The sequence below is a fragment of the Sinohyriopsis cumingii genome, chromosome 7 (assembly GCF_028554795.1).
Source record: "Sinohyriopsis cumingii isolate HCF-2022 chromosome 7, ASM2855479v2, whole genome shotgun sequence".
Taxonomy (NCBI): domain Eukaryota; kingdom Metazoa; phylum Mollusca; class Bivalvia; order Unionida; family Unionidae; genus Sinohyriopsis; species Sinohyriopsis cumingii.
Window position 1 is genome coordinate 104599559 of NC_142967.1, and position 119954 is coordinate 104719512.

At 34.0% G+C, this 119954-nt stretch overlaps 1 protein-coding gene across 1 annotated transcript; it reads left to right on the plus strand.

The window, feature by feature from the left end:
• Window positions 1–14943: 14943 nt before the first annotated feature.
• LOC149795861 (uncharacterized) lies at window positions 14944–106879 on the plus strand. Its single transcript, XM_089963871.1, has 24 exons — window positions 14944–15088; window positions 28198–28251; window positions 29684–29863; window positions 37480–37662; window positions 42948–43064; window positions 46064–46207; window positions 59469–59612; window positions 62727–62867; window positions 66186–66329; window positions 67827–67967; window positions 71286–71429; window positions 72924–73064; window positions 76384–76527; window positions 78023–78163; window positions 83122–83262; window positions 86582–86725; window positions 88221–88361; window positions 91681–91824; window positions 93319–93459; window positions 98425–98565; window positions 99830–99973; window positions 100553–100722; window positions 105408–105616; window positions 106789–106879. Exons 1-24 carry the CDS (start codon window positions 14944–14946, stop codon window positions 106877–106879), a joined length of 3429 nt encoding a protein of 1142 aa, XP_089819997.1.
• The last annotated feature ends 13075 nt before the right edge of the window (window positions 106880–119954 follow it).

The following is a 119954-nucleotide window of genomic DNA, read 5'->3' on the forward strand; positions in this document are numbered from 1 at the left end:
ATATTTAATGACAGATGCCTCCATATCAATTGCTGTGTCTGATTCGCGCTTGAACATTTTTATTATAATGACCATTTTTCCAAATGGTAATCTAAATCATCGTCGACGAAGACCGCTTCCTGCTATTAAATTTGATGTTATATTTCTTTCTGCTTCTTCAGATAATTCCGATAGTTTTTTATTTGCAGCCTGATTTATTATTTTACTTACGTCTGAGGGCATAATTTCAGTACTTGGCAATTTTACAGGTTGTTGTTTTCGTCGCAATAATCGTGCTAGTCTATCTTTGATCGCCGAGAACGCCGTACCAGCAACATTGGCAATTGCTCCAGGAGATTTATCACGAACAAAATCAATAGCTTTCATCGATAATTGTTTTGCAACAGGTGCTGCTTTTGGAGCCATCCTTGTAAATAATCCCTGAATAACATTACCAAGTCCATCTCCGTAAATTGCTCTGTAGATTGGTAATCGTGAGTTTACCCCTCTGACCTTGAAATAATCGCCGACAAATATCAGCTGCTTCATTAATTATTTCTGGTGAATTATTTCCAGCTCGTTTTCCTCCTATGAGAACTTCTAACCGTGACACATCATTAATGATATTATCAGGACAAATAAAATTATTTCCCAAACCACTACCAGTAGCTATTTCTTCTGTTGTCTCTGTGTCTTTCTTAGATAAGGATCTTCTTGCTGTTTTAAGATATTTCTCTTTAAGTTTCGGCGAAGAAGACTGTTGTTGTTCTATTTGTCGCAGAGGTGGAGAAGATTTTTGTTGTTCTATTTGTTGCAGAGGTGGAGGAAGTTGATACTGGGAGAGTTGTTCTTGTTCTAGTTGTTTTATTCTCTCTTTATAAAGTCTTTTTACTTCTTCATAAAGAGCTCTGTATTCCAAATCATTACCTCTAACATGTCTTTTGTTTGCATATATGCGATATGTCCATTTAATAAAATTATCATCATTTATCCTTTCATGAGGGGGGTTTAAAATATCAGATTTCTTAAATTTATAAGATACTATTTTTTCGAGTAATGTTTTGTTCTTTCAATATTTCTAATTTCTTCAACAACCCCTTCTCTGAATTTTGCAAACAATTTTATATTTTCTTTTAATGGTTTGCGTATATTCTTTTCGCACGTCAGCGACTTCATTACGAAGTTTTCCAATGCCTTCAAGTATTTCTTCACCAACAGGTGGAGATTGAGCCGCAGCTATATCAGTTGGAAGATCTCGTAAAATCTTTTTTGTCTGTTTAGTTCTTTTTGCTATTTTTTTAATTTGTGCCGCAGTTTGTTCTAATACCGGAAAAATACCCTTTTTCCTCTTCTCATCTTTCTCCGCAATATCTCCCCATATAGTTTTTTCAACAGCCGCTGAAACTTTCTCAGTAGCTGCAGTGACGGGTTTAAAGTTTTTTAGTATCTTCTTCGTACTCAACTTGTGCTTCTTGTTGCGCTTGTAGATTTTTTCTGAATGAATCCCTGACAGGAAGAAAATTCTTGATTGCTTCTAATCGTTCTCGTGCTATCCTTGCAGTATGAGATTCCGGATGTACCATTATTTTGATATAACAATTTTTTAATTAATATAGCAGCAGAGAGGGTTTGTCTACAATCCTGTTTGGGACAAACATGACTGTAGACGTGGTATGACCTGTATATGAGCACGGATTTTTTGTTGTCTAAAAATGCGTTTTGCTCGGATTATGTGGTCTGTTCACCCTCTCTGCTGCTACTAATCGCTGCTCTACCTTTCCAGTATCCTCTTGGGAAATAATAAATCGACTCCATTATTTCAATAATCGGTTGATTAATTACCTGCTCCTACTACAAGCTTACCTTCCATCGCAGATCTCACCAACCAATTAGCTAATGATTCTTTGAAAGATTTATTTTTTATGGAATTTACCGCGTGCATTAATTTTACATCTGCGATGTGTCGCTGCTGCAAATCCTTATTTTTATAAGCTACATCATGAGCGTGACACGCTTTATAAATAGCATTTATTGGATATTCACGTTGTTTTGGTTGATCTTGGTTATCAAGTCTGATATCAAGTCGAGTTCCAGGGCCACAGTAATTATATCCTGGGAGGTGTTTTTCTCCTGGGTACTTAGCCCACGGAGTTCCTGGCAGTTTGGCTAACTAGGCGGCAATATCACCTCCATGTTGCTTTTGTTTAAAACCGACTGTGCGGGAATAAATTTAAACTTGTTTGTACCACATCGTTCACATTTACATGTGAGTGCTGACCTGTTATTTTTTGTTGTAATAGTTGTTAGATCACCTGTAGGGGTACGCGTCCTGCATTTAAAACAATATAAATCCATATTTATTTATCTTTTGTATAACATGAATGTAATTCATTTCTCAGCGACACGAAAGCAAAAGCCTGTCAAGCATCATGCTGCGCTACCAAATTATATCTGAATGAGTATCATAGGCCCATCTGGGTCTGGGAAAACGCAACTGTTACCTTATTTTCATAATGAGATAGTTAAAATGGGATAAGTTGTATTTACTTGCTCCGTCCTTAGATGATCAGAGTTGTTATGATGTACTTAAGGATTTTAATGAAAAAGCAAGCTATTAAATGAAAACGGAGATGGTGTTATCGAGTTTATTACTGATATTGATGAAGCGCCATCTGTAGATGATATTGATGGAAAATTAATAAATTTAGTTGTGTACGATGATGTGATGTTAGATAAACAGGCAAACCCTGCTCGGATATTTTCGCGAGGCAGGCGTAAAAACACAGATGTGATTTATGTAACCCAGCGGTATACACAAATACCAAAAATGATTAGAGATAATTGTAATATTCTTGCTGTATTTAACGGAATTGACACGCATATATTGCAAAATATTCATCGGACCTGGTGCAGCGGAGATATGGACATAATTAAGTTTAGAAATTTATTTAGTCAGTCAACCCCGCATGGATTTATAACAATAAATTTGCATGATCCGCGGTCACGATATCGAATCGATCTTGATACAATTTTTAATTAATAGCAGCAGAGGGGGCGCGACCTTGATAAGGCGTCATCGTAGTAAAACTCATGCATACTTTTCGAAAACGATGATGCGAAAAAAAACCAGGAGAGACTCTTGGAGAGAGAATCACTCTCGGAAAGTTAGAGACCTCGGTTTCACGTTTTTTTTTTTTTTTTTTTCGTTTTTATAATAAAGGCTATTTTACCAAAATAACACTTATAACATGAGGTGGGTTTTCCCTTTCTGCTGCTGCCCTAGATAGATTTAAGGCATATCATTATACAGTACTTGAAATTTCATGCATGTGAAATTTAAAACTTTTTTGATGAAGACTTACGATCTTGTTGCTACAAGTGTTACCTGCTGAAGCAGAGCAACCTGTTCATTAAAATTGATAGGTGGCTAACTTAATACATAGTCCTACATATAAGACCTGACGCTGATATTTATGTTTTGGGCGTCAGGGTCTTACTGCCTAACTAACAGCGCTGTGTAGTGTGTTTTGATGTAAACTAATATCTTAACGAAAGTCAAATTTTCAAGAATATCTCACACAAGTGCCAATTAAAAATAACGGCGCTTTTCTACAAAGTAAGGTAATACTATTTTAGTCAAACTTTACTTACTCTGATGTCTTTTCTCTAATAAATTCAAATTCTCACAAAAGAAATGGACCTGTTATCAAGTTTCGTTGGCCTACATTTCAGTTGACTGTAAAGGACACACGGTACTAATTATACGGAAGAACTGTGAACCAGTCTAGAAATGGGTGAAGAAATGATAGAGTATTTACAGGTTTGGTGGTCCATAATTGGTTAATAATGAAAATTAAAATTTTAGGAAAAATATCTTTTGAGAGCTTGTCCTATATGTAATGTAAAAAAAATATTGACAAATTTCTACTGATGCAATTTTAGCATTTTTACAGGCTTGACTCAGGAGTACTCAATACTGAAAGTAGCACCTGATTCATTTGGTGCAGAATCAATAACACGTGTTTCATGCACATGTATGTAAACAAATTGCCGCGGGTCATATGGTGTTCTCCACACATAAGCTTGCACCAAGGTTAGATGTGCACGAAAAATTATAGGTGTCATTATCAGCACCCATAAATTTTAAGTTATTGAATTTTGAATATGACAGTGTTTCCATATGTTTACCATTGGAGTGGAATTAGTACCGTGAGTCCTAAACCGATGAAAGCCGGAAATGCCGAAATCGGGTTAAGTGGAAATATTATTCTTTAACGAAACGAATAAAAATATTTTGGCTATTGGAACTGTAAAGCAACGTTTCCTTTCGTTCAAAAAACATATCCGCCACATGAACCTACTTACGCATACTTCGGCAATCCTCGACTACCGTTGCATTGCAACAAATTCAAATGTATGTCCATTTGCTAGTGTCATATTTTCATTCCGCCAGGATAAAGACAGCACAATAAGAATATTAATTACACATAAATTAATGAAAAGGTGTCGATATATGCTGCCAGATGTGTGAGATATTCCTGAAACTTTGACTACTCATTCCGATGTCAACAATGTCTTACATGTAGGACTAACTTAATACGGTGTATTGCGGACACTAATTACTGAATTTCCAAGTGTATTAGTAAGTAGCGCACATGGTCAACATCACTATATTGAATGTTGCCCATTTTGGATTACTGACCTTTCATAATAAAATTAAATGTTTGTAAAAGTGGTCAGAAAAAATGTAAGTAAAGCCATACTCTATTCAATATAAAAGTGTGTGTGTGTGTGTGTGTGTGTGTGGCCTGAAATTACTGCCCATTTACAGGAGTTATACTGGCCGTCATATGTAACCTGTCGTGTGCTCAAAAAAGTCATTAAACCCACAACAACAACAGCAACAATTTATAACAGCAAAACCTTATGCGATAGTTAAGTCCATACTTTACTTACTTAATATGTCAGTTACTGACATTTCATTCAGTCTTCAGGAATGTTTCCTTCTTTATAGGAAACTCAAATACATTTCTCTTTTAAAAAGCATATGACCATATCAGTAAAAAGATTACTGGTAGATGGTGTAAGGAAGGTCAATTTGGAGTTTTGAAGAGGAAAAAAATATTTATTAATTTACATTTTTGTTTGGTTTTGTTTTTCTTGTCCCTTACACGTATGATAATCTGAACAATTTAAATTTTAAAAAACTGTTCTTCACTTTATTCGTTGTTTTCACGTGATGTTACAAAACGTGTGTACTTCCATATCCGCCATTTTGAGTCCCTAGCCCGCAAACCGGCACCTAATAAGATTGTTCTTCCCGCATAATTACGAAGGCACATCTCATTTTGTGCGTAAGAATATAATAATACATAACATTATGTTGTGCATGTCAACCCCACGAGACCAAATGCGTGACTTTTCTACTTGTTTTCTTCAAGTAAAACATTTAAATTTCAAACATCTTTGTTATTCTTTCATAAGCAAATAGATCGATCGATAAAAAACGCATAAACAAATGGATACACAAACAAGTAGAAACATTTAATGATTTTTAATTTTCATGGGCAGAAATCAATCATTTTGGTTATCGTTCAAGTTGAAAAGCTAAATGTTAACATATAATTTCATTTTTCTAAAAGCTTTTCAGGAATACTTCGTTTGACATTCGACACAAAGTCATGTTCCGTTAGGCATGTCTTTCGCTTCTATACACTGAAGATGAAACTTCTTTGAATGGTTATCGCTTTCATTCAGTATCATCCTACGTCCATCATATCCACAAATACAATATATGACCTTACTAATTAAATTGGTTTGTCAACTGTCTTTGGTACAAACACCTGTTGTCGCGAAAAGTATTTTTACATTAAACTTCTGGCATAAAACACATGCTATACAATTTTAATTGGTAACTGACATTGTATCCCGAAAATCATTGTCAGGAAATACTCTTTCATGACGCCAAGCTTAGGGATATGATACAACGCACTTTTTAAAAATGTCAGTATTGCCCATTTGTAAAAAGAAAAATAACTACATTTCTATTTGATAGCAATATACATGATTACGGTTCAAATTCACTATTCTGTCTATATAAGCATGGGAACTTTCAGCTTTGTTATTTTCTTTCTATAGGGCACTTAATTTCAAGTATAATCGATGTATCGTTTCGATGAATTAAATGTCCTTATCGACAGTTTAATCAGATTATTATCTTGAATATATATGATGACTAATGTTGACAAAGGGTTGTTAGGGACTCAAAATGGCGGCGCATGGTGTGCGCGCTTTGCATTGTGTGTATTTTCGGACTCAATCGTTACGTCGGTAAAAATAACCCATATCGGTCTAATCAAATGCACCGTTCTAGAGAAATCATTGACCCACTCTGTCGGTCACATGAATATGTTAACATGTTTCATTGGTTGGTATTTAGGTCGTGGCACTATTTTTGTATCCTGTCCTCCGACTGTGGTATACTCGGGCTTTTCCGTCTATGATCGGAAGAGCAGAAAAAGAAATGTGAGATAATCCGATTTAGTTCATTTACTTTCACTTTGATGAGCAGAAGGCAGACTTTTTACGAGGTAAATATGAAATAAATGTCATAGTTGCAAATAATTTGAAATTATATATTGGATATTAATAAGTTCATATTTATTTTACAAGTAAATATATTGCAGAGAAAGTCATGCTTTCAGATAGTGGTTGGTTAATATAAGACATTGTTGCTTTAAAATTAGATATCAAGATTTTGTTTATAACAAGCATGGGCAACGTCTTCCATGTCGCGCGCTGGAGAAGTGATTTTTGAAGCCACAACGTATGATGCAAATTAATGAGAAAAACCAGGCCAAGGGTCGGATCTGACTCGAGGGGTGTTAGGAAACACCCAAATGCACCCAAATCCACTCAAATCCACCCAAATCCGCACCAAATCCACACCCTAGTGCAATCTTTCTGCTATTCAACTCGCACTAAAAGTTCATAATGCTATAATTGCTAAAAAAAACCATTAAAACTGTGGTATAATTAGCACGTATGTAATATTGCAGTTTTGTTTCTTTTTACATTCAGTTTATTAGATAACATTAGGGTTTAATTGGGTTTTTTATCAGTACAATGTGTCTCTGTCTGTTTGCCTGTCTGTATGTCTGTCTGTCTGTCGCTCTCTCTCTCTCTCACACACACACACACATACACACACACACACACACACACACTCCTACATAATTAACTTGATTTGTTATTACATTGATTCAATATTAAGATGGTGAAAAAGAATAATCTGTAAGTACATTTCTTTCTCCAATTGGTCATTTATAATATTTTTTAGTCCGTTCGGATGCTGGTTGTTTCTGCTGGCCTGACTTTTTTCCAACATTTTCGGAATCTTTGAGACACTTAAAGTCTAGGCTGCTGGCACTGATATATCTGGATATTGTTGCTGATTTTGCCCAACAGGAATCTTTGCCAATATGATTTGAAAACTGGAAATTGTTTTAAATAGGGTTCCAAATTCTGACATTTTGAATCAAATTCCATATCATTTGAGGCAAATATTATTCCATTTTTTTCTAAAATGATTTGGATTATTGTTTTATGGACCAGTACACATGCCCCGTATTCTTGAAGATTTCGTCGTACATTGTTATGAATGTGTTTGATACATAACAAAAAATTTGCTTTTCTTTTTGTACTTTTCAAAACGTTTTTGAAATTTTAATATGCAATTTTTTTTCTTTCTCCAGATTACATGACCTATAGCCATTGAAGATACAAGATTATATCAATCCGTGTTGTTGAAAGGTTGAGCGTGACCTTAGAATAGATATTTTGTTGAACATGTGGCTCTGATTTTGTATAGAAATTGAACAGTCAAGAATTAAAGCATATAATTAAAACTATACAACAGTATATAATATGTGTATGTATCTTATTAAGTACGTCTTCATGCCTGCCTATACGAACGTCTTCCATACTGGCAAATAAGTCATATCAATCTTAAACAACCACCGAATTTGACAAATATGATACCAATTTATAGGTTTCTCGTCAGTCTAAATAGACCTAACCCAATAGAACTGTGTAAAACTGCATAATAAAAAAATAATTCGATTTGTGGAAAAAGATTTGTTTTAAAAATTATTTTTTAAAAATGGGGGAGGGGAGGTACCGTTGCAATTTAGAGATGAGACGACAGACAAAATGTGATTTGGTGTGGATTTGGGTGTTTCGTAACACCGGACTCGAGGGCCCAATTTTGCTCACCCTTGGTTTGTAGGAAAACCCACTGAAAAATCTTTGCTGTACTTGAATTTGAATCCTACCATTGGACCAGCTTGAGTCAGCCACCATAGTGTGTCATTGCAGGAGGCACTTGATTCTAATTGCCGCGGCGCGAAATAACCTTCTTGTGTTGCTGTGCTGAAAGAACAAAACGGTCTCGGAGATCGAATTACTTGAAAAGTTCCATTTCAAACAGAAACAGTACAATTAGGGGGTTGAGTAAATTCTGCCATCTAGTTATTACAACATAAACTGTATCCAATACAAAGTAATGTTTCAATCGAGTACCATACATTCTTTCAATATTATGTGGAGTGTTTTTTGTTTTACACACACTAGTTCGGTTGTGTCTTAAAAACAAAAGAAAGAAGGATACCACACTTGGTATGTGGTTAATGCAGCACTTGGATGTTCACTTTAAATTTGTAAAGCAAACCAAAAAATGCATGAAAATGGAAAATATATGATCGCATAATTTTGTGGGGTTTTTTTAATGTACAGGTCTGTCTGATATCCAGAATGGTCACAATGGTGGTCTTCAGGAACTTGTCTGTAAAATGCTCCCTCTCTTTGTAAAGGGTTAGGTTTGATTGGCAGATTGTACCAATTTTTTCAAGGTGTCCACTTTATTTGGTTCTTGTTATCTAGGAGATGATCACCCTCTGTGTTATTGCCCGGAGTCCCCTGTACCTTTACTTTTGCAGCAAAGCTTAGACTAATTAGATTTTTTGATGGGGGGAATATTTACAGCTAGGAAATTTCATGTGGGAAACACGACCCTATTTCACATAACCAGTCAGGATGAAATATATTTACCGCCTTTTATCTAGGCATCAAACTTGGGGTTAGGTTTGATTGGCAGATTGTACCAATTTTAAGTAAACGAATGCTTAATTTAAAAATCCCTACCACTACCGACCAGACATTTGGAATCACTGCAGTATAGCGATTTAACAAGCATGAACATTTCAGGAACTTGTCTGTAAAACGCTCCCTCTCTTTGTAAAGGGTTAGGTTTGATTGGCAGATTGTACCAATTTTTTCAAGGTGTCCACTTTATTTGGTTCTTGTTATCTAGGAGATGATCACCCTGTGTGTTATTGCCTGGAATCCCCTGTACCTTTACTTTTGCAGCAAAGCTTAGACTAATTAGAATTTTTGATGGGGGAAATATTTACAGCTAGGAAATTTCATGTGGGAAACACGTCCCTATTTCGCATAACCAGTCAGGATGAAATATATTTACCGCCTTTTATCTAGGCATCAAAATTGGGGTCAACTTGACCTTCCAGGTTTTCGACTAATGCTTTCTGGAAATTTTCAAGTTTGACAGTGCCACTATGAAATCAAAGTTAGCCGTGTCCCTAATAGACCATCTTGTGGTGAAGTAAACGAATGCTTAATTTAAAAATCCCTACCACTACCGACCAGACATTTGGAATCACTGCAGTATAGTGATTTAATAAGCACCTGTCCCCATAAATCTAATTAATTGTTCTCTAGCCCCAGTCTAATGTGCTTTTCGTAGATCAACAGAAATTTGCCCTCTCACTTTGTCATTGTTGCACTATCTGAGCAGATTCTCGTAGCAGTATGGTATTTGCATTAATAGACATATTATGCTGTCTAGCTTGTCCAGACTTAAAATGGTTTCTGATCTGACATCCATTATAACCACCATGGAGTCATCTTGAAAATCTTGTTATCTCTATTCCTTCTGTATGGATGCTTCTATGAGGTTGTCACTAAAGGACTTGTTAGATATCTTGTTTGTCCTGAATAATAGTATTCCCATAATACTTCCAATAAGACCACTCAGCGGTGTTTCTATTCTGCATACAAAGTGCCGTAACATAACCACATGTGTGCCAAGCTTTCCAGTTATTTTAAATACTTGTGGTTAAATATATTTCTATAATCTACTATTATTTTCCCATACAAAAGATACTTTAGTATTCATATTTCATTAGAAGATGATATGGAGAAAGAAAGTATTGTCTAATTTTTACTGTGTAAATTTAAAAATAAAATATTGAGCATTAACCAGTTTGATTTTCTTGATCAGTGACAGAGTAATCTCCCAAATTTACACCCATACTTTTTTCTCTCCGGTTTTCTCATGCGTCATCATGTGACTGTTTCATAACATATTATGGCAGGACATTTTAATGATTTTAAAATGCCACACATTACTTGAGAGTTTGCAACTACAGAGAAGTCAAAGAGTTGATGGAATTTATTTTCTTCTTTGAACTAGCAAATGGTTGAATAATATAATCATACTAGGGTTGGTGCTGATAAAGCCTCTCCCAGTTTTGGATATGGGTTATTTGATTTGTTACGCAGAAGACAAATAATGTAACCCCTCGAGTATGATTTCCTGGGCTTGCTGCCACTTGCTGACAAAGACATGTCTTAACATTATTCGGACATGCAAGATCGCATGATACGCATTGCATCTATCATCCACATACCATTTTTGTTTGCTCTTTACACTACGCTCTCTCTAAAATAAGCATCACATTGTGAATATTGCACATCCATATTCACCACAGCATAATTTAAAGTAAGATCTGTATTGCAGACACATATCAGTCATCGTATATAAGTGGAGTGGAGTGGTCTAAAATGCTCGCCTTTACCAATTACTGTCATCTCACCTCTGTCTATGTCGGTTCGTCGGTCTCGGGTTCCGCCAACATGGGTATGTGAGAAAGCTCACCTTGCACTGAGAAATGGCATTAACCACATCCCCTCTAAACAAAAATATATGATATAACATGCATAAAGTTATTTACAAAATGACTTTACTATAGTATGTGGTAAACTATGTAGTTGTAATTCAGACCTGAATGTAAATTTTTAAACCATCAAACCATAAACAATCCATTTCTGAGCTAAGACTGCCACAACACAGGAACCATACAAGTCAGCCACTTTGCATGGGGTATGTGCAGCCCCAAATACAACTCAGAATGACATTCATGCAGTATGGACACACATTAACATATAAAATGCTTATGACGAGTCAAATAGAATGGAAATACACATCTGTCCTTAGACTTAGGCAAGCATGTGTTTGATCTGTTGAATGTTATAATTTTCAATATGCAAAATAGGTCATCCTGCCCAAAGACATTTGTGGCTCCCAAGTGAGGATATAAGTGCCACCAGTGAAAATTGCAAACTTGCAAACAGTGAGAAAATGTAAATGCTATGATGGTGAATGGGTCTTGTTGGGCACTGTGAACAAAGCAATATAGCCCTTCTGAGGCCAACCAAACTAAGGAATGGGGTCATGTGACTAGTTCAACCAATGGAATATAGTTTTAGGGTGTACAAATATATGGGTCATCATTCTTATCATCACTTGCAAAAGAATTCTTGGAGATATGGGTTGTACATTTTCCACTGCCACCCCACCAACTGATTTTGTGTATAGCTTCCCATGTTGTGGTTATTTTGTAAATAACTTTATGCATGTTATATCATTTGAACATAAGGTGTTGCAGCTTCAGTCGCTCTTTGCTAGATGTAACAGTTAGGTCTGGTGCTATGGGTAACAAACAATGCATATTAATTTTTCAAGAGTAACATTGTATGATGAAGGTATTCACACCTATACTACACAAATTATTCAAGTGTAACATTTCTTTCATGTCTTGTATCCTTTGCTATTTGTACACATTTAACAATAATGTCATGTTTCTTTATGTTGCATATACATTTTGGTGGTCTCAGCTCCCAAATTGATTGTTTTTGATTTGATGGTTTAAAAATTTGCATTCAGGTCTGAATTTCAACTAAGTAGTTTACCACATACTATTGTAAACTAGTTTTGTAAATAACTTTTAATTGCATGTTAGATCATATGAACATTATTTTCAATACAATTGTCACTTATATAGCCTGCATCAACAAATCATTTTCCATCTTTATTTATTATGCTTAAATTCTTACTTTCTCCTTTGCTGTCCTCCCCTTAAAAGTTTAAAAAACTATTAATTTGGTAATCTAACTGCTTGCATATAGAGTACTTAGATTTCTTTTTAGCCTCTCATACACACTCACAAAAAGTTTATTGTTTTTGTTCCAAATCAGATTTTTGTGTTAAGTTAGTTTGGTGGACTTTGTCCATATAATTGTAAACATTAAATGTGCAGAACAATTCTAAAAGACATAAAGCTTAATTAGGTGAAAATATCAGTTCACACTCAGATATGTACATTTGTTTGCAATTTCAAACTACTAGTTTATACTTGTATTCATTAATCTATGATAATTTTCATATGTATATACTACAGCTGGTTGTGATATGAAAGAAACAGTCAGCACCATGTATTACCCAGTTTGATAATAATAATAAACATCTGCTCATAATGCAAAAGTTTATGGCCATGTATATTATGAGAGATTAACATCATGTAGCAGCCAATTATACCATGTCTGTGTGCTGTTAAAGCAAGTGAGTGACACCATTATGGTAATTCCTCTAAAGTGGATTATTGTAGAATAGGTGTAAAATGTTATACCAAATGTAAAGTTCTGGAATAGAACTTGTATATGGGTATGTCCAAGAATAACTTTTTTTTTATAAAAAAATCTTGTTGAATTATAATTGTTTAGATTTTTAAAATTGTGTGAAAGTCTAATACATGTAACGTTATCATCTATCAAGAGACAGCAAATGAATGACAGTTTTCTGATACATTTAATTAAACTTTTTAGCTAAAGAATTCGTCTTCACCTGGAAGCCCAAAAACTCGGTCTTTCTAATAATGCAAAATTATGTTTCCAAATCACCATCATGATTATTACCCCCCCCCCCCATTTTATAAAAATAATAATAATTATTATTATCTTTGCAGAAACTAAGTTGGAAATATGAAGCACATTACTGTAGAGTGGCATCTCTTATGCAAAACAAATTGCAAAGATTAAGTGCATTGTGCAGATAATGTTTAGAACACGCGTAACTTGCATACTTTGGTCGTTCATACTGCCTAAATGGTGAACCTCGACCGAAGGACCTTCATTGACAGTGCCCACTGACAGCTGAATACATTCTTTTGTGTATATCAACCTTCATAATGTGAACTTTCGTAATGATCACTTGGTACAAGATGTAATCATGAATTTTTTTATATATAAAAATATTGCATGCCATACAAATATAAACTTTAGGTTACGTCTTTTTTATTTTGCATGTATTTTAAACACATCTTGCACAGTTTAACTTCTGTACTTTTCACTGATATCTTTTTAGACAACACGTTAACAATTATTTTTTGGAAGGATTTATTTTCCCTTTGTTTACAATTTTTTTATCTTTACATTTTTAGAACTTAACGTTTTATCAGCTCTATATAGCTATTGTTTTGCTGACGTGACATTACACTTATGCATTTATACATAAAATGATAGATAAAAATGTGATACATAGTGATTCTTGATGTTAATGCTATAGCCTCATTGGCATTGACATCAACTCTATGTTTTTGCAACCCCATAAATCTAAAACTTACTGTCGGAATTTGATGAAACTAGCTACATTAATGTTTTGTGAGTGGCAATTTCTTTTGAACACAAATGAAAAGTGGAGAAATCAAAAGTCACACACTAATCCCTATAAAGTTTATATAATTAAACGCACATTTTCACTTATATTTCGATTTCATATTTGGAAATGTACAGTATAATGGCATATTAAGAGCTGGTTAGTTTCTGTTTAAACCAGCATTAGCCATGGGTCATGGTCCTTTGTCTGATTTTAGGGACCAGCCTTTTGGTCATAACTTGGAAACCATAGAGATCCTCACCATATACATATATGTACACTTTATTGTTATGAAAAGGCCAAGTCATTTATGCAGCTAGCATTCTTCCATGAGTCTCCAGTCATCCACATAGGATATGCCATGAACCATAACTTAGATACTGTTCAAAGCCTCACATACAAATATGTATACTTTTCTGTATATGAAAAAGAGAATTCATTTTAGTAAGGAATATAAAGACGTTAGGTCATGGCTGAAAAGGACAGTGTTTTGTGGTCTATTAAACTCATTTTCTTTTTGTTATTATTTGAGCCAATTGCTATTTATTTATCAATCTATCAACTCTGCATCTGTATTTCATATATTTAAGGTAATGAAAGTAAATGAATGACACTGCAGTTTGAAAAGAAGTAATTTAAATTGCGTTTGGTTCACATACAAAAATTATACGAATACTAAAGTTTAGTAATTATAAGAGTTTTAAACTGGCACACAGCAATGAAACCAGTTCAGTTTGCAAAATTACCTAGTCTTTTTGGATTTTTATGTCGTTTCAGGACCAGCCTTTAAAATCATGCAATGTCCAAATGTCACTGGTCATTTCAGGACCAAGCAAGATTGGAAAATGCATGACCATATGCAATTTTACCTATCTTGAAATAGCATAAAATTGTTTTGAAATGGAACTTCGTTGAAAATTACTATGTAAAAGTGGTAAATTAAACTAGTGACTTAATAAGCTGCATTAGACAAATATAGGTTTTGTCAACATATTCTTACAGTGGGCAATTTACCAAATATTTATTAGTAAAATAAGTCAATGTATTTTACAGCAAACACTGGTATTATTGATAAAGCTTAATTTTTGGTCATACCAACAGAGGAAGCAACAACAATGACAACAATACCAGTGGTCAGTAAGACAGTGATGTATGGACATCTTAAAGTGAACACCAAGACTGGTACCATTAAAAATGAGACAACAGACTGTCTGGTGGTGTTTTGGAACAAACAATGTCTGTTCAAGATTTGTGATGATGGTAAGTATGTACTTTATTATGACTCTGTGATCTTCAACTATGTAACAGAGAGAAGCAAAATCAACAAGTTTTGTGAAACATAACAAATCAGTTAAGTTTCTAAGTTATAAAATGAAAATTTAAGAGAAACTTAGAGTATTATGAATTTTAAAAAAAAATCCTAAAAAGTTCAGTTCAGGTCCAAAAGAATTGAGTGTTTTCAAATTAATTCCATGCCCTCAAAAGTTTGATGTGCCAACAGTATTGATGTATCACAATGGCATTTTCCAGAACTCATTTGAATAAAAGCACAATAATCCCAGAATAATATTTTAGTCCAGAGTTAATGAACACTTTGTAATTCCAATGAATAATCCAAACAAATGTTTCCTCTCAGACTGCATCTAAACACAACATTAAACACATCTGCAGACTGGTATTAAAACAAGAAGATATGAAATAGGAATGAATTAATTGTCTGTGCCCTTATATAGACCCATACGGCTCTACATCACAATATTTTCCTACTGAATCCATGTTGCAATACTTCCTACGTGACTTGTCTTGCAATAACCCACTTTTCCTGCAGAACCCACCAGACTCGGGAACCATGCAGTGGGAAGTCATCTCAAACTTTTAAGCTGGTTCATTATTACGATTGATTGTAAAACTTGTCAACAACTATTTGTAGCTCATAAGCAATCTACAAGCATGCACCAAAAGTAAAAGCATGCACCAAAAGTAAAAGACAAAATACAGATATACTTATCAACTTGTGTCACAAAGTGTTTGTGAAATAAGCACATAATAGTGTCTGAGTGACACCCCCAACCCCCCCAAAAAAACTGAAGTATTCGTAACTTGTTTTAGCTTTGAGGAGAGTTGACATGAAAACAGGATATATGAAATTGGATCTGACCATCTTCCACTACTTCTGTCCTTTTGTCTTTTCATTCTTTCATGTTCATTCTCTGGTCCATCTTTTATTTCTACAAAATAACCCATTGAAAACCCATCTGCTTATGTTTCTTCACAATAATTCCTTTCATTATTATTGCAGTTCAGTCTAATTGGGTGGCCGAGTGGTCTAAAGCGCTCTTCGTTACGGATCACTGCCATCTCACCTCTGTCTGCGGCGGTTCGAGTCTAAGATTCAGCCAATGTGGGTATGTGAGAAAGCTTGCCAGTAGCTTCTCGAGGGTCGGTGGTTCTTTCCGGGGTTTTCCCGGGTTCTTCCTCCACCATTAATACTGGCCGCCATGTATAGCCTATCGTGTGCTGAAAAATGGCGTTAAACCCCACAACAACAACAACAACAGTCTAATTGGCATGGTGCTTTACATAAATGAGATTGTATTGATTTTGATTTTATATTATTGTTTAATGAAGTTATAAGATTATTATAAATCAGCTACAAAATCTTAGATTGAAAACACATTTGAGACTATTTATGATCGTATGGTCGATTAGTTTGGTAAATTTGCTTTTGTTGTAAAGGTATCCAATTAATTTATCACGAAAAACATTTACATTTGTTTCAATAGGCTGGTCAAACATCTGATTGACTGTGCTTCTTACAACAGAGGATTGTGCTAGGTTTTTGAAATATTTGCACATGTAATCACAAAATGAGAACAGGAATGTATTTTTTATATTTTAATTTAGTGATATTATTTCATGAAATGAATATGCTTTGAAATGTGAAAAATCTAATTTCTTTGATTGTAGTATGATGTTATAATTCCCACATCATTTGTACATCTGTTGTGTTATTACAGCATTTCATAGTACAAACATCACATTGATGGCAAACATTAATTTCCTCCATGATACTTACTCTCCAAAGGTACATAACTTTCCTTGAACACATAGCAAACACCATGGTATATGAAATATGGAGACCAGACTTAAAAACTCACTTTTTCCTTGATAGACTTGGTGATTTCAACTTCAAGATATGATAAATTGGTGTGAAAGTTCAATGTTTCTTACTTGATCCTCGACACGTGGAGTACCCTGCACCATTATAATTCCATGATGGCCGTGCATTATTTCTGATTCAATTTGAGCAGAAGTAAAAATATAGTAATATATGTTTAAAATTTTAAATAACTTTGATTACAAGTGAGACTGATGCATATTAATGAAGTGATCTTGCATCACATTGGTTGAGTTTATTACCACTTTAGAGATTTATGAGATGATCTTGCACCTAATTTTCTGTTTCTCAACGCGTTATATAGCAACTCTATTTCTGAAATAATTTTTGGTCAGTCTCAGTAAATAGCCTTATATGCTCAAGATATCAGAACAATTTTATTGCAAGCAAGATCTGCACATATACATAAAGTGATCTAGCACCTTGAGCTGGATATCACGAACAATTTTATACTGCTGTATATCGCAATATTTCTGAACGTACCATGATGTGTACCTCGGTACATGGTAATTATATTAGGGACCAGCAATTCAATGTCCTTGGGCATGTACCTGGCACTTTTTTGTTTAATTTCCATCCATGAATACCTGGAAAAATTTCTTGTTATGATTTATAGCAAGATCCCCCTTCCCCCCAAAGCTCCACAAAAATAAATAAATAATGGCCAGTACTGTTTAATAGGTCAATTTGCAATATGTACAGTAGGCTAATTAAGGTTGTATAAGTTACAATCTAAAAGCTGTAACGAAAGTGGCATGATCAGGCTTACACTATAGCTGATACTGTGAAAGACATTGTGCTGACATTCGAGAGACTATTGATAGAAACAGGAAGCATTGAAAACGAAGCCTACAATTTACTTGCTGCACTATTGATGTAATAGGCAGTTTAACTTTGAGTGGGATGCCAACACCTGGGCAAGATATTTAAATAAGAGGGCCAATAAAAACAAAACACATTCAACAAATGAGAAAGATATTAGTGAACTTGAGTAATTACATAAAGTTCAGGCAGAAAATAGTGTGCTTCTGAAATCGTAGGATGATTCAGTCTTACAAATGAGTACATATACCTTACACATTCACATGCACTACTAAATAACTAAAACATGAAACATGGTTTTTTTTTTTCTTGCATTTTATTATTGGCACCAATTTGGCACAAGTGACATGTGTCAAACATGTAATTAAAGGATCATACATATAATTATATTTGTAATATTCACTTTTATCGTGACAACTTCAACAGTTTTAAAAAAAAATTGTCATGAATATAAAAACACAAGGTTATTATTATTGATTTCATGACAAGATTCCTTGGGATTTTGTGTACATTCTTTACTGACGGAAACTACTGATGTACCAGTATAGTGATCAAGTACCCTGGTGTTTTTTCTGACTAGGTCTTAATCAGGCTAGACTAATATCATGAAGATAATGGTGAGTTTTATTATTTGCAAGATATGGGCATATTTATGAGGTGATCTTAAATTTTATTGACTGAGAATTCTATCACTCCAGAGTCTGTAGTTTTGATAGATTTTGATCAAACTTCATAAAAAAGTCTTATGAGATTAAGATCGCTTTTGGATTGGCTAAGACTAAGCTGTACAGATAATAATGATGTGAACTTGCATTTGATTGACTATCGCGATTTTACAGATCATATCCAGTGATTCAGGAACCACTTATATATTTCATTTGGCATATGTGCATTTGAGAAAATGTATCCATTAAATGTACATGCAGAATTATTTTGTTTTATTGACTCTATACATTTAGATTATATTTAGCCACAATCTGATTAAAATCAGATCTCCACTGTCCCACATTTCGACCTGACAGCGACCGCTTAGGACTCATGTTCTGGTGACCTTTGAATGAACCAGTGGAAATGCAGCTTTCAGAAATCTGATGGTGAATCAAATCATTCGGCACACATTAATAACTTAAGCCATACTGCTTTGTCTCCCATATGCAAAGATTAAAACATCATCTGACTGGTTGATAAAGTTAGCAGTTATGGTAATAACATAGGTCACCAGAACATGACCCCTAAGCAGTCACTGTCAGACCTTCATCCAGGAGATAGGAGATCTAATTTTAATGAGATTAAATTTAGCCAAATCTTCCTTACATTCATTGTGCTTATCAGTATTTCTCTCAATATATATATTGCTCACCTTGTGTTGTTTCTATGGCTGTATAGCTAATACAATTATGTCTGTAAGCTATCTTTCAGCCATGAGTACATACATACATATAAAAATAGTTGGCCTTCTAATATAACAGGCTTCATTATAACATAAATTTAGAGATGATACAGTTGCATTCTCTAATTTGTATTTTATATTTACCTTATTATATGACATTTCTCAAAAATTCAGCCAAGCTAACAAATGGATAAGAATGATGGAGTTTCATAAATATATGAATATAAGACAACAGACCATGATAATGTTTTTACAAGGCAGGGAATAGGTTTTGTTGAGCACATGGATGTTTTATTATTATATGCTCATTTTCATCTGTGTTAACTTTACATTGTCAGAAATGTGCTATATTTTATGATATTGAACACCTTCATATTGCACGCACATGCGCAACATGTCTGCCCAATATTAGTATAATGTATTAGGAACTACTTTGTAAAAAATCATGTACACTCATGTAGTAGACACTTTACGTTTTGGTTGATTAAATTTGTTTCCGAATGAACTAAAGCAGCTGTCTCATGGACTGCCACAAATTGCTGCTTTGCAATATTCCACATGAACTTTTTTGATACAATGTTCCGGATTTCAAATAACGATTGATGCCAGACTGGTCATACAATTTCTGGGATCCCTACAAAGAGCATGCAGGTGACAAGGCATAAACAATGCTTCTTTTGCTGGTAATAAGAATGGCAAGAAATATGCTTACAGTTTTACATCCTGAATTTCCACAAAAACAAACATGCAGACGAGTCAAGTCACTGCTCCCTCGTTGCACAAATCAGATTTTGACTGTGTGACTAAATTCAGATTTAGTTGGGCGGAGTTATATGCGCATTAATATTGTTGTTGTGTACTGATGAATCTATGCTTGTGTATTTAGTTTAAAATACAGCATAAATTCTGTTACTTTGTTTCTTGTAGAGTATTTTTGTTTATATAATTAAGCCTTATTGAGAATAAGAAAATGAGCATGTAATAAAAAGGTTACTGCATTTGTATGGGAAAATATAAATTCGTTTTTTTTTTCATTTGTATATATTGCACTCCCAAGGTCGTGCAGTATATCTATCCAAAAAAACTTGTTCATGTTTTCCCATACAAATGCAGTAACCTATAATTGTGCCATGACTTCGGGGTCATCAGCAGTCAAGTTTCGTGTTGTAGGTTTTGATTATTGCTTGCACGTAGGAACTATGCCTTTACATTTGACTTTTTGTGTTGAATAGCATGTGTCTGATCTTACTATACTGTTGTACGCAGCTTTGATAACTCTTGTTTTTTTTGCATAGCATAGTCAAGACACAGTGTTTTCATATGTCATTGTCATCATATGCACTTAGCACCAGTGTCTCTGACACTGTTATAAGTACAGTCATAACTTGATGTATATATTCATCATTCATTTAATGTTTGCTCATTATACAGAATATTTGTGCTTGGCAGAGTTTTCACTAGCATAATTGTCACTGGGTGAGAAATGGAAAGAGGGTCATAGGGGGACAATATCGGGTGTGACATGTTGGATAGAAAATTAGTCAAAGAAATGATTTTTTTTAGAATATTTCTTTACACAACAATGTTTGCACAAGTACAAGTATTCATGATATTGTTTGAAATTATTTGTGTATTAGAACTTGAGTTTTGTCCTTGTTATCTTTATTAATTAACATCACATCCAATTTGAAATGTTTTCAAACTCCATTCATTCGTTGTTTGCATTTAATGCTAAACTGTGCATTTGTGTAGTTTTTTGTTTTATAAATTAATCCATTTATGTCAGCAGTACTAGCTCGAGAATACGTTGTCCTGGCATCAGTAGGAGATTTTTGTGAGTTGATTGTTAACATCAGCTGACAGCAGAATGTGCGAAATTTTCAGTTGCCAAATATCATGATCAAAGATTTTGGTTGCATAAATACAGGACCTGGTCAGATATCAGGCCATTCAATATATTTATATTAGCCAATTTTCATTGAAAAGATGGGCGTTAACTTGCATCTGTGTCCATGCATCCTTCCATCAACCCATCCTTCCCTATATTAGCCTCCACTTTTGTTACTACGCAGTGACTTCCTAATTATTATAGGAATTAAATCAAATTTGCTATGCTGCTAGGTATTGTTGTAGCCTTGGCTGAGTTCTGTTGCCAACGTTCAGGATTGTTTAGTAGAGCTATAGCCCATGACTGGTGGGCCCACCGACTTTTATTTCCACACAATATCTTCACTAATTATTATAGAATTTCAACCACATTTTATAGGCAGATTGATATTGATGATGTAAGTAAAATGAGGATTTTAACCTACCTTGTATTAAGGTCAAGTGAGATTATGGTATGACCCTGCAATTCATAGTGCTCAGTAAGTTGTCCATCATGTGTCTTCCATCAGTAATTACTTGTTACCACTCAAGAGGCCAGATACATGATATAATTGTATTATGAAAATAACAAATAAGAGTGAAAACCAACAGGTTTTGTAAAATTCAGCAAAGTTTTTTTTTTAATAAAATGTGAACATTTAAAAACTATTTTACAATTAATGTAAATTAAATTCCAAATGGTCCTAACAAAATTTACAAATCAAAGTATATAAAGTTCCAACTGAATTCCAGTGCTATTCTAATTAAATTCCAGTATTGAATGTGTTGATGTGCATGTAGTCTAGAATATGCTATTTGCCAGCATCCTGTAATGTGGCATTGTGCTAACAACAGTCTTTTGATGTATCACAGTAATAAAAAAAAATCCAACAGTGTTCTTGAATAAATTCATCATAATTCCAAATTAGCATTACATTCCAACGATATTACAGATGAGTACCTTGTATTTTTGGTGAATAATCATTTGAATAAATAATTCCATCCAAACGAAATGTTGAACATGACAATAAGGCTGATTGAACATGACAATAAGACTGATATTGTCTCAGAATTTAATGAGTAATTTCTCAAACAAAGAACATTATGTTAAAAGCTAAAACCCAAAGAAGAACCAGGATGAGGGGCAAAAATTCTTTTCTAGAATACTCTATGATGTCAAGAAGAAAAGGTCTGTTGCTCAAACTTTAATAAAGAACATGGGGAACATCAGGTAGACCAGGTTTCTCATGGGGGAAATTCCAATGTCATTGACTCATATAAAGATAAACATGTTTTTTTCCATTGATAATGATCCTAATATTTAATCAACACTCAGAGAGAAATATTAACTACTTATTATTTGTGTAAAAAATAAACGTTACTGGTCAGATACACAGGAACTTGATTTTGGACAAGGTCAAGTCCAAAATACAATTATAGTAACATAATCATGGGGAAAACCTAACATATACGTGTTTCCATTAATGATTTCTGATCATCTCTTTCTTTCTCTCTCTCTCTCATATATATATATATATATATATAGTGTATCCCCCAGGGGTGTAAAATTGAGGGTTAAAAATAAACTTGGTGACACAACTGGGGGTCAAATAAAAAATGTGGGGGTCAAAAATGGACTGACAAAGTTTCATCTGACTCGTACTTTTTCAGCTTGTCATACGAAATTGTAGCTTGCACAACATACTCTCTCTCTCTCTATATCTAAACATATCAATAAACCCACATGCAAAATTAACAAACAAATGCATTATCCATTCAAAGAATAATTTTATTAGTTCATTTTTTAGTTTAATGTCGTACTTTTAATTGTCTCCTTATAATTTTTTTGAAGCATTATTATAGACCAACACATGGCATACAAGCCGAATCAAAAAGCCACATAAATCTTTTTAACCAGATGGCAGTTAGTGCCTGTCATAAAGTGTGTACTAACATCGGTTTCATTGTACTTTGTCCTAGAACACATTTATCCAAAAATCAAGGAGGCTAATGTTTTATCTTCTTTCTAATAAGTTACACTTGAATTTTAAGATCTTTCTTTTATTGCAACAAAGTTAAATCCAACAAAATCTGCAATGACCCACTGATTTTTTAATCCAAGTAATGCATCTGTCTTGGCAAGTTTACTGATTTCTTCTAAAAGAATGTCTTGGGTTATAATGTGTTCTCCAGATAATCTTGTGGCGAATGAGGGCAGATTTTTTGAAATTCTTAAACCCTGTCATGAAAGGATTATTCACTTTTGTAGTCTTTGCAATCATGTGATCAGAAGTCACACCAGTAATCCTAATGGATGTGGCATATTTCAGTCAAGGGAATTATTTTCTCCATTTTTCATTAAAGTTAGATCCACAGTTACTCTTTTGTGTTCTGCTTCTTTCACTTTGTTTGCTAATGATTCTTAGTGACTGTTGGTTTAAGCTGGAGATCACTTTCTAGTGCAGCAAGCATTGAGGTTAAACATCTAGACAACATCTTGGAAATCACATGAGAGCTCCCGAGATTAGGGGAAGCTGCTCCATCACAATATTGCCTATGCTAGTCTGGTTCCCTGTTTCATACGCTCCCTGTGTTGCACTCTGCTATATGAACAGAGGAGTGCAATGCAGGGAGCAAACAAAGCTGGGAACCAGACTATGCCTATGCTCAAAGTATACATGATGCCATCCCTCATTCAAAGCATTGGATATTAAATAAATCCTGATCACATTATGCGAATCCTTTGGATCAAAAAAATGCATGGCAACAAAACGTGTGCGCTAATTTTTTCCAGCATGCGTCCGTGACACACAAATGTGCATAAAGGGAAACACACTGTGTGTTTATATATATATATATATATATATATATATATATAGTCCCAAATGAAAATGGTGGATGCTGCCAATCTGACATCCAATATTGCTGTCAATGGTCATCCTCAAAATCTCGTTTTTAATACCCCTTCTGAATCGATGGTTGTATTGATCATGTTTTCACTGAAACTCTTTTTATGATGTCTGGCTGGTACTGAATGAATATTTTGCTGTATGGACATGCACTATGGCTGCTGTGGTAGCCATCTTAAAAATGTTTTGTTTCAATTTATCCTGAATGCATATATCAACATGGAGTTTTCAACAAAGACATGTATGATGTGGTGTTGGTCTAAATGGAAATGATGCTGAACTGACTTTATGTGATGATAATCTTGAATATTTAGTTGAGACTACTTCCAAATGTTTTGTTTTATTGACACTCTAGTTTTTGCTAACAGAGTTCCTGCAGTATTTTAATTCATTCTAACTGAAAATGCTGCAGATTTAACCACCAATATATTTGTACATTTGTGTTTTGAATATCAGACTTAATGATCAGTGGGGTAAGTCTAATTTCAATAATTTTAGTTTTAGACTTCATTTAAGCAGGCATTCAGTTGTACTGGTTTGAGAGCATAACACAAACATGTTTGCATGGATTTAAAAAAAAATCAAATCCTGTTTTCTTAAAAGATACTTTGTCAATCCTGCTGAGAAATGTAAGGTTTCACTTATTTACTTCCCACTGTTTATAGGATGCTTTCTGATTCTTTTCATAACTTAAGCTTGCAATCTATAGATACTTACCTTTTTTAGGTTCAGTTTAGATGTTTCATGGCAGATAAATGGCAGCAGTTTATGATGTGTGACTGCATCTCCCCATGAAAGTATATATTTGTCCCTGAAGTATGAAGAGAGTGCCATTGAGAATTAATTTTAGTAGTTCTATATTTTATTTAATTTGAATATTATCCTCATATTCAATGTTTTGTCATCTTCTAGTTTTTGTTTGATGGGGGTCATGGCATCATTGATGATAATGTTGGTGAACAAATATAATGCATGATGAGAGATGTTGTGATATCAGTAGAGATGTTGAGATTAACAAATGTCATATTCACTTATGTAACCTTGATGAGAGTTCTTGTCTGATGTATTACCATGACTTTGTGTATTATAGATGTTGTTGAATTGATAATTAAACTATGATTTAAAAATGTAATAAAAGTTGAACATGGAATGGCATTCTGAAAAATGAATGAAACACAGAAAATGTGCATGCCATGTGCTAAGTTATATTTATCTCTGTTATGATGTAGGAATAGCAAATGTGACACATACAGTCACACACACACACACACACACATGTATACATGAATATTAGTTATCTTCTGGTATTGCAAAATAAGATGCCCTTCTAATATCTGCAATACATAATATATTGCTATTGCTATTGCATAGCTTACTCTTTTGCAGACATAAATTAACCTTGACCTTATGAGAATTCATTCTCCAATAGGGTGATTTCCAGTGTTCTGCTGTCCAACCCTTAGCTTGACAGTTCACTTGTAGTACTCATTAATTTTGAGCATTTTCATTATGTGCATAAGTATTGTTTGTACACTGTGATATTACCCCCAGATCAAGTACTATTCCTGTTTGGAATGGGGTTATGGTACAAAATATTAATTTCTGTTTCTAGCTTTGGTACGTATTTAGATATTGCTACCCTTGTTGGAGTGGTGTGCTGCCTCATCTTGATTCTATTTTGTTTGTTTTAGAACAGCACGAATCATCTAAATTTATATTCCATTTAATCTGACTTTGCTATTTGTATTCTCTGGAATGATGATGCACATCAGTCTTTTCTTGTGCATATGCATTTAGTGATTGAACTGTTCATTCCGAAAAAGTGGTTACAGGATACTCCTTGTTATTATATTATTATTAGCAATTAACGACGCTGTTTTTTTTTTGTAATTTGCACAGACATAGGAAACTGCCCAGGTAACACCATTGCATAAACCTGGTATAAAAGATGACAGATAAATTCTGACCCATCTGTATAGTTCCTTGTCTTTCTAAATTAGTTGAAAACATGGCTTTTGACCAAATCACTCTTGTATAGCTGCATTTATATCTATGATTGATAAATGGCTTAAAGCATTAGATAAAGGATAAATTGGAGGCACCATTATGGTTGATTTTTGTAAAGCTTTTGATCTTGTAGACTATGAAGTTTTGCTTGAAGAACTGAAAAACTATCAATGCAATGAAAACTCCATAAACCACTTTACTTCTTATTTAATTGATAGAGTGCAGAAAGTATCTTTAAATAGTCAACTTTATAAAAGCAAAAAAAATTAATTGTGGAGTGCCATAGGACTCTAACCTCTATTCTGTTATGTATTCTCTTTATCAACAACTTACCTCTTAAGATAGGAACTTCAATTCCTTCCACTGACCTCTATGCAGATGATACTACACTGAGATAAGTAAAACCAAAACTTTACTTTAAAATAATTGACAAAGAGGCTCTCGACAGACTTAAAGTATGCTGCTAGGAAAACAGTATGATCATAAATACAGAAAAAATTAAAAGCCCTACTAGCTAAGCAACAAAAATGATTTAGGCTAGATAGTGGCAAACTCCAAGTTGTATTTGACAGTATAAACTTTAATATGACCTCTCATGATAAAATTCTTTGTATATTCATAGATGACAATCTTACTTGGTCTATTGACATTCATTGTGTTCCAAAAAGATTAATTCTTATCTTTGGCTTCTGTGGAAAATCAAACATATTGCATTTTAGTAAAGGATCATCTTTTATAAAAGTTATATTAGCCATATCTAGACTATTGTAATTTAATTTGTGATAATACCTCTAAGTCAAACATACCAAAACTGTTAAGACTCCAAAAGAGGGCTTGCTATTTAATTCTAGACAATTTCCAGGATGAAATGAATAATATAAAACGTTTAACAATATATGAAAGATTGTTTCTTAGAAAGGCCCAATTTATGTACAGAGTGTCCAAACAAAGCCATTCCTGTCTGCCTAGTAAGCAATATCTTTCACCAAAGAGATGCTGATGGTACTCCAAATTTAAGGTCTGTTAGAAGTAAAAATTATATCATACCAAGACCAAGCAAGGAATGTTTAAAAATAGTTTTCAGTATAATGGTCCACTGGTATGGAACAGCATTCTCAATAACATAACATAATAACAGACTCCTAGCATTCCTTCTTTTCATAATTGATCTCTCAAATGGATAGAATCTTGAGACAATTGAAAAGTTGTAGTAATATAAATATAAATACCTCTGCTTTTTTGTATTTTTACATATTTTTCACAGCTGAAATTTTTCAATGCAAGATGATATTTTATATTTTTTATATGTTTATGTATGTGTTCACAGATGCCTTTGCATGTGTTCCAGGCTTCATATTTTGGTTTTTAGAATCATCTGATTATTTAGTCTCAAGCCAGATTTATCACATCTTGTGTATTTATGGTATATACTCTACATAACAACTAGCAGGCCTCAAGACAGATTAGTCTGTAACTATTTGAGTTACCTTCTCTAAGTAAAATCTTTATTATTATTATTATTATTATTTGTCTCCAGTATTCAGATAAGTACTAAGCATTGTTTGGAGTCATTTTTGTTAAAACTTTAGCACTTTTGTTTGTTAAAATTCTTTTAATCTTGTATTCAGTTAAGTGTTGCTGACCTTTGGTATGAAGACATTCATGATTGTTTTAATTCTTTAAATGAATGGCACCAAGTGTGAGTTCTTGCTGTTCTAATTAGCATGGACCATTGATTTAGTCCATGAAAATGTATCACACTATTGCAAATATTTAATGGCACTAAACTTCTCTTCAGCTTTGAGAGATTCTTTGGAGCCACCACTCGACCCGACGTGCTGCTGCTCCTTCAGTTGGCTATGACTAAGGGGCTTTATCAGAGGTGTATTGAGGGCATGTTGTTTGTGAGACAACATTAGGTTGATTTATTCCTCCCCTACCTCTGTGTTGATACTATTAGTCCCTGCAGATGTGTATAGGGTTCAAAACCTCTTCCAGGCCTTTTAATACTCACACCATGGATGCTAGAGTGGCATAAGTGAGTATTTCATGTGATTGGGACACTGACTATGGCATTGTAGGTGTGCGTTTATTATAATAATCTTTGAACCAGTAAAACTTACCATCTCTTCTGTTTGTATTATGTTGTGCATGGTACATTTGTCACTTCAAAATGGAACAATTTTATTTATTCCAGAAGAGCTTCTAAAGTTAGCAGGGAAGAAAGTAAAGAAGAAATGGACTGATCATAGTATGTATATTAAATTAAATCATATATTTCCTTGTGTTTTAGGCCATGAACCAGCAAAGTATTATTAACTTGACAGAAAAATGCTTCTGGATTTAGTTCTCATGATTAAATATCAGAAGAACATATGTCGTGTAGCCATGCATTCATTATCACATGCGACCTTTTTCTTATCAAAAACTGTTTTGAATGTATTTCTTAGGGCATTCATTGCACTTGATGTACAAAATTGATGAAACTGACTTAATTTCATCATGAGGTCACTGAGTGTCATCTTTAATACTAGATCATTGCACAAAATGCACATATTCAGCTAGCATTCTGAAGCACAAAAATCTTTATTGTGCAGTTTGATCTTCACAAGAACATTTGACAAAATGATATTTCATCTTGATGTGCTGCAGTATGAGTTCTAGAATGCAGTGATTCAACTAATGGATATAGCACAAGTTATTTCCAACTTTCCTGTAAAGTCCTTTATTTGTCTTTGAGTAAGATGTAAAACTTATTTTTATGGATCATTAGGTGTTCTTTCTGGCCATTTTCAGTTGCATTGCCAAGTTACTAGTTGGACTTTGAATAATCCACCATCTTCTATTTTTGTCATGGTCATATAGTGAATATGAATTGTCAAACTGCTATTGTCTGATGGGTCTGTGTTCCAACTATATTTGGGTGATTGGTAGTGGAATGGAGTTGTAAAGGCTGGGTGTTGACTTGCATACCAACGTAGAGAAAATGGGATCAGTACAGTGTTTATAGACCATTACCAGTGACTAAAAATAATTGACTTTGGTATTTTGTACATCCACATTATCTGTATAAAAACTTATGTTAATCCCAAGGATCTGAAAGTCATGTATCCAGGTCTGAGTTTGCCAGATTTCTTCAACTGCAAGAACAGAATATCTGTCAATAGAATTAATCTCTGTATTAGTGTGTAACATGCAATTAATAGTTGTTTAACCTGTCTTCAGATTGTGTCGGCATCTAATTACTCCAAGATAACCACAGAACAATAAATAACAAACTTACCATATCTTCTGCTTGTCACATGTAGAAAAAGTTGGGTGAGTTCCAAGCATACATATTGGTTTAATAGTTTATTGTTATCTAAACAGGACCTACAATGAAGAAATTGGATCCATTTGTACTGTTAGGACCCAAAAGAGTAAAATGGCACCTGTTTATGCATATGAAAGTGATTTTGTCATATTGCAGTTTAAAGTTAATTCTGTGTCATACTGATGTTTAGTATTAATTTTACTTTTTTTTCCACTTTACTGTGGGTAGATTCAAACTTGAAGAATTCTAGCTTCAGAGCAAACCCTTGATTAGTGTAATTGCATAAATATTATTTACCAAATTTAATGTAAGATACATTTTAAAATCATATAAACTGTAAGTGTATTTGAATCAGTCTGATCTCTTGCAGAAGCGAAGGGCTACTTTAAGCAAAATGTGATCCTTGTAACTCCAGGAGGAGAACTGAACTATTCAAACATCATTCATGTTCCCTATGATATCAAGACCATCAATGCTGCTGCTAAAGGTGGACTTATGAAAGCAGATAGTGAGAAAATGAAGACTGTTGTTATTCCCATTATGCACAAAGGTAATTGCATATAACATGTTTGTGGGTATGGAGATGTAGAATAGGCCTATTACGGCAACTAGTATGTCATAAAAGGATTCTAATGGAGACAGAAGCTGCTGAGGCTCTTGACCAAAATTATCCAGGTTCAAATCCAACCATCAGAGCAGCATGGGTAAGCTTCCATACTGTGTCCTTGGGCAAAACAATTGCCATGGCACTAAAGAAGCCAGTTGTGTTGCTGTGACACATGCAACAAATTAAACCATGTATGTCTGCGTTATAAATACATTTTAGTGGATATTCCTTAGAACCAATACATTCATGTTAAGGTTTAAAACAAAACTGCAGTTTAGTAACATTTTTATAGCTACATACACTTATAATTACTGAGTCATAGGGGTGTCTGATATGTGTATGCTCGCCATATGGCAGAGCATATAATGCTTTGATAGTCTCCATTTGTACATCCATCTATCTGTCTGTAACCAATTTTGCTTTTGTACAGTAACTGGATTTCTCCACCATCTACGGCTGGCAAACTCAGGAGATGCCTTGCATTTGGGATAAAACTAACCTTACCATTTTCAGGAACAAAATGAAAGGTATGGTCTCTGTCATTGAAAGAAGATAACTGGTTATCATAAGTTACGTATCAGTATCTGTACCAATCTTTATGGATTGTTTGCTCTTGGGTTGACAAGAATCCTGTTGATTTTGGTAACTAATGTTAAAGATCATGGTCACAGTGATTTTTAGAGGAAAATAGGCTTTTTTTGCATAATAGTTTTAGTTCTTGATTAGCTATATTAACTTTAGTTTGTGGATGTCTTAGGGTATGGAAAACTAATTTTTTGCTTTGATGTCAAATGTTTAAAGGTCATTGTAATTGTTACAAAGCATGAAATTGGAAAAAATTCCAGTCCAGACAAAACTTGAGGTATTTCCAATGAGGAGGAAAAATGAAGGTTATAATGCATCTTAGAGGAAGAAGGAGACCATGTATTTGCTAGGTTTTATGTTGTTCCTGACTGAAGCTTTGATCTAAGTCTTGAAAGGCTCCTCCAAAAGAAACTTCTTTAAAGCTGAAAGATCAAAAACCAGTCAAACCTTTCTGACTCTTCCGGTTATCTGAAAATCCTGGAGTAAAAGGCTGGAGACTGTTTATTTAACACATAGTCTTCTGTGTCTTTCTATAGAATATAGCTCCTTAGTGGAGGACCTACATGAATTGTTGGAAGAGGGATGCACGCTGAAAAGGAACAACTCGCTACAACACTCCCCTTCCCCCTTAGGGAAAGGAGAGGCATCCGCACAAATTCTTCCTGATCCAATCTTGTGAATCTGTCTAGCAACCGACATGAGAGGGAGCTTTAAATTGGTGGTGCTACCCTTTGACTGGACCTGCATTCCTTTAAAGATGTCAGCTGTTGGACTGGGGTGGGAGTTGGAGGCAATCATGATGAGCGTACTTCCGTGTAAGCTTTTGACGGGCCAGAAGCATATATGTGGGACCATTGTTATTTTTCCTTTGGATCTTGAGATGCCACAGATTGAATAAGACCTCCAAGGAGTGTCCTTCCTCCACAAGAGCAGCCCAAAGAAAGTTTTTATTGTGCTACAGTAAGATGTTAGAAATGCTAAGTGCAACATTTCAGTTAAGGTGCACAAACTTTACTGACAGCACCATAGCAACCAACTCTCTCAGCAAGAACCGTAGCCTGGCTGGAGACATCTTCAGAAGGCTGAAAAAGCTGCTGCAGAAAGATCAGTTAGAGTGACAAGCATCATAGCTTTAAATTCCATTGTACTGAGCATCTTAACTGTGGGCCCGGGGCCCTGAGTGGCCGAGTGGTCTAAAGCGCTCTTCGTTACAGATCACTGCCATCTCACCTCTGTCTGCGTGGGTTTGAGTCTCGGATTCAGCCAATGTGGATATGTGAGAAAGCTTGCCAGTAGCTTCTCGTGGGTCGGTGGTTCTTTCCAGGGTTTTCCTGGGTTCTTCCTCCACCATTAATACTGGCCGCCGTGTATAGCCTATCGCATGGTGAAAAATGGCATTAAACCCTACAACAACAACAACAACAACTGTGGGCCCAAATCCATGTGGAAATGTCCACTTGTGACTCCCCAGTGTCAAAGGAGGGAGGCTAAAGGGGCCAGGCAGCAGAGTGTACCCTGTAGTTTATCCATAGAGACCATAGAGGCTCAGCTTAAATAGGTGGTTGTGCGGAGTGGACTGACAACCCTATATGCTGCGTGCAAACTCCTGGCCTTTATAAATTCTTTGAGACAGCTCCCTGATCATGGTCAAATAGGGGAACAGAAGGAGATCTGGACATGAAGCAGCCTTTGAGATTATACATACTACATGTTACTATCTTATAAAATGGTTAAAAGGCTCCTCTCTCTAAGAGAAAATTTGCTGGAAATTGTGTGTTTAAAAGCACTGTCATGTTGGTGGGGTTTGGGACTCGAGAATCAGGATTTTGCTCGTGATGCACTGTTACATGACAAGTATACTAATAAGGCTGTATCCATGTAATACCATTGTTCTGTCACTGAACTCATTGTTTTTTTAGTGACTTAGACTATTCCTTTGTAACCAAATGTATTATATGCTTAAGTGTGAAATATATAAACTTATTGGTAAAAGAATTTTCAAATTTTGTTCATTCCACTATTTTCACATGTGAAAATATAAGATTTACCATCATATCATGCAATGCTTGATTATGTGTGCTTACAAAAGTTGTACCTGCAACATAAAAAATTAGTACTTTATGAGCTTGAACAAATAAATAGAAACTGGCTTAATTTCAGACATGGAAATTAATCTTTGATAAAGAAGTTTGACAAGTTGCCGTTCGAGTCTCAGAAGTTATTTCCCCTTACATGACAATAACGACAAACCCCCTTTTGATGCATGCCACTTATTAAAATATCATGCTTTTTTTGCCCACGTGATGAAATATATCTGGTAATAATGTAGGAAAAGAAAGTATCCTCTTTTTACTTTACAAGTACTCAAATTTAGGTTTGTGTTTATATGTTGACATGCCTGCTACCATATAGATAAGTGCATCCAAGTTTTGTCAACTTGGATTGTGTTAGATAGAAAAATTCTTGCAAAATTTTATTTCTTTGACATACAACACCAGGTTCAAAAGTTCTGCTATTCTTGATAGTTTTCAGTGTGTATTGTTTGTAGTAGAACACCATGGTTTTATGTTGTAGATTGCATAAGTTATTCTCATTTTTATTATATACTTTTTCAATATTCAGTGCAGCATTTGCATGTAAATTCTCATTCTCATTTGGAATACAGAATGAAAAATGTGCATGGTTAAGCTAGATTTGATGCAGCATATGTTTTGGTAGTTGGTATATTTCTATCTTTATTCATTCAACAGTCCACTTGGATGCTTTCTTTAAACTGTAGAAAGCATGAGAACTACATTCTGCTCTGACTTTGTGCCATTTTATAGACAAGTATTATTGATTCCCATAAAGTAAAGACTTTGTTTGAGAGCCATCTTTAAGGCGAGTCAACCATATGAAAAGGGCAATGCACATTATAGTCAAAACACAGTCGACATCATATAACAAAAAAACTATAGTTTGACAGTGTTGCTGACACTGGCATTTCACAATGAATCTTACAGCATATTGATTCTATCATATTTTAGGCGCATACACATTGATACTTGGCAGTCATTGACTTGTCCAGTCTTACAGTATTTCTCTTATAAATCCATTATACTCTCCCAGTCAATTGATGCATCACTGTAATGATCAGGAGATAGTAGATGGAGCAATGACATTGATCAAGGTGGCTGATTCCAAACTAAGAGAAAGATAACAAATCATGTGTGATTCATGCTATGATTCAGGCAATACTGTGAATATTTAAATAGATGCCATATGTCTAATCAATCAGTCTTTGTGTGTAAAATTGGTTACTTTTCTATACAAACCCCCAAATAAGTGTGAACAAAATGACTGAGGAATGGTGTTAAAATATGTTTTTGAAACTTTTAAATTTGGACCTTTGGTTTTTCCAGACTATTTAGTTTAATATGTTTTGTTATATTTCCCATGTTATAATCTCTCACTTCTAATGATGCCCATGATTAGTTGTCATAACAAGCATATCTGATCCATCTCCAAAGTTGTCTCTACCAGAACATTGATACAATGTGCCAGGCCAAAATTTCTTAAACAATTTCGTGACAACATCTTGACAGTTAATTTCATTTCATTTTTATTTAATTACTAATTAAGAATTCACACCTTGCACTTGCCCAGTAAATTGATATTACAATAGATAAACGTTTCATCCAAGAAAACAATGCCAAACTCCAGTGCTGATTCCAAGACAGCATACTTCAAAGGTACATGACAAATTTTCTTTTCAAAATGTCAAGACTGTATTTAAATTGTTTTCCTTTAGCACAAACTGTCTGTTTCATCATATTCATTTTTAAAAATCCCTATTAAGGTCAGTTAATTAGCCCAGTTGTAAAGCAGTTAATTTGTCAAATAGAGCCGCATGTGTCAGTTGCACAGGTCTCCAAACAGGTAGTCAAAATAGTCTTGCATCATCACAAGGTAAGTACATGAAGAATCTGTTCTCTTCATTTTAGTAAGAAGAAGTGGATTTATTATTGCCCTAGACCATGCAACAGGTGATGTTTAGGTACACTTTGCCTTGTTATATGGACTCTGAAATTAGACTTTCATGTTGGGTGTCTCATGATCTTTCACTGTTTGTGTCTGTGGATGGTCCATGCATTTGACAATGGACTTTCATGGTTAGACCATGGACTTGAAATGTTGGCATGGACAAATTATTGATATCCATGGTCATGTGGCCATAATATATTTATGATACATATACAGTTGCATTAACATTGAGCATGAATAACTTTGGTCTATAAATAGTTAGCCATTACTTAATGTATGGTGTGGTCTGTCCATGGATTATCTGTGATTCTTCTATCTTCTTTCATCAATAACTTCATTGTAGCTAGACAAGAGGCAACTAAGGTAGTTGTATTTTGCTATTAACTGGTATGCAGTAGAGTATTTCTTATACTTAATTACTTTAGAGCCCACAAAATACTTCCTTGTAACAATTATTTGTTACATTCATATCATGATGTTTATATATTAGGTTTCTTAGGGTATGTGAAATCATTTCTTACTAGCCTATATTCTTTTATATTTGTGTTCAAACTAACTGTGTTTTAGCTTGTATTTTTAATATAGAAAAGAATATGCTTATTGGAAATTCATTGTATCAAACATGGCAGCAGAATTTAAAAATGGTCTATCTTGTGTGAAATATATAACATTTAGGGAGAAAATATATATTCAACCAATGAATACATTTAACATCTGGGGATATCATGTATATGTGAAAGCAGTAAATACAATGAACAGTTACTGACTTTCCCTCAACTTGAAGGTCATATTTCAGCTGATTTGCAAGGAATACAGACATGGAATTAATTTATTGCCATCTATTTAATCTCTTACAAATAGTTCGTTTCCACACGTACCAGTAAATATATTCAAAGGGTGGCTATAATACAATTTGCACTAATATTTATATCCCTACGATAATTAGGTTATCATTTGTTGATGCTTCAGATGGGTTTATTAGGGTTCTGTATTCATCTCTGTATTAGTGGTGGGTAGTTTCATGCCTTTGTTTCATGATCCATGTTTTATCTATGTTTAATAGATGGACTTGTTCATGTTTGACCATGCACATTTCATGGTCAGCTGTGATATGCGTTGTTTTATGGGTAAGTTTTTGAATGCTTATCCATGCTTCATGTGGATTTGCCCATTTATGACCATGCTTCATGTTTTATGGGATCTTTCAAGTTCCTTTAACATAGTTTCTCTTTGGACAATATTTATCTTGTCTGTGGTAGGTCCAGTTTTGATTACCAGTGACATGTGGACAGATATGATTGGCGTAAGTCATGGTCAGATCATAAACATCCATTATATGTGGTCAACCATCATCCATTCACTAAACGGTAACTAGGAAAATATGAAATTGACATATATATATATATATATATATATATATATATATATATATATATATATATATATAATTTGCTTTGTTTGTTGGTTGTTGTTTTTTTCATTATATGCTATTGTAATGTAACAGTGTATGTTGGACTTGACCTTGTCCAAGATCAAGTTTATTTTTTACTAGTCTAAGACCTGAATTGTATAGCTAAAATATTCTCTGTGTATGGGTTCAATACCAGGATCATTATTAATAGAAGTAAACATGTTTATTTAGGTCTGGGTCTAGGTTATCGGAATTCCCCTACAATTTACCTGGTGTACCTGACATAGTCCAGGTTCTATATTATAAATTTTAACTAAGATTTTATTTTGTAAACACTGAGAAGTTTCTAGAAGGTTATTTTCCATTAGGTAATTGTTTTTAGAAAATGGTAATTGTGACCTGAGGTCAGGCAGAGAACTATATAATCTTGTTGCCAAAAGGATTTTTCATTCATTTTTTTCATATAAATCTAGCAGAATCAAGTTATATTATTCATGGTGAGCAGTAATTCTTTTTGGGCTGCTGGAATTTCTTTCTTCAAACTATTTAATTCAAGTGCTCATATAACTATAATATTCTTAGACAGAGACATTCACTGGAATTTATATATGGTATTCAAAAATGGAATTATATTACTGTGATTTAACAAAAGACTGTTGGTACTTCAACAATTTACTGGCTACCATAGGCACATTAACACCTTAAGCAGGGTTCTGTCTTCCTCAGTAAATGCATCCTATGAAAATTTCATCCATTACGAAAATGTCACATCATGAGAGAGCAGACATTTATTAAAAGTCATTTGGAGCCATTTTTTAGTTTTGAATAGTTCAGATACTGATCAACATAGCCATATTACAATGCCTTCCAAAATAATCATTGGTGCACACTGTGTATTATGTAAATGTGCAACAAAAAGGATAATACCTCTGTAAAATAATCATACTATTTCATGTTATCAAATTCACTCATAAAAAACAGATGAAGTAACACAGTTAATCTAACTAAAATCAAACAAAACGTGAGACCTGAAGTATAATTTGCAAGCTAAGCGCCATAGCTCTGCAAACCATAATCAAATCTGATGATCAGCAAGTTCATCAATTTCCAACAACATTTACCTTCATTCAACAAGAAAAGACTTCAAAATCATTATTTATGTCAGTACTTAAATTCATTGATTTGCAAAGGGCTTCTATTTTTTATAGCAGGATCTCTCTTTGCTTGTATTTTAAATTAATGGTGGGGGGAGTCGCAGTATGTCAGTTTGTACTGTGATGGATTTGTAATCCAAGGCTCTTGAAGTTGAAACCCACCCAGGCTAGCCCATGTCTGCTGCCCTAGTATGTCCTTGTGAAAGACGCTAAACTATCATTTGACATAATCATTATATTTCAACATCTATTCTAGATGAATCAACCAAATCTAAATTAATAGTGTGAAGCAAACAAGAAATCCATGAATAATGTTGCCTCTAAATAGTGATTATCCCAGTATGTTACCTAGATTAAATGCTGTTGTTGTTTTTTTTTCCCTTCAGATACCACAACGCTAGATGTCATTAAATGCTACAAGGAGATGCTCGCAGCACTAAAAGAATTGTCCACAATCTTTAAAGTTGTTCTGTCAGTTACATTTGTCCTCGAAGGACAGATTGATTCCACTTTATTCACTGGAGTCTTTGGAAAGAAAAGCAATATACATGGAAATGGAAAAGTGCCAGGTTTGTTCTAAACTTCCAATACAACTTTTACTTTATGCAAAGTTTTGAGTATAAGAATCCTGAACCGATACAATGCAGAAAATGTGTCAGCTGAAAAAAACTACTTTTCCAGGACACACACACATGCACACACACACACACATGCGCTGTATTACCATTGTGGTACTTTTTTCTGTTAGCTCATATCGTACTTTTTTCATTGTACCGGTACCAGTCATTTTGGTCAGTAATGAATGTTACAGAAATTCCCAAGGAATCTTGTTATGAGAATATAGTGTGATAAATATCTTGCTTTATAAATGGTTGTATCTGTTTTAAATTAATGGTGAATATTTTAAATATAATTATATTTATGATCCTTTATTCACATGTTTGACAGGTGTCATGTCTGCCAAAGCGGTGTCTAATGGTATGTTGTGAAACATATTGAGATGGAAAAGAAAAGAAAAATAAATGCAAGAACACACATTGTGTTTTGGTTATTTACTAGAGTATGTTCATGTACTAAGTATGAATATTCCTTGGTGAGACTGCAGATCATCCTATGATTTTCAGAAGCACCCCTGTTTTCTGTCTGAACTTTATGTGATTTCTTAAATCCTCTAAATATTTTCTTGTTGGTCAAGGCTGTCTCTGATAAATATCTTGTTCGAGTGTTGCCATCCCACTCAAAGTTTCCCTGCCTATTATATCAATAGTATAGCTTGAATATTGTAGGCTTCAGTATCAACACTTCTCATTTCTATCAATAGGCTCTGTAATGTCAGCATGATATCTTTCACAATGTCAGCTATTGTTTAAGCTTAATTGTCCCACTTTAGTTACGGCTTTTAGATTCCAACTTATACAACAATTAAGATACACATAGCAAATTAATTTAATATAGGGTACTGGCCATTTAACTTTTCAGGGTGTGGGGGTCAGTGTTTTTTTGGGGGGAGCTGAAATATTTTTTTGTCTTTTATCGCAAGATAATTTTTTTCCAGATACTATCATTGATATAATATGGTATTATTTTGCTATAAAATCAGAGCAAGATATTTTTTCCAGCTACTGACAGACAGAAATTAAACAAAAAGATTTAAGCCCTGCCCAACAACATTGAGCTGCTGCTGCCTAATTTATGTGATGTGATGTACCATGATATGTGTTGCTGTATGTTCCAAAATACTTTAACCTCGGATGCGGGAGGTCATGGGTTCGATCCCCGGCCGAGTCATACCAAAGACTTACAAAAACGGTACTAACAGCTGCCTCGCTTGGCGCTCAGCATTAAGAGGTTAGTGTTAGGACTGGTCGGCCCGGTGTCAGGATAATGTGACTGGGTGGGACATCATGCTACATGTCTGCGGCATGATGCCCCAGTGCTAGACATCACTATAAACTGCCACATTGCAGACATCGTAGCGATATGACTGAAAAATTGTTGAAGCTACGTTAAAAATCCAAATCACATCACATCACATCACCAAAATACTTTAATATATTGTGGTACAAAGATTTTATCATACCCAGATATATATATATATATATATATATATATATATATATATATATATATATATATATAATACGAATCATATGGCAAAAACAGCTTTCAAGTGCACTGGATCCAGCATAAACTGACAACAAACAGGGCAAAACTAGTTTCTCACTTGCCTTAGCACTTTTGACACTCATGGAGTCTTTGTCAAAGGCAAACACAAAACACAAGAAAACAATAAACACAAAAAAACATTGAAATTATAAAAGTTTACATCACTGGAATCAAAGTTTTAAAATGTTTTATGTTTTGACTAGTTGGGTTTGGCTTGACTGATGATGCTGTGTATCTATTTATATCGACCTACAAATGGATGAGCAATATCACCATCTCGGTTTCTTTGTTAGTTGGTGTATCATTAAATTTTATCCGGATATTTCATTGTTTTAATATTTCTTAGAGGCAAGTGAGTGGCTAATGCACAAAATGAAAAAAAGAAATATTTAAATGTAAATGTGCTGGCTGTAGAAAGAACAGTAATTTTTTGTAGTTTTCTTGATTTAGGCCGCTTGGTTTCCATGTTCTATGGCTGCGTATCCAGTAAGATTCCTTTTCTTTCCTGGAGTTCTGAAACCTGAAAAGAAAAGGAACTTTACTGGATATGCTGCCTTAGAATATTGAAACCAAGTGGCCTAAATCAAGAAGACTAGTAAAAGACGTTTACCATGTGCAGATATCACCATCTTTTTACAGCCAGCACATTTGCCTTTTGACAAGGATTCAATTAGAGTCGAAAATGCTTGGGCTAGTGAGAAACTAGCTTTGCACTGTTTATTGTCATTTTATTGCATATATACACTGCGTTTTCCAGTGACTTACACAAACTTTATTTGTTTTATATGTAATAGCGCAAGTTTCAATTCACTGCATCATAATCCTGTCTATCAGCGAAGTGTTACATACTTGTTAGTCGATTCACACAACCACAAATAACAGATATAAATACAAATTCTACAAATTCCACACTGTATGCTTAATGTATGCTGATTCTTTTATTGGAAATATCAACCCTGATGCATGTACCACAAGTCACAGAAACATATTTTACAAATTTGATAACTTTGTCGTCAATAAAAGAAAGGGGTATATAATGTTAGCAATGTCAATACAATTCCATTCATATATATGGTGGTTCTTTAATATTATTGAAGTAACTAATTTCTTAAACATTATTTTTACTTTACTGATGGGCAGAGGCAGAAACCTATACATTTTGGAGATGGTCAAAGTCATTGACATGGCAAAATGTGATTTTTATTTCTGCATGATATTTTTTATCGGACCTGATAGGTATACAACACTTGCTTAGAGTATGCTACAATGACTTAAGGCAAATAGATAAAAGGTTGCATGTACTGGACCCATAAATGCAATTTTAGTTTTAGCTTCTAATACATAAGTCAAGTTTTCTGGATCTAATTTTCATCAAACTTCAAAGGTTGTCACGCTTGGGTAGAGTGTCATTCAGATTGATTGTAATGAACAGAGGTCAAAGTTCAAAGTCTCTGAAACACAAAGTTTCATTTTGGATTCAACCCGAGAAATGACCTTTCTCAAAATGACTACACCTGATCATTTATCATGTTCATTATTGCATTACAGTTTTATGATGACTAAGGTTTTGGATCACAGCCCACATTGCAGTCATAGGTACTTTACCGAAAGATAAAATGCTAATTTGTTCACTATTTTGACAAGTTTGTGGTTATAACAACTAATTATACAAATGAAATCTGCAATATCATGCCTCTAAAATGATAAAGGTCAATTACTTTTAGTATTTGCACATTATTAAGACAACCTGATTAACTAAATGTAATTCTGTTTTTGGTCTCATTGCTCACTGATAGAAGAGCAAAAAACTTTAACAGTTGAGCCTTATAACATGTTGTTTAGTGTTTAACTTTAACATTTATAACTGTTCCTTCTGGATACTTAGACATAAGAGTCTGAAGTGACCTGCATTAGGTAATTAATTGTAATAAACATAACTATCTGTGTCTCTTCAGGACTGGAGTGTAGTTGCTTTATGATAAGTCCAGAAAAAACAAAGTATGTACTGTATCTATTTAGCTCATCTGCCTTTAGGGCCAAGTCAACTTATGGAATGGTTCTTCTTTCACCTTCCATTGACCATCACCCATTCACAGTTGTTAATTAGAATGTCTTCTTGTCAACCATTCAACCAGTTTTCACATGGTTCTATATAATCTTAAGCATATACTCAGTGGATGCTGATCCATCATCCAGTATGATTGCATTATTAAAAACAGGAGAACTCTTATGGAATTTCTACTGAAAAATCCTGTATGATATTTTGACCCAATTTTACTTTTAAATTTGTTCAGCTAATGATGATCTACCATCAGAGATGGCTACACTTACTAAAAATTTGGAATATTAGTTAAACTACTTTTTTTTATAAGCCCCTCAGTAAAATCTGACCAAATTCAGCATGGAGCTTAAAGTGCTTGAAAATGTATACAAAAGTTTTTCATCATCTATCAAATATGGTGAGTATTAAACATTGAAAACCTTAAAATGAGGTATTAACAACACTATTTAACAGAATATCACCACATATGATATCATGAATGCATCCTGGCAGTGAGGATTTTTAACTGCCCAAATGAAGCTGGGCTGCCATTAAATTTGGCCCCATCACCACAACTATGAGAAAGCTTCAAACATCAACTCCTCAAAACACATATAAAACAATTGACCAGATTCAACAGAAATCAGAAAGGCTGTTGAGGTTGTATAAATTATTCCAATCCCCCTTCAATTATCCATGATTTATAACAACCAAAGAATAAAATTGAGTCATTTTTGTCTCAGAAACTGCTTACAGGAATTTCACCAAATGCCAGAGATTGCATGTTCAGGTACTGACTTACTGTTAATACCTATTAAATATACTTTAAATTATTTCTTCCAAAGAACACGTAACAGGTCATCTCCCAACTAAACAAAAAGCAATTCGCAATGACGGGCTTTGAAATGTCACACAAATAATGCCAATGTCATCCAGTGTAGCTGCTTTTATTACAGTTTTGTAAATAAAGTAGATCATATTATTTTACTACCATTTAATAAGATTACCATATAACAGAAACCATGCTATAATGAAGGGCATACTAATGAGGAATTACTGAGTGTGTTTTGCTGTAATATATAATTGTAATTTTCTGATGCTTTTCTTTTATTCCTGCTAGAAGAATACTGAAAATAATGCCACTCAATGGAGATGAACTGTTTAACACTCTACAGCAAACGGTTTGGAAAAAAAACTGTTTTATTGATTAAAAATAATGAGTATAAATGATCAGAACCTCAAATATATTAAGAAACAATCAAACACGAGATTGTAAGAAATAATTGCTTTCTCTGATAAGTTTTGATCCAAAATGTTTTGCATCCTGAACGAAAGTATAAGTAGCCAGAATAAGGAATACATGGGATGAACATACATATATTAATAGAATAAGAATTTTTTTCTTACTGATTAATAATGCATTATTTTTTATATTTGAGTGAAATTTCATGCTTTCAAAACAATGCTATGGAAACAAATGTAGGTGATCAGTTCAAAATTTTGTATCACTCTAGCATAACTCATGTCATCAGACTGCAAGACAAAAGTGAGAAGTCATACAATGAATGTAATTCTTTAGAAACAGATGAGTCTTATAAACTGGATATAGTTCATAATAATAAGGGATCACTATCAACATTATTTCAGAAGTGATCAAAAGATCAGTGGATCCTCCAAAATCTACCCCAGTAGAGCCAGTGGTACAAACACTTTCTCCTAATCAAACAGGTCCTGACCCAAAGCCTCATCTTCAGTTGAAAACGGGTATGATTGAAAGCTTACTGTGAAGTCATTTATTTATCCGTCTATCAATATTGTAATCTTTATTGTTATTTAAATTCATGGATTGAAGAAGGGGGACCTGTTGTTTGTATTGGTTATTGTGTCTTTTACTTTGTCCATTGTAGCAATCACAAAATCACTAACAATTGCAAACCCACAAACAAAAAAATGAATTAAAATTATAGACTGATATTTCTTTATTATGAACAAAGTTTGTGGATACTTATAGCAAATTATGTCTATTTTATTCATATGGTTTTCATATGGCTCAACATTTTGGTTTCTAAACAAAAACTTTACTGTAAATAATTGAAATTTAATCAGGATTTATGCTCATACAAGCTTGATTTCAGTAGTACACAATGTAATTCACAGGATTTTCCCACTGATTTTCTGCCTAAGGAATGTAAGTTTTTGCTGCTAAACTTCAGCAAGAGTTGTTGGATGTTAATGAAATATGACATGCAACTTTATATTGATGAGTCTACTTTCTGTGGCATAAATATGTCAATAAACTTTTAGAATATTTAGGACTCATTGGCGAGCCAGCCTTGGTAGAAGCTGAAAAAAACACTCAAAAGAATTTAACATTCCACAGCATCAAGTACTGGAGTTATGGTTCCTGATTACCTTATCTGTCAACTTAACTCCGATTTCCATGGCGTAATATCACCAATTAGCCTTCATTGTTGAGCCAGACTTCGCAAAAGCTGTAACAAATACTCAACAGAACTTGAACAAGTTATAATTTACCAAATGCATTCTGGCATAAAATATTTTTTAATGTCTTTTAACATTTAACTATTTTTTCTATTTTTCCTGCTGGATGGGTGCTCAGAAAACACCAATCGATTTGAGCTTAACTATGCAAAATCCTAAAGGGATCTTTTGGAAACGGGGAACTTTTTCATTCATTAAACAATATTGATACGAGTATAAATTGTAAATATTTCAAATAAATTAAGAATGAAGAAACAGAAGATACTAAGAAATTATTGCTTTCACTAATAAGTTTTGATCTAGCATGTTTTGCATCTAAAACAAAAGTAGAAGCATCTGGAAGGATGAATAAGGTGGATAAACATACAGACAGAAAAGAGAAAACATTTTTTTAATGATTATATATTTGAGCTGAATTGCATGCTTTCAAACTAATATTTTATGTATCAGTAATAGATATAAGGCAATCTCTTCAAATTTTCTTTTACTGGTGCATGCACATGTGATCAGATTACAAGGAAAATGAGACTTCATGCAATGAATGGAATTCCCTGTTGGAACAAAAGTGTATTATGAACAGGATATTATTTATTTTACGATTGCCTCCATTATTTCATAAGCCAACAAAAGACCTCGTGATCATTATGTCAATAAGGAAAACTCAGTGGATCCTCAAAGGTCTATCCCAATAGAGCCTGTGCAACAAGTTTCTCCTAATCAACCAGGTCCTGGCCTAAAGACTATTCTACAGTCAAAGAGACGTATGACAGAAATTTTACTGTGGATTCATTTATTTGTATGCCAATCAGTATAATAATGGTTTCGAAATATTGCAGTTCTCTTTGGTATTTGATTGTTGAATTAAAGAAGGGAGTCATGTTGTTTATATTGGTTGTTGTGCCTCTTGCTTCATACTTTGTAGCAATTGCAAAGTCACCCAGAATTGATAACCCACAAACAAGAATAAATTATCATTATATTTTGGCATTTCTTGAATATAGCCCTGGTGCAAAAAGTTTGTGGATCCCTACAACCCATTATGTCCATCAATACATCCGTTTGTTTGTCAACATTTTGTTTTCTGCACAATAAGGTAACTGTGGATAGTTGATTTTTAACTTGATTTAGCATGCTCATCCAAGCTTGATTTTCAGTATTTCACAACATAGTTTTCTAGAGTTATGCCCCTGATTTTCTGCCTATGGAACATTAGTTTCTGCGGCTAAATTTTTATCAAGATTGAGAGATTTTAATGGAATAAGACATGTGACCTCATAATTGATGAGATCTGAAACAAGTTTGATTTCCAGCATTCCACAACACAATATCAGTTACAGGCGTTATGGCTACTAATTGACTTGTGCATCTACTTAACCTTTGTTTCCAATGCATAAAGTTACTAACAGATCTTCAGAATATGTAGGACTTTTGGGGAGCCAGCCTTGGCAGAAGCTGAAAAAAGAACCTAAACTGATGTCTAATAAGCATTACGGATTAAATTTTGGCATACATTTCTTTGAAGTTGGTACAAATGTTGTCAATCAGTATTGCTGCTGTTATGACAAAATAGATAAAACTTTAATAACTTCCTGATAAAGGAGGAAAATTAGCTACTTTAATCTAATCTTGAAATGAAAGAAAATTTATCTAGGTTTCAAAATAAAAATTATTTACATTTAAACTGATTTTGTTTCCATTATGCCTTTCTTTTTTTTCTCCAGTTGATAAGGGCCATAGTATTTTACTTTGTTGACTTGTTCGTCAATTGGCTGTTTACTTAAGATTATTCCATATACCAGGCTTTATTGACAGTTGACTACTATTCTGCAGTCTGTGCTACTTATCATTTAGAAGTGAAATGAAGGAGAAGCATGGTTTTATGTATCTTCACTAACATTGTACTAAAACTTGATTTTCGTTTATTTTATTACCTCTAATTTCCTACTATTATTCATTTTTTCTGCTGGAAGTTTACTGAGAAAACACCACTCAGTAAAGATGAACTCTACAAAACTTGTTAGCAAACTATTGAAGAAAATGAAGTTTTTCATTCCTTAAAAGAAATACTGATATGATTCAGAATGTTCATAATCCTAAATATTTTAAGAAAAAATGAACAGATGTTAAGAAATCGCTGCTTTCTTTAATAAGCTTTGATCTAAAATGTTTTACATCTAGAATAAAAAGCAGCAGGAAGGAGTAATAAAGTGGATAAACATATGGACTGAATATAGAAAACCTTTCTGCTGACATTATTTCAGAAGCCAAGAAAGGATCACATCATCGTGTCATTAGGGAAGACTTTTTGGATCCTCAAAGATATACCTCAAAAGAGCCAATGGTGCAACAAATTTCTCCTGGTCAACCAGGCCATGACACAAAGTCTCATCTACAGTTGTATACAGGTATGAGTGAAAATTTACGTTGGACTAAGTCATTTATATATCTATCAATGATTATGGTTTTGTAAATATTGCAATTCTCTTTGGTATTTAAATTTTTGAATTGAAGAAGGAATCATAATTTTCTATTGGTTGATGGGTTTTAAACTTATTTCAGTGTAGCAATCACAAAATTATCCACAGTTGCTAATTCACAAACAAGAATGAATTTCATACTTCTATTTCTTTAAGATGGTCCCGCTGAACAAAGGTTTTGGATTCCTAATGTAAATTATGTTCATAAATCAATCTGTGTATCCATCTGTTGATCATCATCAATTTGGTTTCTAATTTTACTGGGAATAGTTGAATTTTAACCAGATTTAGTATGCTCATACAAGCTTGATTTCCTGTATTTTACAATGTAATTTACAGGAGTTATGCCTCCAATTTCCTGTCATTGTAAAATTAGTTTCTGCATCTAAACTTTGATCAAGAGTTGATGGATCGTAACAAAATATGTCATGCAGCCTTATAATAGATTAGACCTTAAACAAGTTTGATTGCCAGCATTCCACAGCATCAAGTAAAGGAGCTATGGTGACTAATTGCCTTATCCATCTCCTTAACTTTGGTTTTGATGTGACAGTCACAATTATACCAATAAACCATTGGAATATGTAGGAATTACAGGTGAGCCAGCCTTGGCAGAAGCTGGAAAAAATCCACTTAATAGAATTTGACCAAGTATTACCAAATAATCCCTGGCACAAATGACTTTAAAGTTGGTACAAATGTTTGTAATTTGTCAATCAATATAGCTGTTTTTACGAAAAATAGATAAAACTATAATAACTAACAAGAACGGGGAAAATTATCAACTTGATTCTGATTTTGAAATAAAAGAAAATGTATTTAAGTTCCAAAATAGAATTATTTACATTTGTTTCTATTAAGCCAGTTATGTTTTCTGCAGTTCATAATTGCCATAATATTTCCTTAGATGAATTGTGGCACAAATAATTGATCAATAGACTATTTAATTAAGATTATTCTGTATATGAGGCTTTACTCACAGTCTAAATGTTTTGAAGTCTATGCTACATATCATTTACAAGTGAAGTGCTGGGGAAGAATTCTTTTTACTAATACCTGATTTTGTGCGTTTTTGTTTGCTGTTAGTCTTATTTTTTTCTGCTGGATGGGTACTGAGAAACCACAACTCAATAGAAATGAACTGTACAAAACTCATCAAACTGTTGAAGAAATGAACTGTTTCATTCATTAAAAGAAATACCAATGAGGGCTGTTCCAGTAAAACATAAAACCCCCCAGGGAGAAGGCACTTTCAAATTCAACCAACCCACAACAGAAGCAATTTAAAAAAAATATGATCCACTGTCAGATGTGTTTTAATCGAGAAACACTGCCCCCTACAGAAGTATATTTTTTAACATAATATCTGGCTATGGGTTAGTGGGTGGTAGAAGCGATTTTAATATTGGGTTGGGGACAGAAGCGATTTAAATGACAGCTGGCTGGAGGTAATCTAATGAATTCAAATACATCATATAATCTACTGCATATTTTTATTTATATTCATTTATTATAATCAGTCTTTTGTCCTTTTGTTTGTTTTTCTGTCAGCCAAGTATGTCTCTGATACTGTGAAATCACAGATTTTCATGGTGGCTTATTATTTGTAGATGTCATTGATCAGTCCCTTAATACCTACTAATTTAACATCCATGAATACAGATTTTATAATAGATATTTCCATTCTAATACAGAAACCATGAATTTGTATCCTTACTAAATGCTGTGTTTTCTAAAGTGATCAATATGTCATGCTATTTTTTTTTTATCTCAGGCATGCTGCTTTTGATTAGAATAATAGTTAAATCTTGTATTGCTTTAAATGTGGGGTCAGGTTCTATGATTCATTGTTATTATTTTTTCCAATAAATGTTTTGGTAAACTTGTATGATTTGTCAGAGAGAAAAATACAATGATGCCTTTGTGGAAGTGATGTTGCATCATTTGTCTACTTTTACACTATATCATTTCTTGTAAGAACATCTTTTTCAGTTGCTGATGTCTTATTTTTACGCCTTGTTGCAAGACTAATATAAAGTTATAACAAAATATAGCAAGTCAAACATTTTTATATCATAGATTTAAAAAAAATGGATGAAAGTCAAGGAATCATTTCCCCCAGAGCACTAATAAAATCAATGTCATTGCAGTTAACTGCATTGTCAACAGCATCATCATCACTGATGGCCTAGCAGTAACATTATACACTTTCAATCCAGTTGTCACAGGTTCTATCTCCCACTTCTAGTCTTTCATATGAGACTTATACCTATGGCCTGAGGGGCTTTCATGGCAGAGTGGTATAAGATGCTTGTCTTGTGATACAGATCCGAGGGGCTTCCATGGCAGTGGTACAGAATGCTTGTCATGTGATTACTTGCCTCCAAGCAGCTAATGAGAATGTTACCAGTTACTTGTGGAAGGTCAGTGGTTCTACATAAGTGGTGTTTGGTGTCTCAAAAGGACTTAGATTTTCTTCATCAGTAAAACTGGCTGCCATATATAGATTCTCTTCATCTGAAAATGGTGTAAAGGCCATACTGATCTACTGAAACCCAGAGAGCGGATGTCTAAATGACTTCAGCTGTTGGAGATAAACATCAAATCAACAGAGGCTCCATGTGCCCAAGTGTACTAAGGTGCTTGCTTTTACATCACTTAAACATCTCACAGAGTGAGTTTGTGTCACAGATCAACCAATTTCAATTGGTGGTCTTTCGGGGTCCTTCCTCCACCTAACATACTGTAAAAAAAATCACAAACCACACTGAATCAACCAACTAATCAACTGTAGCAACAGCAGCAAAGGTACTAGTCAATCATTTTTGCCAGTCAGCTGGACGAGTTTACAACTTTTGGCTCAAGTAATTTTTGTAGACTATAGAATATCGTCAATTATGCCTTTCTGACAGTTACCTAAAAGCCATCATCAGTTGGTGCAAATCGATTTTTCATGATGAGCATATGAGATGGAAATGTCTTGAGCAATCCTGCATCACACACTGCCGAAAAGTGTACATTTTAGCTCACTTAAATTTTCTCTTAACAATGTTCATTGTTCCAACTAGAACTGTTATAACTTATTCAAGCTATATTCACCAATATCTGATGATGTGCATCTGTAACAAATATTTGTAACAAAGTATGAGAATGCATCAATGTTTTTCAATGATGCATTTGAATTGAGCAACAACCACAATCAACAAACCAAGAAATAAAATTATTCACATCTCTCAGGCAGAAGTAGGGTATAATCATAATCTGCCAAAAGATTTTAAATTTTTTAAATTTGCCAAATATTTTTTCCAACCATACTGATTCAGTGGACATATCACCAGAATGGACAGAAACAGACCACCAGAAGGTTATAAAAATCAATTTGATACAGCTTTTAAGTAGCTAAATTCATATTGGTTTAGTTAACTGTACACCCTTTATTGTTTTCCTTTTGATGAAATTTCTTACTGAAGCTGAGAAAATAATGTTGCACACATAAAAAAGGAGGCATACTTCTACTCATTATTGTTTTATTATACTTCTCCATTCCAGTCTGTTCTAATGATCTTCTACCCCCACATACTGTTTGTCTTGTTTATGATATGTATCTAAATTTCTCACTTACTTTTCCTACAATTATACAAATGTTCTGTGAATATGCATACCAGTGTAAAACATAATGGGGATATTAAATTCAAGATTAAAAACCTCTACATTTCTGGATATATTCTGCTTGGATTCCATATTTCTGCACAATCTCAGAGTTCAGGACTCTGCACTAATTCAGTTCCCACTGTAAATTTGTGCAAACACCACGATATTAAAATTTAGTAACTTAAAATTTTGAGTTCTCATGATCAAATTTATATCAGTATAGACATATCTATGATGACAGCTTTTGTGAAGAAAAAAACCCATAACAGCTGCACCATTTTCTGGATCTATACAAATTTGAAATGTATGCTTTCAATACTGCACCAAAGAGTCAGCTGCTGATTTCAGTAATGAATCGTCCAAACTATGGTCTGTAAAGGGATGGAAATTATGTTAATAAAACAATGTCCCTCACTTTTTTCAGTTACAAGTAGGACAAGCTCTCAAAAGGTTATTTTTTTCTAAAACCTTACTTTCATTATCAACCAATCAGGGACAGTCAAACACATATATACTCTATTTTATCTTCACTGATTTATAGTATGGTTCTCGTTCTTTCACATCTGTAATAATGGGAGTCCTTGAACAACTCAATGGTTGTAAGCCTTTTTCGACCATGCTGAATGGACACACTGTAAGATAATGTTCAAGTAACAGAAATACCATGGGATAACCAGAGACCAATAAAATTGAATAATCAAGTTATCTCGGAGTCTGCAGGGATGCTGCCAGGATTTCAGGATGAGGAAGTGGTGGTGGTGGGAATAGCCATTGTTGAATATCTCCCTAACACTTAAATATCTGTCACTCTTTCTTACTGTTCCACTCTGTTACAGCTCTACTGAAATCAAAATTCTCGAAGAGATGTCATCTCTAGTTGTATAGCGATTATTACTTTGAGGTCATTGGGCATGGTCACGTGGTTGTGCTGGGGTCTTGGTTGGGATGGCATAAAGACTATAGGCTTACTCTATATTTGACAGCTAATTATGATGTTGTCAAAAGAATTAAAAAATTTCTAGCAATTTAGTTGTACTTAGATACTTGATTCATAGTCAGTGAACAGGTTCTAATATTGATGTGTTTATTTTGGAGCTATGTTCCTCCATCACATTCAAGATTTGGATATACCAAAGGTGAAATTGGTACAGTTGCATCCTAAACTACTATCGTGGCTACTTCAAATGCTATTTAATGTGAGACTTTAATGCAAGAACTCATAGCTTCAGTGATTTTTGGGTTAAAAAATTAATTTCTTCTCAAACAACTCAATTTGGTGCAGATTACATTGTTTTTTAATGATACGGTGAGAATTCTTGATGTGTAAAAATTGCACAAGAAATGAACATCAGATCAGAAAATTACTACCACTGGGAAAATACTGATAGGAATATATAGAAATAATGATATAATTATTTAAGTAGAATATGTGGTGACAATACGAGAGCTAGTTCTACAACTTTGTGCAAAATACATCTTGTACAACTATTGTTATTTCTAACAGCACTGTAATGTGGCAATACTTTCTGTCCACTTTTTACTTTAGTCCCTTGCTAATTAATAGTTTTAGATTTTACAACACTAAGCACATTTTACCTTTTGACAATAACACATCATTATAAATATTTAGATTGCAAAAAAATATAAGTTACAATTTAATTAAAAGCACTGGTACCAGTAAGACTAAAGGATTTGTTTTAAAAAAAAGAAGAGAATCAGGATAAACAGATTAGTAGTGTAGTAAAGAATCCATATATCAGAATGACATCAAGTATTTTTTCATCAATTTCATCATCAGTTAATGATACTGCTTAAAAATGTATGTACTAGATAATATACTTTTTAGTTATCCATTTTGCAATACAAATACCAAATGATGGCTTGGAACATAAGTGCCAAAAGGTATGCAGAAAATACCACCATGATCTATATATATATGTGGAAGAACTGAACATAAACAGGTCAAATTTTATCCATCTTGCTTTGAGTTTACACATATCAGTCAGTCTCTTATGTTTAATGTCATTTAAGTTTTGTACATAGAGAGCATGTACATCATTTGGTCATACATCTGCATATGATACAAAAGTTTGTCTTTTTATTCTTTTGTTGCTCAGTGGTTCTGCCAACTTGAGATCTACACACACTTAATTACGTTGTATGCGGATTCTCTGATGTTCCTTATGAGCATTAAACTGTCAATTGTTTCTGAATTTAATATGATCCTCCTCCTCGTTGTACAAATATTATTCTGTGCTGTGAACTCCTTTCATTGCCTGCTGTCTGAAATGCATATGCATAACTAGCTTGAACAAGTTACTGTTCTTTATAGTTGTGCAATTTTCAACATCTCAAATGTATGGCCCCATGGGTATTCTCTCTTGGAAATCTCTGTCCCAGAAAGAAAAGTTTTGAACAAAAGGTCTCGTTAGGATTTTAAAACTAAGAGTCCATGGCTCCCATTTTGGTAAAAATATGAGTCCGATCGGGAAAAGTTGCAGTCCCCTCTCAGAAAACTATGCCAATTATAGTAACTATTGGTTGCCATAGAGTTTAATTTCTTCATTCTTTATAACACTGACATATTTATAACACTGACATAGCTCTTGCTTGTCCATCAGAGTGAGTCTAATTTTTTCAATCCAAGGAAGGTCTTATTCAAAGCACTAAGCTAGGCATCACACACTTTCATACACTTGGCTAATGTCCCTTTCAAATTAACAGTTCTAGCAACTTCAGCCCTCTCCTGAATCTCACAGTCTTCGTCAATTTGCCGTTGAACCCCAAAATACTCATTCAAGTCTATGTCTCAACATGTCATGATTCCGAGGTCACGTGCACTGCTCATTCCGTTACACTCAGAAATGAACACAAGAATGAAAGCTAAAGCTGTTTATTTGATGTACTGTTATAAATGACCACATGTACATGTCTGGGTATTTCTGCCTCTAAATTCAAGTACTGTAAAAATATCAGTAGATTTTCCCCACCCAGCTGCCAGTCAAAGCCTTTGATCTCGCTGCTTAGCTATTGCATCATGTTCTTTTGATGTACTCTTGTAATGGTGATGACGGGAGGGGGGGTGCTTTCAACCACTAAATTCTGTCATTGTAAATATCATCACAGCTAACTGATCAACACATTTTCCCACTATGCAGGTGGCTGAAGCACGATTGACAAGTATTTGAATTTTACCGCCCGCCTAATATAAACAAAAATTGGTGTCCAAATACGCATTATTATAAACGTTGCCAAGACCTCTGTCAGTTTTCACTAACATGAACCCTGCCAAAGATTCACTTCCTTGAATCAGTGTTTTGCTGCCTCTTATGCCAATTTTTTTTCTTCCATAATGCTGTATTAGGGTTTTAAGTCCAACATTCCTATAGTCTGCTTGTTTAGACATGGGTATATTTAATAAATATAACTGACATATTGTCCATCCAACACGCACATCGGACTAACACTCAACATCAATTTTGGGCTCAAAATCACACTGGTATTTTCAGTGACTTTTTTCCGATGTCCAACAGACCTATATACATGAAATTCATTGTCATCATAGCTATCACCAGCCAGTATTTGCCGACTGAAAAACGTCATCTGAAGACAATCGGTGTTGTGATTCAACCATTTTGGTTTCCTGTTTGGCCCTTATGGGAAACACGCATTTGTAAAACTTCAACAATGAAAGTGAGGCTAAAACTCCATAAAATGCCTGTTCCAGGGCCAACGAACGAATCAAATTTCGTTTAACAGCCATTCATGTCGAACCGAAGTATCCAGATATCTGGATGTCGCATCAAGCATTGTGAGACAGCTGCGGCAGCACGAATTAAGTCGTGAAATGCACTTTTAAAGTTAAAGTTAAAAGTTTAATAAAAATTGCATACTGTGCAAAGAACATTTTTTACATCGCGGCATTGACGTAATTTGCCGAACATGTATCGCTGCTTTAAAAGTACGCGAATTCATACAAAGTACGTGCACTCGCGTGTTCTGGCATCATTTTCTGACCCAATGTTTTATTCACATTAGACTGTTAGGATGGGGGGGTAGATGAGATTTTAAATATGTATTCAGGTTTTTTTTCATCTTCTTTCTGACAAACCCACCAGCGATTTCTCATTTTGTTACCACAACCCACAACAGAAGTGATTTTCCTAACCAACCTTCCTCTGTTAGAATTAAAATAGTTCGAAACACAACCTCCTACAGAAGTTTTTTTGAAGTGCCGTCCCTGGTGGAATATATGTTTTACTGGAACAGCCCTGAGTCAAAATGTTTGTAATCTCCTGTATGTTAAAAAATAATGAATAGAAGAAGGTAAGAAATCATTGCTTTCTCTTATAAGTTTCAATCCAAACTGTTTTACATTTAAAACTGAAGTAAAAGCAGCAGGAAGGAGTAATAAGGTAACTTGTCAACTAAACCACTCCGGTGGCCTAGTGGTTAGAGCGTCCGCCTCGGATGCGGGAGGTCATGGGTTCGATCCCCGGCCAAGTCATACCAAAGACTTACAAAAAAATGGTACTAACAGCTGCCTCGCTTGGCGCTCAGCATTAAGAGGTTAGTGTTAGGACTGGTCGGCCCGGTGTCAGGATAATGTGACTGGGTGGGACATCATGCTGCATGTCTGCGGCATGATGCCCCAGTGCTAGACATCACTATAAACTGCCACATTGCAGACATCATAGCAATATGACTGAAAAATTGTTAAAGCTATGTTAAAAATCCAAATCACATCACATCACTTGTCAACTAAAAAGAGTAAATGTTTACTCTATGCCGACATTATTTCAATAGGCAACAAAAGATCTAAACATGATGTCAATTGGAAAAACTCAGTGGATTTCCCTAGATCTACCCCAAGAGAAGCAGTGGTGTAAAATAGTTCTGATCAACCAGGTCATGACACAAATACTCATCTACAATCGAGGACAAGTATGAATGAAAGTTTACGGTGAATGCATTGATTAATATGCCTTTCAATATTTATGGTTTTGCAAATATTGCAATTCTCTTGGTATTTAAACTTTTGGATTGAAGAAGGGAGTTCTATTGTTTCTATTGGTTGTTGGGTTTTCAATGTCTTTCCTTGTAGCAATCACAAAATCATCCACTCAATGGAAATGAACTGCAGAAACCTCTACAGAAGACTGTTGGAAAAATACATTTTTCATTGACCTATTTGAGTCTAAATGGTCAAAATCTCAAATATTAACCCTTTCATCACTAAGTAACTTTGGGGCATATAGTCCTCAGCACTAAGTAACATTGGAGTTGTAAAGCAAAATGACTTGTGGATTTTGAAATAACATAACTTTGCCAATTTTAAAGATATCTGGCTGGAATAGGTGTCAAAATCAAGATTAAAAATCAAATTTTATGACTAATTGACTAAAATATGCATATCTATTACAGCTGTTAAAATACAGGTGCAAACTGGTAACACAACAGGTAAAATACAAATAATAATCTATTTACTTCTTAGAAAACTTAGAAAGTTCCCAAAACTTGTTCAATTGACCCTAGATGTACTCATGAATAATTCCAGTAGCAACACAAGTCTTTCTTTCAGGTATATGACAGGTAGAAATTAAAATTCCATAAAATGCCTTGATTTCACCCAAGGTGAGATCTATGCACACACCTGTATCGCCTCTGGCACATTTGATCGTCGCATTCAAATTCGTTAGACAGACAATGTTTCCAAAAAATTCATCTGAATAGAATATTTGAAAATATTCCAAAGCTCTCCTGAAGCAATCTAACACACTGGTGGGTCCAACTCTCTCAGAAAACTCAAACAAATCTCTTTGGTTTTCCAACTTTGTCCAAACAAAATTACGTGGAGTGTACACTTCCTTCAGTTCAAAACCTTCAAAGTCCTCTGAATCATCATCACTGTCACCCACAAGCGCATTCCATTGCCTCTCCAGATGCCTTCTCTCATTTTCATCCAACTTTACTAGGTCAAAATTGGTAAAATCCTCTGATAATTCAAAATCTAACACTTCGCTCACTTTCTTCCAACTCCACCATTTTGGATACAAGTTTCACCATTCTGAAAATTCTTTAAAAATGCCTACTTTGTTCGATATTTCTAGTTGTATACAAGCTAATCTCATGAGATAATCCAAATATAATATCTACATTATAAGTAGGAAGTTATTAGAGGTTTCCCAAAATTTATATAGTTGGGTACTATAACGTTTGAGAAGAACACTGTCCCAGACCAGTAAAGCGGGCCGTAGTGTTTACAGACTTACTTCCCCTGGACTGGAAAACCGGTCCATAGTGATGAAATGGTAAAGAAAGAATAAACAAAAGATGGTAACAAATTATTGCTTTCTCTGATAAATTTTGATCCACAAACATGTTTTGAATCTCAAACAAAAGTACAAGCATACAGAAGGAGCAATCAGGCATAAGGTGAGCTGTTGAAATCTTGTATTACTTTTGAATGCACATGGGAATAGATTACAAATAGAATAAGAAGTAATACAATGAATGGAATTCCTGTTCGAACAAAAGTGTCTCTTAAACATGATAATGTTGCTTGCAGTGAGGGACCTCTGCTTGCATTGTTTCAGAAGCCAACGAAACATCCCTCTATCTTGTTAGTAGGGAAAACACAATGGATCCTCCAAGATCTATCCCAACAAAGCCAATGGTGCAACAAATTTCTTCTCAATCAGGTAATGACACAAATACTCATCTACAGCCAAGGACGGGTATGTGTGAATTTGTGTTTAGTGTGGAATCATTTATTTATCTGCCTATCAATATTATGGTGTTGCAAATATTGTAATTCTCTTTGCTATTTAAATTCTTGGATTGAAGAAGGGAGTCCTGCTTTTTCTTTTGCTTGTTGGGTCTTAGCTTCATTCCTTATATCAATTACAAAATCGTCTGCTATTGCTAAGCCACAAACAAGAATGAATTAATATTATACACTACTATGGCTTTAATATGGTCGTGCTGAACAAACTTTGTGCATCCCTATAGCAAACTATTTCCATTAATTCATCTGTGCTTGCATCTGTTAACCAAGATTTTGAATTCTACACAATAACTTTACTGGGAATAGTTGACTTTAAGCAAGATTTAATATGCTTAGACAAACTTGATTCCGAGTATTCGCCTACATAATTTACAGGAGTGACACCCCCTATTTCCCATCTTTGTAACGGTAGTTTTTACTGCTAAACTATTTCAAGAACGGTTGGATTTTAACAAAATATGACATGCAGCTTTAAATTGATTAGACCTTAAACAACTTTGATTTCCAGCATTCCATAACATCACTTACAGGAATTATAGTTCCTGATTGTCTTCTTTACATAACCTTTCCATGGCATAATTATACAAGCAAACCATCAGAATATGTGGGACTCATTGATGAGCCAGCCTTGGCATAAGCTAAGAAAAAGACTCAGCAGAAGTTGGCCAAATAGTATCAAATGCATTCCACAACAAAGCCATACATGACTTAAGTTTATATAAATGTCTCCAGTTTGCTATTTTTTCAGCAGTTGATGATGGCCAATATAGTATTTTCCTTACTTGACTTGTAACTAACCGTTTACTAAACTTTATTACATACGTCAGGTGTTCTTGGAAGTCTGCAATATTCTGCTGTCTGTGCTACAGTCATTTATAAGTGAAATACATGTGAAGCATGATTTGATGCCATTTCACTTTTATTTCATTTATACTTGATTTTGTTTAGTTCTTGTACCTTTAATTTCCTGCTATATTTTTTTCCTGCTGGATGAGTACTGAGAAAACACCACTTGATAGAGATGAACTGTATAAAACTATGTAGCAAAGTTATGGAACCAAATACCTTATTTGTTAATTAAAAATACAGATATGAGACTAAAAGGTCAATATCTTATATATAGGAAGAAAGAATAACAGAAGAAGGTAAGAAATCATTGATTTCTCTGTTATGTTTCAATCCAAATTCTGTTGCATCAAGAGTGAATGTATTAATGGCCATAAAGAAGAATAAAGTGGATAAACATATGGACACAATAGAGGAAACATTATCTTACTGTCTACAATATTTCAGAAGACAAGAAAGGATCTTTTTATCATGTCAGTAGAGAAAAGTCAATGGATCATCCAAGATCCACCCCAAGAGAGCCAATGGTGCAACAAATTTCTCTTGATCAACAATACCTTATTTGTTAATTAAAAATACAGATATGAGACTAAAAGGTCAATATCTTATATATATAGGAAGAAAGAATAACAGAAGAAGGTAAGAAATCATTGATTTCTCTGTTATGTTTCAATCCAAATTCTATTGCATCAAGAGTGAATGTATTAATGGCCATAAAGAAGAATAAAGTGGATAAAAATATGGACACAATAGAGGAAACATTATGTTACTGTCTGCAATATTTCAGAAGACAAGAAAGGATCTTTTTATCATGTCAGTAGAGAAAAGTCAATGGATCATCCAAGATCCACCCCAAGAGAGCCAATGGTGCAACAAATTTCTCTTGATCAACAAGAATCTTACTTGGAATAGTTGAATTTTAACCCGATTTAGTATTCTCATACAAGCTTGATTATCATATTCCACAATGAAATATGGCATATTTTTTTTGCATTGATGAGACCTTAAACAAGTTTGACTTTTAGCATTCAACAAGATCACTTACATGATGTATGGCTTCTTATTGCCTTTTACTGTCAAAGTAACTTCAGTTTCCATATCATGATTAAACCAACAAGCCGTCAGAATATGTTAGAGTCATTGGCAAGCCATCATTGGCAGAAGGAGAAAATACATTGAACAGACGATGACTAAGTATTCCTGAGTGAATTCCGGCATAAATGACCTTAAAGTTTACACACATGTTGCCAATTTTGCAGCCAATATTGGTACTGTCACACAATAGACAGACCTTTTTAAAACTTCTAGAAAAGTGGGGATAATGAACAACTTGAATCAAGTCTTCTAATGGCTGCTAGTTTTCTTTTTTCCCTCCTGCAAGAGTACTGAGAAAACACCACTTAATGGAGATGAACTGTACAAAACTACAGGAAACTGTTGGAAAAAAATAATTTTTTTCATTCGTTAGAAATGTATCTATATGATTATAATGGTGAAAATTTCATATATTAAGAAAGAATAAACAAAAGATTGTAAGAAATCATTGCTTTTACTGGTAAGTTTAGATCCAAATTGTTCTGTATCTCAAAGGAATGCATAAGTAGACAGAAGGAGGAATCAGTTGGATGAACATGTGGACCAAATAGAGAAAACATTTTCTTACTGAGCAGATAGTGCATTATATATATTTGATCAGATTGACATGCTTTCAAAATAATATTTATATATGGAAGCAGACAAGGCTTGAGCTGTCGAAATCTTGTTTTACTCTTTAATGCATATTTAAATAGATTACAGCTGGAAATAGAAGTGATGCAATGAATGGAATTATCTGTTGGAACAAAAGTGTCTTATGAACAGGATATAGTTTATTGTAATGAGGGACCAATGCCTACATTATTTCAGAAGCCAACGAAAGATCTCACCATCATGTCAGTAACAAAAACTCAGTTGACCCTTCAGCATCTACCCCAACAGAGATAATGGTGCTAGAAATTTCTCCTAAACAACCAGATCATGACCCAATGACACAACTACAGTTGAAAAGACGTATTACTGAACGTTTAGTGTGGACATTTATTTATGTGCATATTGATGTTTATGGTTTAAATTTGCAAATTATTGCAATTCTGTTTGGTATTTAAATTCATAGATTTAAGAGGTGAGTCCTTTTTGTCTTTTGGTTGTTGTACCTTTTACTTCCTTTCTAGTAGCAATCACAAAATCAACTGCAGTTGTAAGTTCCCATGAACAAGAATTAATTAACATTTGATACTGGTATTTCTTTAACATGTTCTTCAGGCTCAATCAAAGTCAGTGAATCCTTATTGCAGATTATCTCCAATGGTCAATATGTGCATCCATCTGCTCATGAACGATTTGGTTTCAGCACAATAACTTTACTGGAAATAGTTGTGTTTTATCCAGATTTAATATGCTCATACCAGTTTGATTTACAATATTCCACAAAATAATTCACAGGAGTTATGTCCCCAGTTTCCCGTCTAGTGGACATTAATTTCTGCCATTAAAGTAGATCAAGAATTGTTTCATTTTAACAAAATATGACATGCAACTGATGAAGGCTTGAATAAGTTTGATTTCCAGTATTCCACAACATTGCTTACTGGAGCTGTGGTTCCTGAGTGACTTTTGTGTTTACTTAACATTGATTTCCACAGCATACTTATACCAACAAACCATCAAAATATTTAGGACTTATTGGTGAGCCAGCCTTAGCAGAAGCTGAACAAATACTGAATAGAGGTTGGTAAAGTATTACAGAGGGATTCTGGCATAAATGAACTTTGTGTTTGTACAAACTTTGCCTATTTGTCAAGAAATATGGCTGCTGTAATGGAATAGATAAACCTTTAATAACTTCGAACAAATGGGGGACAGTTAATAAGTTGAAATTTTTAAAATAAAAATTATTTACCTTTCGACTGTGTTTTGTTGCTATTATGACAGTTGTTTGTTCTGCAGTTGATAAAGCTGTCATATTTTCTTTAGTTATTGTGTTAATTAAAGTAATAATCAATCAACTGTTTTCTAAATTTCATTCCGCACATCAAGGTTTCCTGACAGTCAGTAGTGTTATGCAGTCTATGCTAAATTTCAATTACAATTGAAATGCAGGTAAAATATGGTTTAAGGCTTTTAATATATAGTTTATTTATGCCTGATTTTGTTTTGTTTTATTACCTGTAATTTCCTTCTATTTTGCTATTTCTTTTTGCTCATGGAGTACTGAGAAAACACCACTCAGTGAGATGAAATATATTTAACTTTACAGCAAACTGTTGGAAGAAGGAACTCTTTTGTTATTTAAAAAATCTGATATGAATCAAAATGTTCGTAATCTCAAAAATGAATAAAAGATGGTAAGAAATCGTTGATGTCTCTAATAAGTTTTGATCCAGAATATTTTACATTTAAAACAAAAGTAAAAGCAGCAGGAAGGAGTAATAAGGTAACATATCAACTAAACAGAGTAAACGTTTACTCTCTGCCGACATTATTTCAGTAGCCAACAAAAGATCTCAACATGATGTCAATAGGGAAAACTCAGTGGATTTCACAAAATCTACCCCAAGAGAGGCAGTGGTGCAAAAAGGTTTTCCTGATCAACCAGGTCATGACACAAATACTCATCTACAGTCGATGACGGGTACGATTGAAAGTTTACGGTGAACACATTGATTTATATGCCCATCAATATTTATGGTTTTGCAAATATTGCAATTCATTTTGGTATTTATTTTTTTGGACTGAAGAAGGGAGCTCTATTGTTTCTATTGGTTGTTGGGTCTTAAGTGTCTTTCCTTGTAGCGATGACAAAATCATCCATATTTTCTAAGCCACAAACAAGAATGAATTAATATTATACACTATTATGTCTTTAATATGGTCGTGCTGAACAAACTTTGTGCATCCCTATAGCAAATTATGTCCATTAATTCATCTGTGCTTGCAACTGTTGATCAAGATTTTGATTTCTACACAATATCTTTACTGGAAGTAGTTGACTTTAAACCAGATTTAATATGGTCAAACTATCTTGATTCCGAGTATTCACCTACATAATTCACAGGAGTGATACCCCCATTTCCCATCTTTGTAACGGTAGTTTTGCTGCTAAACTACATCGAGTTAATAAATTTTAACGAAATATGACATGCAACCTTTTTATTGATCACACTTCAAACAAGTTTGATTTCCAGCATTCCATAACATCACTTACAGGAGTTATGGTTCCTGATTGTCTTATCTACTTAACTTCGGTTTCCATGGCATAATTGTACCATGAAACCCTCAAAATATGTGGGACTCATTGTAGAGCCAGCCTTTGGCTAAGCTAAGATAAACACTCAGCAGAAGTTGGCAAAATATTATTGAATGCATTCTGGTATAAACAACTTAAATTTGCACAAATCTTTCCAGTTTGTTAACCAATATAAATGCTGTTGCAAAAAATAGCAAAAACATTAATAACTTTTAGATGAAGAGGGAAAATTAACAAGTTGAATCTAGTCCTTAAAAGAAGAAAATGCATTCAGGTTCTAAAATAACAATTATTTACATTTTATCTGTTTCTGATGTCCAGTATACATATATTTTTTCAGCAGTTGATGATGGCCATAGTATTTTCCTTATTTGACTTGTAACTGTTTACTAAACTTTATTACATACGTCAGGTGTTCATGGAAGTCTGCAATATTCTGCTGTCTGTGCTACAGTCATTTATAAGTGAAATACATGTGAAGCATGATTTGATGCCATTTCACTTTTATTTCATTTATACTTGATTATGTTTAGTTCTTGTACCTCTAATTTCCTGCTATATTTTTTTCCTGCTGGATAAGAACTGAGAAAACACCACTTGATAGAGATGAACTGTATAAAACTATGTAGCAAAGTTATGGAACCAAATACCTTATTTGTTAATTAAAAATACAGATAAGAGACTAAAAGGTCAATATCTTATATATAGGAAGAAAGAATAACAGAAGAAGGTAAGAAATCATTGATTTCTCTGTTATGTTTCAATCCAAATTCTGTTGCATAAAGAGTGAATGTATTAATGGCCATAAAGAAGAATAAAGTGGATAAACATATGGACACAATAGAGGAAACATTATCTTACTGTCTACAATATTTCAGAAGACAAGAAAGGATCTTTTTATCATGTCAGTAGAGAAAAGTCAATGGATCATCCAAGATCCACCCCAAGAGAGCCAATGGTGCAACAAATTTCTCTTGATCAACAAGGTCATGACCCAAAGACTCATCAGTCAAGGACAGGTATGATTGAAAATTTAGTGGGGACTCAATTATTTATATGCATATCAAGATTGATGGTTTTGCAGATATTACAGTTCTCTTTGGTTGAAATTCTTGGATTCAAGAGGGGGATCCTATTGTTTCTACTGGTTGTTGGGTCTTGAACTTCATTCTTTCTAGCTGTGAGGAATCATGTGTAATTGCTAACCGACAAACAAGAATGAATTTAGATTATATACTGGTATTTCATTAGTATGGTCCTGTTGAACAAAGCTGATGTACCCCTAAAGCAGGGGTGTCAAACTCAATCACTCAGCGGGCCAAAACTCAAATCACATGTAAGGTTGCAGGCCGAACAGGATAAACATTCAATAAGTGGAAAATTAAACCTTTTTTAAACATTAATATAAATTAAAACAGAAAAAAGTTTAAATAATAAAAAAATCATTGGCATTTCCATTTTCGCTCTTCTGCCAATTTGTCAGAGCTGGATGTTTGGCAAGGCTGCTAATTAGGGAATTTGATTTGCACTTTATATCGCAGGGCCATTAAAAAATACTTTTGCCTAAAATTCTCTCGGGCCGGATATAATTGTACGCCGGGCCTGATGTGGCCCACGGACCTTGAGTTTGACACATGTGCCCTAAAGGAAATTATATCCATCCATACATCTGTGCATAAATTTCTTCTTCAATAATGTAGTGTCTGAACAAGAATCTTACTTGGAATAGTTGAATTTTAACCCGATTTAGTATTCTCATACAAGCTTGATTATCATATTCCACAATGAAATATGGCATATTTATTTTGCATTGATGAGACCTTAAACAAGTTTGACTTTCAGCATTCAACAAGATCACTTACATGAGGTATGGCTTCTTATTGCCTTTTACTGTCAAAGTAACTTCAGTTTCCATATCATGATTAAACCAACAAGCCGTCAGAATATGTTAGAGTCATTGGCAAGCCATCCTTGGCAGAAGGAGAAAATACATTGAACAGACGATGACTAAGTATTCCTGAGTGAATTCAGGCATAAATGACCTTAAAGTTTACACACATGTTGCCAATTTTGCAGCCAATATTGGTACTGTCACACAATAGAAAGACCTTTCTAAAACTTCTAGAAAAGTGGGGATAATGAACAACTTGAATCAAGGCTTCTAACAGCTGCTAGTTTTCTATTTTCCCTCCTGCAAGAGTACTGAGAAAACACCACTTAATTAAGATGAACTGTACAAAACTACAGGAAACTGTTGGAAAAAATAATTTTTTCATTCGTTAGAAATGTATCTAGATGATTATAAATGGTGAAAATTTCATATATTAAGAAAGAATAAACAAAAGATTTTAAGAAATCATTGCTTTTACTGGTAAGTTTAGATCCAAATTGTTCTGTACCTAAAAGGAATGCATAAGTAGACAGAAGGAGGAATCAGTTGGATGAACATGTGGACCAAATAGAGAAAACATTTTCTTACTGAGCAGGTAGTGCATTATATATATTTGATCAGATTGACATGCTTTCAAAATAATATTTATATATGGAAGCAGACAAGGCTTGAGCTGTTGAAATCTTGTTTTACTCTTTAATGCATATTTAAATAGATTACAGCTGGAAATAGAAGTGATGCAATGAATGGAATTATCTGTTGGAACAAAAGTGTCTTATGAACAGGATATAGTTTATTGTAATGAGGGACCAATGCCTACATTATTTCAGAAGCCAACGAAAGATCTCACCATCGTGTCAGTAACAAAAACTCAGTTGACCCTTCAGCATCTACCCCAACAGAGATAATGGTGCTAGAAATTTCTCCTAAACAACCAGATCATGACCCAATGACACAACTACAGTTGAAAAGACATATTACTGAACGTTTAGTGTGGACTCATTTATTTATGTGCATATTGATGTTTATGGTTTAAATTTGCAAATTATTGCAATTCTGTTTGGTATTTAAATTCATAGATTTAAGAGGTGAGTCCTTTTTGTCTTTTGGTTGTTGTACCTTTTACTTTCTTTCTAGTAGCAATCACAAAAATCAACTGCAGTTGTAAGTTCCCATGAACAAGAATGAATTAACATTTGATACTGGTATTTCTTTAACATGTTCTTCAGGCTCAATCAAAGTCAGTGAATCCTTATTATTTCCATTGGTCAATATGTGCGTCCATCTGCTCATGAACGATTTGGTTTCAGCACAATAACTTTACTGGAAATAGTTGTATTTTATCCAGATTTAATATGCTCATACCAGTTTGATTTACAATATTCCACAAAATAATTCACAGGAGTTATGTCCCCAGTTTCCCGTCTAGTGGACGTTAATTTCTGCCATTAAAGTAGATCAAGAATTGTTTCATTTTAACAAAATATGACATGCAACTGATGAAGGCTTGAATAAGTTTGATTTCCAGTATTCCACAACATTGCTTACTGGAGTTGTGGTTCCTGAGTGACTTTTGTGTCTACTTAACATTGATTTCCACAGCATACTTATACCAACAAACCATCAAAATATTTAGGACTTATTGATGAGCCAGCCTTGGCAGAAGCTGAACAAATACTGAATAGAGGTTGGTAAAGTATTACAGAGGGATTCTGGCATAAATGAACTTTGTGTTTGTACAAACTTTGCCTATTTGTCAAGAAATATGGCTGCTGTAATGGAATAGATAAACCTTTAATAACTTCGAACAAATGGGGGACAGTTAATAAGTTGAAATTTTTAAAATAAAAATTATTTACCTTTCGACTGTGTTTTGTTGCTATTATGACAGTTGTTTGTTCTGCAGTTGATAAAGCTGTCGTATTTTCTTTAGTTATTGTGTTAATTAAAGTAATAATCAATCAACTGTTTTCTAAATTTTATTCCGCACATTAAGGTTTCCTGACAATCAGTAGTGTTATGCAGTCTATGCTAAATTTCATTTACAATTGAAATGCAGGTAAAATATGTTTAAGGCTTTTAATGTATAGTTTATTTATGCCTGATTTTGTTTTGTTTTATTACCTGTTATTTCCTTCTATTTTGCTATTTCTTTTTGCTCATGGAGTACTGAGAAAACACCACTCAGTGAGATGAAATATATTTAACTTTACAGCAAACTGTTGGAAGAAGGAACTCTTTTGTTATTTAAAAAATCTGATATGAATCAAAATGTTCGTAATCTCAAAAATGAATAAAAGATGGTAAGAAATCGTTGATGTCTCTAATAAGTTTTGATCCAGAATATTTTACATTTAAAACAAAAGTAAAAGCAGCAGGAAGGAGTAATAAGGTAACATATCAACTAAACAGAGTGAACGTTTACTCTCTGCTGACATTATTTCAGTAGCCAACAAAAGATCTCAACATGATGTCAATAGGGAAAACTCAGTGGATTTCACAAAATCTACCCCAAGAGAGGCAGTGGTGCAAAAAGGTTCTCCTGATCAACCAGGTCATGACACAAATACTCATCTACAGTCGATGACGGGTACGATTGAAAGTTTACGGTGAACACATTGATTTATATGCCCATCAATATTTATGGTTTTGCAAATATTGCAATTCATTTTGGTATTTATTTTTTTGGACTGAAGAAGGGAGTTCTATTGTTTCTATTGGTTGTTGGGTCTTAAGTGTCTTTCCTTGTAGCGATGACAAAATCATCCATATTTTCTAAGCCACAAACAAGAATGAATTAATATTATACACTATTATGTCTTTAATATGGTCGTGCTGATCAAACTTTGTGCATCCCTATAGCAAATTATGTCTATTAATTCATCTGTGCTTGCAACTGTTGATCAAGATTTTGATTTCTACACAATATCTTTACTGGAAGTAGTTGACTTTAAACCAGATTTAATATGGTCAAACTATCTTGATTCCGAGTATTCACCTACATAATTCACAGGAGTGATACCCCCATTTCCCATCTTTGTAACGGTAGTTTTGCTGCTAAACTACATCGAGTTAATAAATTTTAATGAAATATGACATGCAACTTTTTTTATTGATCACACTTCAAACAAGTTTGATTTCCAGTATTCCATAACATCACTTACAGGAGTTATGGTTCCTGATTGTCTTATCTACTTAACTTCGGTTTCCATGGGCATAATTGTACCATGAAACCCTCAAAATATGTGGGACTCATTGTAGAGCCAGCCTTTGGCTAAGCTAAGATAAACACTCAGCAGAAGTTGGCAAAATATTATTGAATGCATTCTGGTATAAACAACTTAAATTCGCACAAATCTTTCCAGTTTGTTAACCAATATAAATGCTGTTGCAAAAAATAGCAAAAACATTAATAACTTTTAGATGAAGAGGGAAAATTAACAAGTTGAATCTAGTCCTTAAAAGAAGAAAATGCATTCAGGTTCTAAAATAACAATTATTTACATTTTAACTGTTTCTGATGTCCAGTATACCATATATTTTTTTCAGCAGTTGATGATGGCCATAGTATTTTCCTTATTTGACTTGTAACTGTTTACTAAACTTTATTACATACGTCAGGTGTTCATGGAAGTCTGCAATATTCTGCTGTCTGTGCTACAGTCATTTATAAGTGAAATACATGTGAAGCATGATTTGATGCCATTTCACTTTTATTTCATTTATACTTGATTATGTTTAGTTCTCGTACCTCTAATTTCCTGCTATATTTTTTTCCTGCTGGATAAGAACTGAGAAAACACCACTTGATAGAGATGAACTGTATAAAACTATGTAGCAAAGTTATGGAACCAAATACCTTATTTGTTAATTAAAAATACAGATAAGAGACTAAAAGGTCAATATCTTATATATAGGAAGAAAGAATAACAGAAGAAGGTAAGAAATCATTGATTTCTCTGTTATGTTTCAATCCAAATTCTGTTGCATAAAGAGTGAATGTATTAATGGCCATAAAGAAGAATAAAGTGGATAAACATATGGACACAATAGAGGAAACATTATCTTACTGTCTACAATATTTCAGAAGACAAGAAAGGATCTTTTTATCATGTCAGTAGAGAAAAGTCAATGGATCATCCAAGATCCACCCCAAGAGAGCCAATGGTGCAACAAATTTCTCTTGATCAACAAGGTCATGACCCAAAGACTCATCAGTCAAGGACAGGTATGATTGAAAATTTAGTGGGGACTCAATTATTTATATGCATATCAAGATTGATGGTTTTGCAGATATTACAGTTCTCTTTGGTTGAAATTCTTGGATTCAAGAGGGGGATCCTATTGTTTCTACTGGTTGTTGGGTCTTGAACTTCATTCTTTCTAGCTGTGAGGAATCATGTGTAATTGCTAACCGACAAACAAGAATGAATTTAGATTATATACTGGTATTTCATTAGTATGGTCCTGTTGAACAAAGCTGATGTACCCCTAAAGCAGGGGTGTCAAACTCAATCACTCAGCGGGCCAAAACTCAAATCACATGTAAGGTTGCAGGCCGAACAGGATAAACATTCAATAAGTGGAAAATTAAACCTTTTTTAAACATTAATATAAATTAAAACAGAAAAAAGTTTAAATAATGAAAAAATCATTGGCATTTCCATTTTCGCTCTTCTGCCAATTTGTCAGAGCTGGATGTTTGGCAAGGCTGCTAATTAGGGAATTTGATTTGCACTTTATATCGCAGGGCCATTAAAAAATACTTTTGCCTAAAATTCTCTCGGGCCGGATATAATTGTACGCCGGGCCTGATGTGGCCCACGGACCTTGAGTTTGACACATGTGCCCTAAAGGAAATTATATCCATCCATACATCTGTGCATAAATTTCTTCTTCAATAATGTAGTGTCTGAACAAGAATCTTACTTGGAATAGTTGAATTTTAACCCGATTTAGTATTCTCATACAAGCTTGATTATCATATTCCACAATGAAATATGGCATATTTATTTTGCATTGATGAGACCTTAAACAAGTTTGACTTTCAGCATTCAACAAGATCACTTACATGAGGTATGGCTTCTTATTGCCTTTTACTGTCAAAGTAACTTCAGTTTCCATATCATGATTAAACCAACAAGCCGTCAGAATATGTTAGAGTCATTGGCAAGCCATCCTTGGCAGAAGGAGAAAATACATTGAACAGACGATGACTAAGTATTCCTGAGTGAATTCAGGCATAAATGACCTTAAAGTTTACACACATGTTGCCAATTTTGCAGCCAATATTGGTACTGTCACACAATAGAAAGACCTTTCTAAAACTTCTAGAAAAGTGGGGATAATGAACAACTTGAATCAAGGCTTCTAACAGCTGCTAGTTTTCTATTTTCCCTCCTGCAAGAGTACTGAGAAAACACCACTTAATTAAGATGAACTGTACAAAACTACAGGAAACTGTTGGAAAAAATAATTTTTTCATTCGTTAGAAATGTATCTAGATGATTATAAATGGTGAAAATTTCATATATTAAGAAAGAATAAACAAAAGATTTTAAGAAATCATTGCTTTTACTGGTAAGTTTAGATCCAAATTGTTCTGTACCTAAAAGGAATGCATAAGTAGACAGAAGGAGGAATCAGTTGGATGAACATGTGGACCAAATAGAGAAAACATTTTCTTACTGAGCAGGTAGTGCATTATATATATTTGATCAGATTGACATGCTTTCAAAATAATATTTATATATGGAAGCAGACAAGGCTTGAGCTGTTGAAATCTTGTTTTACTCTTTAATGCATATTTAAATAGATTACAGCTGGAAATAGAAGTGATGCAATGAATGGAATTATCTGTTGGAACAAAAGTGTCTTATGAACAGGATATAGTTTATTGTAATGAGGGACCAATGCCTACATTATTTCAGAAGCCAACGAAAGATCTCACCATCGTGTCAGTAACAAAAACTCAGTTGACCCTTCAGCATCTACCCCAACAGAGATAATGGTGCTAGAAATTTCTCCTAAACAACCAGATCATGACCCAATGACACAACTACAGTTGAAAAGACATATTACTGAACGTTTAGTGTGGACTCATTTATTTATGTGCATATTGATGTTTATGGTTTAAATTTGCAAATTATTGCAATTCTGTTTGGTATTTAAATTCATAGATTTAAGAGGTGAGTCCTTTTTGTCTTTTGGTTGTTGTACCTTTTACTTTCTTTCTAGTAGCAATCACAAAAATCAACTGCAGTTGTAAGTTCCCATGAACAAGAATGAATTAACATTTGATACTGGTATTTCTTTAACATGTTCTTCAGGCTCAATCAAAGTCAGTGAATCCTTATTATTTCCATTGGTCAATATGTGCGTCCATCTGCTCATGAACGATTTGGTTTCAGCACAATAACTTTACTGGAAATAGTTGTATTTTATCCAGATTTAATATGCTCATACCAGTTTGATTTACAATATTCCACAAAATAATTCACAGGAGTTATGTCCCCAGTTTCCCGTCTAGTGGACGTTAATTTCTGCCATTAAAGTAGATCAAGAATTGTTTCATTTTAACAAAATATGACATGCAACTGATGAAGGCTTGAATAAGTTTGATTTCCAGTATTCCACAACATTGCTTACTGGAGTTGTGGTTCCTGAGTGACTTTTGTGTCTACTTAACATTGATTTCCACAGCATACTTATACCAACAAACCATCGAAATATTTAGGACTTATTGATGAGCCAGCCTTGGCAGAAGCTGAACAAATACTGAATAGAGGTTGGTAAAGTATTACAGAGGGATTCTGGCATAAATGAACTTTGTGTTTGTACAAACTTTGCCTATTTGTCAAGAAATATGGCTGCTGTAATGGAATAGATAAACCTTTAATAACTTCGAACAAATGGGGGACAGTTAATAAGTTGAAATTTTTAAAATAAAAATTATTTACCTTTCGACTGTGTTTTGTTGCTATTATGACAGTTGTTTGTTCTGCAGTTGATAAAGCTGTCGTATTTTCTTTAGTTATTGTGTTAATTAAAGTAATAATCAATCAACTGTTTTCTAAATTTTATTCCGCACATTAAGGTTTCCTGACAATCAGTAGTGTTATGCAGTCTATGCTAAATTTCATTTACAATTGAAATGCAGGTAAAATATGTTTAAGGCTTTTAATGTATAGTTTATTTATGCCTGATTTTGTTTTGTTTTATTACCTGTTATTTCCTTCTATTTTGCTATTTCTTTTTGCTCATGGAGTACTGAGAAAACACCACTCAGTGAGATGAAATATATTTAACTTTACAGCAAACTGTTGGAAGAAGGAACTCTTTTGTTATTTAAAAAATCTGATATGAATCAAAATGTTCGTAATCTCAAAAATGAATAAAAGATGGTAAGAAATCGTTGATGTCTCTAATAAGTTTTGATCCAGAATATTTTACATTTAAAACAAAAGTAAAAGCAGCAGGAAGGAGTAATAAGGTAACATATCAACTAAACAGAGTGAACGTTTACTCTCTGCTGACATTATTTCAGTAGCCAACAAAAGATCTCAACATGATGTCAATAGGGAAAACTCAGTGGATTTCACAAAATCTACCCCAAGAGAGGCAGTGGTGCAAAAAGGTTCTCCTGATCAACCAGGTCATGACACAAATACTCATCTACAGTCGATGACGGGTACGATTGAAAGTTTACGGTGAACACATTGATTTATATGCCCATCAATATTTATGGTTTTGCAAATATTGCAATTCATTTTGGTATTTATTTTTTTGGACTGAAGAAGGGAGTTCTATTGTTTCTATTGGTTGTTGGGTCTTAAGTGTCTTTCCTTGTAGCGATGACAAAATCATCCATATTTTCTAAGCCACAAACAAGAATGAATTAATATTATACACTATTATGTCTTTAATATGGTCGTGCTGAACAAACTTTGTGCATCCCTATAGCAAATTATGTCTATTAATTCATCTGTGCTTGCAACTGTTGATCAAGATTTTGATTTCTACACAATATCTTTACCGGAAGTAGTTGACTTTAAACCAGATTTAATATGGTCAAACTATCTTGATTCCGAGTATTCACCTACATAATTCACAGGAGTGATACCCCCATTTCCCATCTTTGTAACGGTAGTTTTGCTGCTAAACTACATCGAGTTAATAAATTTTAATGAAATATGACATGCAACTTTTTTATTGATCACACTTCAAACAAGTTTGATTTCCAGTATTCCATAACATCACTTACAGGAGTTATGGTTCCTGATTGTCTTATCTACTTAACTTCGGTTTCCATGGCATAATTGTACCATGAAACCCTCAAAATATGTGGGACTCATTGTAGAGCCAGCCTTTGGCTAAGCTAAGATAAACACTCAGCAGAAGTTGGCAAAATATTATTGAATGCATTCTGGTATAAACAACTTAAATTCGCACAAATCTTTCCAGTTTGTTAACCAATATAAATGCTGTTGCAAAAAATAGCAAAAACATTAATAACTTTTAGATGAAGAGGGAAAATTAACAAGTTGAATCTAGTCCTTAAAAGAAGAAAATGCATTCAGGTTCTAAAATAACAATTATTTACATTTTAACTGTTTCTGATGTCCAGTATACCATATATTTTTTCAGCAGTTGATGATGGCCATAGTATTTTCCTTATTTGACTTGTAACTGTTTACTAAACTTTATTACATACGTCAGGTGTTCATGGAAGTCTGCAATATTCTGCTGTCTGTGCTACAGTCATTTATAAGTGAAATACATGTGAAGCATGATTTGATGCCATTTCACTTTTATTTCATTTATACTTGATTATGTTTAGTTCTCGTACCTCTAATTTCCTGCTATATTTTTTTCCTGCTGGATAAGAACTGAGAAAACACCACTCGATAGAGATGAACTGTATAAAACTATGTAGCAAAGTTATGGAACCAAATACCTTATTTGTTAATTAAAAATACAGATATGAGACTAAAAGGTCAATATCTTATATATAGGAAGAAAGAATAACAGAAGAAGGTAAGAAATCATTGATTTCTCTGTTATGTTTCAATCCAAATTCTATTGCATCAAGAGTGAATGTATTAATGGCCATAAAGAAGAATAAAGTGGATAAACATATGGACACAATAGAGGAAACATTATCTTACTGTCTACAATATTTCAGAAGACAAGAAAGGATCTTTTTATCATGTCAGTAGAGAAAAGTCAATGGATCATCCAAGATCCACCCCAAGAGAGCCAATGGTGCAACAAATTTCTCTTGATCAACAAGGTCATGACCCAAAGACTCATCAGTCAAGGACAGGTATGATTGAAAATTTAGTGGGGACTCAATTATTTATATGCATATCAAGATTGATGGTTTTGCAGATATTACAGTTCTCTTTGGTTGAAATTCTTGGATTCAAGAGGGGGATCCTATTGTTTCTACTGGTTGTTGGGTCTTGAACTTCATTATTTCTAGCTGTGAGGAATCATGTGTAATTGCTAACCGACAAACAAGAATGAATTTAGATTATATACTGGTATTTCATTAGTATGGTCCTGTTGAACAAAGCTGATGTACCCCTAAAGCAGGGGTGTCAAACTCAATCACTCAGCGGGCCAAAACTCAAATCACATGTAAGGTTGCAGGCCGAACAGGATAAACATTCAATAAGTGGAAAATTAAACCTTTTTTAAACATTAATATAAATTAAAACAGAAAAAAGTTTAAATAATAAAAAAATCATTGGCATCTCCATTTTCGCTCTTCTGCCAATTTGTCAGAGCTGGATGTTTGGCAAGGCTGCTAATTAGGGAATTTGATTTGCACTTTATATCGCAGGGCCATTAAAAAATACTTTTGCCTAAAATTCTCTCGGGCCGGATATAATTGTACGCCGGGCCTGATGTGGCCCACGGACCTTGAGTTTGACACATGTGCCCTAAAGGAAATTATATCCATCCATACATCTGTGCATAAATTTCTTCTTCAATAATGTAGTGTCTGAACAAGAATCTTACTTGGAATAGTTGAATTTTAACCCGATTTAGTATTCTCATACAAGCTTGATTATCATATTCCACAATGAAATATGGCATATTTATTTTGCATTGATGAGACCTTAAACAAGTTTGACTTTCAGCATTCAACAAGATCACTTACATGAGGTATGGCTTCTTATTGCCTTTTACTGTCAAAGTAACTTCAGTTTCCATATCATGATTAAACCAACAAGCCGTCAGAATATGTTAGAGTCATTGGCAAGCCATCCTTGGCAGAAGGAGAAAATACATTGAACAGACGATGACTAAGTATTCCTGAGTGAATTCTGGCATAAATGACCTTAAAGTTTACACACATGTTGCCAATTTTGCAGCCAATATTGGTACTGTCACACAATAGATAGACCTTTCTAAAACTTCTAGAAAAGTGGGGATAATGAACAACTTGAATCAAGGCTTCTAACAGCTGCTAGTTTTCTATTTTCCCTCCTGCAAGAGTACTGAGAAAACACCACTTAATTAAGATGAACTGTACAAAACTACAGGAAACTGTTGGAAAAAATAATTTTTTCATTCGTTAGAAATGTATCTAGATGATTATAAATGGTGAAAATTTCATATATTAAGAAAGAATAAACAAAAGATTTTAAGAAATCATTGCTTTTACTGGTAAGTTTAGATCCAAATTGTTCTGTACCTAAAAGGAATGCATAAGTAGACAGAAGGAGGAATCAGTTGGATGAACATGTGGACCAAATAGAGAAAACATTTTCTTACTGAGCAGGTAGTGCATTATATATATTTGATCAGATTGACATGCTTTCAAAATAATATTTATATATGGAAGCAGACAAGGCTTGAGCTGTTGAAATCTTGTTTTACTCTTTAATGCATATTTAAATAGATTACAGCTGGAAATAGAAGTGATGCAATGAATGGAATTATCTGTTGGAACAAAAGTGTCTTATGAACAGGATATAGTTTATTGTAATGAGGGACCAATGCCTACATTATTTCAGAAGCCAACGAAAGATCTCACCATCGTGTCAGTAACAAAAACTCAGTTGACCCTTCAGCATCTACCCCAACAGAGATAATGGTGCTAGAAATTTCTCCTAAACAACCAGATCATGACCCAATGACACAACTACAGTTGAAAAGACATATTACTGAACGTTTAGTGTGGACTCATTTATTTATGTGCATATTGATGTTTATGGTTTAAATTTGCAAATTATTGCAATTCTGTTTGGTATTTAAATTCATAGATTTAAGAGGTGAGTCCTTTTTGTCTTTTGGTTGTTGTACCTTTTACTTTCTTTCTAGTAGCAATCACAAAAATCAACTGAAGTTGTAAGTTCCCATGAACAAGAATGAATTAACATTTGATACTGGTATTTCTTTAACATGTTCTTCAGGCTCAATCAAAGTCAGTGAATCCTTATTATGTCCATTGGTCAATATGTGCGTCCATCTGCTCATGAACGATTTGGTTTCAGCACAATAACTTTACTGGAAATAGTTGTATTTTATCCAGATTTAATATGCTCATACCAGTTTGATTTACAATATTCCACAAAATAATTCACAGGAGTTATGTCCCCAGTTTCCCGTCTAGTGGACGTTAATTTCTGCCATTAAAGTAGATCAAGAATTGTTTCATTTTAACAAAATATGACATGCAACTGATGAAGGCTTGAATAAGTTTGATTTCCAGTATTCCACAACATTGCTTACTGGAGTTGTGGTTCCTGAGTGACTTTTGTGTCTACTTAACATTGATTTCCACAGCATACTTATACCAACAAACCATCAAAATATTTAGGACTTATTGATGAGCCAGCCTTGGCAGAAGCTGAACAAATACTGAATAGAGGTTGGTAAAGTATTACAGAGGGATTCTGGCATAAATGAACTTTGTGTTTGTACAAACTTTGCCTATTTGTCAAGAAATATGGCTGCTGTAATGGAATAGATAAACCTTTAATAACTTCGAACAAATGGGGGACAGTTAATAAGTTGAAATTTTTAAAATAAAAATTATTTACCTTTCAACTGTGTTTTGTTGCTATTATGACAGTTGTTTGTTCTGCAGTTGATAAAGCTGTCATATTTTCTTTAGTTATTGTGTTAATTAAAGTAATAATCAATCAACTGTTTTCTAAATTTTATTCCGCACATTAAGGTTTCCTGACAATCAGTAGTGTTATGCAGTCTATGCTAAATTTCATTTACAATTGAAATGCAGGTAAAATATGGTTTAAGGCTTTTAATGTATAGTTTATTTATGCCTGATTTTGTTTTGTTTTATTACCTGTTATTTCCTTCTATTTTGCTATTTCTTTTTGCTCATGGAGTACTGAGAAAACACCACTCAGTGAGATGAAATATATTTAACTTTACAGCAAACTGTTGGAAGAAGGAATTCTTTTGTTATTTAAAAAATCTGATATGAATCAAAATGTTCGTAATCTCAAAAATGAATAAAAGATGGTAAGAAATCGTTGATGTCTCTAGTAAGTTTTGATCCAGAATATTTTACATTTAAAACAAAAGTAAAAGCAGCAGGAAGGAGTAATAAGGTAACATATCAACTAAACAGAGTAAACGTTTACTCTCTGCTGACATTATTTCAGTAGCCAACAAAAGATCTCAACATGATGTCAATAGGGAAAACTCAGTGGATTTCACAAAATCTACCCCAAGAGAGGCAGTGGTGCAAAAAGGTTCTCCTGATCAACCAGGTCATGACACAAATACTCATCTACAGTCGATGACGGGTACGATTGAAAGTTTACGGTGAACACATTGATTTATATGCCCATCAATATTTATGGTTTTGCAAATATTGCAATTCATTTTGGTATTTATTTTTTTGGACTGAAGAAGGGAGTTCTATTGTTTCTATTGGTTGTTGGGTCTTAAGTGTCTTTCCTTGTAGCGATGACAAAATCATCCATATTTTCTAAGCCACAAACAAGAATGAATTAATATTATACACTATTATGTCTTTAATATGGTCGTGCTGAACAAACTTTGTGCATCCCTATAGCAAATTATGTCTATTAATTCATCTGTGCTTGCAACTGTTGATCAAGATTTTGATTTCTACACAATATCTTTACCGGAAGTAGTTGACTTTAAACCAGATTTAATATGGTCAAACTATCTTGATTCCGAGTATTCACCTACATAATTCACAGGAGTGATACCCCCATTTCCCATCTTTGTAACGGTAGTTTTGCTGCTAAACTACATCGAGTTAATAAATTTTAATGAAATATGACATGCAACTTTTTTATTGATCACACTTCAAACAAGTTTGATTTCCAGTATTCCATAACATCACTTACAGGAGTTATGGTTCCTGATTGTCTTATCTACTTAACTTCGGTTTCCATGGCATAATTGTACCATGAAACCCTCAAAATATGTGGGACTCATTGTAGAGCCAGCCTTTGGCTAAGCTAAGATAAACACTCAGCAGAAGTTGGCAAAATATTATTGAATGCATTCTGGTATAAACAACTTAAATTCGCACAAATCTTTCCAGTTTGTTAACCAATATAAATGCTGTTGCAAAAAATAGCAAAAACATTAATAACTTTTAGATGAAGAGGGAAAATTAACAAGTTGAATCTAGTCCTTAAAAGAAGAAAATGCATTCAGGTTCTAAAATAACAATTATTTACATTTTAACTGTTTCTGATGTCCAGTATACCATATATTTTTTTCAGCAGTTGATGATGGCCATAGTATTTTCCTTATTTGACTTGTAACTGTTTACTAAACTTTATTACATACGTCAGGTGTTCATGGAAGTCTGCAATATTCTGCTGTCTGTGCTACAGTCATTTATAAGTGAAATACATGTGAAGCATGATTTGATGCCATTTCACTTTTATTTCATTTATACTTGATTATGTTTAGTTCTCGTACCTCTAATTTCCTGCTATATTTTTTTCCTGCTGGATAAGAACTGAGAAAACACCACTCGATAGAGATGAACTGTATAAAACTATGTAGCAAAGTTATGGAACCAAATACCTTATTTGTTAATTAAAAATACAGATATGAGACTAAAAGGTCAATATCTTATATATAGGAAGAAAGAATAACAGAAGAAGGTAAGAAATCATTGATTTCTCTGTTATGTTTCAATCCAAATTCTATTGCATCAAGAGTGAATGTATTAATGGCCATAAAGAAGAATAAAGTGGATAAACATATGGACACAATAGAGGAAACATTATCTTACTGTCTACAATATTTCAGAAGACAAGAAAGGATCTTTTTATCATGTCAGTAGAGAAAAGTCAATGGATCATCCAAGATCCACCCCAAGAGAGCCAATGGTGCAACAAATTTCTCTTGATCAACAAGATCATGACCCAAAGACTCATCAGTCAAGGACAGGTATGATTGAAAATTTAGTGGGGACTCAATTATTTATATGCATATCAAGATTGATGGTTTTGCAGATATTACAGTTCTCTTTGGTTGAAATTCTTGGATTCAAGAGGGGGATCCTATTGTTTCTACTGGTTGTTGGGTCTTGAACTTCATTATTTCTAGCTGTGAGGAATCATGTGTAATTGCTAACCGACAAACAAGAATGAATTTAGATTATATACTGGTATTTCATTAGTATGGTCCTGTTGAACAAAGCTGATGTACCCCTAAAGCAGGGGTGTCAAACTCAATCACTCAGCGGGCCAAAACTCAAATCACATGTAAGGTTGCAGGCCGAACAGGATAAACATTCAATAAGTGGAAAATTAAACCTTTTTTAAACATTAATATAAATTAAAACAGAAAAAAGTTTAAATAATAAAAAAATCATTGGCATCTCCATTTTCGCTCTTCTGCCAATTTGTCAGAGCTGGATGTTTGGCAAGGCTGCTAATTAGGGAATTTGATTTGCACTTTATATCGCAGGGCCATTAAAAAATACTTTTGCCTAAAATTCTCTCGGGCCGGATATAATTGTACGCCGGGCCTGATGTGGCCCACGGACCTTGAGTTTGACACATGTGCCCTAAAGGAAATTATATCCATCCATACATCTGTGCATAAATTTCTTCTTCAATAATGTAGTGTCTGAACAAGAATCTTACTTGGAATAGTTGAATTTTAACCCGATTTAGTATTCTCATACAAGCTTGATTATCATATTCCACAATGAAATATGGCATATTTATTTTGCATTGATGAGACCTTAAACAAGTTTGACTTTCAGCATTCAACAAGATCACTTACATGAGGTATGGCTTCTTATTGCCTTTTACTGTCAAAGTAACTTCAGTTTCCATATCATGATTAAACCAACAAGCCGTCAGAATATGTTAGAGTCATTGGCAAGCCATCCTTGGCAGAAGGAGAAAATACATTGAACAGACGATGACTAAGTATTCCTGAGTGAATTCTGGCATAAATGACCTTAAAGTTTACACACATGTTGCCAATTTTGCAGCCAATTTTGGTACTGTCACACAATAGATAGACCTTTCTAAAACTTCTAGAAAAGTGGGGATAATGAACAACTTGAATCAAGGCTTCTAACAGCTGCTAGTTTTCTATTTTCCCTCCTGCAAGAGTACTGAGAAAACACCACTTAATTAAGATGAACTGTACAAAACTACAGGAAACTGTTGGAAAAAATAATTTTTTCATTCGTTAGAAATGTATCTATATGATTATAAATGGTGAAAATTTCATATATTAAGAAAGAATAAACAAAAGATTTTAAGAAATCATTGCTTTTACTGGTAAGTTTAGATCCAAATTGTTCTGTACCTAAAAGGAATGCATAAGTAGACAGAAGGAGGAATCAGTTGGATGAACATGTGGACCAAATAGAGAAAACATTTTCTTACTGAGCAGATAGTGCATTATATATATTTGATCAGATTGACATGCTTTCAAAATAATATTTATATATGGAAGCAGACAAGGCTTGAGCTGTTGAAATCTTGTTTTACTCTTTAATGCATATTTAAATAGATTACAGCTGGAAATAGAAGTGATGCAATGAATGGAATTATCTGTTGGAACAAAAGTGTCTTATGAACAGGATATAGTTTATTGTAATGAGGGACCAATGCCTGCATTATTTCAGAAGCCAACGAAAGATCTCACCATCGTGTCAGTAACAAAAACTCAGTTGACCCTTCAGCATCTACCCCAACAGAGATAATGGTGCTAGAAATTTCTCCTAAACAACCAGATCATGATCCAATGACACAACTACAGTTGAAAAGACATATTACTGAACGTTTAGTGTGGACTCATTTATTTATGTGCATATTGATGTTTATGGTTTAAATTTGCAAATTATTGCAATTCTGTTTGGTATTTAAATTCATAGATTTAAGAGGCGAGTCCTTTTTGTCTTTTGGTTGTTGTACCTTTTACTTTCTTTCTAGTAGCAATCACAAAAATCAACTGAAGTTGTAAGTTCCCATGAACAAGAATGAATTAACATTTGATACTGGTATTTCTTTAACATGTTCTTCAGGCTCAATCAAAGTCAGTGAATCCTTATTATTTCCATTGGTCAATATGTGCGTCCATCTGCTCATGAACGATTTGGTTTCAGCACAATAACTTTACTGGAAATAGTTGTATTTTATCCAGATTTAATATGCTCATACCAGTTTGATTTACAATATTCCACAAAATAATTCACAGGAGTTATGTCCCCAGTTTCCCGTCTAGTGGACGTTAATTTCTGCCATTAAAGTAGATCAAGAATTGTTTCATTTTAACAAAATATGACATGCAACTGATGAAGGCTTGAATAAGTTTGATTTCCAGTATTCCACAACATTGCTTACTGGAGTTGTGGTTCCTGAGTGACTTTTGTGTCTACTTAACATTGATTTCCACAGCATACTTATACCAACAAACCATCAAAATATTTAGGACTTATTGATGAGCCAGCCTTGGCAGAAGCTGAACAAATACTGAATAGAGGTTGGTAAAGTATTACAGAGGGATTCTGGCATAAATGAACTTTGTGTTTGTACAAACTTTGCCTATTTGTCAAGAAATATGGCTGCTGTAATGGAATAGATAAACCTTTAATAACTTCGAACAAATGGGGGACAGTTAATAAGTTGAAATTTTTAAAATAAAAATTATTTACCTTTCAACTGTGTTTTGTTGCTATTATGACAGTTGTTTGTTCTGCAGTTGATAAAGCTGTCATATTTTCTTTAGTTATTGTGTTAATTAAAGTAATAATCAATCAACTGTTTTCTAAATTTTATTCCGCACATTAAGGTTTCCTGACAATCAGTAGTGTTATGCAGTCTATGCTAAATTTCATTTACAATTGAAATGCAGGTAAAATATGGTTTAAGGCTTTTAATGTATAGTTTATTTATGCCTGATTTTGTTTTGTTTTATTACCTGTTATTTCCTTCTATTTTGCTATTTCTTTTTGCTCATGGAGTACTGAGAAAACACCACTCAGTGAGATGAAATATATTTAACTTTACAGCAAACTGTTGGAAGAAGGAACTCTTTTGTTATTTAAAAAATCTGATATGAATCAAAATGTTCATAATCTCAAAAATGAATAAAAGATGGTAAGAAATCGTTGATGTCTCTAGTAAGTTTTGATCCAGAATATTTTACATTTAAAACAAAAGTAAAAGCAGCAGGAAGGAGTAATAAGGTAACATATCAACTAAACAGAGTAAACGTTTACTCTCTGCTGACATTATTTCAGTAGCCAACAAAAGATCTCAACATGATGTCAATAGGGAAAACTCAGTGGATTTCACAAAATCTACCCCAAGAGAGGCAGTGGTGCAAAAAGGTTCTCCTGATCAACCAGGTCATGACACAAATACTCATCTACAGTCGATGACGGGTACGATTGAAAGTTTACGGTGAACACATTGATTTATATGCCCATCAATATTTATGGTTTTGCAAATATTGCAATTCATTTTGGTATTTATTTTTTTGGACTGAAGAAGGGAGTTCTATTGTTTCTATTGGTTGTTGGGTCTTAAGTGTCTTTCCTTGTAGCGATGACAAAATCATCCATATTTTCTAAGCCACAAACAAGAATGAATTAATATTATACACTATTATGTCTTTAATATGGTCGTGCTGAACAAACTTTGTGCATCCCTATAGCAAATTATGTCTATTAATTCATCTGTGCTTGCAACTGTTGATCAAGATTTTGATTTCTACACAATATCTTTACCGGAAGTAGTTGACTTTAAACCAGATTTAATATGGTCAAACTATCTTGATTCCGAGTATTCACCTACATAATTCACAGGAGTGATACCCCCATTTCCCATCTTTGTAACGGTAGTTTTGCTGCTAAACTACATCGAGTTAATAAATTTTAATGAAATATGACATGCAACTTTTTTATTGATCACACTTCAAACAAGTTTGATTTCCAGTATTCCATAACATCACTTACAGGAGTTATGGTTCCTGATTGTCTTATCTACTTAACTTCGGTTTCCATGGCATAATTGTACCATGAAACCCTCAAAATATGTGGGACTCATTGTAGAGCCAGCCTTTGGCTAAGCTAAGATAAACACTCAGCAGAAGTTGGCAAAATATTATTGAATGCATTCTGGTATAAACAACTTAAATTCGCACAAATCTTTCCAGTTTGTTAACCAATATAAATGCTGTTGCAAAAAATAGCAAAAACATTAATAACTTTTAGATGAAGAGGGAAAATTAACAAGTTGAATCTAGTCCTTAAAAGAAGAAAATGCATTCAGGTTCTAAAATAACAATTATTTACATTTTAACTGTTTCTGATGTCCAGTATACCATATATTTTTTTCAGCAGTTGATGATGGCCATAGTATTTTCCTTATTTGACTTGTAACTGTTTACTAAACTTTATTACATACGTCAGGTGTTCATGGAAGTCTGCAATATTCTGCTGTCTGTGCTACAGTCATTTATAAGTGAAATACATGTGAAGCATGATTTGATGCCATTTCACTTTTATTTCATTTATACTTGATTATGTTTAGTTCTCGTACCTCTAATTTCCTGCTATATTTTTTTCCTGCTGGATAAGAACTGAGAAAACACCACTCGATAGAGATGAACTGTATAAAACTATGTAGCAAAGTTATGGAACCAAATACCTTATTTGTTAATTAAAAATACAGATATGAGACTAAAAGGTCAATATCTTATATATAGGAAGAAAGAATAACAGAAGAAGGTAAGAAATCATTGATTTCTCTGTTATGTTTCAATCCAAATTCTATTGCATCAAGAGTGAATGTATTAATGGCCATAAAGAAGAATAAAGTGGATAAACATATGGACACAATAGAGGAAACATTATCTTACTGTCTACAATATTTCAGAAGACAAGAAAGGATCTTTTTATCATGTCAGTAGAGAAAAGTCAATGGATCATCCAAGATCCACCCCAAGAGAGCCAATGGTGCAACAAATTTCTCTTGATCAACAAGATCATGACCCAAAGACTCATCAGTCAAGGACAGGTATGATTGAAAATTTAGTGGGGACTCAATTATTTATATGCATATCAAGATTGATGGTTTTGCAGATATTACAGTTCTCTTTGGTTGAAATTCTTGGATTCAAGAGGGGGATCCTATTGTTTCTACTGGTTGTTGGGTCTTGAACTTCATTATTTCTAGCTGTGAGGAATCATGTGTAATTGCTAACCGACAAACAAGAATGAATTTAGATTATATACTGGTATTTCATTAGTATGGTCCTGTTGAACAAAGCTGATGTACCCCTAAAGCAGGGGTGTCAAACTCAATCACTCAGCGGGCCAAAACTCAAATCACATGTAAGGTTGCAGGCCGAACAGGATAAACATTCAATAAGTGGAAAATTAAACCTTTTTTAAACATTAATATAAATTAAAACAGAAAAAAGTTTAAATAATAAAAAAATCATTGGCATCTCCATTTTCGCTCTTCTGCCAATTTGTCAGAGCTGGATGTTTGGCAAGGCTGCTAATTAGGGAATTTGATTTGCACTTTATATCGCAGGGCCATTAAAAAATACTTTTGCCTAAAATTCTCTCGGGCCGGATATAATTGTACGCCGGGCCTGATGTGGCCCACGGACCTTGAGTTTGACACATGTGCCCTAAAGGAAATTATATCCATCCATACATCTGTGCATAAATTTCTTCTTCAATAATGTAGTGTCTGAACAAGAATCTTACTTGGAATAGTTGAATTTTAACCCGATTTAGTATTCTCATACAAGCTTGATTATCATATTCCACAATGAAATATGGCATATTTATTTTGCATTGATGAGACCTTAAACAAGTTTGACTTTCAGCATTCAACAAGATCACTTACATGAGGTATGGCTTCTTATTGCCTTTTACTGTCAAAGTAACTTCAGTTTCCATATCATGATTAAACCAACAAGCCGTCAGAATATGTTAGAGTCATTGGCAAGCCATCCTTGGCAGAAGGAGAAAATACATTGAACAGACGATGACTAAGTATTCCTGAGTGAATTCTGGCATAAATGACCTTAAAGTTTACACACATGTTGCCAATTTTGCAGCCAATTTTGGTACTGTCACACAATAGATAGACCTTTCTAAAACTTCTAGAAAAGTGGGGATAATGAACAACTTGAATCAAGGCTTCTAACAGCTGCTAGTTTTCTATTTTCCCTCCTGCAAGAGTACTGAGAAAACACCACTTAATTAAGATGAACTGTACAAAACTACAGGAAACTGTTGGAAAAAATAATTTTTTCATTCGTTAGAAATGTATCTATATGATTATAAATGGTGAAAATTTCATATATTAAGAAAGAATAAACAAAAGATTTTAAGAAATCATTGCTTTTACTGGTAAGTTTAGATCCAAATTGTTCTGTACCTAAAAGGAATGCATAAGTAGACAGAAGGAGGAATCAGTTGGATGAACATGTGGACCAAATAGAGAAAACATTTTCTTACTGAGCAGATAGTGCATTATATATATTTGATCAGATTGACATGCTTTCAAAATAATATTTATATATGGAAGCAGACAAGGCTTGAGCTGTTGAAATCTTGTTTTACTCTTTAATGCATATTTAAATAGATTACAGCTGGAAATAGAAGTGATGCAATGAATGGAATTATCTGTTGGAACAAAAGTGTCTTATGAACAGGATATAGTTTATTGTAATGAGGGACCAATGCCTACATTATTTCAGAAGCCAACGAAAGATCTCACCATCGTGTCAGTAACAAAAACTCAGTTGACCCTTCAGCATCTACCCCAACAGAGATAATGGTGCTAGAAATTTCTCCTAAACAACCAGATCATGACCCAATGACACAACTACAGTTGAAAAGACATATTACTGAACGTTTAGTGTGGACTCATTTATTTATGTGCATATTGATGTTTATGGTTTAAATTTGCAAATTATTGCAATTCTGTTTGGTATTTAAATTCATAGATTTAAGAGGCGAGTCCTTTTTGTCTTTTGGTTGTTGTACCTTTTACTTTCTTTCTAGTAGCAATCACAAAAATCAACTGAAGTTGTAAGTTCCCATGAACAAGAATGAATTAACATTTGATACTGGTATTTCTTTAACATGTTCTTCAGGCTCAATCAAAGTCAGTGAATCCTTATTATGTCCATTGGTCAATATGTGCGTCCATCTGCTCATGAACGATTTGGTTTCAGCACAATAACTTTACTGGAAATAGTTGTATTTTATCCAGATTTAATATGCTCATACCAGTTTGATTTACAATATTCCACAAAATAATTCACAGGAGTTATGTCCCCAGTTTCCCGTCTAGTGGACGTTAATTTCTGCCATTAAAGTAGATCAAGAATTGTTTCATTTTAACAAAATATGACATGCAACTGATGAAGGCTTGAATAAGTTTGATTTCCAGTATTCCACAACATTGCTTACTGGAGTTGTGGTTCCTGAGTGACTTTTGTGTCTACTTAACATTGATTTCCACAGCATACTTATACCAACAAACCATCAAAATATTTAGGACTTATTGATGAGCCAGCCTTGGCAGAAGCTGAACAAATACTGAATAGAGGTTGGTAAAGTATTACAGAGGGATTCTGGCATAAATGAACTTTGTGTTTGTACAAACTTTGCCTATTTGTCAAGAAATATGGCTGCTGTAATGGAATAGATAAACCTTTAATAACTTCGAACAAATGGGGGACAGTTAATAAGTTGAAATTTTTAAAATAAAAATTATTTACCTTTCAACTGTGTTTTGTTGCTATTATGACAGTTGTTTGTTCTGCAGTTGATAAAGCTGTCATATTTTCTTTAGTTATTGTGTTAATTAAAGTAATAATCAATCAACTGTTTTCTAAATTTTATTCCGCACATTAAGGTTTCCTGACAATCAGTAGTGTTATGCAGTCTATGCTAAATTTCATTTACAATTGAAATGCAGGTAAAATATGGTTTAAGGCTTTTAATGTATAGTTTATTTATGCCTGATTTTGTTTTGTTTTATTACCTGTTATTTCCTTCTATTTTGCTATTTCTTTTTGCTCATGGAGTACTGAGAAAACACCACTCAGTGAGATGAAATATATTTAACTTTACAGCAAACTGTCGGAAGAAGGAATTCTTTTGTTATTTAAAAAATCTGATATGAATCAAAATGTTCATAATCTCAAAAATGAATAAAAGATGGTAAGAAATCGTTGATGTCTCTAATAAGTTTTGATCCAGAATATTTTACATTTAAAACAAAAGTAAAAGCAGCAGGAAGGAGTAATAAGGTAACATATCAACTAAACAGAGTAAACGTTTACTCTCTGCTGACATTATTTCAGTAGCCAACAAAAGATCTCAACATGATGTCAATAGGGAAAACTCAGTGGATTTCACAAAATCTACCCCAAGAGAGGCAGTGGTGCAAAAAGGTTCTCCTGATCAACCAGGTCATGACACAAATACTCATCTACAGTCGATGACGGGTACGATTGAAAGTTTACGGTGAACACATTGATTTATATGCCCATCAATATTTATGGTTTTTCAAATATTGCAATTCATTTTGGTATTTATTTTTTTGGACTGAAGAAGGGAGTTCTATTGTTTCTATTGGTTGTTGGGTCTTAAGTGTCTTTCCTTGTAGCGATGACAAAATCATCCATATTTTCTAAGCCACAAACAAGAATGAATTAATATTATACACTATTATGTCTTTAATATGGTCGTGCTGAACAAACTTTGTGCATCCCTATAGCAAATTATGTCTATTAATTCATCTGTGCTTGCAACTGTTGATCAAGATTTTGATTTCTACATAATATCTTTACTGGAAGTAGTTGACTTTAAACCAGATTTAATATGGTCAAACTATCTTGATTCTGAGTATTCACCTACATAATTCACAGGAGTGATACCCCCATTTCCCATCTTTGTAACGGTAGTTTTGCTGCTAAACTACATCGAGTTAATAAATTTTAATGAAATATGACATGCAACTTTTTTATTGATCACACTTCAAACAAGTTTGATTTCCAGTATTCCATAACATCACTTACAGGAGTTATGGTTCCTGATTGTCTTATCTACTTAACTTCGGTTTCCATGGCATAATTGTACCATGAAACCCTCAAAATATGTGGGACTCATTGTAGAGCCAGCCTTTGGCTAAGCTAAGATAAACACTCAGCAGAAGTTGGCAAAATATTATTGAATGCATTCTGGTATAAACAACTTAAATTTGCACAAATCTTTCCAGTTTGTTAACCAATATAAATGCTGTTGCAAAAAATAGCAAAAACATTAATAACTTTTAGATGAAGAGGGAAAATTAACAAGTTGAATCTAGTCCTTAAAAGAAGAAAATGCATTCAGGTTCTAAAATAACAATTATTTACATTTTAACTGTTTCTGATGTCCAGTATACCATATATTTTTTTCAGCAGTTGATGATGGCCATAGTATTTTCCTTATTTGACTTGTAACTGTTTACTAAACTTTATTACATACGTCAGGTGTTCATGGAAGTCTGCAATATTCTGCTGTCTGTGCTACAGTCATTTATAAGTGAAATACATGTGAAGCATGATTTGATGCCATTTCACTTTTATTTCATTTATACTTGATTATGTTTAGTTCTCGTACCTCTAATTTCCTGCTATATTTTTTTCCTGCTGGATAAGAACTGAGAAAACACCACTCGATAGAGATGAACTGTATAAAACTATGTAGCAAAGTTATGGAACCAAATACCTTATTTGTTAATTAAAAATACAGATATGAGACTAAAAGGTCAATATCTTATATATAGGAAGAAAGAATAACAGAAGAAGGTAAGAAATCATTGATTTCTCTGTTATGTTTCAATCCAAATTCTATTGCATCAAGAGTGAATGTATTAATGGCCATAAAGAAGAATAAAGTGGATAAACATATGGACACAATAGAGGAAACATTATCTTACTGTCTGCAATATTTCAGAAGACAAGAAAGGATCTTTTTATCATGTCAGTAGAGAAAAGTCAATGGATCATCCAAGATCCACCCCAAGAGAGCCAATGGTGCAACAAATTTCTCTTGATCAACAAGGTCATGACCCAAAGACTCATCAGTCAAGGACAGGTATGATTGAAAATTTAGTGGGGACTCAATTATTTATATGCATATCAAGATTGATGGTTTTGCAGATATTACAGTTCTCTTTGGTTGAAATTCTTGGATTCAAGAGGGGGATCCTATTGTTTCTACTGGTTGTTGGGTCTTGAACTTCATTCTTTCTTGCTGTGAGGAATCATGTGTAATTGCCAACCGACAAACAAGAATGACTTTAGATTATATACTGGTATTTCATTAGTATGGTCCTGTTGAACAAAGCTGATGTACCCCTAAAGCAGGGGTGTCAAACTCAATCACTCAGCGGGCCAAAACTCAAATCACATGTAAGGTTGCAGGCCGAACAGGATAAACATTCAATAAGTGGAAAATTAAACCTTTTTTAAACATTAATATAAATTAAAACAGAAAAAAGTTTAAATAATAAAAAAATCATTGGCATCTCCATTTTCGCTCTTCTGCCAATTTGTCAGAGCTGGATGTTTGGCAAGGCTGCTAATTAGGGAATTTGATTTGCACTTTATATCGCAGGGCCATTAAAAAATATTTTTGCCTAAAATTCTCTCGGGCCGGATATAATTGTACGCCGGGCCTGATGTGGCCCACGGACCTTGAGTTTGACACATGTGCCCTAAAGGAAATTATATCCATCCATACATCTGTGCATCCATTTCTTCTTCAATAATGTAGTGTCTGAACAAGAATCTTACTTGGAATAGTTGAATTTTAACCAGATTTAGTATTCTCATACAAGCTTGATTATCATATTCCACAATGAAACATGGCATATTTTTTTTGCATTGATGAGACCTTAAACAAGTTTGACTTTCAGCATTCAACAAGATCACTTACATGGTGTATGGCTTCTTATTGCCTTTTACTGTCAAAGTAACTTCAGTTTCCATATCATGATTAAACCAACAAGCCGTCAGAATATGTTAGAGTCATTGGCAAGCCATCCTTGGCAGAAGGAGAAAATACATTGAACAGACGATGACTAAGTATTCCTGAGTGAATTCTGGCATAAATGACCTTAAAGTTTACACACATGTTGCCAATTTTGCAGCCAATATTGGTACTGTCACACAATAGATAGACCTTTCTAAAACTTCTAGAAAAGTGGGGATAATGAACAACTTGAATCAAGGCTTCTAACAGCTGCTAGTTTTCTATTTTCCCTCCTGCAAGAGTACTGAGAAAATACCACTTAATTAAGATGAACTGTACAAAACTACAGGAAACTGTTGGAAAAAATAATTTTTTCATTCGTTAGAAATGTATCTAGATGATTATAAATGGTGAAAATTTCATATATTAAGAAAGAATAAACAAAAGATTTTAAGAAATCATTGCTTTTACTGGTAAGTTTAGATCCAAATTGTTCTGTACCTAAAAGGAATGCATAAGTAGACAGAAGGAGGAATCAGTTGGATGAACATGTGGACCAAATAGAGAAAACATTTTCTTACTGAGCAGATAGTGCATTATATATATTTGATCAGATTGACATGCTTTCAAAATAATATTTATATATGGAAGCAGACAAGGCTTGAGCTGTTGAAATCTTGTTTTACTCTTTAATGCATATTTAAATAGATTACAGCTGGAAATAGAAGTGATGCAATGAATGGAATTATCTGTTGGAACAAAAGTGTCTTATGAACAGGATATAGTTTATTGTAATGAGGGACCAATGCCTACATTATTTCAGAAGCCAACGAAAGATCTCACCATCGTGTCAGTAACAAAAACTCAGTTGACCCTTCAGCATCTACCCCAACAGAGATAATGGTGCTAGAAATTTCTCCTAAACAACCAGATCATGACCCAATGACACAACTACAGTTGAAAAGACATATTACTGAACGTTTAGTGTGGACTCATTTATTTATGTGCATATTGATGTTTATGGTTTAAATTTGCAAATTATTGCAATTCTGTTTGGTATTTAAATTCATAGATTTAAGAGGCGAGTCCTTTTTGTCTTTTGGTTGTTGTACCTTTTACTTTCTTTCTAGTAGCAATCACAAAAATCAACTGAAGTTGTAAGTTCCCATGAACAAGAATGAATTAACATTTGATACTGGTATTTCTTTAACATGTTCTTCAGGCTCAATCAAAGTCAGTGAATCCTTATTATTTCCATTGGTCAATATGTGCGTCCATCTGCTCATGAACGATTTGGTTTCAGCACAATAACTTTACTGGAAATAGTTGTATTTTATCCAGATTTAATATGCTCATACCAGTTTGATTTACAATATTCCACAAAATAATTCACAGGAGTTATGTCCCCAGTTTCCCGTCTAGTGGACGTTAATTTCTGCCATTAAAGTAGATCAAGAATTGTTTCATTTTAACAAAATATGACATGCAACTGATGAAGGCTTGAATAAGTTTGATTTCCAGTATTCCACAACATTGCTTACTGGAGTTGTGGTTCCTGAGTGACTTTTGTGTCTACTTAACATTGATTTCCACAGCATACTTATACCAACAAACCATCAAAATATTTAGGACTTATTGATGAGCCAGCCTTGGCAGAAGCTGAACAAATACTGAATAGAGGTTGGTAAAGTATTACAGAGGGATTCTGGCATAAATGAACTTTGTGTTTGTACAAACTTTGCCTATTTGTCAAGAAATATGGCTGCTGTAATGGAATAGATAAACCTTTAATAACTTCGAACAAATGGGGGACAGTTAATAAGTTGAAATTTTTAAAATAAAAATTATTTACCTTTCAACTGTGTTTTGTTGCTATTATGACAGTTGTTTGTTCTGCAGTTGATAAAGCTGTCATATTTTCTTTAGTTATTGTGTTAATTAAAGTAATAATCAATCAACTGTTTTCTAAATTTTATTCCGCACATTAAGGTTTCCTGACAATCAGTAGTGTTATGCAGTCTATGCTAAATTTCATTTACAATTGAAATGCAGGTAAAATATGGTTTAAGGCTTTTAATGTATAGTTTATTTATGCCTGATTTTGTTTTGTTTTATTACCTGTTATTTCCTTCTATTTTGCTATTTCTTTTTGCTCATGGAGTACTGAGAAAACACCACTCAGTGAGATGAAATATATTTAACTTTACAGCAAACTGTCGGAAGAAGGAATTCTTTTGTTATTTAAAAAATCTGATATGAATCAAAATGTTCATAATCTCAAAAATGAATAAAAGATGGTAAGAAATCGTTGATGTCTCTAATAAGTTTTGATCCAGAATATTTTACATTTAAAACAAAAGTAAAAGCAGCAGGAAGGAGTAATAAGGTAACATATCAACTAAACAGAGTAAACGTTTACTCTCTGCTGACATTATTTCAGTAGCCAACAAAAGATCTCAACATGATGTCAATAGGGAAAACTCAGTGGATTTCACAAAATCTACCCCAAGAGAGGCAGTGGTGCAAAAAGGTTCTCCTGATCAACCAGGTCATGACACAAATACTCATCTACAGTCGATGACGGGTACGATTGAAAGTTTACGGTGAACACATTGATTTATATGCCCATCAATATTTATGGTTTTGCAAATATTGCAATTCATTTTGGTATTTATTTTTTTGGACTGAAGAAGGGAGTTCTATTGTTTCTATTGGTTGTTGGGTCTTAAGTGTCTTTCCTTGTAGCGATGACAAAATCATCCATATTTTCTAAGCCACAAACAAGAATGAATTAATATTATACACTATTATGTCTTTAATATGGTCGTGCTGAACAAACTTTGTGCATCCCTATAGCAAATTATGTCTATTAATTCATCTGTGCTTGCAACTGTTGATCAAGATTTTGATTTCTACACAATATCTTTACCGGAAGTAGTTGACTTTAAACCAGATTTAATATGGTCAAACTATCTTGATTCCGAGTATTCACCTACATAATTCACAGGAGTGATACCCCCATTTCCCATCTTTGTAACGGTAGTTTTGCTGCTAAACTACATCGAGTTAATAAATTTTAATGAAATATGACATGCAACTTTTTTATTGATCACACTTCAAACAAGTTTGATTTCCAGTATTCCATAACATCACTTACAGGAGTTATGGTTCCTGATTGTCTTATCTACTTAACTTCGGTTTCCATGGCATAATTGTACCATGAAACCCTCAAAATATGTGGGACTCATTGTAGAGCCAGCCTTTGGCTAAGCTAAGATAAACACTCAGCAGAAGTTGGCAAAATATTATTGAATGCATTCTGGTATAAACAACTTAAATTCGCACAAATCTTTCCAGTTTGTTAACCAATATAAATGCTGTTGCAAAAAATAGCAAAAACATTAATAACTTTTAGATGAAGAGGGAAAATTAACAAGTTGAATCTAGTCCTTAAAAGAAGAAAATGCATTCAGGTTCTAAAATAACAATTATTTACATTTTAACTGTTTCTGATGTCCAGTATACCATATATTTTTTCAGCAGTTGATGATGGCCATAGTATTTTCCTTATTTGACTTGTAACTGTTTACTAAACTTTATTACATACGTCAGGTGTTCATGGAAGTCTGCAATATTCTGCTGTCTGTGCTACAGTCATTTATAAGTGAAATACATGTGAAGCATGATTTGATGCCATTTCACTTTTATTTCATTTATACTTGATTATGTTTAGTTCTCGTACCTCTAATTTCCTGCTATATTTTTTTCCTGCTGGATAAGAACTGAGAAAACACCACTCGATAGAGATGAACTGTATAAAACTATGTAGCAAAGTTATGGAACCAAATACCTTATTTGCTAATTAAAAATACAGATATGAGACTAAAAGGTCAATATCTTATATATAGGAAGAAAGAATAACAGAAGAAGGTAAGAAATCATTGATTTCTCTGTTATGTTTCAATCCAAATTCTATTGCATCAAGAGTGAATGTATTAATGGCCATAAAGAAGAATAAAGTGGATAAACATATGGACACAATAGAGGAAACATTATCTTACTGTCTACAATATTTCAGAAGACAAGAAAGGATCTTTTTATCATGTCAGTAGAGAAAAGTCAATGGATCATCCAAGATCCACCCCAAGAGAGCCAATGGTGCAACAAATTTCTCTTGATCAACAAGGTCATGACCCAAAGACTCATCAGTCAAGGACAGGTATGATTGAAAATTTAGTGGGGACTCAATTATTTATATGCATATCAAGATTGATGGTTTTGCAGATATTACAGTTCTCTTTGGTTGAAATTCTTGGATTCAAGAGGGGGATCCTATTGTTTCTACTGGTTGTTGGGTCTTGAACTTCATTATTTCTAGCTGTGAGGAATCATGTGTAATTGCTAACCGACAAACAAGAATGAATTTAGATTATATACTGGTATTTCATTAGTATGGTCCTGTTGAACAAAGCTGATGTACCCCTAAAGCAGGGGTGTCAAACTCAATCACTCAGCGGGCCAAAACTCAAATCACATGTAAGGTTGCAGGCCGAACAGGATAAACATTCAATAAGTGGAAAATTAAACCTTTTTTAAACATTAATATAAATTAAAACAGAAAAAAGTTTAAATAATAAAAAAATCATTGGCATCTCCATTTTCGCTCTTCTGCCAATTTGTCAGAGCTGGATGTTTGGCAAGGCTGCTAATTAGGGAATTTGATTTGCACTTTATATCGCAGGGCCATTAAAAAATATTTTTGCCTAAAATTCTCTCGGGCCGGATATAATTGTACGCCGGGCCTGATGTGGCCCACGGACCTTGAGTTTGACACATGTGCCCTAAAGGAAATTATATCCATCCATACATCTGTGCATCCATTTCTTCTTCAATAATGTAGTGTCTGAACAAGAATCTTACTTGGAATAGTTGAATTTTAACCAGATTTAGTATTCTCATACAAGCTTGATTATCATATTCCACAATGAAACATGGCATATTTTTTTTGCATTGATGAGACCTTAAACAAGTTTGACTTTCAGCATTCAACAAGATCACTTACATGGTGTATGGCTTCTTATTGCCTTTTACTGTCAAAGTAACTTCAGTTTCCATATCATGATTAAACCAACAAGCCGTCAGAATATGTTAGAGTCATTGGCAAGCCATCCTTGGCAGAAGGAGAAAATACATTGAACAGACGATGACTAAGTATTCCTGAGTGAATTCTGGCATAAATGACCTTAAAGTTTACACACATGTTGCCAATTTTTCAGCCAATATTGGTACTGTCACACAATAGATAGACCTTTCTAAAACTTCTAGAAAAGTGGGGATAATGAACAACTTGAATCAAGGCTTCTAACAGCTGCTAGTTTTCTATTTTCCCTCCTGCAAGAGTACTGAGAAAATACCACTTAATTAAGATGAACTGTACAAAACTACAGGAAACTGTTGGAAAAAATAATTTTTTCATTCGTTAGAAATGTATCTAGATGATTATAAATGGTGAAAATTTCATATATTAAGAAAGAATAAACAAAAGATTTTAAGAAATCATTGCTTTTACTGGTAAGTTTAGATCCAAATTGTTCTGTACCTAAAAGGAATGCATAAGTAGACAGAAGGAGGAATCAGTTGGATGAACATGTGGACCAAATAGAGAAAACATTTTCTTACTGAGCAGATAGTGCATTATATATATTTGATCAGATTGACATGCTTTCAAAATAATATTTATATATGGAAGCAGACAAGGCTTGAGCTGTTGAAATCTTGTTTTACTCTTTAATGCATATTTAAATAGATTACAGCTGGAAATAGAAGTGATGCAATGAATGGAATTATCTGTTGGAACAAAAGTGTCTTATGAACAGGATATAGTTTATTGTAATGAGGGACCAATGCCTACATTATTTCAGAAGCCAACGAAAGATCTCACCATCGTGTCAGTAACAAAAACTCAGTTGACCCTTCAGCATCTACCCCAACAGAGATAATGGTGCTAGAAATTTCTCCTAAACAACCAGATCATGACCCAATGTCACAACTACAGTTGAAAAGACATATTACTGAACGTTTAGTGTGGACTCATTTATTTATGTGCATATTGATGTTTATGGTTTAAATTTGCAAATTATTGCAATTCTGTTTGGTATTTAAATTCATAGATTTAAGAGGTGAGTCCTTTTTGTCTTTTGGTTGTTGTACCTTTTACTTCCTTTCTAGTAGCAATCACAAAATCAACTGCAGTTGTAAGTTCCCATGAACAAGAATGAATTAACATTTGATACTGGTATTTCTTTAACATGTTCTTCAGGCTCAATCAAAGTCAGTGAATCCTTATTGCAGATTATCTCCAATGGTCAATATGTGCATCCGTCTGCTCATGAACGATTTGGTTTCAGCACAATAACTTTACTGGAAATAGTTGTATTTTATCCAGATTTAATATGCTCATACCAGTTTGATTTACAATATTCCACAAAATAATTCACAGGAGTTATGTCCCCAATTTCCCGTCTAGTGGATGTTAATTTCTATCATTAAACTAGATCAAGAATTGTTTCATTTTAACAAAATATGACATGCAACTGATGAAGGCTTGGATAAGTTTGATGTCCAGTATTCCACAACATTGCTTACTGGAGTTGTGGTTCCTGAGTGACTTTTGTGTCTACTTAACATTGATTTCCACAGCATACTTATACCAACAAACCATCAAAATATTTAGGACTTATTGATGAGCCAGCCTTGGCAGAAGCTGAACAAATACTGAATAGAGGTTGGTAAAGTATTACAGAGGGATTCTGGCATAAATGAATTTTGTGTTTGTACAAACTTTGCCTATTTGTCAAGAAATATGGCTGCTGTAATGGAATAGATAAACCTTTAATAACTTCGAACAAATGGGGGACAGATAATAAGTTGAAATTTTTAAAATAAAAATTATTTACCTTTTAGCTGTGTTTTGTTGCCATTATGACAGTTGTTTGTTCTACAGTTGATAAAGCCATCATATTTTCTTTAGTTATTGTGTTAATTAAAGTAATAATCAATCGACTGTTTTCTAAATTTTATTCTGCACATCAAGGTTTCCTGACAATCAGTAGTGTTATGCAGTCTATGCTAAATTTCATTTACAATTGAAATGCAGGTAAAATATGGTTTAAGGCTTTTAATGTATAGTTTATTTATGCCTGATTTTGTTTTGTTTTATTACCTGTTATTTCCTTCTATTTTGCTATTTCTTTTTGCTCATGGAGTACTGAGAAAACACCACTCAGTGAGATGAAATATATTTAACTTTACAGCAAACTGTTGGAAGAAGGAATTCTTTTGTTATTTAAAAAATCTGATATGAATCAAAATGTTCATAATCTCAAAAATGAATAAAAGATGGTAAGAAATCGTTGATGTCTCTAATAAGTTTTGATCCAGAATATTTTACATTTGAAACAAAAGTAAAAGCAGCAGGAAGGAGTAATAAGGTAACATATCAACTAAACAGAGTAAACGTTTATTCTCTGCCGACATTATTTCAGTAGCCAACAAAAGATCTCAACATGATGTCAATAGGGAAAACTCAGTGGATTTCACAAAATCTACCCCAAGAGAGGCAGTGGTGCAAAAAGGTTCTCCTGATCAACCAGGTCATGACACAAATACTCATCTACAGTCGCTGACGGGTACGATTGAAAGTTTACGGTGAACACATTGATTTATATGCCCATCAATATTTATGGTTTTGCAAATATTGCAATTCATTTTGGTATTTATTTTTTTGGACTGAAGAAGGGAGTTCTATTGTTTCTATTGGTTGTTGGGTCTTAAGTGTCTTTCCTTGTAGCGATGACAAAATCATCCATATTTTCTAAGCCACAAACAAGAATGAATTAATATTATACACTATTATGTCTTTAATATGGTCATGCTGAACAAACTTTGTGCATCCCTATAGCAAATTATGTCCATTAATTCATCTGTGCTTGCAACTGTTGATCAAGATTTTGATTTGTACACAATATCTTTACTGGAAGTAGTTGACTTTAAACCAGATTTAATATGGTCAAACTATCTTGATTCCGAGTATTCACCTACATAATTCACAGGAATGATACCCCCATTTCCCATCTTTGTAACGGTAGTTTTGCTGCTAAACTACATCGAGTTAATAAATTTTAACGAAATATGACATGCAACTTTTTTATTGATCACACTTCAAACTAGTTTGATTTCCAGCATTCCATAACATCACTTACAGGAGTTATGGTTCCTGATTGTCTTATCTACTTAACTTCGGTTTCCATGGCATAATTGTACCATGAAACCCTCAAAATATGTGGGACTCATTGTAGAGCCAGCCTTTGGCTAAGCTAAGATAAACACTCAGCAGAAGTTGGCAAAATATTATTGAATGCATTCTGGTATAAACAACTTAAATTTGCACAAATCTTTCCAGTTTGTTAACCAATATAAATGCTGTTGCAAAAAATAGCAAAAACATTATAATAACTTTTAGATGAAGAGGGAAAATTAACAAGCTGAATCTAGTCCTTAAAAGAAGAAAATGCATTCAGGTTCTAAAATAACAATTATTTGCATTTTAACTGTGGCTAATGTCCAGTATACCATATATTTTTTCAGCAGTTGATGATGGCCATAGTATTTTCCTTATTTGACTTGTAACTGTTTACTAAACTTTATTACATACATCAGGTGTTCATGGAAGTCTGCAATATTCTGCTGTCTGTGCTACAGTCATTTATAAGTGAAATACATGTGAAGCATGATTTGATGCCATTTCACTTTTATTTCATTTATACTTGATTTTGTTTAGTTCTTGTACCTCTAATTTCCTGCTATATTTTTTTCCTGCTGGATGAGTACTGAGAAAACACCACTTGATAGAGATGAACTGTATAAAACTATGTAGCAAAGTTATGGAACCATATACCTTATTTGTTAATTATAAATACAGATATGAGACTAAAACATCAATATCTTATATATAGGAAGAAAGAATAACAGAAGAAGGTAAGAAATCATTGATTTCTCTGTTAAGTTTTGATCCAACTTGTGTTGCATCTAGAGTGAATGTATTAATGGCCATAAAGAAGAATAAAGTGGATAAACATATGGACACAATAGAGGAAACATTATCTTACTGTCTGCAATATTTCAGAAGACAAGAAAGGATCTCACCATCATGTCAGTAGAGAAAAGTCAATGGATCCTCCAAGATCAACCCGGAGAGAGTCATTGATGCAACAAATTTCTCTTGATCAACAAAGTCATGACCCAGAGTCTCATCAGTCAAGGACAGGTATGATTGAAAACTTAGTGTGGATTCAATTATTTATATGCATATCAACATTGATGGTTTTTGCAAATATTATAGTTCCCTTTGGTATTGAAATTCTTGGATTGAAGAAGGGAATCCTATTGTTTCTAGTGGTTGTTGGGTCTTGAACTTTATTCCTTATAGCTCTCAGCAATCATCAGTAATTGCTAACCAACAAACAGGAATGAATTTAGATTATATACTGGTATTTCGTTAGTATGGTCCTGTTGAACAAAGCTGATGTACACCTAAAGGAAATTATATCCATCCATACATCTGTGCATCCATTTCTTCTTCAATAATGTGGTGTCTGATCAAAACTTGGACTAGTTGGACATTAACCAGATTTAGTATTCTCATACAAGCTTGATTATCATATTCCACAATGAAATATGGCATTGTTCTTTGTACTGATAAAAGCTTAAACAAGTTTGACTTCCAGCATTCCACAAGGTCTCTTAAAAGAGGTATGGTTTCTTATTGCCTTTTACTGTCTATGTAACTTAAGTTTCCATATCATAATTAAACCAACAAGCCGTTGGAATATGTAAGACACATTGGCAAGCCATCCTTTTCATAAATGATCTTAAAGTTTACACACATATTACCAATTTGTCAACCAATAAAGGTTCTGTCACAAAATAGATAGACCTTTTAACAACTTCTACAAAAGTGGGGATAATGAACAACTTGAATCAAGTCTTCTGACTTGCTGCTAGTTTTCTTTTTTCCCTCCGGTTAGAGTATTGAGAAAAAAACATTTGATGGAGATGAACTGCACAATACTACAGGAAACTATTGGAAACAAAATAACTTTTTCATTCATTGGAAATGTACCTATATGATTACAGATGGTGAAAATCTCAAATATATTAATAAAGAATAAACAAAATATTGTAAAAAATCACTGCGTTCACTGGTACGTTTAGATTCAGTTCTGTAGCAAAAGATAAAGTATAAGTAGACGGAAGATATATTGGATATTTATGAACAGAAAACATTCTGAGTAAGCAGATAGTACATTATATTTGATCAGAATTACATGCTTAAAAACAACATTTATGTATGGAAGTGAGACAGAAGGTGAGCTGTTGAAATCTTGTTTTACTCTTGTATGTATATTTACATAGGTTACAAAAGGAAATAAGAAGTCATACAATGAATTGAAGTCCCTGTTGGAACAAAAGTGTCTTATGAACAGGAAGTAGTTTATTGTAGTGAGGAACCAATGCCTACATTATTTCAGAAACCAACGAAAGATCTCACCATCATGTCTGTAAGGAAAGCTCAGTTGACCCTGCAGCATCTACCCCAACAGAGATAATGGTGCTAGAAATTTCTCCTAAACAGCCAGATCATGACCCAATGACACAACTACAGTTGAAAAGACGTATTACTGAACGTTTAGTATGGACTCATTTATTTATATGCATATTGATGTTTATGGTTTATATTTGCAAATTATTCTTCAGGCTCAAACAAAGTCAGTGAATCCCTACTGCAGATTATGTCCATTGGTCAATATGTGCATCCATAAATGAACTTTGTGTTTGTCAAGAAATATGGCTGCTGTAAAGCAAAATAGATAAACCTTTAATAATTTCGAACAAATGGGGGACAGTTTCCAAGTTGAATCTTGTCTGAATATAAAATAAAATGTATTTAAGCTCCAAAGTAAAACTTATTTACCTTTTAGCTGAGTTTTGTTTCCATTATGACAGTTGTTTGTTCTGCAGTTGATAAGACCATAGTATTTTCCTTAGTTAAATATATGGACATAATAGCCAAATTATTTTCTCATTGACAAAGAGTGTGTTATGTATATTTTAGAGGAATTTCTTTCAAAACAATATTTATATATGGTAAGCAGGTATAAGTTGAGCTTTTGATATCCTGTGTGCACAAGTCATCAGATCACCAGATTTTTTTTTTAAAGTGATACAATGAATGGAATTTCCTTTTGGAACAGAAGTGTATTATGAACAGGATGTAGTTTATTGGAGTGGGGGACCATATGCCTACCTTATTTCAGAAACCAATAAAAGATCTCCCAATCATATCAGTAGGGAAACCACAGTGGATCCTTCAAGATCTACCTCAGAAAAGCCAGTTGTGGAACAAATTTCTCCTATCAACCAGGTGATGACCCCGACTTATTAATCTGTATTAAATTTGACAATTTCTATATCTAAATAGAGTGTACTAAAGACTGCATATATGCAAATTTTTGCAATCATTAAAATGGGGGAAAGCTGTTTTTTAAGTTCAGAATTAGTCTCAGTTCAGTGTAAATTTGAGGTGATCATTAGAGGAAAGATTAGTGGGAGACATCAGTAATTCAATATATATTACAAACCATTGCAACACATCATGACCTGTCATCTTTTACCAGAATTGCAATTGAAATTGCAGATTGTTTACGAGTACAATATACACCTCTGTTGACTAAGTTGATAAAGGAAACAATAGAGCATGACTTTTACCAGAATTGCAATTGAAATTGCAGATTGTTTATGAGTACAATATACACCTCTGTTGACTAAGTTGATAAAGGAAATGTGACGTTTGCACGTATTGGGGTGGGGTTCTTCCAATATAATTTAATTAAATTATGATGAAAGTTCCACCCTGGCTCATTAGGTTAGAAAGTTAAATTAGTGACGATGTAGATTTACCGCTCTGAGCCCCCAGTCAGCAATGCTGACAGTTAAATTATAGAGAACACGAAGATGAAATTCAATCAATAACAATTTAATAAATTTGATAATTTAAAACGGTAACTTCCAATCACTCGTCTTTCCCTCGACCAAGTGACAGCCTAATTGATCCCCTGATTTACAGTGTGAGTTCGATTTTCCCCCTGTCCTTGCATCTACTCATCTATTTCTTCCCACTGATTCCTTCCTTCTTTCTGCTCCTCTAACTCCTCCTTTGTCCTCGTTTCCCTATTTACTATTTCCTCCTCCAATTTCGCTCCCAGACTTCAACTTCACCTTCTTCTCCTTTCCTCCGTCTCTCTATCCGAGACTACGGGACCAAACTGTAACTGGTCTGTCCCTCAAAGCTTCCTGTGAAAAACCACAAGGCGTTAACATATGTTTTATCGAATCTCACCTCACACTATATCAACAATTAATCATCAGATAGCTATCACTGTCTCGGTCACGCATGCATACACATCGAAATTCCCACACACTTCTTGCAGGGTAAACAATGGCGTAATAACACGGTATCAGCGAATTGTTATGCAGACATCAGTACAATGCGTCACGTCAGTATATGCACATATATATTTAATCTCATCATGCTACAATCTGACAACAATCAGACGCATGTCTGTACATTACAAATATTCAACAATGGCAAAATCTATAATCATATGAACATACGTGTTAGTCTACTATAAAATACCCACATAGCAAAGTACAATAATAACTCTTATGACGGCTAGCAAGCTATATAATTCTTTACAAATATCAACTCATTTCTTCAAATATGCAAACATATTAACAAAACAAAGTAATTCTTCATACTACGATTCTAGTAATAATAAAGTATACATACGACCTACAATTAAAATGCAGTCGCATTCCACAAAGACCAAACAAATATCTACTGACTTATTTGAAGCTTTCTACTTAGAATTTCCTGCTCCAAGATTTTTCCCGCCAATAATGAATGGCTATTCGGAGTTATGCTAACCTCTTCTCTGGGTAATTTCTCTCAGCGAACTAACTCTTGCCGGGAGATGCGGGGATATCATTCTTCCCAAATCAAGGTCTCTCCCCTATCTCGATTCTGATTGGGTGGCACTGTGCCCCTGTCCAATCGTCTTAGTGGCCAGTTCAACCTGTCTGTCTGTTTCCAGGGAAAGAAGTTAAGACACTCCCACTTCTTCAGGCAACTTCTTTTGATCTTGGAAAACATTTCGACACCTAGGTGATAATTCGCTATCGGGTGGCCTCGCAACTCCTATGTCCGGCTCTTCAATTCTAGCCACAACAATCTTACGTAACGGATTAGTGCTAGCCTTCGGCATTGTTTGACATCAAACAATGGCCTGTCAGAATTACCTTGATTATACATGTTTCAAACTGGGCTACTCTGGGTCGGGGTAAACATGACAGGAAACAATAGAGCATGATTTGGTTGGATGAAAAACTAATAACATTGTAATTGAGTGTGCCATTATAATACATTTAGCGATTGATTGGATCATATTCTTTAATCAGCCAGTAGAAATAATTGTTGGATATATTTAACATCATGCAACTGTTGTAAACAATTATGCTAAAGAGTAGATTGTGACTGGATTGAATATTGATTACAAGTAGATATGGTGGAAATACTCTACAGGAATGTTGAATAAAATATCAATGGAAATTGTTACAATTCATTTTCACACCCCTTCAAATTACCCCACATCATGTCCTATTTCTGCATTTTCCATTCTTCCTGGCTGTCTGGGTTGTTTTTTTTTTTGAGCGGGGGGGCCTGTTACTGGTATGCAAAAAAATACTGAAAGAAGATAATATAGTCACAATTGTTCTTGCAGTGTAAGTGGTCTGGTTTGTCTTGTTGCAAAACCCTGTCTAGATCCTTAATAATATTTACTGTTACTTAATGTCAGTCATTTTAATCTGGTAATTTAACTTTCATCTAAACAGATTGAAGCAGTGAATGTTATATTTTGTTGTGTCTTAATATCAGTTGATAACTAATGTTTACAGAGCAGGGTCTTAGTAGACAGAATGCTCAGAATGTCATATCATGAGACATGTGGATATCAGATTCTGTTTTTACAAAATGATTGCAGTGTAAAAATGTTGAAGTCCTTGTTTTTGCAAACCTTGATATTGTGTCAAGGTCTAGTTGACTTTGCTGTCATTATTGTTCTAAGCATCATTTTGTAATGATTTACAAAAGAAGAAATAACTGAGGTTAGTATTTGCAAAAGTTTTAAAGTTTTGCATTACTAAATATTTCCAGTCAGTTTGCAGGACATTCACAAACAGTTTTCACCTCATTTGTGTAGTGCATTTGTGGATACCTCACAAACATTGATTTTAAATATATATATATATATATATATATATATATATATATATATATGGAAATGGATTGCAAAGGGGATAATATAAATATGTTCTGTTATGGACTGTAAAGTGGTGTGGATACCAGCCATGAAAGGAAGTTGTTCCTTATACTGAACTATAAAAGGAAAATCTTAGTGAATCAGCCCTAATCTATTTTCTAGAAATGGTTCTTGACACAATTAACTTATATCAACTTATATATTTTATGTCATATACAAGTGAAATATTGGTGAAGTAATGTACTAAGTGGAATGTCAGTGTGTGGAAATATAAGTAAAATTATAAGTTAGAATGTGTCCATGGATACATTCTCACTTATATTTTACATATACTTCCACACACTGACATTTCACTTAATATATCACCTACATTACGTATGCAAATTATAACCCAACATTTCACTTAGTATATCAGCTATATTGTGTATGCAAATTATAACCCAATTAATAGGTGACCTGAAGGTCTTGTGTCAGTGTAGTATATGTCACTGAGAAATGTAAAATAAATATAAATCATGCATGTTTTAGTTATTGAGTAGATCTTGAGCCTATGTGAATGTTGTAATTATCTTAGCTGGTCTACTGTGAATGTTATCAGGTCAATGAAAATGGGCCTCCATCCTAAAGTTAACTATTGCAAACTCATGATGTTCTTTTGATTTCAGCATTTGGATCCTGAAAGTTAAATTTGCAATTGAACAATATTTTCCCAAAATGATGGTTTTAGGACCTATAAAATACAAAGTTCTTCATTTGTGGAATGCATGTCAGTGCATCGCCTCAAACTACTTTCTGTTTACCGCTGCACACTTTCATGATATATATCACTATATGGAGCAGATGCTTGGGTCTACAATTCTAAAATTATGAAATACAATAATTTATTTTCAAAGTTGGACAAATTAATATGTCACTGGGCTGCTATTAAGATAATCAAGTCCATTGGACTTACCAAAACAGGTGAGTAATATTTTTACTTAGTCTGAATTAGAATTCCTGTCTTTAAATCTCATTTGTCAGCTGATAAAATTTCACACTAATGTCTGAAACATTGTCTAACAGCACATTGTATTTTACTTGTATTGAGTATCAATCCTTTGGACATTGCAAATAAACCTGTTTTAATAGCATTAATACATTACTTGCTTTTAGTATATTTTTATGTCTTCTTGGGGCACTAGACCCAAGTTCAGAGTGAAAATTTCCTGTCTAATTAGCAATTGGTGGCCTAGAACAAAATTAACAGTCCATATCTGATGCCTTTGTCACTTCCGTTCAAACGGAATGTAATGCTTCTTTTCCAATAAGTGATATGCCACCTATCTTTGGATGCTCATGACATTCGATAATTCAAAATTTCTTTTCCATCTTTTGAATCAATCATATCCATTTTTGTATTGCAATTGACATTTTCCTCAGTCTTAGCATTACATTACATTTGTGGGTTTCCCTGTTTATTATTTTGTTGAATTTCGATGCTTCATTATTTATCCCTTTTACTACCAGTGTAAGGGTAGCTATAATCCTTTATATTTTTGTTCCTTCATATATTGTATTGGCAATTATTTTTTATACTTTCAGCAATGCCACAAGAAGTAATTAAATGCGACCATGAAACATCTTTTTGGCCCACCCACCATTCCACTTATTAAGAGTGCACGCATGGATGAATGTCTTTATTATAGGTAGATGAAGCTTGGGGCTAAGCAGAAAACTTACACTTTCATAGAAAGAGAAAGAAAGAAACATCCTCCTTTTCATTGCTGATAGAGCCTCTCCACTCCAGGGAATGGTCAAAATATTAATAGGGACCTTGGGTCACCTTCTGGTACAAGTAAGCTGCCAGCTAGCCAATTTTGCCAATCCTGGTGGGAGTCTTTATGGGACTTTCCATTGCAAAAAAGTTGCAAGCTTGCTGATACAAGGAGGTATCAAAGGGTATTTTCTGGTTTAAACAAGCCACTAACACTTCCTAGTGAGTTGCACCTCTTCCTTGTAAGGGAAGTGCAATCATCTCATCACTCCTGGAAGAATCATATTATTACATAAAAACTATAGGGACTCTGTGCAAAGACCATTATCATTTAACAGTTATTTGAGCAATGACTGGTCATTTGGCACCATGCGTAGGTCAGTGTGCACCAGGTTAAGCTAACAGACACCAAGCACTGGTAACCATTTGTTGGGAATGAGTGGCAGAAGGTCAGTAACTGGTCACCACTCATTCATTTATGCATCTATCAGTCTTTGTATTTCCCAGACCAGGACCATGGAGCAACCTGTCACCTCCTGGAAAAGGGATATAGGTCAATAACCATATTTCCGTACATTTCGATATGATCTTTTTCTGAACTTGGGAACTCTCTCCACCAGATAGTGAGCCTGGAATGTCTCATTTCCCCGCATGGCAACATGGATAAGATTTTCATGGCTGCTTTAATCTGATGGACTGGAAAGGCTGTATACTTTCCCCATTTCTCCCTGCAATTATTTTGGATGGAAAAGAAGAGGCTGCCCCTCATCTCTTTGTGTATCAAGAATGGATTACCAACCTGCTTTACTGAAGTTGGAGAAGGAAACAGGAAGTTCTGTCTCATCCGAGATAGATGAGGTAGGATGATTAATTATCAAGTCTAATAGAATATACTGAGTTCAAGGAGATCCTGATTGGACTGCCTCATTTTTCATTTCACGTTCCCCATCTCTGTCATATACCAGGCAGATGATGGAAAGATTAGGAAGCATTGATATAAAACAGTAAATGAAGTTATGTGTCCAAAGTATTCTGTATCTGCAGACACACAAATTTGCTTCCCTTGCCTCCACACTCATCCCTGGTAACTGGTATACTACACAAGCTGGCAAAATGACATGAGTAGTCAGGCATTAGAGTTGCTGGTCAGTCCCCTCTACCACCCTCTGGACACTTGTATCATCATGCAGTTACGAGTCTGATTTACCCTCGTGACCACTTAAACCTCCTGGCTTGATTTTGAACAATTGCAAGTAGAGATAGCCATGCTATTCTGGCTTATCATTATGGTCAAAATGCTTGAAACCATAGATTTGGATGCCAATGTTTTCTAAGCAGCCTCCTTTATTCTTTTCAGAGGAGGAATCATTGTCTTTGGCTGCTTTAGTGACCCTGGAGACTTTAGCCAGGAGAGTGAGGCAGCTAAATCAATGAGAAACCATCCATAGTCTGAGATGTTTTTGGATTCCTTGCCCATAAACTTTAAGCATGGATCCCATCGGAAGCACCTTATTCCCTTTAAAACTCTTTCTACACCTAATTCATCAAAGGGATGGCGGTAAAGATTAGAGCAGGAATTCTATGGATTCCTCAACCCTACTAAGATGGAAGGTAGTCAACCCTATGGAGTAGTTCTCTCTCTGCTACCAGGTCCCCTTGTTCCTGACATCCCAGTAGATACCATACAAAATCATCTTTTTGAGGCCTGGTGGGACATAATGGTTCTCTATGCTATAAGAGATGTTAACCGGCCTTGCTTCTGGGACCCTCCACCTCTATCAAAGAACCCAATCTGTTTTCTCTAGACCAATTTGGAATCCTTTAGTGGAGATGTATACACCCATATAAAGATTCGGACAGTAGTGGTGATGTTAACCATTCAAAAAGTCCAGTATCATATTCTGGGATCTCACTGGTTTTAAAAAACTGCAGAAAATTTACCATTATCATCCATCTTACTAAGTTAAATATGTTTATTCATAAAGACAGTATCAAGCATCCAGTTTTTTGATGTCATGTTGATAGTAAACGTTCTCAGACATATTTTGTCCAGATACCTGCCACTCTCAGAAAACAGTGACTTGTCTGGTCTTAATCCCCAATCTGGAGAGGTTATATCTGGTTTCTTCTCCAACATTCACGTATCCAGTATTTTGAAGACATGTGAATATTCAATGTTTCTGAGGCATATCTTACCCATAGACATGCCACACTCTTGAAAAACAGTAATTTATCTGGTCTTAATCTCCTGTTTGGACATATGCTTAGTTGTCCATCAATGAATATTCCAGACTTTCAAGAGAACACAAAATGCAGGAGTGTTTCCTTGGTGTCTGAGGTAAAGTCAGGGCTAGCTAGTGTGTCTTATGTGATATCCATGTCATGCAACAAAAAAAATGTATATTTAGGTTGAAAATAATCTCCAATTTGACTGCAGTTTAAACTGGAGAGGCCTCGTATGAAGTCTTCCTATGGAAACTAGATATGCTGCAACAATCAGGGTTGACAGGAAAGACAGCTAGAAGTGAGCAAACAATGAAGTCATCTTGAGGACACTTGTTGTGAGAGACAGTATCAGTGTGATTGTGTGAATAGGATTATGGACTCTCCCTTGATTGTGAGGCAATGCACTACTTGGCGAATTTCTGAGAAAGAATCAGGGGATCACTCTCAGACATCCTCCCACTCTATGAAAGATGAATATTTACAGCATAGAGTCTGTCAAGGCAAGAATGTGCAGTCCTCACATAATTGCAGAAAATCCCTTTCAGCTGTGTAGTAGAAATGTTTACAACACAGCAAAATAGCAAGCTAGCACTCAGTATCTTCCCACTGCCAGGCCGGAGTTTATGGCGGTGCATCTTTGGATTTCAAAAGGGATAGATGGGATACCTTCTCTATCATACTTTTTCGGAATAATAACTCGTGTTCTTCACAGAGTCAGAGTTTTGTATTCACTGTTTATCGACTACCCATTCATGCCATCAGTTCTAATATTTGTAGTTCAGCGATTTCCTTAATCTGTTTTTTTTTTACACTAAGAGAGAATTACCACTTAGGAGAGATCTGCTATTTGGGCACAGGGGTTTCCTGTTGCTCAACAATAGAAAGGAGATCAAACTTCATGCCTGGTTTACATTAAATAGTGTATCAGAACTTTTTAGGTACTTTAGCAAGGTAGAACTTTTCATGTGTCATTTGATTGCTACGTAAACTTCATCATGAACCATGAAACTCCGCATCATGCTTCATTTGAGATACTTTGAGAATGTTTTCCTTGTCCAGTTTGTAATAATGCTATAAAATTATGAAGTACACTTTCCGTTACCCAGACCATTATATGAGACACCAGATGCAGATTGTCTGTCTGCTTAGACTAACAGGATTAAATATAAATGACATTAATGAAAATGTCATGATAACACTATTCGAGCCACATCAGGAGCATGTAAATATAATTACAAAATGCAGATATATTTGCCTGAAAATTGGAAAGACTGTGGTATTTTCTATGCAACTACATCATATTTTGTTCTTTTTGAAAGAATATTGACTTATTGCCACATATGTGCTGCTACATATCTATCATGATATAATTCAGTTCTCATTGGGTACAATGTGAAGAAACCCACAATTGCCATTTGACTTTTGTATGATTTTGTAGTTGTATACTGTCTATTCATTTAACTTAATTGAACTGAATAATTATGTAACTCACATAATTGTTTGAAAGTTTGGTTTAGGCACGATCATATTGGCAATTGATTTCACATCTTGGGTTTACAATACAAATTCTTAAAATGTATAGAAATTTTTCACTGTAAATAGCTTGTATTGGTTATGTTTGGAAAGCAAACTTTTATTTCTTAATGTAAAGGTTTTTTTTCTTCCGTATAAACACTGATATAAATTCACTACCTGTATTTATATTGCATGTGCTCTTTTAGAGGATGGGTTAGGGTTTGGAATGGTGTTAAGTGTACCTTCAGTTCCTTGCCTTGCCATTCAAAATCACTGCATATCTCTGTTTCTGACATTCCTACTTTATTTTACATACATACGATCGTCCATGTCATGGAATTAATAACTTTTATTTATTGAATATATGTACTTGGGTTTCATTTTTTGTGTACAATGATACCCGAGGGTGATTTATGTATATTGTGTCATATTTCAAAATAGTGGGTTCAGTTCATCCCATTCCGCACGTGCGAAGTGCTCTCGATGGGACAAACTGAATCCCTACATTGCACAGACTGTCTGTGTATAAATACCTCACCGTATGTACATTTCTTTACAATACAAAATAGTCTTGTCAGCGGGCAGTCTGCTTCAAGGACTTGCACATCTTCAGCTGTAGAGGTATGTAAGTTTATTAATTTCTAGTCTATAAGTTATAACTACTGTATTGCCACATTTATTTTTGTATGTTTGTTATGTAGCTTTGGTTTACGCAGTATAATGCACCATTTCTATTCTTGTTTTTGACTTAGCAAGGGATGTATGTTAGTAAAGCTGCATCTTTTTTCAGAACAGTTTAATATAGTAGGATTCTTATCAAGCAGGATTAGGTTTATTTTTGAACCTGTCATTTTGTAATTATTGTGCTGATAATGTAATCTATATAACTTACCGTGTATAACATCATCACGTTATTATGCCCATGCCATGTATAGTACACGGTATTGGATATATTTTCAGCTGTCTAGTGTCTGTGACCAGAGTGTCTCTGTCTGTGACCAGAGTGTCTGTGTCTGGAGTGACTGGAATGTCTGTGTCTGTGATTGGAGTGTCTAGTGTCCGGGGTGTCCAGAGGGTCTAATGTCCAGAATGTCTTCTGTCTAATGTCCGGAGTGTCCGGAATGTCTACTGTCTGTGACCAGAGTGTCTGTGTCTGGAGTGACCAGAGTGTCTCTGTCTGTGTCTGTGTCTGGAGTGACCAGAGTGTCTGTGTCTGAAGTGACCAGAGTGTCGAATGTCCGGAGGGTCTAATGTTCAGAGTGTTCCAAGTGTTTCGAAGTGTTCAGAGTCTATCGCAGCTGTGAAGCTGAATTGTAGCAGCTGCGGAGCTGAAACAGTGTACTAATGACAGAGTGTATCTCCGTACATGTAATTTGTTAGCCATAGGCTAATTTTAGGGTTTTGTAAAACCCAGTGTATGTTTTGGGACAGTAAAGATAAGTTGTATATCTGTCCCTCTTTTTTTTATCAACATAATTTCACTACCTGAGCGAATTCATTATACTACATTAGTAAGGTTTGACATCGTTTCATTGTCAAATCATTGTGAACCATTCATCCCTTGTCTGTATATTTGCTAAATTAATTTATTTGTATTTTTCATCATTAAGTCTGTGCATTCTTATGTTAATCAGATCCAATATTTGGATTATATATATATATATATATATATATATATATATATATATATATATATATATATATATATGCACCTTTTCATAATTAGTTGCTCATTGAAGTCGTCCATTATTAAACATTGTATTTGTGTCGTCAAAAGTGTTCTGTTGTGAATCTGAAAATCCCACCCGGTTATCTTTCTACAGTCCTCATCAAATATGTGAAGACATGGATCAAAACTCTCCATAAAAATGTATTAAGCTCTTTTGTGGACTATACCAATTTTATCCATTCCATTTGCTTTAATACCTTTTTTAGATCCAGAACAAGGTACTATATGTGACGCCATTTCCAAGCATCTATAATGTTTTTATTGTAATTGCCTGTGGAGAATGGTATTATAAATAAAGGATGCATCATTTATCATTTTCATGAAGAAAAAAATGGAATTGAGCTTAAAGAGTATTGTTTATTATAAATAATAATATCATAAAATAACAACAGACATATCCTACATTAATAATATCATGTGGAAGGAGCTGGGAATTAATGAAAGTGTTTGAAAATAATTTATATTTTCACTGACAGTTGAGATATGTGGAACAAATCATAGTACTACAGTACTTTGTTATAATTAGTGCAAATAGCTTTCTGTAAAGACAAAGGTTTATTCATGCAGAGTGTTTTTTTGCCAAAATTTGCATAAAATAATACAGATCCTTGAACATTCATAACTGTTTTATTTGTCAGTGATTTGAATTAAATAAATAGTGATTGGCCCATGGAATTTGAAGGAAAACTTTGCAGAAATTTGTAATTAAAGGACCCATTGTTTTGCTATTTCCTTTTAAAGTATAGTCAGATTTAGGAAATGATAAAACCATTTTCAAGAGAACCATTTTTAATTTACAGAAATACCCAGAATTTGTAGGCATGCTGTACTACATTACTTTAGATTTTAGCACAGCATGTCCAGCTCTCATTATATCTTAAGTGTAGATGCATCTTCTATGTGGTGCTACCCTACTTTTCTGCAATTATGTAAATGCTAAACTTTGGACTCAATATTTCAAATCAAAAGAAACTTCTCTATGTTTTCATTGCATTTTGTGAACAATTCTCTATGTAGCTTTGGTCAATTTATTTTCTTAACATATGCAGATACTCATTCTATTGAGCTCTGCATCACAAAGACAGTCTTTGCCCAATACCATAAAACTCTGTTAACTTATGATGTAGTACGAGTACAGGGTCACTATGACCAGTGTTTGTCAGCTCAATGCATGAGAGACTTTCAAACTAATATACATATTTAATCCATGTCTGACAGCATATGCCCAACATTCAATATAACAAGTGACCAGTGAGATCATATAACACAGTTTTTCCTATTCCTGTGTACATCATATAACACAGTTTTTCCTATTCCTGTGTACACTAGCCTAAGTTACATATACAGATGTATTATTTACACGATTTTTGTTCTGATAAAGACCTTGCTGGCCATATAAAATAATGATATAATATTGCAACTAATTATATATCTTCAAGCCATATAGTGGTGTATGATGCATCAGCCAAGTTTTGTTTGGTAAAATATTTAGGTTATTTTGGAACATTTCTTTTTGGCTTTTATGTATGGATAATAAACCTTAATACTAAAATTTCTATTTTCAGATGTTAAAAGAGTGGAACATTGTACTAAGCCATGCCAAGTAGAACCACTACAACCACAGGTAGTGTTCCACATTTCAAAGATGTATATGATAATGTTACAAGTTAGTATATATATCTAATGTTCTAAAGTGCCATCTCAGCTGTTTGAGTGGTCAGTTTTTTATGTTTGAATTTTTTCCATCCTCTTCATGTGCACAAACAAATATGACATGTGAATGTAGTGACATTTGTTGCCTAATAGCCAATCTGTAGAGAAAGTAGTTTATACAAGAGTCATTGTAGTCACCTGGAGTCATTTGTTTCCCAAACTTTATGTTTGACTTACCAACAGGTAGAGGTAGAATCCTATCCATTTTGGCACACCGAGGTTGAGAGTCAAGATTGCTTGGGCTAAAATTATGATTTTCATTTCTGCATGATAAGTTTCCATCAGACTACATTGGTAAACCATAATTAGGCAAAACCAGTTTGTTAATAATTCCGAGGCAGAGAGATGAAAGATCAATGTTCTTGGAGCTAACATTGCATTTTTATTTATATAGTAAAATACCAGAAGAGTTGATGCCATGATCTGGCATCTGTTAATCGATTAGAACCAATATTTTAGTGCTAATCATCCTCAACTACATGGATGGTTGTCTTGAACCTTCACACACACACACATTCATTCCAAGGTCTAACTTTCCTAAATCAAACTGTTTCATCTGTAGCATCCAGTATGGCTGCAAAGGCAGATTTCTGAAAACTTGATCATTTCAACAAAAGACTTCTCATAGTGTCTGGTTGGTCTAAAATGGAAATTCTTTTACTACCACTCTTCATGGATTGATGATCATGTTGACATGGAGTTTCACCAAGAAGCCTTGTTATGAATCTATTTGATCCTAGGTAAACATGTTGACAATCTTATGTCCAGTATGGCCACCATGGCAGCCTTATTTCAGATCTTGTTAAAAAGCTGGTTTTAACCTTAAAAGTCCTTGCAATTGTAGAAAAATTCTGTGACTGTTTAACAAATCCAATTGAAATTTTCATTAAGAATACAGATCATTAAACTATGTCATTTTTCCTTTTTTTTAAATGCAGAATTTTTTTTGTTATCTATTATTGAAAACTAATGTTATTATAATGCCTAACAAGCAATAAATGACACTTTTGCTCAAACATTTAAACAAAATGTGCACTAGTTATGCCTGAATAAAAATGGGGTAGAAAATCAGGTCACAAACTTGACAGATTTACTTGCAGAACCAATTGGCAAGTTCTTCCCACCCAAAACATAAAGTGCCCAAGCTGCTGAGAAGACATATGAAATTATGCCAAAAGCAAAATATTTGTACAAAATACACTTCTGGTAGCAGGCACCAGAAGAAGGAAATATGTTACAAATAGAAGAATAACTCCTGAAACATTAAGCAAGATAATAAAATTAATATGCTGACATTGCATATAGCACCAGGTTAAAATTGTTGACCAGGTGAGTAAACTAAATTGTACTGTGCAGTGTTCATAAATGTGTACTCAGCATGAATAGAGTTGACGAGGTACTGAAGGTTGCAACATGATGAAGTGTACAGGTTAAAGTCTGTTCGATGATGAGCTATATATACAGCCAAAACTGGATAGAACATGGATTCCCAAACCAGAAGTCCTATCAGAGTTTCCTAGACCATGCAGAAGAAAGGATCCAATCCAAAAGCAGTGGTATTATCCACCATGAACCAATCAGCTTAAAAATGTCCTGAGTTATTGCTGAACTCCTGACAATTGCCTAAGACAATCTGGAAGAGGTGAAATGTGAATGCTTCAAGTATACACATGGATAAATGATGCAGTAAAAGAACAATCTATTACTGAACACCTATAGACATGTATAAAGTCAACATGTACAAAGAAAACTCAATGTGACTTCATAAGACATTTCAACTGTACTGATGGTTTATTGAGTGGAGCAAATGAAAAAAGAGCAGCAGGGAACATACTACTCGATTTACCAACTAAGACAGTCCAATCCTGTGCAAACATGGTTTGTAACATGGGTACATAAATGTAACGGGTGAATGCCTGAGACCTCCATCTGCCCATGGCCTTAATCTGCAGTTCTAAAAGACCTGAGGAGTGTGCAGTTGTGGCTGTAACCCCAATCCTGAAGCTATGTGGAGTGTAAGTTCACAGATTTAAGACAAGAAATTTTACTGAATTTTGGAGTGCCGTAAAAAATCATTCTGCAAGATAGGTTGTACTCCATCAAAGGTAAATAAAGACCTGTTGGCACATCCTCTTTAATGAATTTAACGTCTCAAATGCCTATCAGGACCCAGATTATTTGTTTGTTGTTTCACATTTAGCTACTCTACTGGGTGGCACAAAATGCTATGGTTGAAATTATGTATAGTCAAAATGACCGTATCCAGACCGACATGAAAATTGGGAATCTGAATGACATTCAGTTGATTTATATTGCTGCAAGATGTCTTATCATATGCTCTAAAAACGTAAAGAAGGCAAGGGAAAATATTGACCTTATTTGTATTTTGATCGCACATGCTATCAGCAATATGATCATCAGCCAGAAGTAATTGTTTCAGTTCAATGGCAAGAAAACATTACTGGTGCTGGGACACTAGTCTTCTCAGTTTTTATTGCCCCCCCTCCCATAAGGAGTTCAACGAACTGGTTCAAAGCACGCAGACAAAATAAAAATGAAATGGTAGGGCCAAAACAAAGGAAATCATCCAGCATGTGGAACATGTGAGCCAAATTTTGAAAATGTTATACAGTGTAAAATAGTACTGAAGGCTGCAGAAAAAGCTTGAACAACTCATTTGCAAACATTTATTAAAGTAATAAATGCCATGCCATGAGAAACCAAGTGCCACAGTTCAATATAACAAGTTGATAGCAATATTTTAAACCAAAGAATAAGAATGAGAATTAAGGAGCTGAATATCCTTCATGGAGTAAATGGATGATTTTAGTTTTAAAAGGGGAAAATATGGAGTCAATGACATGTTTTATGAGCAAATTTATCCCCCTGATTAGGCCTTGTGTCGCAGCAGACTTTCATGAGCATTTAATGCACTGATGCTGTCTACCATGCTCAGCATACACATTTTTGTAATGGCTATTCAAATTTCATAACAGTTAAAGCCATAGTATAAAAACCTCTCTGGAATCTATGTCTTCCCCTCTCACTACCGTCCAACCAGTGTGCCCATTATACCCAAAACATGGAAAGGAATGGCCATTACCAAAGTTATTGGCAATCAGAACCCAATATTTATGGTGCAATTGTTCTCGGGGAATTTCCATAGCTTCCCCCTCACCTTGCACCAGTTGGTCATAGACATACCAGCTCATGCCCGGCCTCCAAGCAAAGCACCCAAGTGACACACAGTTTGGTCATATTTGATAACTGATAGGGTGTTTGTGTGTGTGTGTGTGTGTGTGTGTGTGTGTGTTGTGTGTGTGTAAGTGATTTGGATTTTTAATGTAGCTTTAACAATTTTTCAGTCGTGTCACCACAACGTCTGCATTGTGGCATTTTATAGTGATGTCTAGCAGTGGGGCATTGTGCCACATGAATATAACATGATGTCCCACCCAGTCACATAATCCTGACACCAGGCCGACAAGTTCTAACACTGATCTCTTATTGCTGCATGCCTCGCGAGGCAGCTGTTTGTACCATTTTTATAAGTCTTTGGTATAACTCATCTGGGGTTCAAACCTGCATCCGAGGTGGACGCTCTAACCACTAGACCACTGGAGCAGTCGAACCAATAGCTGATGGGACCAAATGGGGTAATTTTTCAGTGTATTTTGCCATAAATGCATAAGAGCTGTGGTCCAACATCGAATATTCAAACTTTTTGGGGTTACAGAGTTCCTAACCACCTAGAGCCTGGCATTAAAAGGATAAATTTTTAAAGCTTCCAAGCAAGGAGCTGTTCAAAAATAACTTTCAATTGTCAGGTGCACTTGTTTAGAATAACATTCCACTTTATATTAAATCAGCTCCAAGTATATTTTCCTTCCACAATGGATGAAATCATAAAAAAATGGTGTACTTTTTTAAGTACACACTACACCAGCCACCTCCTGTGTTTCATTTTTATTTCTGCAACAATGCAGCATTTATGTGAATAGTTGTTCATATGTTGTGTATTTACTTGTGTGTACATTTGTGTGTATGAGCATGTTATTATTAGTTTGTATTTTATATGTATATGATAGAGAGCCTCAGGGTAGATTAGTTCTCATTTGTAACTAGCTGAGTCATCCTCTAACAATAAATTATTATTATTATTATTATTATTATTAAGTAAAAATTCATCAATAGCCAACATTAAATGCATGTGTGATTGATCATGATTTGAAGCACTTTATTAAATATTCAATCTGTACAAAAATATGCTGTAGAAAATATGTCAGGAGAAAATGTTTGTGAACAGAGATTGTCTATGACCTTGTTACCAGCTTCTATCTCCATGATTCATGCGCTGGAACCCAGAGTTCAGTGGACACTGATAATTACATTGTCATCAAAAGACACCACATGAAATGCACTCAAAGAGAAGTGAAATTGATATCATCTGTCAATTCCTGCCAAATTAGAAGGGGATCTTCTAGTAGTGTCAGTGGAATCTGCCATAAGATTTGATTGCTAATGTTAGTGAAGAAAGGTTGGGTTGTGGGGGAAGGGGTAATCCTGGCAGTGTCAGTGCATTGAAGTGCCAGTCATAGATATGGTCAATACTCCCTCAACATTTTTGTCACTTCATGGTTATTTTGTCTGCCAGGCTGTATATGAAACACAGTTTACACAATTGAATTTTCAGTTTAATTACCTTTGAAATCAGATATGGATAGAGTAGCGATGCTTTTAGGACTGAGTCAGCAGCACTTAAGTTTTAGATTTTACATAACTGATATGAAATTTAAGTCACACAGAGTAGCAAATAATTTTAAGTCAATAGATTGGTTGATTTGTCAATTATTGCTTCAATAGCAAGGCTGGCTTTTGAGCCTTGATGATATCATATTTATACAATATTATCATTATGAATTATTGGTACAACTCGGATGTTTTCATTGCTTCATATAGCCTACTGATATCATTCAGGGCAGCAATTCACAAAACATTGTAATCAGCATTTATATCAAATAATAATCATTGATCCAAACATTTGCTTTTGAGACTTCTTGACTTGTACCAATTAAAATTTTCATCCCAACCAACATTCCTTTATTTGTGATGTATAATGCTTCTTTTATTAATTGAAGGTCTTAAGATCGATACTAATGTTGGGAAAAATTATGTTGTCTGTTTCATATTAACTGTTTAATCAGTAGTGATTTACATAGTTAGGCTTGTTTAATTGGCTGTTACCACTACTGGACAGCTAGCTAACAAAACATGGATAAGTGGTTTGTTTTTCCCTGATTAATTATTATTTTGCTGTTGTTCTCTGTGCCATTTATTTAAACAAAGTTGCCAAAACATTTATTGTTATTTCAAAGGGTGACAATGTAAAATGGAGATTCTGTCTGATGCTTGACAGTAAACATATCATTATAGAGGTGATTACTCAAGTGTTGCAGTGTATACTTCCCTGCTTGATAGTGAAAGTGCAAGGCTAGGAGCAATTTTGATCGATGATCAATGCAGTTTAATAACTATAGTTAACCTTGGGTTTTTCCATGCTTGTTTTGGGGTTTTCCATGTTTGTTTTGTAGGAAAATTAGTTTGGAATGATTAGTTTTTACACTTTTAATATTTACTGTGGGAAAAGTAATAAAATTCTATATTATAACAGTACTGCAAATGTACACATACACAAACTCACATTTATTTTATATTTTAAAGATCTCCAAAACATTACGGTATATAATCTGTATGATTACAGAGTATAATGATTTTATTGAAAAAACATAAGTTATTAAGATTTTATCTTAAGTCAAATTAAAACATAGTCACTCATTTTTCTTTTACTCTTACTGTAGAAATTTCTCATTTTTGTGTCAAATCACGATTTTCACTGTGAAGAAATAACTGCCTTTAAATCATATGTATATTGGTTTAGAATGCCTTACATATTGCCATCTAATGTGCCTGGTTGATCAAAGCATCATTAGGAATAACTGGTCTCTCTCTAATCTGAGTCTGCAGGTTATTTAGTTTCTGGTCATAGTTTAAGTTTTCTTCATCAGCGTGAGCTTTTTAATGCATTTTTTGTGGCATAGTTTACACCAGTGTACTCTTCACCATATATGGAGCAGTCATCCATGATTAGAATGCAGTGATATATTGAATTCACTTAGAAACAATATTAATTAATCTTGGTGGAACACTTAAGCATTTCTGCAGATATGATGAATCTTAAACTTTATAGTTTTCAAAATAAAACGCTTTTGAAGTGTATAAATTTTATTCTTTCTGCTTTCTCAACCTCTGAACAAATATAACAATATAATAAACAAAAAATTATAGAAACTCGATCTGAGGGGAGACAATTTGAGAAATTTAGTGAATATGGGTCCCATTTGGTTGGGTGTTTTTTAAATTTGCCTGATATCCAAAACATTATTTGCTATATCATGCTTGGAAAATGAGAGCTTGGTGCCTTTCTTAAGACTTGGCTTAGTGTGTATCAAACCCCGCATTCCATGGATTACTAGTCTGACAATCTTCCAGCTGAACTACTGTAGCTTCCGAGGTCTGGATTTACTCAGCATAAATTATTCGTTTTGCCTTTCACTCATGTTTCACTGTCTTATATGTTGCTTTTAAACTGATCAAAAGTGTGCACCTTGAGGTATAACAATTTTATACACCAAGCAAATAATGATTATATAATAATTATAGCTGTTTGCCTTATACGACTGAAACAATTAAAAGCATTATAATGGAGTGATTTAAGGGTATATTATAGGATGATATGTTAATCTTGCTTCAAAACATTATATTTTCGCCTGATCATTTGTTGCTTGCTGCATATCATGCCACATATCGATACTCATCAGTTTGATTGAATTTGTGTGTTGATTTGGAAATAAACAATACATCTTATTAGCACTTATTTAGTATCAATATCAGCACACTTTTATCAAAATCCATTATTTTGTTCTCATCGTACATGAGTCATGATGAAGCTAACACGATTTAATCTGTGACTTGCCAGATTTGCCTTTTGACCCAGGGGTCATGGTCGCAATCGCAAAAAATGTTTTAAGAGTTGGTGAAATTGTTTTCATTTGCTACTGTTTCCTAAATCTCATAGATGTAATCTGCTCATTATTTGAATGAATCATTATGAACCTTAGGTAATTTATTCTGTGAAACACTCTTTTAACTTTGAGCTTGACATTCAGGCCCTGCCACTTCATTCTGCAGTTAATTTCTTCAAATCAGCTTAACTGATTAGAAAAAACATTCAGCATCATTATCATTACATCAGTTGTTTTTCCATTATAGTTAGAAAATTT

Excerpts from the sequence above, each read along its gene's own strand:
- LOC149795861 (XM_089963871.1), top strand. The coding sequence starts at position 14,944 with ATGACAACAATACCAGTGGTCAGTAAGACAGTGATGTATGGACATCTT. Across the intron at positions 15,089-28,197 it reads GTTCAAGATTTGTGATGATG|AAGAGCTTCTAAAGTTAGCA; the intron begins GTAAGTATGTAC and ends TATTTATTCCAG. Across the intron at positions 59,613-62,726 it reads ACAACTACAGTTGAAAAGAC|AAGACAAGAAAGGATCTTTT; the intron begins GTATTACTGAAC and ends ACAATATTTCAG.